Raw genomic sequence first — 144179 nt, forward strand, 5'->3', positions numbered from 1 at the left:
ATTTGCTGAGCTAAACATACTTGATTTCAGGCTTTAGGGTTTTTTAAAGTTGGTGTCATGTGGACTGTAAGAAGACTGTAAGATGCCTTTTCTGCATAGGAACAGCTGTGCAAATACTCATTAAATCAGAATTTGTTCATGTCCAAAACTGTGAACACCCAGGTTTTACAAATTTTCACGAATGACTAACACCTACTTAAAGTTTTACAGGACACAGTAGGAGTGGGATGTGCTGGTGTGTGCAGTCACACCCTGGGACTGTGTGTGTGTGTGTTGGTCTGTAAATGTAGCAGCTCAAAGCTGCAACTCTACCTGTAGACACATGCCTCATATGCTGTCTCTAAACTTCATCCCAACTCTTCACTGGCTCTCAGGAATGCATTGGGTAAATCATGTGTCCGTGTGTGTTTGTGTGTATGTTTGTGTGAGACTGAATGTGTATGTGCATGTCTCAGCTATAACCTTGTACACAGGTGGGACAGTTCAAAAGGAGACCAGTGCTCCTTGCATATCTCAGGAATGAGAAAATGTTTACATTGTCACACAGTGGAATGCTGTTTACAGTGTAACACACACACACACGCGCACAAACACACACCTCCATTCACAGAGTGAATTCCGAGCCTGCTTCTTGTCTCATCTAATTTCTCATGTAGAGTCTTATGTTGACACACTCCTCATTTATCACAGATTAGACTGAAGTGGGGTGTTTGGGTGGAGGGAATGTTCCATTTGAGGAGTGTTTTCTTTGACACACAGCTTTTATAACATTTACACACACTCACCCAGAGGATGTGGATAGGTTTCAAACTTGACAGATGTCCTTTAAATGGCTGTGCACTGTGCAGACTTTATGATGTACTCCACAAAAAGTGACTGAAGGTCATTCAAAGATGTCTGAACATCTGGTCACTTTCCATACAGTAAGGGACAGCTGACCTGCTCCACCTTGTGTTTTCAGCAGATCCCTGTTCTCCTTTGCAAACAGGACATGTGTGAAGACCTCCCCATCTGTGCACCCTCACCCAGAACACCCCCACCTCTTTGTCTATTGTTCTATGGAGCTGCCAGTCTGCAGACAACAAGGATAATTTCATTCCATCTTTCATTACACGGTCAGCTATTCACCTATTGGCACTTACAGAAATCTGGATCATCCCACACAACTAGAGGTGTGAATCTGTCCCTTTAAAATCATTCGATACATATCTAGATACATGGGCCACTATTCAATAAAAATTTTCGCCACTAAATTTTTTTGACGCAGATGCAGAGTCCATCCATCCACTCATTATCTGTAACTGCTTATGCTGTGTAGGGTCGCGGGATGGGGAGCAGCAAGTAGTCTAACGTACATGTCTTTGTACTGTGGGAAGAAGAAGAAGTACTGCATCCTCTTCTCTCACACCAACTAACTTCATGTCCTCCCTCACAACATCCATAAATCTCCTCTTTGGTCTTCATCTAGACCTCCTGCCTGGCAGCTCCAACCTCAGCATCCTTCTACCGATATATTCACAGTTTCTACTCTGAACATGTCCAAACCACCTCAATCTGGCCTCTCTGACTTTATGTGGGAGGAAGCCGGGGTACCTGGAAGAAACCCACACAAGCATGGGGAGAACATGCAAACTCCACACAGCAAGGCCTCTTCTGATTATATTCAGAGTACAGATAAATATGACTTTGGTAATACAATTGAAAAGAAACATTATTTAAACAAATAACCCAGAGTTAAGAAAACACCATGGCTTCAGACATATAATTAGTATCACATATAATTAGTTTCACTTTCCAGAAGACGGGACTCTTTTCATCATCCCAAAGTAGGAGACATGAACATCGACCTGGACAAACCTCAAGCTGCTGACATCCTTGCACTGCTAAACACATTTCACCGGAGACTTCCCCAACCCACAGAGCTGCCAACCGCCTAGACTTTATTTTCACCCTCTCTCTGGATTTTTCGGATCACTTTTTCAGCCCACTGTTCATCTCCCTAAACCTTCCAATACTTCCATCCCCACTTGTTACTTTCCGCTGTAACCTTTCTATCCAGGTTTCTATCCAGAGCAGTGTTCCCTAGTCTCTGCAACCAAAGAAGACCTCATAGAGTAAACACAATATAGTTATGTAGCTCTGAAGGTAATCATGTACCTGCTTCTAATTCTCATGAGGAAAGTTAGGACTCACAGACAAAGGTGTTGTAGTTGTTCCTGACACCCACAGCAGCTGAACACCAAAAGGGAGATAGATGCTTTGTATATTGTAGCCTCTGTGGCTCGGTCTTGAAACACAGTAGCCTTGACAGGAAATTATTTTACATCAATGACGAAGTGACTGGACAATTAAGAACTGGCAATCAGATTGACCTGTTGGACCTCATGTTTAGAGACCTTCACGTCCCTCCAGGGCTCAAATATTACCAGCCCTCAGTGAACTGGACACAACATATCATTGGTGTCGCCACTTCAAAGAGATGGTTAGTATGTGTGTGTGTGTGTGTGTGTGTTGACTCTCAGGGGAACATATGGCAGCAAACACAAAGCTCTAACCCAACTCTTATCAATGCTGATACTGTTCTCACTCCTCCTCTCAAAGGTGAACAGCAGGACACTCGAGCGTGCACGAATAAGCACACAAACACACACACACAGAAGCAGACCCCCCCAACCCCTCCCTCCATTTCTTTACAGCCCCTTTTTCTTCTTGCTTCCAGTCCTTTCATTTTCAGATCAGGTCCTTTCACCCAGATCCGACAGCAGCTGGAGGACTTGCTCTCAGAGGGAGGCAGAGATGACAGCAGGACAGTTCTGAGCTGCACATTAACCACTAACCACCAACAAACACACACATATAAAAAGGAAGTGCAGATAAAGTCAGCATTTATTACGTAACCAAAACAGCTATTACAGTATTATGTATTTGCAAGCCTCTGCTCCTTTTAGACTATCTTTATAGGGAAATTTACATTTCCAACAAATACCAGAAAGGGAGGGTTTAATTTATTCCAAATTATCTTTATGGAAATTCATAATATGCACAACACAGTTTTTGTGTTTTGCTGCCACTGGAAATGGATGTGTGGCTGTGGGTTGAAGCACCTCTCTGACAACTAACAATTACCTGTAATAACAGCACCACAGGGCATTCGTCTACTATACTTGCTTCCTATTTTCATTGATGTTGGGGTTTGTGCTGTGTCAAGTTGGGCTCTATAGATAAATGTGACAGCAATTTAATAATGTTTAATTACTGACATTTCTTTTTACAGATCAAATGAATTAAGAACATAATAAGCAGAAAAATCCTTAATGAAAATAATCACAAATATAATAACATAATAATAATAATAATAACAACAGGATAAGAACTTTTACTTTTTGCACAAACTCTATTTCTACAAAAGTAGGAATGTTGAGTAAAAAAAACAAAAAGAAAGAATGTAACAATTTGTTAATCATTTGAAACCTATTTTTGATTATATTTAGTACAAAGACAACATATTAAATATTATTGAAACTTGCTCCTTTTGAATTTGATGGGAGCAACATTCAGGACGCTGACTACAAAAGGCTGAAAATGTGTTGTTAAGCTACAAAAACACTACTACTGAATAGCCACGATCTTCAGGTGCTCAGGCAACACTGCGTTAGAAACAAAAATGTCTGCATGGCTTTTGAAAACCATTGTCAGTGAACACAGTTTGTCGCTGCATCGTATGTTCAAACTTTGCAATACAAAGAAACAACCATATATAAAAAAGAACCTGAACTCATTTGAAATGGACGGAGAGGAAGTAGAAAATTGTCCTGTATTTGTGACATGTCGAAATTTGAAATTATTTTTGGACAAATTTCAAAAGCCAGCAGCTGTGATCACTGCACAAAGCATAAATCATTTCCTTGTCTATAAAGGTTCTATTAATGCTAAATGAAATATTTTGAAATACAATGTCCCAACTTTACTGGAAAGGGTTGGGTACTACAGGTACATTTTCCTGATTGTTATTTTTTATTTAAATGTGATTTGAAACTTAGCGCATTTGCTTCTTAAAGAGCATTTTTAAAATAGCTCACCCCCCTAATAAAGACTGCAAGTCACCTACATCGCAATTCAATCTATTAGGGAATAAAACTATAGATAAAAGCGTTTGCAAAGCTGTATACGGTTTAAAATTGCCATTCTTTGCTGCATGATTAACTCAAATTGAGGTTTTTAAAGTTGTTCATGTTTAGAAGTGTATTGACCCAATAAATACATAAAAACATATGGGTGTGGTATAACTATACCTTGACCTTGACTCTCTGACAGTATCACAGCTCCTCTGCAACCAAACGTTCCAGAGGACCTCAGCTGATTACAGCCATTAAGCTCTGCCTGCCTCCACATGTCTTAAAAACATGCGCCATGGCGTTAAATGCTGTTTTACATCTTCAGAACCATTGCCATGTCTCAGAGAAGAGAGAGAACACATTTGTTTGTCTTAGGGAAGTACACCATTTATAGCCTTAACCGGCACAGACTGACACAGTTCCCTGGCACACCTTTCCAAAGGTAAAAGCCCCAGATGAGTCACCATGAGCGCGGCAGTTCAACCATACTAATATTGCACCAGGAAACCAAAACAAAGACTAAACAATATCTGAGGTTTCCCACTGTGAGCACTTGTTATGTAGTTCAGATGAATCATCTATTGGCCAGTACATTGGTGAGCGCTAATCAAAGATAAAAAAAGTATAGACTTTCGCTTTGGACAATCTTATCTTGAGTGTTGGTGATTCATTTTTAACTCCTTTGAATGTTTGTTTGCTTGGAAAAAAAGTTCAGTGTCGCCACAGCGGATCATTGTCCACATGTTGATTTGGCACAGTTTTTACGCCGGATGCCCTTCCTGATGCACTCCTCAATATCTACCGGGCTTGGACCAGCACTGCACAGCTGGGGAGGGGAATGGGCTGTTAGGGGTTCATTTTCTTGCCCAGGGACACTTCGACATATAGCCGGGAATTGAACCACTCACCCTGTGGTCCGTGGACGACCGCCTTTACCAACTGAGCTACAGCCGCCCCCCTAATTTAATTTTGATGGCCCTTAATGCAGCATAATGTGCATACTTCTTCTTGCTCGGCTGTGCTCATCTGCTACGCTCACTCTGCTCTGCACAGCCTATCAGCTATTAGTCATGGTCAAATTACAATAAATTTAAAAGCTGCAAAAATATACTGGTCATGCACAAATTGTCGAAACATTTTGAGAAAGGCTCAAAAACCTTTAAAAGCAAATACACTGACTGGCCACTTGGTTAGGTGGCTAGTGAGTGTAGTGTTTATTATTATACAGAATCGTTATGACTATTTTGAGATAAAATAGTACATACAGAAGTTCCATATTTGGCATTTCTTACCCTGAACAAATACATTTGAGCGTGTGCTCCTGTCTACCCTGAGCAGTGGAATACAAATCATGTGTGGTGTGGTATAATCCTGCCTAGGTGAGTGTAATTAAGTTGCTAACATTGTTTAGACTGTCAGGTGTGTGACAAGTGGGGAGGTGAGGGTGGGTAGATTACTTCTGCAAGGTGTGTCTCAGTTTCCTGGAGACAAATTCAAATTTGAAGTTAACTTGGTGTTAGTTAGAAATATGGGTCAATACCCTGTATAAGGTATAACTTCCTTTTTTTTGTTGTTGGTGCCACCATTTGTGAGTCATGTCCACTGAAGATTGATTCTAATAAAGGTCCAAAGTGAAATCAACCATGACTCACTTTGGATTGTTGAGGTTTAGTTTTCTCCAAGAATGACAGGTTGACTAAGTCCTTGCAGATGATCTCATTTTCTTTAAAAACTTGTATGAACAAAATATTTGGGGGATGTAACCAAGCGATGACTCAATGGTTTTACCTCTGATCATTTATCAAACAAAAGAAAATGTTCACTGCTCCCTTTGCAAGAACACTGTGAAATATGGACAGAGATCTGATCCACTGTTGTAATGGAGATCAAACGACTACAATGGAAAAATGTCTCCTCACTTTATCGCCTGCTTTACTGTAAACGTGAAAAGCACCTTCCTACATGAACACACAGACACACACATGCGGTCAGTGTGCACACAAAAGGGTGGAGTCGGTGCAATGGGATTTTTTTTCCAACCCGAGGGGATCAGTTCTTGACTTGAAAGAACCCAAGGTGAGCTTTCTCGGGAGTTACGCATGATCAAACCACACCGGGAAAACGTTTCAGGGTTATGATCATATCGGATGCTACACCCAGTAACCTGATTTTTTTTTTGTTTTGATTTGATTGATTTACTTTATGTGCAGCATGGAGCGCAGCATGGAGCGCACCGCATTGGCCCCGCCGCGCATCCAGCCCTCACCGCGAGCGGCGCGTAAATGTGAGTGGCTCCGGAGCACGCTAGCCCATCACCACTGCCCCGATCCCGGTGTGGAGAACGAAATAGTCGTCCTGGCTACTGGAATAGATCAGTATCTGCAGGAGGTCTTCCACCACCTGGCATTCCCCAACCGGGACGATACGGTGTCGGCTGAGGATTTCACCGCTCTGTGTGCAGTGCTGGGACTCACCGGAGCGGAAAAGAGGACCATTCAAAAAACGGAAAGTCCTGGAGATACAGGGAAAGGTGAAGACGACGAAGAGTTTAGGGACGTGTGTTCTGGGTTGCCCCGCCAGTTGTCCTTCAAAGACTTTCACTCGCGGCTTTGTGGGTATTTCCGTGTCCGCAGTGCGCGTAAAGGCACCGGTGAGTTTACCTGGCGACTGCCCGTTTCCGAAGACACAGAGCTGCTGGAGAGACAGATCCGGCTTCGGTGGCCAAGACTCAGGCGGAGAAAGTGTGTCAGTTTTGATCTGACGAGGGACCAGGGTGGACCACTTAACAGATCTATTAAAGGTCGAACCACAGGAGACAGTGGGACAGGTACTGCACCAGTCTGATATGTTATCTGTGGTAACCTTTGCAGAGATGTTATTTAATCACGTTATTTCAGTATTATTCCAAATCCCTATGACGTGATTATTCAACAATGGCTGTAAGTATGAAACACACAAAGCTTGATGCTTAAAGGGCAACTTGCTCTCTTCGCTATATAAAAATATTTATCTAATACTAGCTGAAAAACTCCTCCAGATGACATCACACAGAGAAGTTCTTCACCATTAGCAGTTAGGATTATGTCAACTGGAGGAGCTCTGGAAAAGCTGGTTGACCATGTTTACATGATCTGAACTGAAGGCTGCTCAAAGTGATGTCATCGGGAGGCATTTCTTAGCTAGAAGTAGAGATATATTTTAATGGAGGGAAGTCAGAGGGAAGTTTAATGGTGTTCATATATATGTATAGAACCAAAAGTACCAATTCAAAATCAGTGACGACATCCTTTAATTTACTCACAATTTACATTCAGAGAAGTGATTATTGATTTAAGTCGAAAGAGGCTCCTAAGAAGAAATTCATTGAACTTTTTTTTACTTTTTTACTTGTGACATTCCCCACTTTACTTTTTAGTAAGGATTTATTCACCTGCCCTCAACAGTGGAAGCTCTGTCATTTGGTCACACACTGTCCCCATTTCCAGAGATGTAGGGACAACTGTGTGAAATGCTTTTAAAAAAAGAAATTGTGAAGGTCATGAGACAACGTATCAAATGTTGAAACTAAAACAAAATCGAATTTGATGCCAGCAAGGCTTTTTTAAAAAGTTGGGACAGGTGCATCTTTAACATGTATCACCTCTACTTTTAACAACACGCTGTGCGTATTTCATATCTGTAGTGCTTTAATACTGAAACAAATCATTACTCATATCCTGTAGGAGTTGTGCTGCTCAGCAGTTCAGTGCCTCCTTTGCCCTGTTTTCACCTCACAGGGTTTTAAATGTTGTCAAGGGCATTGATTTAACAGAGACATGCTGTTGTAATATCTGAGTGTGGTTTCTATAGTGTTGCTGAAATAATCAAAATCTTCCCTGAAAAACAGATGTGTTGCTCCAAAACCTGTTTATGTTCATGTTATTCCGTGTTAATGGCGTCTTCACAGACGTGACGTGCTGTGTGCACTCATGCACCCCAAAGGATCACAGACGACGACTTTTGAACTGTGCATCGATAACAAGTCAGAAGATCCCTGTCTTCATTTGTGTGCATGACACAGCTTTCATGATTTCCAAAAAGAGTTTCATATTTTGACAAACTGTGCTAATGACAGTGGCTTTTAAACGTGTACATGCAGTAGGTACTGTTTTTTAATGCAGTGCTGCCTGAAGGCCTAAAGAAAACCATTCTATATTTTGAACCTTACAATTCTTTCTTTAGTCGCACTTCCAAATGTCGAGACTTGTTGCTTGCGTCAAATTCACAGACGGAAAATATTTTTCAAACGATTCTCATTTTTAGGATTTGGCATGTTGCCTTTGTTCTATTTCCAAATAAAATGTAAATTTGAAATCATTGCATTTATTGCAATCTAAGCCAACCAAATACACCATTACTAGTAAAATTGTTGCATTTCAAAACGCACGTATAGTAATGTTTGTATTTTCTTAAAAAGAAAAAAAATAAAACAACTAACTTTAGTGGAAGTTGAGATGATTGATCACAAATACTAAAATCGTAAACATTCTGTACAAAAAGGTATGAGAGGTTCTCTGGCAAGTGTTTTAAAGACCCATCAACAAAAAGCAGAGAAAATGTGTTTGCAGCCATTTGGTTTCACTTTCTCTTCAAGCTTAATAGTTCTATCCTGACTTCTCTTCGTTGTCTTTAGATGAGGTATTGGCTCTGAGGGAGCTGGTGGAGGACCTCCGCTCAGCACTGCAGGGGAGCGATGCTCGCTGTCTGGCCCTGGAGGTGGCGCTCAGACGGGAGAGGACCCTCGCCATCCCTTCTCCCTCCAGCTGTGCTTCCACTATTTCAACTCCTTCTAAAACATCTATCATTATCAGAGAGGGAAAACTGGTACCAACACACACGATTAAAGGACAGTCCAGTAGTGCTGGAGGAAACAGGGCGAGGAGGATGCTGAAGAGACAGGACATAAGGGACCCGCTTCTGAGGGAGTTGAAGCTTATTCGCTCCTCTCGTGATGGGCAGCTGGAGGAGGCGATTAGATACAGTCATTGTCTAGAGGAGGAACTGCAGTGGGCATACCAGGAGGTGTGCAAGTTGCAGGGGGTGGAAGCCGCACTGAGGAAGGATAACATTCAGATCAGGTTGGAATCAGTATTTGTCTCTGCTAGTTTTGTTCATTGTTGGATAATTTTTTTTTTTAATGGAAGATTAGTCAATATTAGAGGAATAGTTTGGTTATATTAGATAATCTCCATCAGGAGGCGGGCGGAGGAGGCCAGAGAGGCTCTGAGCTTGGGTCTGCAGAGAGTACGGCTGATCCAGGAAGAGGCTGAGTCTATACCTCAGCTCCAGTCGAAGATCGCGCAGCTGGAGACTGAACTACAGCGATACAGGTACAAACACGCTGTGTGGTCTGGAGCGAGTGACTGAATTCAGTCCAGGGGTGTGTTCGGGCATCCGTTTACACGTCCTTTGCCTTTGTGCTCAACTGATTTGAAATTCAATTTACTACACGGAAAGTTACGGTCTGACTCTGAGTAAGAGCACTGGCTCAAATTAGTTGAATTTCAATCATCACTGGGTTTTCATCAGTGTCCAGATTGCAGATTAATTTCCATTCACACTTTTTTCGAACCTGCTCTGGCTGTCAAAGAAATATTCATCATAGTAAATCAAAACTATCAAAGCCGCACTTACAAATATGTTTTTGTAAGTTTTTTTTGTAAGTATATGTTTTTGCCCGACAAATGTGAAGCATTCCACCGATCAGTTTTTGCAGATATTCAGTTGTGATTTCCTCTCCAGCCTTGTACAACACTTCCCCGAAATCATGCTGTGCTGGTTGGGGACTGTTCCTGAACTCCTTAGTCCGGCTTCTCCCACACTGGCTGGATATGGTTCCCATTTGGTAATTGAGTTGCCCAAGCCATCACAGAGAGTATTCAAGCTGCTAATTTCTTCTCAAGATAATTCGTACATCGTCGTTTTGCAAAATGAAGTTATCCCCAATCAGTTGTTGCCCAGAGGGAATGGCAAGCCTCTTCAATATGGAGCGGTATCCATGGTGATACAGGATACCTTGCTGACATGTCTTTCAGCCAAGTCACAAAGCCGGGATAAACTTATCATAGTGACGGTAAATGCTATGTAGCCTGATCTAAGCACTACTCATTCACTGTGGCCTCCTATGTGGCTGACTGTACTGTTTTCATTAGGATCAGGATTCCTACACTTTAGTTATGTTCTCTACTTTTACAACATTCAGATCCTGCTGCACCTGCATCTCTGAGTCAGACTATCAACAAATGTACCCAATCGGAGGAGAAGATATTTGTAGCAAGGCAGGTGAGTTACTGGAAAATCGATTTTGCCTTGAAAACAGCTGGTTTGTCAGCGATGACTTTTACACCTTTGCGTTGGATGAATATCGTTTTGTGCAAGTCACTAAGTTGTTGTTGAGCAGTAAAATAATTGTTTCTACTCTTTGTAGATGCAGAGTGTCTGCAGAGAGCAGTGGAGGGAAGAGCTGCCTCTGATGAAGAAGAGGAAGACAGGGGGGCGAGAGATGAAGGGCAGTGCTGTCTGTTAGAGGTGAAGAAGCACATCAGCCAACTGCACAGCTGTGGCCAGGGGTCAGTTATCGTCTACCACACACACACACACACACACACCTGTACCCTTTACACTCTGTGCTCTCTTTGCTGAGCGTTGAGTGGGCGGCACAAGCGTAAGACTACAAAATAACTTTGAAAAGAAAATAAAGTTCATCTTGGGGAAACTATTTTAAAAGCCAAGTATGTCCTCAGCTGTCTCACTCACATAGTCATTGATCTTAGAGTCTGCTCAGCCAAATGTGGAAATTTACATAAGCACATAGAATGTCTCCCCCCCAGGTTTAGGCTAGTCAAACATAGCTGCAAATGAATTAGCATCTAACACTTAATGTGACCTAATTCCTTCCCTAGCACCCGACATTATCTTACTAAATTCGAATAAAAATGACTAAATTCCTAGATTTCTAACCTTAACCTTAAATCTAATTTATCACAATCATGAAACAGTCTTTTAAAGTGATGACACCCAGCCACATACAGGTACCCACAACTCTCTCTCTCTCTGTCTTCTACCAGATGTCAGAACCATGAGATTCTTCATCATCTCTCGGAGAATATTCTGAATGATGAAAACCTCAGCAGCACCTCTAAGGACAGCAGAGGATGCTGCAGCTGGAGGAGCCCAGTCCAAAAGCAGCCAGAGGGAAGCAGAGGCTGTGAAAAAGAAAAGGTGGGCGCTTGTGGAACGAGGACGTGGAACAAACACTCTGTTAAACACTACTGAACATGATGTTGTTACAAGTCTAATCGAGTTTTGTTCCAGATGTTCATTGCTAATACGATTCCTGCAGAAATCGTAAATGTCCAAGCCTCGTTTTCTTTGATTCGTGTACAGATTCCAGGAGAAAATCATATCAAAAACCTGATTTCTGAGCATTAACTAATAAAAACTTAACAAAAAAAGCAAATACTGGAAGCTACATACCAGTGAAACGAAACTTTTTCAGAGAAATATATTTATTATCAATTTACATTTGTCCTATAAACAGAACGAACTATTAAATAAATAAATATTTCGGTTACTATAGTAACTTCTATAGTGAAAAAAAAGTATATTCAAGTATACTATTAGTATAACTAAAATAGTTTTCTATACTTTCATTTTACTTACTTATGCTTGGTCTACAACTACATATATACACGGCAATTATACAGTATATAAAGTAATTAAACCTGTCACATAAAAGTAGTCAAAGAGTAGGAAAAGTGTGTTTCCTCATAATTGTAGTTGATTTAAAATAAAAGACATAAAATGGAAACACTTAAATCACATACTGTATGAATAACCCTAAAACTGGACATTAGTGAGTAAACATACTTAGTTACTTTCATCACTGTTGGTGGGACAAAGTCTGTCTGATATTTAAATGTGACAGCTTGATGTATGATAGTTGAAAAAATTTGAATTTACTTGGTTTGGAAGTAATTGATCTAATGGTTTTTTTCATTGCTCCTGCTGTCTGCCAGCTGCCTGAGGAAGAGGAGGAGAAGAGAAGAAGGCTAGAAGAGGAAGACAAGACACATATATCATTGCTGGAAGTGAAGCTTGCAGATGCACTTACACTGCTGCTGCAGCTGCGCAACAAGGTAGACACCCACACACTCACACACACACACACACACACACACACACACACACACACACACACACACACACACACACACACACACAGCCACCCACACACACACACACCCACACACACACAGCCATCATCTCAGTCATACACATGAACTTCACTGCCATCTAGTGTTTAAACTTTTTCAGAGAAATATATTTATTATCAATTTACATTTGTCCTATAAACAGAACGAACTATTAAATAAATAAATACTGTCAGACTGTCAGTCTGTTTTCGGTGGCTTGTTCAGGTCACACTAATAACACTAATCAGCCACAACATTAATACTAGCGTGTGGTTTTAGAGTAGAATATATTTATTACAAATTTACAAATTACATTACCAATTGTATTATTTCTGACTGTATCTGTGTCTTTGCCCTTTTCACTAGAATGTGTCCCGCAGGGCTCTAGGAAAGATTGTCATGGACACTCTGGATGTGTGCAGTAGAAGTGAAGGTGCTTCATCTGTTCTGCATCTTCCAAATTTTGCATACATTTATCTTTTAGCACTAATTAATTCTCTCTCTTTCCATTTCCCAACCCAGGTCCGTCTCAGGTCCTGCAGGTAACTGACGCCCTCAGGTTGTCGTCCAGTGATCTCCTTGGAAACAGCGAGGAGGATGGAGTAGGAGAGAGCAGAGAGAAACCCCTGGCTCCTTCTTCCGGATGCCAAACCAGCAGTGTCAACCCTCTGCTCATCTCCTGTTAGAGAATACAGTGATGCTAAAATGTTAACTTTCCCTTAGTTTTATTTGGCTTTTTTTTTAATTGCACCAATAATAAGTTGTGCATCATTGACATTGCATCAAAGTATTTAAAGATTCATTTTATTTCTTTTAAAATTGCTATATTTTGCATTGTATCTATTTAAATGTAATAATTAAATATTTATATACCAACCGCCTGTTGTAAGAGTTGATATCTACATAGATATTCAACAAGATAAAAAATAATTGCTCACCATCACTGAGGTCAAAGTTATATTATTTTGTCTGATAAAACTAAACATTATCTCATATTTGCAGGTCCACATACTGTATTGCACCGTGGATAATCCATAGCGATAATCCACTGCACTGCAGATTAACCATAACCATATGAAAAGGGGTAAATTGTTTAAAACACACAGAGCTGAATGTTTTAAATACAACCTCAATATTTATTTCTTGTTACTTTTTATATAACATTCAATTTTTTTAGAATGGGAGAAGAACCAACAAGGTTTCCAATCTGCTGGCTTAATAAAACAAATTCTTATAAATTAAAGTTCATACAATATAGGACAAAGAAATGTCAATAGTTCTTTTTATTTAGAAGTCAAAATGATGGCGATAATATAATAATAAATTAGGTTTTGTTTGTGTGCATTATTATAATTCTTGATTTCTAAAGTGCATTTTGCTGATTATACTTGGACTTAAGTCACATTTTCAATGCCTGACTCTATTTTGTAATTCAATCCAGTAACTGCACTATCATTACATTTACTTGCAGATGCGAAAACTTCCTCCACGTCAGCTCACACGTTTTATCTGCAGCTTTACACAAACCCAAACTTTATCACATAACCATATGTGATAAAGCTGGGAGTCGTAAGTGGGCATGAGTCACAGTGTTAATGTCCTTAAAACGTGGCAAGTGGACTATTAGTCATGTTATTGATAAGGTCATGTGAATACTTTTGATAAGATTACCACACTCGCAGGATGTGCCAAAATGCAAGAACAAAAAAGAGATCAGATGCTGGGAAAATATGAAAACACAGGGCAAATACGTGACAAACCAAAAGTCAATCTCCTTAACAATAATTACATATCTGCATTTCTTCATTGGTTTCTTTTTCATGGAATGTGTGGAAAACACAAACACATAATCCATCTATTCAATATCTGCTTATTCTGGTCAGGGTTGCAGGGGGCTGTAGCCTATTCCAGCCATCATTGGGCACGAAAACAGGTACATCCTGGACATGTCTTCAGCCTATCTGAGGTCCAACACAGAGAGACATGCACAGACAGACAACCATTTTAGGGTCACCTATTAACCTAACATGCCTGTCTTTAGAGGAAACCCACACAAGCACAGGGAGAACATGCAAAGGCCACGACCGGACTGGGTGTTGAACCGGGGACCTCCTAGCTGTGAGGTGGCAGCACTAACCACTCCACCACCATGTACAACAGAAACATTGCACAAATGTTGGGAGATAGTGTCATAACGTACAGTAGCATTTCTAACACTTAAATATACACATCTGCAGTATAATTTAAATGACAATGTTATTGTCCTACAGGTTTATGATTGTTTTTGCCTGTTTTTGTGGGAGAGTTTTCTTCAATCCCAATGCAAACAGAGTCAAGAAGAATGTTGGACTCCAAATTAAAGTCAACACGTGCACTTTTACTAGTGTTTTTTTTAGTGTTACGTTTATGTACCTTTACCACCTCTGCACACAGTGTATCACAGTTTGCTGCGTATGGGACTTTGTACTCCATGATATTATCAAGACCACCAGTGCTAAAGTTGTGGCTGATTGGTGTATACACCAGTATCTTATGGTCTGCACTTTTCTACCTATTGGTACTCAAAGCACTTTACACTGCGTCTCATATACTGTACCTCTGTTGGCCTTTTATGGGGGGAAAAAAAAAAGTAGAGCCATGATAACTGACACATTTGCAGTAATGCTGGTAGAAACATACAGACAGAAGAATGGTATGAAATAATATAGTCCTTTATTTCCAGCAATTTACAAAGTCCTGCAGAGAGAAAAGCCTTCCTCCAGCCTCACAGAGGGAGGGCCTTTACAAGAAGAACACACAGAGAACGTACCTCAGACCTCAGCCTCATTAAGACTGTACATGTTTCGACATCAGCACAGGTTGACGGTAGAGTCTAATTCAAAGGCTCAATCTTTTGGCAGCCTGAGAGGCAGCGTGGTTCCCTGTGAGTTCGGGGGCTCAAGGGTTTGAAGCACTGAGGCTAATAAGGCAGTGGGCGGGTTGAGAATCTTAAAGGCTGGGCATGTCATACACAGGGTAGAAGCATCTGGAATCATTTTTGTTTTTGTCAGGTTTTCGGTTGCGTTTGTGGATTTTACTGGTGCTTAACTTGAATACAGAACTTTCAGATTTCCTGGAAATACAAACTGATGAGGTTTGGATGGAAGAAGACTTCGTGAGTCCCCCTTTTTGCAGATTCATTGACGCAACCCCCCCCCCCCCCCCTCCCTCCACTGCTGCATTGTTAGAGTCATTATTACATTACACAACATAATCAAATAACTGTAAAATATTTTATTAATCAAAGATAATTATAGAGACACTATTCTGGGGCAAACTTAGCTCCTGATTGGTTACGCAGAGTCGAGCTTGGCTCTGATAGGTTAAGGCCATTTCATGACTAATAAGTATGTTTTCCCTGTGTGAGGCAGGGTGTGTGTCACAAATGTGTGAGTCGTGTGAAGACTGGTATTAAGTATGATGCTGTTGGAGCAAGCACCAAAAAGCTCTAACGGCCTTTTGGGGGAAAAAAAAAAAAACACATAAGAGAAAAATTACAACATGGAGCCAAAATTAAATGTCAAAATAAACAACCTTATATATAGAATAAATATAGTATGTACAATTTGCTTTGTGTGCTTCTAAAAATAAATAGACAAAGCATTACTTGCCCCCTCTGTAGAAGTATTCACAACTTTCCATTGACATAGAGGCAGAACTCTGGCACCTGGTCAGTAAGAGAGTGGAGTATGAACACAGAGAGAGAGACAGATCACATAGGAGGATGCAACTTTTACAACACGTAAAACGCTGTAGAAAGCAGATAAAATAACAGTCCCTCAGGGTGAACACGTGTGGGGTTGAATTCAGAGGACACAGAGAGACACAGACACGTTGTACAGTACAGAGAACCCCTGCAGTGCCCTCTGGTGGTCTATTTTGTAGATTACAGTTCTTTGTGCATTCGACCAGCGTCTTAAGAAGTCGCTTCAGCATCTTTAGACGTGGTTTTAAGGATGAAATTCATGACACAAAACAACAATCATGAAGAGTTGAAATGATTAGACAAAGGAATAGAATATTAAGTTAGACCAAAACAAACAAACAAAAAAAAAAAACAACAAAAGGTAAAATAAAGACATTGTGCACATTCACGCTTTGTGCCCTGCACATGCAAACTGATGGCCCCTTGGAAACAACTGGACAAAGCCAGATAAATCAAGCATCACATGCACGTTTCTGAAGACACTTGGTACAGTCTGTCAAGATGGCTCACAGCCTCCTGTTTCATGCTCCCATGCTCATCAATATGATATTTCATGCACATTCAGCTCGTACAAATATTACTCAAATTATCAAAATTTTTCATTAATTAATTCTTAAATAATATAATATAATCAATTTACTGTTTTAAGGGGGATGCACCAATATTATTGCATAATATCATTTGTATTTATTTAGTATAATTAAAAAAAAATACAAAATAACATTTGTACGAGCTGATTGGGCATTATTATTATTATTATTATTATTATTATTATTATTATGTGAAGACTGGGGCTGAGTTTGCTTTCCCTTTGAAATGTGTATTAAATATTATGTTAATGACAAAAATCTTTGTTTTTACTTTTTGTTATTTTAAATTAAGAGGATGCAAACCAGCTGCTATTTTGCTCTGTCATGATAGTTTTGTCCCAGTAAGAAACATCAGGTCATATGGCAAAACTCAAGCTAGACATACCCACCCCCACCGCTTCCTAACTGGCCATATTTTCCTTCTCTGTCCTCTCTTGTCCCTCAACATTCAGCCTTCTTAAGATTATTTTGCTTTCAGTTAGGTTCTTTAGAGTGGAACTTCATGGAAAAATAATAAAAAAATAAAAATGTATTCTCACTTTATTCCTGCAAGCAAATTGCCTGATGCGATCTATGTTAACGAAGTGTCAACCAGTACCAATGCATAAATACTCCACTTCATGTTTATGAGATTAAGAATCTCAGTAACTACGGAGCTCAAACACTGTATCCATAAAAATCGTCATCAATCTGTCGACTTTGTCTCGCTTCTTATTGTGCCAGGTGAACCTGGGAGAGCACATGCTGGCTAAGGCACACACTTAACACACCTCCACACTCTGTACCCATGTGTGAACACAATACTACCATTAAGTTTACTAAGCTCTGCAGGTCTGTTCCAGTGCATTGCAGCATGCTGAGCTTCTTGTCACTTACAGTAAGCCTGGCTTGGCCACCACCACCACAATGACGACAACAACAACCAGCCTGCTCCAGTCGAGAGGTGGCTGATTGTTTCCGACAGGGGGACTATTCTCACCTGGAACAACCCACAGCAAAATAAGACCTTTCTGACCTCTTGCCATCCACAAAGAAAAAACCCACAGTGAGTTGCAACAAACAGTGAGGTGCGTGTTTCCTTTCTAACTACCATTTTCAACATACTATTTTCCATTGTTTCGCTGTGTTTCCTCACTTTTTAACAACGAATTCGGACTCTGTGACAAATGTCTGTTTTTAGGACTCAGATTGGCCAGCAGTGTACCCTCTGTGAACTCCAGAGGAGGTTTGAGGCATAAAAGACAGACTACTGTGTGAATCAACACACAATCCCTATTAAAGGTGCAGTTCAGGATTTTTGAAGCATGTCTTAAGAGATGGTTGTAGTCATGCATCTGACTGAAACTTTCGGTCACGAAATGTCTTCCTGCTTTCAACAGTGTCTGTGATTGTTTCCACCCAGAACACAAGGACATTAGCAGTAACTTGTGGGTCAGGCTGCACAGTCCTCATAACGTGGAATAAATCCGTTTCACCAAAGACTCATATCATACTTCAGTGGTTACATTGGCTACTTGGAATCTGCATCTTTCAAAGTTAAAGGGTTTGTGACATAGATTTCCCTCTTTCGTTCTCCCTGACAGTCGCTTGTCTGTTATAGCGTAACAAAATTGAAGTACTTTGTTTTAGTGTTGTTCCCGTGATTCCTTCTTAAATTGTGACACAAATTATTGGAGAAAACTTGCTTTAAGTCTGTGTTTGAATTTGCTTCGGTGTTTCTTCATTTGTCTTCTTGGATTTGTTTCTGCCCACGTGGATCATGTTTGTTTTCAATCTATGTTGTTCCGAGGAAATTAGACATGGGTAAGAGATCCTGAGAAATAATATTAAACAAAATTCAAAGTTTGCAGACTGTTACATGTAAACTCACTGGCCACTTTATTAGGAACACCTGTACACTCTAATACAATCTAATACAGCAGCTCTGCCACGAATTCTACTTTTACAATGTTATAATTTCTCACTTTTAAAGTTGAAACTGTCAGAAAGGTGATAATTCTACTCTCTGTTTATTATTGAGCTACGTCGTACTGGAGTGCATTATGGGAAGAGGTGGTTCTAATGTTTTGGCCACACTATTTAAAATGAATCATACTTTAGAACCAGCTCTTGTTTTAATGCCCTTCGTTTAGAATCGATGTAACCCAGCGTGACGGCGGACGTTTCATAAGAGTCTCAGTCTTGTTCTCTCTTTTGGACAGAACAATGGCTGTAAATAGCGGCCCTCATTTCTTACAGTGTGGTCACATTCTGGGTAGGAAACATTCAGGGACACTATGGAAAGCAGGAAAAGATTTAGCGATCGACAGAGATATAAATATTACTCAAGAGTCTATTAAGGACAGCTTAAAAATTTTGTGTTATTATTTCACTAAAACTAATCAGGTTATTTTCCACAGCTAACAGAATCAGAGGTAAATCCCTTCTTCTGGTGGCTGGTGTGAGCATTGAGTATTTGATCTTAAATCCAGAATTGAGAAAGAATAAGTGAAAGGACTTTAGCTTGTTAAATTTGTGGTCCAGTCCCCTGTAGTAAAACCCTACAAGCCAGTTTCCTACTGTCACACGGCCAACATTAAACAGAGAGAAAAAAATACCTACTGCTGCTAAATCAGAAGTGACATATTAGACTTTGTTCTGTACTGTCGTTTTAACACACAGTAGCACTTGGTGATTAAGCATCCTGGGCTTGTTTGGATACATTTTTTTTTTTTTTGCCGTTGTCTTAGTTTCAAGTGATAAAAGTTGAAACGGGAGGGCTAACATCCCCATTGAAAATAATGAGGACTGGCCCATAACATAGAACAGATGCATTATTTAACAACAATAAGAATCATTGTCAATAATAATAAAAGTAGTAGGACTCAGTTATAAAGTAAAAGAAAGAGTAGTGGAGTCTGTGGCGCTGGATCCATCAGGCGGAGCTTTGCTGCGAGGTTGAGGTGGAGACACGAGGGTTTTCATTGTTTCTAAGGTGTAACACAGATACTGTGTGGATTCTAGTCTGCTGCTGTCAGTGTCCTGACAACCCTGAAGCTGAAATGCTAATGAAGTGCACTATACCATCAAACAGAACCCTATCGGAAAATTAGCCCTTTTATTGCAGCTGCAGTCCGGTTTCAGCTAATGTTCAAGCATACACGTGGTGTTCGTCACTCTCCGCGTGTGCATCTCTACAGTATATGAAGTGATTTTTTTTTTTTCCTCAGTTGTTGAATGTGCGTGTGTTCAGTTGCCCACGTTAGTGTCTCTGTCCCCTATAAACCATCGCATGTGGAAGCAAAGGGCAAGGAAGCCGGTCCCGAGCAGGTCACCCAGAGCAGTCAGGTAGGGGATGGAGAAGTTGTCGGGATCCATTCCTCGGCCCCACATCCAGTGAACCATCCAGTCTGCCAAGTAGAGAAGGATCATCACCTGAACAAAGACAAAGCATAAACAAAGATTGAGGGAAGTTACGATGTTTGATTATTTGCATCTTTTGGAAATAAAGAACACAAAAAGGCTAAAACTAACATGTAATGTTGAGAACAGGGAGTTAACATAGCATGGTGGGAAAATCAGGTGGCATCTACTCATGAGTAGCTTATTCATTAATCCCCCCCCCCCCCCCCCCCACACACACACACACACACACACACACACACACACACACACCATCTCAGATGCTGACTTGTGAGCTATGCTCAATAGCATGGAGGACACAGCATTCATGATGTCCAAAGAATTTGTCATTTTGACTTGTCAGACCACAGGACAGTTTTCTACTTCACCTCAGTCTATTTTAAATGAGCTCAGGCTCAGAAAAGGCAGCAGTGCTTCTGGATCTTGTTTATATATGTTTTTTTTTTTTTGCATGCTAGAGTTTGAACTGAATCCAGAATCTTGTCTGTTTTTAAATGCAGTCGGAAGATGGGGTTAGGGGTTAGACCACGTCCCATACAGGCATTTCTCCAGACTCTCAATATGCTGAGAAGTAGATGATAAAATCCCCAATCATGATTAATACCCAATCATGGTTGTGACCTGTTGGCAGTTAATGTCATTATTTGTTCCATGTTCCATGGCTGATTGTGTTTTTTTCCCACTAAAAAAATGTTTCCAATCTTATGCTGCTGTCCTCACACCTTTTTTCAAATATGTTGCTGGCATCAAATTCATAACCATATTAAAAAATCACTTTGTAGTATTTACAATGAAACATAAGGTTCATGTGGTCGTTGGTCCTTTCCCCATTTCTCAAGATCCATCCCACATTCCATGTGTGCAGAGTTTTCTCACGTCTCACTACCGGGTCGACTCTGTGCTTCAGATCCAGACCACTGCATCTTCCCAGACAATGCCCCACCACTGTTTCTTAGCCACATGCCAAGTCAGTCATCATCACAGCAGCACAGGATCTATCTCTACCACCAAGACCACACCCCACTCTTCCCCACAACCACCTGCATCACCTCCAGACTCAGCACCGCCTAGCGAGTCGGAGGGCCCACTGCATCTCCATCCTGATTTCGCCAACTATTTTCTCTTTTAATTAAACTTCTAAAATACTCAAACCTGAAAACCTGAGTCTGGTGTGTTATTGGGTCCAACCTTAAAACCTAAATCTTACAAGGGTGTTTATGATCTGGATTCAATGTATGAAAATTATTTGTTAGTAAAAACTGTAATTATTGTATTACTAATGGTTAACGATACTGTATTTTCGGGTCATCTGTGTCCTAATGTTTCAGACATTAGTGTGGAGCATGAAAAGATTAATTAATCAACTATTTATAGGAATGTGCCATTTAAAGGTGAGTCTTAATGTACAAGGAATATAGAGTATGTGTGGATATAAGGAATATATAAGGAAGTTCACTCACAAAGAGTATTCACAAACTTTGGACTTTTACAAGCGAGGAGGATAACTGCACTAGAAAAATATGGACATATGTTCAAGAGAACATCAGATAAGGCGCTTATGAGCTGGCTTTGGAAAAATATATTATTACTATTTGGAAAAATATACTTGCAAGGTGCTGTATCACATATCACAAAAACTAGAGCTCAAACACAGTCAGTGGTGGATGAATATGAAGATTACTATGCAAAAAAAAAAGTACTTACAAAATAGTAGTTCCATCAATAATTTTGCATGTATTGTGCGTGAGTTGCACATGCTTATGCAAAGATTTGTTGTAAAACATAGTTATTAATCTCTAAATTTGCAAATATGTTCAGATCAGTCTGAGTACATTCACCTCTAATGCCTAATTTTTATTACAGTTCTTCATCATTATCCATCTATGGGTTTGGCAATGCACAGACACTCTGCACATCTAAGTTGATCTTCTAATTGAGTTTTCAATGAATGCTCCTCTGTATTAGAGCTAGTGAGTGAGCTAGCGTGGGAGAGGGGCTGTGTGTGTTTTTGTGTACCTGGAGTAGTGCAGCAGACAGGTAGAAGGTGATGAATATAGGTGTCAGAGTGGTGTGTCCACCCCTCAGGGAGTTGATGGTGTAGAGGAAGACGAGGTGACCCGGGGCGACCAGGAGGAAGAGCACGCGGGCTGAACGAGAATTCACAGCTGGAACGAGGAGTTAGAAGCAAAGATTGAACCAGCCAATTATTTTTTTTATAGAAAGTGTCAGTTGGGATATGGAAAAAAAAACTGTTTTAGGAGAAAAAAATAGTAGAAAAATAACGGAACATTCCACGGCCGCCTGCTGACTTACTGGAGCCGAAGAACGAGGTGCAGGGCGTGGGGCACTTCCTGGGGGCGGGGTTGGGATCCCCCATGGGCAGACCGTTCATGTGCAGATAGGTGGAGATTCGGCTGGCCTGCACTGCGACCAGGTTACCACCCACACCTGACACACACACACACACAAACGAGGTAAAGCCACAAGAGAATAACATGTTCAGCTTTGGTGTGATGACCCTAGGATGAAAACACGAGTTCCACTTGTGTTTGTTTCCCCATTTTTGGAACTTAATGTGGCAATACGGAGGCTTCTCACTTGTCACTTTTAAAAGATAATCTCTTCACTTCGCTCTGGCACCTGGTTGTGCACAAGTATTGAAACAGATGGATGTTGGGAAAAAATGGATGGATGAACCTTCATCCTTCCTTATTTGTTGTTTCACAAACCGGAACATTGGAAATTGTTATTCATGCCACTTGCTCGCCTTTGTGTATAACTTATTACCTGCCTCTGCGATCAGAAACTCACCAAAAAAAGATAAGTCACATCTAAATATGAAAGTGTCTTGTGAGTTTAAAGCTTCCTCACCATTGATGACCGGGGTGAACACAGCCATGCCAGCAAAGTTTGGGTTGGTGACAGTCTTGTCAAGGATCAGCCCACCAACACTAAAAGAACAGAAAAGTGTGACATGATGATTTTCACTGACATAGAAAACACTGACAGATCCATTACACACATCTGGCCGAACCTGACAAAGACATGTAAAGATAAAGATTCCTGCATTCTTTACCTGCTGATGGCCATGGCAATAATGACCGGCTCCCAGCCAGAGTAGAGGACTTCTCTGGTGGATGGGATCTTCCTGGCTATCAGCACCCACAGTGGGCACATGGCCACAAACACCGAACACACCAACGGGTTGGCATAGTCATTGAATTCTGTGTGGGAAGAAGAGTAAGTGGGTAACTTTTCCTTCTAGTCCTGTCTGGCTACATCATGCACACCATAAGTCAACTTTGAAGATTCAGTGTGGTGCGTTCCATTTTTGGAGCTGGGAATGATTATAGTAACACGTCCACATGTAGATGTTGGACGGTACTATGTGACTGTTTCAACGGAACACAAAAAATAAAAATTGTTTGTTATTACGACTTCCACACTGTTGGTGCACAGTGCAGCCATCTTGGATTTTAAGGTTGAAGTTGGTGAGATTTGTCTAGCGCTCAAACGATCCAACAGCCCAGTTGTGTCCTTGAAGCAGCCTCAAACTACTGCAGGTTGGCAGTTAGTTCTTTCTGTTTTCTTAACCCTGAATGTTTTTCCATTTTCAAACTTGTAGTCAACACCTGACATCCGCTCATGTGGCATCTGATTAGACTTTACAGTAGACAGGTCTCTTTACAGCCCGGAAACATTTATACAGTTTGGTCAAATAATGAAGCAGCAGTGCTTCCCGACATCTACAGTGTATCAGACTTTTTGGTGGATTTTCCCTTTAAATTTGAATGGGATTTTTTTTTCTAATCATTAAAATCTGCCAAGTAGAATTGACAGCAACAAAATAAAACCAATGTCCTACTTTTTCTTTACCTAAAAAGTACATTTGATGTAGTCACCTGACTATTTAATACATTATCAACACAACATTTAATTAAAACATTAAAGACACAAATGTGTCACATGCAATTAAAACCACACAGTAAAAACAATTCAAACTTGACTGTAATAATATAATACAAAGTGTTTTTGACTGACAGTATATATCTGTCCTAACCACTAGGAGGCTCTGTTACCACTACACTGACCTATAGGAAACCACAAGCCATCAGTTGCACAACACTGAAGGAAACAGACAACTCACACACTCAAGACCCAGACACCAGCTGTGTTTTTGTATGTTTGAGCCAAAATAACCCAAATAAGCTCAATATAGTATCTGACTGTGGCATTTAAAGTGACTGAGACTGTGTTTGAGCAAGTGTGTATGCGCGTCACTGTCTTAACAATGTGTTTCTGTGGTGTGGAACCGATGGAAATACGGACAGCTTGTGAAAGCCCGGAGGCCCGGTGGTGTACATTTTATCAGAGAGCTAAGCAATATAGCCAAACAGCTGCAGAGCTTCTCATCCTAAGCACAGCGAGGTTAGGTGGGGGGGTGGCTTTCATCAGTGTTTACCACGCGCAGCTAGACATGGAGTAACACACATTTCTACACATGTTGCTCCCTTTTATGATAACATCTTCAAAGGAAGTGGAGGCTTTTGAAGTTGCATCACAAATACAGCAACTGTGATGATATCTCTGAAATAACGGTTCAGTGGAAATCAGGACTAAGTCATTATAGGTTTGCTTGAGGATGTAACACATTTTTTCTTCCTGACAACATATAAGTTCACGACGCTGCATGAAGGCCACTATTTCTGCACAGATTCGTTTGAATGAATGGAATTGATGCTGTCACATATAAAACGAATGTCTGAAACTTGCGTGAACAGCACTGAATGAACACAGCCTGAGCCAATGTGTGCGTCAGTGTTACCTAGTTCCTTGTACAGGCCCGTGGAGATGCCTGCCAGCAGGGACAGGGTGATCAGGTCCCCCAGGCTAGCAGCAATAGGTGTGGCTACGTTGTCTGGATTGATGCCAACTTTTCTGGACGCCACAATCACGCCGATCATGATGATCCCTGTGGAATATTCAGGTCACAGGGGTCAGAGCACAAAGACATGTGAGGGCGCTCGCTGACACACACAAACACTACAAGTCATGTGACTTTATCGTGCGATGTTCTACAGCCCTGTATCATCCGGGTCTTACTGACAGGTCACTTCAAACTAAAGCGAGGAGCAAAACAAGCTACTAAAACTGTTGTCTTTGAGGGCGTAACCACAGTTAAGACTGGCTTGGTATTCATTTGTTTTCCACCAGGAAAGATGCAGCTGGCAAAAACAAAACCTTAAGGTTGGGTTAAAAACATCAAGTGAGATTTTTAATGAATAACAGATGTTATGTTCCCACGCATTTGAAAATTGTGGTATATTGTAAACATGTTTTCCATGGCTCTAACAATTTGAAGTAGGTGGCACTGGCTGACATCTGCGCTCTTAGCAGCCCATTACATCCTACAAAAACCCTAATTTACATCTGTACGCTTGACTTGTTGACGTTCGCACCCATGCTGAATAAAGTAAAACCCTCAGAACAGCGTGAGTATCAGCTCTGCCTGCGTTCTCCCAGTCACCATCGTGCATGTAGGCTACTGTACAATAACCACTGGACTTTCTGTTTGATAGCAGAGAGCAAAAAGAGGACAGAGGATCAGGGAGTTTAAGCTAAAAGTAGTCCTACAATAAATCCTCACTTCATGAAAGTGATACTATTCAGTTTCTTTATGATCATTTTGGAAGATTTTGCTTAACTAAATGTAATATATAAAAATATTTAATAATAATTATATAGATAACTGAAAGTCCTGTTAGTATAATGTAACACAGCTGAACAGCATCAAGCACTGCAGCCTCCAAAATCATCATACAGTTATATCAGTTTTAGCAAAAGCTGAATATTTTAATCTAACCCAAGCTATAAAATACAAATAAATTCTAACATGATTCTGAACTGATTTAGTATGTTCAACTCTAATAGCATGTTTAATAGTATCGAAAATAAAAATTACAGAAAAAAAAATCTTCATTTAAATTGAACACATTTATCTCTTATTTATTATTATCAAAATGTGTTTTATGTGAAACATAAAGAGAGATTTTTCTCTTTCATACATCACTGAAGCCTTGATTTTTACTTAAAGCTCTACAATTAAGCTCAAGTTTGTGAATTTAAGTTAAACATGTCGATAACTTCGGGAATGATGGTACACGCAGACTTATGTTCGCGTCCCGAGTAAATTGTTTGTTTTTCATCCAGTGCCATTATCAGATGGAAATCTTAACTATCACGTTTGGGTTTAAAGTAGAACGTGGCCGCAGAGGCAGACGGAGGCAGCGACAGTTATTTAAGTTTGCGCAGTTTATTTAAGAAAGACTTTGCAGTTGACACACAAACAGTCTCATGTTTATGCCTCTGAACTTGCTTTTAGTAAGAGGTCTCATATTTCACACCCGTCAACAGATAGAGTGAAGGGGAAAAGTACCACAGGAAAAGGGCAGAGCTCTTAAAAGCTGCTTGTGGAAACTTTAATGATCAGTTGGTAAAAAGTGTGAATACCCACTGAAAACATACATTTTAACATTATCACTAGGAGCATGTTAGTACGTTGATGTAATTACTGTTAAGTATGGTTATATAAAGTTATGGTTAATAAGACACATATCACACCTTCATGTCTCTAACTCTCTAATAATTCACTGTATACACTGTCAATATTTCTCACTTCCTGTATGGTGGCCATACCTAGCAGCAGAGAGGCGATGAAGGCAGTGGCCACACTGGAGGCACACAGCAGCACCGCGTGGCCCAGCCTGAAGTGTCCCTCAGGGATCCAGCCGAAGATCACGGCAGCAATGGAGGCCAGGAACCCCACCACTGTGGCCTGGACCTAAACACACACACACACACACCATGTACACCTGCATCTTTCTGATGGTGCAATCAAATCAGACAATTAAAAGAATCACCTGATGTTTTGTAAGTGTGCATGAAATTCAAAATGCACTTTCATCCACATTGTGTTTCACTTTGTCATCAGCGCTCACCAGCCACCGCACAGCATACAAGTGTTCTCCTTGTGTCCTCTAATGATCACTGTGTGTTTGCACTTGTGACTACACGCATGCAAACCGGATTACTCCCAGCTTACGTGATTGCTCTAATGCCATGTGAATGAGAAACTGGCTTCATCAGGTTAAAGAATTACAAGGAAACTGGGTTAATTTATTTTAAAGAAACTATTTCCTCATGTCAAACACTACGTTTTCCGTGCATGTGCGTGATAAATTATTACTAATTAATTAATGAGTAACTTTGAGGAAACAGATTTACAGCAATCTGACCTTTGAATTGAAACGTACGATTCTTTATCTGATTTCTTAACGTAACCTGATTTGTTAGGTACATGTGGTCAGAGATGCTCCGTCACACTGGAGCTCAAGTCCTCATCCTCCACCCAGTAAATGTGTTTCATTTACCTGGATGAGTGCCAAGTTGCCCATGATCATCTTCCACATGTCCTTGGCAGTGTCCATCTGACCAATATTGGCCTGAAAGAGACATAAGAACACATGAGGTGGACATACTGACACATATCATCTGTGTCTGTATGTGTGTACATGCTGTTGCCTCTTGGTCCCATCAGAACAATAAGATGTCAGTTCTCTAGACAAAGACAGTCTGATCTGAATCCCCCCATCCTGCGGCAGACTCCACTTATCTCATCTCTCTCTTTTACACACACACACACACACTGGTCTCAAGCGTCAAGTGGCTGTGGCTACAGTGGGCTACTGTGTGGCCAGAGCAATGATCCTAATGCTCATCCACTGTGAGAGGATTCAAACAGAGCATCTCCTTTTTCTCACTGTCCCCTAACATTTACATATGCACAGGGGATGGGAAACATCTGGACACACGAAGCCATGTACAAATCTGTGTGTGATAACATCCACTTCCTACTCAGATGTACATGTTAATACATATATTTGCCTTATTTGCAGTTGTAATCACTCGCTCGCGTTTCTCAGCTGAGAGAACATTACTGAGATGTGGGAATACAAGAACATAGCTACAGGGATCCCAGAGTCTAATGGGGGAAAGACTCAGGAGCAATCACATCATGATCCTACAGGCTGTAAACAAGCCAACAGCTTAGCCAGAATATCTGAAACAATTCATTTAAGGGGTAAAACTAAAGGAAGCCCAGCAAAACGTTAACAGGAAAATAACATTGTGTGAGTCAAAGTGGAAACAAAGTCACATTCAAAAAATCTGTGGTTGAACAACACATCAACTATGAGCTATGATAAAAGACACACCATTCAATCTGTAATAAACTTGAATAATAAGAACTTTATTATTAGTCTGACTAGCTACAGACAATGGCACCTCGACCAAATTCAAAAATAACTGGCTGAAATAAACCAAAAAAGTGTTTCTTATTTTTTTGCAGATTCAGACCGATTTTCTAAATAGAAAAAGTAAATGTTTACATCTCGCCAATTATTATACTATTTGGAATGAAAGCCTCTAGTTCTTCACTCCAGATATACACCTACACATTTTTAAAATCGGAATTAAATATATAGAGTTTTAAATTTTGACTAACAACTTTCAACTATGTGCTCTAGTCTGACAACTCTATTAAAAAAAGTCTAGACCTGCTCCTGGTGTTGAATAGCAAATTATTTTTATATAATAAAAATATGTTTGAATGAGTGTTAATAGTTTCTTCTGTAAATGTTTTTCCGTGGCTTTTCTTTCCCTCTCAGATTACTTGTAATCTAACACCATCTCCACTTGATACCAGTTTCTGGCAGCATGTCAAGGACACCCAACAAGTCTCATTGATGTAACGATCATGTGTGTAGAACTGTGCAGCACGTCATCGGCACCTGTGCCTGTCAGATAAACTGCACGGCGTTACAAGCACACAGCTTTAACACCATGTAAAATGTGCTGCTCGCCTATCAGTAAACGTTCAGTACATGTGTGCATAGATGGTTCCCGAACATTTATTCGGAGGACTGAAGGCATCATAGACTCAAACCAGGTGTTCAGAGACTTGCTGTTTTGTGATATGTTATGTTTTGATGCCAAGTCCTCAGTTGTGAGTGAGTGGGTGGTTGGATTAGTGGTGTTTAGATCACCGCAGAGATGAAGCACGGGGAATATTGTGAGTCATGGATGAGATAAGATGCATGAGAGGCTGAAATACCCTGAGATTCAAAGGCATCACAACATGTTTCAGCTAAATGATAATGCCTTTGATTTTAAACTGCTAAGTTATGGAGAAAATCTGTTTTTCACATGGTTGGAACCCAAACATATGTTAATAGAGTATATGGTGAAATGTTTATTACACATAAAGTGGACTGTTGTATTCCCTACAACATGGTCAGTACTCAGTATTTTTGCAGGTCTTAGCCAAATCCTAGTACTCCACTAAATATCCTTATTCAAATACGTACAGTGGAATCAATCGGACAAAGAAAAGAAATCAGCCAACCGGGTCATGTGAAATCACAAATTCTACAGCCAGCCAGTACTGAGGATTACTTTTTTTTTTTTTTTTCAGTAAAAGGCACATTAGGAAATTCTCCTAATGCTTTTAATCTTCTCATAATTAGAGGCGACATAGAAAGAACTGTGATCCCGCTGGGACCAGCCAGCAATGTCTCAGGACAAGCTCCAGACTCTGGCCTACTTTTTGATGATGGATATTAGAATTTTAACTGTGCTGAACTGAAAACTACGCACATTTTCTAAGGCTTTGGACCTAAGGACAACATTAAATAATATTTCTACATGTGAATTAATCTCAAACACATAAAGCTCCACTGATGTATATGTTGTAAGATGTCTATGTTACAATGATGTCTTTAAACATGTGTCAATGGTTTAAGCTGAACTATATGTGATTCAACACACGATGAAGCCACACAGCATCAACCACTTACAAATTATTGTTGAAGAATCAGTGAAACACTGAGGAACTTCCCAAACCCTATATTAATTAACCATCACAACTGCTTCCTGAATTATCATTGAAACATAAAATAAAGTCATATCAAATACTGGCAAAAAAACATTAACACAAGTTATTTCTCATGAAATTTTCTATTTGTAAAACAACCTGAAAGTAATATATACTTTTATTGTAAATATAGTTTACTGACAGACTATGGTATAGCATGGCTGAATCATATAATACAATAATATAAACTGAACATCATTTCCGAAGACGAACAGCACCTGAATGTAGACTGTGTGATCCCTTTTTTCCAAGACTTGTAAAAGGTCAGACTAATTCTAAACATCGTATTAGAATATTATTTATTTTAGTATAAATATGCTGAGGTCTTCATGCTGGGGAGGCGGGGTCACCACTAGCAGGTCAGTGAAAAGAATGTGAGGACGGGAATGGACCAGTGTGCTTAAAAGCGATAATGAGTAAATGTCTTACGTCTTTATAACAGGAGGAGAAGCTTTACTGCTTATTGACTCCTGTAACTGTACAAAGGACTGTGCCATGTTAGCTCAGTGATGGACAAGTGGCACATGTTGGATGAAGCTAGTGTTGAATTGACTAATATGAAAAGAATATGTTGGTGTTTCTCTCTAATTATCTAAAGATTGTTGAGGAAATTGTCACTTTAAACAATTACATTTACCCTTATTCAGCCCTTTTTGAAAATAGGTTTACAATTATTCAGCTGTTTGCAATTAACAAATCAAACAAGAGGGATTTACATAGCTCAGCACAGCTAATGTTACAGGTGGTACCTGTAAAGGAAACACAAATGGGACTTTTAATGACTGCTGGAGTGTCAGAATTATTTAAACCCTTCATGGCAAGCGTCTCTAGCTTTAGCTGTTCTATTCTTCTGCAAACATGATGCATAGCTTCTGGCAGCAATTTTAGTCCATTCCTCATGGGCAGTGGTCTGGAGTTAATTTATATTCGTAGGTTTGGGGCTGCAACTTCCTGCTTGAAATCGCATTAGAGCTGTTCTGCCAGGTTCCAGTCAGGTGACTGTGATGGCCAATCTCGAATCTTTTTCTGTAATTGAGCCTTGGTGGACTTGGAGCTATGCTTCAGATCATTGTTTTCTTGAAAGGTCTAATGATGCCCAAGCTTAGCTTCCTCACAGACACCATGGCATTTTCTCCTAGGATGTCCTGATATTTGACTGAATCCACTTTGCCTTCCACATGCTGCAGGTCTCTAGTTCCAGAGGATGCAAAGCAGCCTCAGAGCATCACTGAGCCACCACCACGCTTCAGTGTAGGCAGGGTCTTTTTTTTTCAGGGTGTGCTTCATTCTTCATCCTTCAGACACTCCACTGATCCATAGGACGGAAAAGTTCCAATTTTGTTGTATTGCTTTACAGACAGCATCCCAAAACTTCTGTGGGTGAGCATATTGGAGCAGACTTTCCCTGAGTTTTCAGGTCAGTAGTACACATCTTGAAATTCTGCCATTGAGACCTACAGTGTGTAGTATTTGCCTTACTGTGCCGAATGAAGCCTCCTCCACCTGCCTCCTCAGAACTCTGGTTGCAGCCCATGATAGCTTCCTTTTTTGCCACATCCAGATACTGGAGCCACTGTTACATTAATTTCAAACTTGCAATTTTATGTCTCTAAAAACATTAAGTGTCTTCACTGTCTTTTCATATTCTTTTCCTGGTTTGTGAAAGGCAATAACCTTTTTGGACAATTTTTCTGACATTTTCTAACGTGCTATCAAATGTGAAACTCAACAAAGCCCTAGTTCAGATATTAAATGTGTTCTACCTCAAGCACAACTGGTGCAACTAACGGAGGAGCCCTTGATTCGCCAATGTTTGCTGAGGGATTCTATTTTGTGTTGAACTTGGACGAAGCATTTGTTAGTTGTGAAGCATAAGTTGTGTTGAACTATTCAAATTGTTCTTGTTTGATTTCTTCATTGCAAACAGCTGAACGTTTGTAAATGTTTCCAGTACTGTGAATTTGCAGTGAGGATTAAAAGATTTGTACTGCAATTGTGAATAAATGTTATTACATTTTTGTTACAAGACAACAAGACTTTGCTCTTTAGGTTTGGCTAAACATACACAGGGATTATTTTAGTCCCTACATGAAGGAAATACATATTCTGTATACATATAAAAAATGTCAAGGATGTTTGTGTTTATATTTTACATTTTAGTTTAGAGTAAACATAGTGGGTGTGTGGTCAGGTTAATAGGCTGGACAGGGTCCGTGAATGTGTGAAAAACCCAATAAAAAACAAAACGACGACACGTAAGGATTTTCACAATCAGTTGAAATCTAGGTCACGTTAGGCAACATGACCGCTGACCCCACCACCAATCAGCTGTAACAATGACACAGATTAGGTATCTTTTGAAGCAGATACACTACAAAGACACAACTATAGATTTTATGATTTATTTTAGAAAGTATGGACCTACAGTCGCTACAACACTTCTTTAGACATTAATAGAATAAAATAAAAAATAAGACCTTAACAGGAGAAAGACAGTCACACAGACACACTGACACATACACACAAATATTTCTTACCGCTGTGGAAAGTCTGGAGGCCAGTGTCATCTCCAGGTTGCCTTTAAGCCCAAGCAGCGCTGGAACCAGGATGAACACCTCCGACACCTCCGTAAACACTGTCCAGTGCTGCAACAACAACCATGTAATATTAGAAACACAACATCCACGTTACAAACACACTATCATAGTTCAAGTGGACATGTGACATTCACATATACACAGTACACTGTAACACGCAAACTGCAAGTTGGATTTATTCTAAGGTGAGAAAAGAATGGGTCTAAACCTCTCTGACCTTGTTTTTAAATACTGATTGAGTTGAGTCAGTCTTGTCATATATCATATCAACACTGCCCTTAACGAGAACAAGGTCACGGGGACGTTATGCTGAAATGATTTATGGTTGTCCTCTTTTGGCTTCCAGTCCTCCCTGTCCCTTGTGGCGTCCTTTTTTCACCTATACCAATAAATCTTTATCTACTTCTGCACCCACACAGGGAGACCGTGTGACCTTATATCTCGCTGTAATCGCCATAGTATGTATATTGCAGCAGTTATGATAATCATACTTGTGTCAGTGCATATGGGATGAACAACTTGCTTTGATTGTTACAAAAACATTAAGTGGTAATAGCAACCACTATTCAATTGTCCACATCATTATCAACTGGACCCTCCTAGAAACCTGATATTGGCTAATATCAACTAAATTTTTCGTTGAAAGAGTGAATGGTACCATGACGACGGAGCCATGTTTGAAAAACAGTGAATACAGTGCAGCAGGACATATCCTGGCCTTACTGCTCAGGCTCTGAACCATTACCATGAAAAAGCTGAAATGAACTCGAGGACTTGAGACGAAACAAAGTCAACCAGGAGCTAGGCCAGCTAAATCTAAAGAGCAGCTTGGGCAGGTGGCGTGATGCTTATGAGAATCACAAATCATGTTCAGCACGCGCAAGAAAACATGTCTACTCAGCCAAGCATCCAGAGCCTAGCTGATGGCATTTAATGAAATTCAAGACCTGACCCTTGATAACCTCCTTCCTGGATGTTGGCCAGTCCCTGAGAAATGGGTTTTTGTGAGCCCCGGAGCTTGCTACTGTGATAAAGTGCCTCTTCTCTGTTGTGCCTTCATTAGCGTTTGTGCAGTGATAGCAGGTTTGTGCCCTAGTGTGGCCACAAACGAAGCTACTGCTGAGGCTGAGGCCATCAATCTATCTGCTGTAAAAGTGCTTATCTTTGGAGCCAGTCCCACAGGCCTCTAGCACTTACAGTCGAGCCTGCCCAGAGCTGAATCAATATTCACCAAGGCTAACCCAGAAAAGAAAGGGAGAAGGAAGGGAGTAAATAGACAAGGGGAGGAAAATAATAGGAGTAGCTGATGCTGAAGCTACAAGCAAACACTCATTGGCTGCATTCTCGCACCAGTTTGCATTCCTTATTCACTGCATGGCTTCCACTGTGTATCCAGATGTACAGGGAAGGTTGATAAGAGACTCGTCTACAGTTCAATGTGTGTTGTATCAGTAGGCGTGGCACTGAAACTCCACTGTAGGTTAAAGTCCTTCTGTCTACCCCCTTGCTGTCATCAGGCCAAGCACAGCTCCCTTCTAACTGCCAGCCCCTCAGCTTGGCTCGCTGCCTTGTGCCAACCGAGCAGCCTTGTGAGCACCTCTGTGAGCACTCCTCTTCTTTCACAGCCGCATGTTTTCGAGCTTTCTTTCTCTCTCTCCTTCTGTCTCACTCCCCCCATCTCCATCTTTTCCTCCCCTGTGGTGATATATGTTGTTGTCTCCATGGAACTCTGGCTCTGAGCCAAACAAGCCCTCCCTCCTCATGGCCACCTCCTCGGTTCTAGGAACTCTACTGCACAACCCTAGTACCTCTGTGTACAGACCTAAAGGAGTTCTGGTATGCAAGGCCCACAAGGGTCAAGTTGCCCGGTTGAGTAACACGGCCTCTCATTTTCTTTGTGATCACTGTACTTAAAGTACTGAGTGGGAAGCTGAACCTGATGGCATGTAATGTCAACACAATTCCAGCAATGTCACACAGACTACACCGGGTGGCATCTGACTCATGTGTCTCGTGCTACAGCATGGATGGTTTGCACACGAAGCTGGACTACCAGCCTCGTGTGCAAACACATGCCATGCAGAGTAAAATTAGTTGGAGTTGAATCCGAAAATGTACACAGGTGTTTCAACAGCATCTACTGGCCCTGGTGGCTCACAAATCCCACTCCACTAGGTGCCCCCCATCTCCCCCGAAGCAATCCCAGGGTGCGGGGTCCTGAGCCCAGATCAAATGGGAGGGTTGCAGCAGGAAGGGCACCCAGTGTAAAAACTCATGCCAAATCAACAGCTGTGTAACCCACGAAGAGACAAGCCAAAAGTTGAAGATCTTTGGTGTCGCAACAAGATCTAATGGACTTTAAATAGGTACTGCATTCACTAATTTTCGGTTGGGAGAGATCAAACGGAGTAAGACCACAAACACTGGAATTTCCCGGTGCAAATGCATTGCTGCAAGCAGCCCAGTGCACCGTGTATCCAGCTTGTGACCAAGCTTTATGATGGAGGGTTTCTGACCAACTAAGTAGCGTTCTAGGATAATGTCCGGTGTTCATAGCTGTGAGCTGCGCATGATTGTCACGATACAATAACTTCAGTACAGATGGGTGAAAAAAAAACAAAAAACCCCAAAGGCATTCATAGTACATTTCATTAGACATTAGATTCATCAATGCAGAACCCAGACTATTACTAAAGTATTTTATTTTGGCCTTTTTTGGGACTATGATTTTTTTATCGTTTGGTAGCATTAGTCAGACAGACTCTGGAAGACGCAGGAGCCATGTTTGCATACATTTAAGAGTGAGTTGCTTCAACTTCATCCAGCACAGCCGGGGATAGAAGCCAGCAGTTGGAAAGATGTCTGAGCCCACGCTCTGGTTTCACAGTGGCTGCTGTATGAAAACTAGGCAAGTGGATGTGGTTGGACCAAAATGGTGTCTGGTGGCCAGTGAGGGCTTGGCTAGTGTTAAACCTTTGTGTTGACTAAGATTTCCTGTTTACTGTTGCCTGTATTTTTAGACTGTGTTTTTGAGGCTGAGGCTGTGTCCCACTTTTTAGCTTTATTTTGGTATTTCAGTCTACGGAGACCACAGCAGGGGACAGACGGCTAGACTCTGAGGCAGACCTGCACACCCGGGATTATAACTGTATACTGTAGTAACCTTCTTTTGCATTCTTGGTTTGTAGTTTGGCGGAACTCTAGGTGACAGAAACCCACGCATTGTCTTTGACTCATTGCAAAATCACCCTTTTGTCCTTTGGCACTGACATGTCCACAAAAAACAAGCACTACATGACCATGTGTAATCTTACGTTTCTGGCCCTGGTGGTGAGAGACTGACAGTTTTAGGTCATTCTGCTGCCAAGTCACTGAGTAGAACTATGCAGACGTCTCTCTCATCTATACCAGCCTGGATCGACCATTCTGCGCCAATGTTTAGTGGGAATGAGGCCACGAGCTCTCAGTCTGTGTGTTGTAGATAATGAAACTGACCAATGTTAAACGAGGTTACAATTTTAGAAGAGGTCGTCCAAGCTGCAACTTCTAAGCCCAGGCCAGGAAGACACATTAAATAAAGCTTTTAGCATGTTACAGTTCTCAAGCTTACTTTTAGCAAAGGAGCTAATGCAGTCTGTCCAAACCAGAGAGGCAGAGACTGAGAGAGAGTTAGACAATTACCTTCTTGCAAGGACAGGGAGGGATTAGCTGAGTTAGCGTTTCACAGTGTCATGGAGGGGGAATTAGGCAGCGAGACAACCTGCTAGACGCTCAGCCAAACTCACTAGAACAGTTGATTCCCATCTCGCTGCAAGCGTTTCTTCACAGTTTGTCCTCAAGGCATAAGTATGGCTGACTAGTAGAGAGACATAGAGTCTGTACAATCTGTACATTCAGTGTCTCACCTCTAAAACAATGGTGCACTGAGTGTTTTGGAAATCGGAGTAACCAAAGCAGCATGGTGTCTAAGTCGAGGCAGCTTGAAAACTTTTTGACCTCAAACCTCTGCATTCCTGGTTTAGTGAGGACACCTAACCACACGGTAATGGAGGCTTTAAAACTGAGCAGGATTTTGTTTTCATGCTGTCTCCAGCTCAGCTGTAGCGTGCTGCCTTTTCAGGTGCTTAAATAACGTACAATTCTTGTGTAGTGTGCCCCCTTCCTCTGTGCTGTGCTGAGTCCCTGGGGTCCACCATGGTGGCATCAGTATGCGTGTACACAATGTGCCTGAACTGGTCTCCTGGCAGCCTGACTCCTAGAGCTTTATCTGCAGTGCAAGCTGACTTTAAAAGAATATATGACCTGCCAGCATTAGTATCCTGCACTTAGATATAATCGGATCAAGAGAGCAACTACTGTGAGTCAACAGGAATATAAAGGAGAATAAATTCTAAGAGTTTCTAAGAGTAAAATGTATTTCTTGGAAACGTATCCAGCAGCTGTTTGGCTACACTCTGCACAGCAACAAATAACTTCTATTTTACTTTCTAATATATCAAAGTATGTCGGATTTCCAATATATGGCTGTGAGATGAGTCACACAGAAGAACTGCAAAGTGCCGGGATGGAAGGCAGTGGAGAAGAATAAGGTTATGTATATACACCCCAGGGTGTGTGACAGCTCATCCATACACCCATCCCTGCAAGAAAGCCCTTAGATAAGCCACCAGCACAGTGACAGAGACATGCCAAGGACATTAGGGCTTGTTAAACCAGTTTATTCAAAAGCTACACAGCCTGGGTTGTTTTTCCAAGGTAACGGGGTTGTACAAAATGTGAGTGGAGTTAAAATTATTAGAAAAATGACTGAATGAGAACGTGTGTATTAGCCAACCAGGGTGTCCTCTATTTTTGCTCATCTTGTGTATCGTAAGGTTAGTTAGGTTAAGCAGCGTACTTATAAGGGTACTGATGATGTCATCAATGACGTCGTATAACTGCCTTTGAAGTTTACCTTTTCAGTTGGATTAATTAGGCCGCAGAAACAATGTGTTTAAAACGTTTGTCACAAGAGATGTGGATCAGCTCAGCTTTGGGAAAGAACAGACACAGCTATAGAAAATATAAGGTATAGCTATTGGGGCTACGAGATACAGCTATAAGAGGTGACCGAAATAACAAGGTCTACAAGGTCGAAGTGAAAGGTTCGCTGTGTAGCTGTGGGGGATCACCACTGTGCTGTAAACGTGTACTGTAAAATTACTCCGTTTTCGGTTAAGTTGAGAAACGTGGAGTTCAATAAATGTTCAGTTTTCGTTATACAACTATCTCTGGAGTGGAATATTATTGGACCACCAGATACGAGTGAAACTGATCTCCATATAATGATGCTTCCCTCTAGTAACGAATCGCAGGACCCAAAATATTTACACCATACTTTTAACAAACCCACGTGGAATCCAGCCTCTCACATTTTCTGTTCTTACAGAACCTAGTACGTTTCATAAATATACTTGTAATGTACAGCATAGAAAATGTTAGGATCACTCACCTGGACAATGTCTAGAACCATTCCAGCTGCCACTGTCCCGAACCCGGCCAGCAGGAAGGGTATCACTACCTGCAGGCCAATGGAGAAGGAAGTCTCCTTTAGGGGTGCTGGTGGTTCGGGGCTCCGATCAGTGCTGGTGTTGTCACTCTCATTGCTCTGGCTTGCGTTCTCTAGAAGAGCGTCCTCCTCCCGCTGACCTTTGGCATTCGGCCGGCAGTCCACTGTCACAACAATCTCCGACCTCTCCTCATCCTCCCCAGTCTCACTGGCTCTCTCTGTGAGAGACGTGACTTCTGTGAGCTCAAACTCACCCCCAGTCCCAGGGCTGACCTCCTCAGGTCCCTTGGTGAGGATCACCGGGTGGACGGAGCAATTGGAGTTGAGGAAGCCCGGGGTCAATGGGCCTCCCTCCTTCTTCGTCTCAATGGCCCCTGAGGACATCTCGATGTCGGGGAGTTTGTCTTGTTCTTTCGACCAAAGTACCATGCGGAAGCCTTTGGAGGACGGCTGGCCCAATGAGAAATGGTCAGAAAAGCTTGGCCTGACACTTTCTGAAAAAAATCAGAATAGGATTCTGGTCTGGTTTCAACCTGATCAGTCCAATTGATTTATCCCATTAAAAGGCCTTACAGGGAGTGATGGTCGCTATTAAAGACCGGGAGAAAACTGCTTCGTCGGAAAAAATCTGCAGCAAGGCACATGCAGCCTGTGTCTGCAGAGCCCGTGTTCCTGTCGGTGCTTTGGGAGCAGGATTAGTATGTTCTCCATTCACTGCAAGGTGCTCAAGGTAGGGCAGGAAAAAAAGAAGACATACTGGTTTAAAACAGAAGGCAAATCAATGATCTCAGGGACTAACCACAGAAATCCCCTCCAGTCACTTGTAACAGTCTTTCGGAGTTCAGTACAAGCTAAAAGTACTATTAAATAAGTCTGAAGTGGCCAGATTGCAGTACAAACTGGTTATGCTGTCAGTCCACTGATCATGTCAGACTGGTGAGTGCACTGGGCTGGAAATGTCTCACCTTACACCACGTGGCTGCTGGGAGGTTTTCAAGAGAGATATTTAAAGGTCTGCCATGTAAGGATTGAATTACCGGCTGCAGAAAAAAGTACCTCTCCAACCAGGGACACCTGGGAAAAAATACACATTCATTGATTATTTATTCTTAAATGAAACCATTTTCCCAAATACTAGTAGTTACCAGAGCAAGGCCCTTCACTGAAAGTATGACACAGCAAAATATAACCAGCTTAGCTGGTTATCTTTAACTTTACCCCTTATATCTTTCTGCACTTACCATATCATAAACTAGAGAAAGCCTTGTCCAAAACACAAATCCACTGTGAAAGCTTTGCCACTGAAAGGAATTTCCAGGTAAAGCTGAAAAAAGCTGAACTGTTTTTACTGAAATAGCTGAAATTACATGTTGTTTCCTTATATGCTGGTTAGGCAAACTTCAAAGCCAGTTAGCCTTAAAAACTCTAAAGGCAACAACTTCAAAGAGAATGATGTGATGTCATTGATGATGTCATACATTTTCAAAGTATAAAATCTTAAAATGTATAGAAGATATGAAACAGTTTGAACAGTGTTTCTAGCTGAAAGTATGCAGAAGTTGTCAGGCATCAAATATGTACTATATATACATATATAATAATACATGTTAGGATATCATTACTGTGAATCGAGCATTCACAGTAGATTATATATATATATATATATATTTTGTTTTTTTTGTTGTTTTTTTTTCTCAGAAAAAAACAATCCGAGATAATTTCAGGTGAGTGCAAAAACACTTCACTGACATGAATTTTGCTGGGGATAGAAGAGATACTGTGAGTTTTAACAATTTCATTCGGCAATACATTTTTCCCTTTGGTTAAAATTATTCTACCAATAACTGAGGTGCTGAGTACATCCGATTTTCACTGTACAGACATTTCCTGTCCGAACTTTCAATATAAACACTCACCCAATTATCATTTCCAGTCAGTTCCAGTATATCAGTCTTATCACTATCAAATTCAAAGTTACTGACATAAAAAGTTAATTTAGGAAAATACATCTATATTGTAGAACTGTGTTTTCAGTCCTTCAGTCCCCAAAACAATTAGACTTAATTTCCAACATCTCCTAAATCTAAAGGCCTCTAAAAAATCATCTTGGATCGTATTTTCACCAAAGAAAAATAAAGTTAGACCTTATCACGTAATTAGAATTAGAGAACCCATAAATATGAGAAAGTTTCCGAACCTGTGATTGAATAATCAGGATTTAAAGATGGTTTTAGTATCGCAGTAGTTAAGAGACAGGTTTCAATACTTTCAAACGTCTAACGTAAAACGGAAATGTCGAGAATTAATTCAGTGGACTTAACTTTCCAAAATGTCAACAAATAGGATAAAAAGCGATGTTCAGATTGTTGCTTATATGGCAGGAATTTGAAAACTGCACTTTAGAACTTGCCTGAGAAATCAGGAAGTTATATGTGTCCAATGGAACAAAGTAAATATGAACCGGCATTTTTAATGTTGCTAAATGTAAACATACAGACTTACGAGGCCAAGTTGAAATCCACAGTGCAACTTTCTGTATCTGTGGAAAAACTATACTTCCCGTTTGTCTGCTCACAGATAAACACTTTTAACATTTAATGTTTAATAAATAAAAGATGTGAAGAAAAGTTGTCATCATAATTTAAAATAACCTCGTTTAATTCTTAATTCCCAGTTTTATTGAGGTGATTTAAAAACTTACTTAATGCGATCCTAAATATTAACTTGCGTGTTTCATTTTCGACATAGTGTTTTAGAAAATGTCATATTAAACTTTACAAGACTTCGCTCGTGTGACCAACCTCTACAGGAAACAGGAAGTGTCGTGTTGCCATGGATACGGCAAATTGATCCTCTCTACAGCATAAAGCGAGGCTCAGTTTACATAATATTTGTTGATATTTCGGGAAGTTAATTCCACCGAATTATCTATTTACAGTTGTGTTTTACTGTATAGCTTTGGAAGAATTGCAGACTGTAACTGAACTACTGTGATACTGAAAACACCAAAAAACCTGATTATTTTAAAGCAGGTTCTGAAACGTTCTCTAACTTATGGGATCGCTAATTCATAATTAGCAGATCCGGATCTCGATATTACGAGAAACACATCTCGTAAATACAAGATCCGTTTCTCGTAAATACGAGATAAGGTCTCTGTGTTTTTTTGTTTTTTGTTTTTTTTTTCTTTGGTGAATGCAATGCGCCGCCGTCAAAACAGATGCAATATCACATGTGAGCGCACTTTGGCCAAGGTTTCCTAGTATCTCTTGAACCCGACAACACAACGGACACCGAGCATATGAAGCAATTTGTGGCTTCCAAAAGCCATGTACTCGGAAGACCAATCGACTTGCTTCCCGTCTGTTTTTCGCCCGCTTTACTCATTTTCCTGCGCCTGCATGTTGCGACATCCGCACACAGACTCTGGCTTCCCCACGCTGAAACAATCCTCTGTTTAGTAGTCAGGACCAACACCACCCGAACCCAACATGGCAAAGGCGTAAATTAGTGCTCCCCTGGTCAGGGCTGAATAGACGAGCCCTCCTATTCTATTCTGCTGCTCATTTAAACGGGGCGAGAGGCTTTCTGTTCCAACACCGGACTGGAGCCCATGTCACTGCCACGATCACCGCAAGTATTAAACTCCTGAGAACGGCCGCACCATGGCTGTCCGTTATGAGTCCTCTTAGGGGGGAAAGATGCGGCTTTTCCTGTGGCATTCACGAAGTGACACGTTCCATCAGATGTTAATATAAAGTGACTCTCCCCAGCCTGGCGCTTATCTTCTTACTCTCTATGAAATGACATTAGAAATGTCCAACAGGTTGCAAAGAAAAAGACAGCTCCTCAGTGGTAGTTACCTTTCAGTGTCCAGCGAGACGAGGAGGACAAACCGATCAGTGAGGGCAGAAGACTCCGTGTGGCTAGTTGTATAAATATATCCTCAACCTCTTGGTAACGCGCTCAAGCTGAGGCGTGGACGCCGGTGCGCACGCCTTATGTGCGGTACCGGCTCTGGACAGCTGCGTTTTAATGGTTAATGGGGGTTAATGGTTAAACTCTCCCTCCCGCGCGCTTAAACGCTGTATCCCAGTATCTGCCGAGTCCCGTCGCATTTCATCCGTCCGGTGGATCCCGCTGCCGGCTGTTGGATGCGCATCTATAATACCCCCGTCCGGTGCAGGGGGCCAGGAAGCCACAAGGCGGGCCCTCCTTCCACACTCTGAGCTGACGATGCAGCCCCTCATCACCCCCCCCACCGCTCCCTTTGCTGTCCTCCATTACCACCACCAACCTCCCACCCCTCCTCTCTATTGCGCACCAGCACATCAACTCCCTCCCTCCACCACAATGAGTGTGGAAATTTGTCCCGGTGCGGTGCCAGTCTCCTCCACAAGCCTACTAATTTACTACCAGGGGGTCGAGATCGAAGTTTAATGTAACAATAGGCCCAGATTTCTGAATGAGCTTACACACAGGCACGTTCAGCTCTATGTCAGCAGAGTGGGTTTTGGAGAACAAGCGGAGGTTTTATAATAATATCAAAGTGACCTGTAACTCAACTAAAGTAAGAAACAGGAGTCCTAACGTTTAATTTAAAATGACATGATATTCATATAGAATAGTATTCATAACAATGAATTTAATTTAAATGAATAAATAAGTCTTTTAGGGACCCATATTGAATGGCTATTCAAGATGGTTGAATTGGACACTAAAGTAGGCCTGGAGTTTGACCCAGGGTGCAGCTCACTGCAATCAGCACAATGACAATGAACACAACTTAATCTTATAATCACATAATTATGATTAAACAGTATTGTACAAGCCAGAAGGTTTTTTAATCTTTACACTTTCTCATCTATTATGGTATTAAATGGGTTTCTACAGCCACCTGTGGAGTTCCCCAAGGCTCAATCCTAGGGCGACTTTTATTTAAAAGTGATACAGTTTAGTTAAACCCAAACATGCTAAACCATTAATTATACTGATGTAGACAACACTCACAAATTAACCCGGCTCTATCACCGGGCAGCAGTCGGAAAGATCATTGCTGCAGGTGCGCTGAGCAAATGATTGACTGAGTGTTTCCGAACATCCCCCAGTTACAGACAAAACTGAAATGATTATCTTGGGTGCAAAGAGCAAATGGTGAAAACTAATTCTTCCAAACATTCACATTTTCTACCTTAGCTTAACATCTTGATCTATCTTGTCATTCACGTACTGTAATGCACTGTGGGATACCGAAGTTCGGTTTTATCTAAGAGAAACAGAAAGTATGTTTTGTGTTATCCGACAGATAAATTGCACACTGCCTCAGCGTCTTCGTGTGTTTCCTAGCAGTGCAGTGGACCTACAGTAGTAATGTTCCCAGAGGACCTGCAGTTTTGTTGTGCTGTTTGCCTGTTGCTATACAGCTCAGTCTCTCAGCTCAGCATCAGCAGCTCCAGCATTGCCCAGAGAGCATAGAGTGCACTCCATACCCCCCCACCCACCCCCACCCCCATGCAGGCAGTGCCAGTTTGCACACAGCATAAACAAGCAGCAATGATGGGGGAATGACTCAGTCACACCGTGATGCACTGCAGTCTGCGGGTAGATATGTTCGGTACTTTTAACCCAGGACTGTGCAGGAAATAAGTATATGTTATTTATGCCAGTCAATATTTTGTTAAACCAAGGGATTTGTTGAATTTTTTATTATTTGAGTTCTTGATTGTTTCAGTTCAGTAGTTCTGAAATAGAGATGCGTTCGAAGTTGCAACTGTCAGCTCCTATGTTAAAGGGCTGGACTAAATATTATATATAAATATTGCATTAACCTTAAAAGAACTAAAACAATTTTCTATAAAAAAGTCCCAAAAGTAAGTGGACAAATACCTGCTCAGCTGCTCCATGGTCAGGTGTGCATTCGATTTGCTCTTGGAATCTGTCAGCTCTGTTAACGCCATATTGATAATGTCCAAATCTTACCTTCGGGTGAAATTCTGAAGGCATTGTTGGTGATATTTTGGTCTTAGTCAAGTTAAGGGGTCTGTTTACCTGATAATAAAAGACATAAATTATTGGTTGAAGCTATTTAGTGTATATGATCTGATGGTTTTTAGGTTTTATCTCTACACTACTCATAGTTCTCATTGCAACAATAACATCCAACAACAGTATTTGTACTATAAGATTACCGATGATGAAACGTCAAGAAAGCTGGAAATGAGGTCAGGAATTAATGAGTAACAGAAATCCCATACCAAGGAGAAAACATGAGTGTAAAGATATATGGTTTTGTTGCTCATTATTTTGTCATTTACACTTGATTCAATCCAGGTAAACAAACTGGATGGTCACCTGCAACCCCACTGTGCATTAACATGTGCCCTGCTGCCTTCAGACGAGGAAACGTTTCATACAGTGTAAAGCAGCTGTGGACGAAAAAAAGCATGTCAGTTAATTATATTAAGTATAAATCAACGGGGACACTGTGCTCTGAGTTCTCCGTGCAATAACACCAAGAACGGGCATTGCACTCCTTTATATCATCGAAATTTCAATTGCAGGAAATGTTTAAAACACTGGTTGTAAAAGGACATATTGTTTGACTGATTTTGACATAGCAGAGTAATTGTGAAACCAGGCGTGCAATAATCCCCAGTCAGAAGGGAGAGTACACAAGAAAAAGTCCCCCTTTACCCAACAGTAAAATGTTTTATGTCGAAGTCCTGCAACTGTGTGTTGGTGCATTTTGGCCCAATCTGAGAGCTGCTTAAAGCTTTAAAAAAGTAAGCCCAATTTAACAATTAAGCACATACAAAACTAGGTGAAGCTGAGGGGTTATCAATTTATTTGAAGAGGAAATTAGCGTCAGGTGACCATCAGTTGTGAGTATTTGAGGCCCTGCCTTTTATAAAGAACAGAAAGGTCTTGGTGATCAAAGTCTAATCTTTGGAAGGTCAGTCTTAGTGTGTGTCATGGCGTGAACTAGGCAATAAGACCTGAGGTTAACATCAACATCAACTTCTATTAAAAACCAAACTATACAATAAGCCTGGAATAGACAGTGCAGTCCAGAGTTAGTCTGAATGCCAACAAACGCTGATATAAAGGAATCTGAATTTTGTTTAAATTGGAGTTGAGCTGACTGGACCTCCGTCCGGGCGCAATGTGGATCAGCTCTGTCTCCTTCAGCATAACAGTGTTTAACTGTCACATATTTGTCTTGAACTCTGCAACTTGACACCATCTCAGTCCCTGACCAAACAAAAGTAGAACATGGCTGGTTTTGTTTGACTTTATGAAATATTTGTAGCCCCCGCACTGCAAAACATTTATTACATCAGTGTCTCAGACTTGATTCAGGAATGGGTATCCCAGTCTAATTAAGAATGTATTTTAACGCACAGATGGGAATATCAATAAAAAGCATCAAAAACAACCTCACCCATTTGCTACACCCAGCTGTACTAGCTGATAACAATATAATGTGGCGTGTACTCACACCACATACACCAGTGGCACCTGAGGGGCAGGGGCAAGAAAAATCTTTACCATGTGGCTTCTCTTTCACACACACTTACAAAGCAATGACAGCAGCTGTCAAACTGGGTGCATGGCAGCTTGAGGTCATACACGTGTAACCAGGAGAATATTGATAAATGGTCGGATGAGAGAGTTGCCAGGAGGAAGCTGCTACTCTCCTGAAAGAACATAGCAGCCCATATACAGTTTGCTTAAAGTCATGTGAATAATGTTGTTTGGACAGATAAGACCAAAGGGAACTTTTGGGTTTGAAAGTTAAGTCTTATGCTTGGTGACAAGCAAACACTGCATTTCAACAGAAGAACCTTATCCCATCTCTGAAATGTGGTTGTAGGAGCAATCATGATTCTGACCTGCTTCACTGCCTCTGGACCAGGATGGATTGCCTTCATTGATGGAACGATAATTTCTTATTGGATAAGCAAATTCTACAGGAAAATGTGAAGGTATCGATCCATGAACTGAAGCTTAACAGAAAGTGATTGATGCAGCAAGACATTGACCCTAAACACAAGAGCTAATGCCGAATGAATGTAATGTTCTGAAATACCTGAGCTCAATCCTAAGAAAACTGAAAGGACCTGAAGCGGAACCTTTTCAGTAAAGAGATGTGGCCTAAAATCTGCTCAACCCAATGTACAGTACAGGGAGGAAGTTTTTCCACTTTATCCCTGTACTGCAGTCACACCAGTTACTGAAGGTCGACTTTTCCCCTCACAGATATTTAGGACTGGATAACTTACCACAATAAATGATTCTAAAAATGTATTATTATGTCTCATAAGATATTTATTTAATTGTTTTCCCTTTATCGCAGTTTTAGAATTGGATGAAAATTATCAATCATGTTTTTATGCCAAAAGAGAGAACATTTAAAAAGGTTTGCAAACTTTGGCTCATAATGTACAATGTAACTTAAAGATGCAGTGTGCAAAGTGTTTTGTGATTAAAAAAAAAGGGCAGAGGAAGCTTCCAGTGACACAAACTCACTGAACAGCATTGATGCAGAGATATTCAGAGATCACACTGTAATATTCTTTTTTACTGTAATTTGAAAACTACAACTACATGTACCTGAAGGGCTGTGCAGAGCGTGGAACATGACGAATGGTGACTGTATCAGAGCAGGGAAGGGAAGCTGGGCAGAGCGGAAAGGTCTGGTTCTGCGTCTCAATGTAGCACAAGCTTACAGTTGCAGTAAACATTGTTTAAACCCCTGTGCAAATTAAGGGCTTCATTGGTTTTACCAGATGTGATTCAGATTGAACATATCAAATACCCGAAGCAGGAGTTTGTTGACTACACGTCAGCAATATGGCTAAGTCAAAAGAATTCACAGGGTCAGAAAGGTCACAGGTCTCAATTGAAAATGAGACTCAATGTGTCTCAATGAGGGGAACCTGTATAAATAAAGAATAATAAAAATGAATAAAAAAAGACTGAAGAACCTGAATGTTTTTTGAGACACCACTGGAGGCCTAGTTCACAAGTTCAACGTAACGGGAACAGCGGCCACACCACCTGGAAGTGTCAGAAAAAAGAAGCTATCAGGGGATTTCCAAGGAGACAGGAAGAGAAAAACCTTGAGGGACTGCAAAAAGACCTGCAGCAAGACTTGAGGCTTCAGGTTGCACAGTAAGGCGAAAAGTGGATTCCAGTATGCTACACAAAAGCTTTAGAATTCTGTTCTATGAAGTAATAAAAGAAAATTGGAACAGTTTGGGCCCACGGATAAGCTGGAGGAACCACATGTAACATTAGCTGTGATAAACTATATAAGTCCGTCTGGTTTGATTTGTTCATTGCATTGAGAAATTTCCCTAATACACCTAATTTGCAATGGGCACTGAATATGTTTGACTTGGGATGAATCTGTGACAGGAAGCCCTGGGATGAGGAGGTGCATGACTCCACAAAATACACTTAATACCTAACATTATGTAGAAAGGACCATTTGAATGAAAAATAATGGAAAAGCATCGTCTCTATTCCCCATAATGCATCAAATATGTAACACAAGGTACTTGCTTTGCCACAGAACACATAAGGTACCGAATGGTGATTTGTCTGAGCACGTAAAACGTCTTATTTTGTTCATATTTCACAAACCCCAGTCAACACTGTTCATTTAATCTGTTTAATTAAAGAGCTTACAATATGACGGCTCATGGCATTTCAGACTCCCGATGCTGACTCATGCATACTCCAGTGTACAGAGTTCCTTGTGTACATACTGTATGTGTTTCTAGATGCTGCACTGGCTCGGTGCTCCACAGTGAGTCTGGCCCTGTAGCAATACAGCAGTGGAGAATGGGCGGAGGATTCATTGCTAGATTCAGCACACTTGATACACTCTTAGTCTTTGTAATAGATGAGATCTAAGTTGTTGATGACCTTTGTATTCCAGTTTACATGACTAAAAATCAGATGTATCAATGACGTTTGTCTTATTTTGATGTCTATGGTGTAGTCTGTACTTTAATGCATCTCTTTATCAGTCTACACAAAAGCATGGCTGTCCACTAGTTTATGATTACCTTAAAAACTTTATATTATTTATAATAAATATATGATTTATTTTGTTAAATATAGTATCACTGACAAAGCAGCATTACTGCTGTTCTTCCACAGCTCAGTGTCCTCAGATTTGATGGTGGAAGACCAAGAAGAATACTACATTAAAGATAATATCTACTAAGGTATTAAAAAAAATCGGTTTAATAAAAAAAAGAATGATTCCCTGTTCGGTCTATTTTTTGTTTCTCGTAGCACATTGTGGGTGTGTGTGTGCATAGAGCTCTGCCTCCACACCATGTATCTTACCCAGTTTCATGAAGCCTGTGTAACATCATTTTTTTATGCACCACCCTGAACAACACTTTTAGTCATGTTAGCTTGACTAGCTACCACCAAACTAACTAAAAAACCAAAAAAAAAAAAACAAGAGCTACTTTGGAAATCACCAGTGTACGGTGACAGACAATAGTATAAAACACAGACTTGGCCAAGATATAAAATATTAATGTTTAATGTGTCATAAAAGAGGGCTACCACAGTCCCACAAGGTGCCGTTGACGTTGGCGTTGGTCGATAAAATGGCAGATGAGGTGGAAGGTGGGCGGAGTTTTCCAGAGCACTTTTCAGAGTGAATATCTTACACTTGAAGTGTTCATCTGCTTTGACACTGCACATTTTACACTGGTGAATCCAACTCTAGATATTCTCACCAACACAGAGGCTGATCTTACTCTTCCTGATGTTGGAATGACTCTGGAACAGTCAATCGACCTTGTCACTAGATATTTTCCGCTGGCGAATTTACTGTGTACGCTGGCTGGATTTTGGCTTTAGAGTGGGGCATAGCACTGACTGCCATTGAAGAGTGTTGATGTGTAGGGTGACATGTAGACATATATAGTATGGGGTCCTTCTGCGGGTTGATTTTTCAACCCACTTTTCTAAAACCAGGAAGTGAGGTGAGAATGGAAGACAAAACAGTGCCGGGCCCCTGCAATGCTTCGGCAGAGCGGCTGTCCCTGGCAACGCTGAGGCGGTCTGTGCCAGTTTTGGGCCACTTCTATCCTGGGGCTTCTTTGAGCCTAGAAGAATGTCAGGGGGGAGATTTGGAAACGTTCCCTCAACTCAGGATGAATGGCTGTCCACCGAACACACTCCTCCTCTCTCTATCCCGTCGCCTCCAACCTTCCTCCTCTACACACAGAGGAGCAGCAGAAAAATGCGACAGGCCTGAGTTCAAGTGCTCAGTTCTCCTCATTCTCCTGCGAGTCGTTCAATCCCCTGGTGAGAGTTCTGTCTCTAATGATCCAGATAAATTAGCTTTAAAGACATTTTGACTATGATTCCAGTTGATTACTGAGATCTGAAGAAAAATGTAATCATTAGAAAGATTTAGTACATAGAAATCTGAAATCTGAAATGCCAGGTACTGGACTGCATGTGTACAGAGGTGAGCTATTGTTTCATCTAGCTAGCAATGAACATACACTCTGAGTATGTGGTGGAAGTGTGTCTGTGTTTGTGTTCAGCTCAGTCACTCACTGAACCCACCAGTAGCTCCTGTTCTGTTACTTCCCTCCATTGTCTCGTATTGTCTCTTATGATGCAAACTTTTGAGCCCATTGCTTAATGTTTTCAACTTGCTCAGACCAGGGGGCACCTGCAGAAAACTCTGGAGTGGGTGGCAGGTGAATTTCACGGGGGGCACACGGTGAATACTAAATTAGATATCAAAAGATAAGACTTAATCTTAATAGTCACAAGTGTAAATATGTGATTATCGTGATTAAAAAATAACAACGTTGAGATAAAATTTGGAGCAAAACAGTTTACGAAATGAAAAGTCCCATTTTGAACTGCCACCACGAACATCACCAACTTCAAAGCTGCTACCCACTACCACCCCCAGATCCTCGCCCTTATGTCAGAGTTCCAGAGGATCCCGACTGGAACAGAGAGCAATAATAAATATCAGAGGGTCATACTGATCACTGTCACACACTTGTCTCTTTTTTTTTCTTCATTTGTTTTTCTTCATTAATTTTTTATTATTTAATACCTACATTATAGTGCCAAATTGTAGACTAACCTGGACTAACAAAGACTTTAAAGTGCTTGAACAACTTTTTCCCCCATAATGTTGGACGTGTTTAAAACAGCAAAGAGGTGAACCTCTGTGGTGAATCTTATGATTTGAATTTGGGAACATTAATGCACAGTAATTGGCCTGTACTGTCAGTGGGGGCGGCAGTGGCGTACTTGGTAGAGTGGCAGCCCACTGAGCTTAGGGTCGGAGGTTCGTGCCCCGCAGTTCCAAGCTGTGTCCAAATTGTTTCGAAGAAATGAATGTAAGCAACAAAGAGGAAAAGACATACTATGCCTATAGATGTAGCTTAGAAGTTTCGATGTTCAGCTTTCACACTTGTCTAAATTAACAAAATAAAGCAAAAGCAAGAATCAAGTTGTTCATAAAGCAGAAGCACAGTTGGAAGAATTGGTGAATTGCCTCATGCTACTTTTTTGTGCGTGTGTTTGCTTGTCCTTTCGGCTTATCCAGGAAACTCAGGGTCACCACAGCAGATCATTAGTCCGCATGTTGATTTGGCACAGTTTTTACACCAGATGTCCTTCCTGGCACAACCCCACCCAGTGCTGGGGATGGGGATGGGTTGTTAGGAGTCCAGTGTCATGCCCAGGGACACCTCAACATGTGGTTAGGAAGAGTGGGGCGCAAACCTCCGACCCTGTGGTTGTTGGGCAGCCACTTTACCCACTGAGCCACTGCCACCCTGCCTCTTACTACTAACGAACGTAAAACGAGCACTGAATCTTTATGATCTTATTAATTATACAAATGCAAAGCACACTCACTAAAATAAGCGGATATCCAAGCACGGTTGGCTCCTGGTTAGTCTGTTTGAAAACCAGTATTTTTGATCTCTGCTACATCTTCCTTCCTGAAATGTACATACAGTATATAAAATTTAAGCTACCAGCTAAATTTAAAGACCCAAATTCGTGTTTCTTAACAGAAATGTTAAACCAGAGACCGGACCCTCCAGGAATCTCCAGGAATAGTGCAATCGCAAAAAATTCATTTAACCAATCCCCTGTGAATTCTGCACAACCTTGCAATTTAAAACAGAAATTTTAAAACATCACAACACGCATCACATCAATTTAAGGCCACAAACAAATCATAAAAACGTCTGCAAAATCCTGGAGGGACTGAGAGACTTAGAATTGCAATGCTAGACAACCAAAAAGTGATGTAATATGGTTGTATTAGAAACATTGATTGACTTGAGTCGACTACCCCTATTTGGGGTAGTGAGACAAAAAAATCCCTGTGTGGCCCCAAAATAATTTTCACAGGACACATCCAACTATTAACAAGGTTTCATGCTGTGAATTTTATTTCTGGTACAGTTTCAAATCACTAAAATGTTGTCTGAGACTAAACCAGTGAGCAATTTTGGCCCAAGCCAAGAAGTACAAGTACAGAGTGAGGATAAAGTATGAGACAGTAGTAATGGGGGACATTAACCCAAACGGTTGTGGTGAAGAAGGAGCCCACAGTTTACCAGTCAGTCTAGATTCTAACCTTATCTATGGTCTTAAGTTTTGGGTAGTGACCAAAAAAGCGTGTTCAGCTGTCACGTTTTTTTTTTACAAAATAGAGTCTGGAAATATGAATGGAGCACAGAGTGGAGCTGATGCTCTTTCAGCTCCTAAGTAGCAAGTTAAATTGGTTTGGGCATCTTGTGACTTGGCATTGGAGTTTTCCGGTTCATGTTCGACTGAGAAGGTGTTTTAGGGCCAATTGAAAACAGGGTGGAGAGCTTCCATATATCATCGGGCTGGGAGAGGGAAGTCAGGACTACAGTGTGTCAGCTGCAAGTGAGACCCAACTCCGGATAAGTACAGAAGGAATGGATGGAAGAACACTTATGACTTCCCGGTTCCTGCATTACAAATCTTTTAATATTATTATAATATTCCCTCATATTCCTAATTTGAGGGTCTGTCACCCAGCAGGATTTTCAGCTGCATTGTTCAGACTGTTTGAAGAAACATCACATAAAGAAGTAAGAACAGCTCACTCCTTATCATTTTTTAATAATACGTTCGTTCTTAATCCGTTGAATGAGGGAAAACATACAGCGTCTTCAAAACCACACGACCAAGAGCCCACATGGTCGTCATCCGGCAAACATACCCACAGATAAGCTTGTTAGGAGTAATGCTAGAGTGGCTACCCCCATGACCCTCACCCTGCAGGTAGCAGGGGTCCAACTAGTCTTCCCACAGTTTACAGACATCCAAGTTCAACTTTGCCCTACTACCCTTACTGTACTGTACAGCTTTGGTGCACACCATTTACTGTTTTTGTAGAGCCATTAATTGGTATTTGATGCACTGATGCTGCCTCGTTCTGAGGTCTTTACAAAAATAAAAGGATCCAGTTTATTATAAATTGAATTGTATTGGAAGATGTGTGTCAAAGGATGGAAGAACTGATTAAAGAGTTACTTTTTTAGACAGAAGCTCTACACAAAACACTGAAATCTAAGGTGTGACAAGCCGCAAATTAATTGTCTTTTCCTTATATCCGTGCGTGTGCACGCACGTGTGTGTTTATATGGGTGGGTGAAGAGTAACCACCTGCAGGCAGCACATGGTTCACCCATTAAACAAAACAGACATGCCCATCACATCATGGTGAGCTGAAGACAAAAATAGTTTGAGATCAGAGAGCAGTGTGGAGCACACCATGCTTTTCTTAAAGGGCCATACCAGTGTTTTTGCAAGTTTTGTGTCTTGGCCCACTCACTGCTTATCTTGTGAATGTTGTTTGCAATACTGATCTTTTGGGATAAAAATGCTTCATTTTTATGGAGGAATCACTTGTTCATTTGTTGGTGAGGCAGGACGACGTTTTTAGTAGTTTTAGTAAGTTAATCCATCAGAATAAACATTATGTCTCCTTTTATTTGGGCTGGCATTTTGAAAGACAACCCAACTAAAAACAGCCTTTGCAAAATGAGTGGTGGCAATGTAAACATGCCAGAAAAATGATAATGATTCTTCAGTAAGTGGAGGCAGATTTAACGGTTAGCTGCTGCTGGGCTCGGTGTGTGCTTCCAAATCACTATACTTACTATTCTTATGGTGCTCGTCTTCAGTCTGACTTCTCTGTTTTCTCTTGGACCCCAACCCAAATTTTGGCCTTAAATGTCTTCTTAAGTATTTTCATTGTATGCAATAATAAACAAGATAATTTAATTCGTACTTAAAAACACTTCACTTTAATTCTATAAAGACTGGATATTATTTTAGTTAGTATGTTCCATAACAACACAGTTTAAGCATTAAGTAAACACCAGCTCATATAAATGACAAATTTAACAAAACAAACAGCTTTTACATATGAAATCGTAAATTTCACATTCAGACAAAATCCAAAGTCTTAAAAAACGCAAATGCTGCTTCCCAGCTTCTGGACATCAGTGAAAACATATAGATCCACTTAATGAGGACAGAATTAAAGGTGCTTTTGGTTTTGCTTTTCTTTGACTCTCTGTGTTGGACATGAGATAGACTGAAGACCGGTCCAGGGTGGACCAACATCATAAAGGTGAATATTTGCCTCACTAAACCTTAATATGCGAAAGGATGTGAAAGCCATGGGTTAAATATAAACCTTACAGATTCTTCTTGTTTCCATAACTTAACCCACTTCCTTTCGTTGTTGGAAGGTTTCTACATTTGTCTACAGATCGGAAACAAAATCCTGTTAATATGAAACTTCATTAAGACAAAATATGGTTACATCACTCATGACCTATATTTCAAAGGAATACTTGGTTTCACACAATTACTGTTTGAATACCTTTTCCTTAATTTTATTATAAGAATATTTAAATTATAAATTTTTAGACTAATTCTCACCAAAAGTTTGAACAAAGCTAAGTAACGTTTTTTATTAAGGTATTTTGAGGAAGGATGATCTAATCTACTTGTTTTTATCTTTAGTACTGTAGTGCTGTTTTGTGACTTTTCTATTTTGAGGACAAAATCCATTCTGCTTTTTGATGTCTGTGTTTGACAATGTTCCAGAAACTGAGTTTATCACATGCCTGACAGGTGTTGCTGTATGACGTATGTATATGATGATCCCACATCATCCTAAAGGAGGATGTGATATTACACTGGGGAAAGCTGAGGTGTCCAGATATTCTGCATTATAAACTTTTAGTGTTTAGTTTGTTTTCAGGTTACACCGTTTAAGAAGTACAAGTTTCCAATGAACTCAATCCGCCTCCCAGGCTGACACCTGTTAGCCTGCGGGATTTCAGCACTGGTTTTTAATAGTCACTCATATATATGTGTGTGTGTGTGTGTGTGTGCATATATAAATATATATATATATATATATATATATATATATATATATATATATATATATATATACATACACACATATATACACACACACATATGTATATACTTCTTATATATATATATATATATATACTTCATCCTGTTTTTTCTTTCTAACTAGATTAAATCTGGTTCATTTGCCTTTGTGCGTGATGTTTACAGTATTTACAGTATGAAGAAACACCAATGTAGCATCTGCTGCATCTTGCAGGGGAATTGTGTTGAGAGACAATACACAAAGTGTAGATCACTCAATCACAAATAATTCCAATAACAATCTTTCTTTGTCAGAAAGCGGCTTTGTGCAAGGTGATCGGAGCTGGTCCCAATTGTCACTGGGCAAAAGGACTGTGGAAGGTAACTAGATTAACCAGAATAAACCCGCAAAAGCATGGGAGAACATGTTAACTCCAGACAGGAAGGCCACAGCCAGCATGTGGATTTGAACCAGAGACCACATTGACACATTAAAATAACTAATTATGTATCCTTAGATAACAGAATGCATACTTACTTTGGGATAGCGAACAATTTCCATGCAATTTTAACAGATAAAATATTGCTTATCATGATGTCTCTGTACACTCAGCATAAGAATGTGTCATTTTTTTTTAAACACTTTTATGTACATCACCATATGAAATGACAACATACCTACTTTCTTGGTGAAGCCTTGGCCGAGTTAAAACGATTGTATGGGTTCCTGTGTGTAACCACTGCCATCTAGTGGAGAAAAACAACACACACAAATCCCGGCTCACATTTATTCCACTCAATATGACTACTCATATTATCCTTTCAATATTACATGACATGTATCGAGTGTAAGACAGAATCATGGTTGCTCATGTTGTAGGGTAAAATCAATTAAAAAGTTGAATTTGTCATATATTGAGAATATTACACATTGTACTTATCTAAGCCAAAGAGACAAGAGCTTGCCTATAATGACAGCCAACACTAAAAGTTCGTAGAATAAGTCTAATTGACATCAAAACATCACAACCTGAGTGTAACAATGTTAAGTGATTACAACACATGCTGCACAAATGAAACACTGAAAAGGAAAAAAATTGTATTGCTGCAGGAATAAAACAACAGTCAAACAAGAGAAATAGGCTCAATTAGTAGGCCTACAACAGCAGTCGGCTAACCACATTAACATCCTATGTAGGCATGGTGTTAAAGTAGATGCATGATCATAATCACAAATGTGCACTGTTACAGCACAGAAGAGTGATAATACAGCATCCTCAGTGTAATTACAACAATACATTACACTAGAAATTATTGATGGCAAAATCAACTCCCACCCAGTGTTAATTACTTTAGTGCAAAATCTGTTACAGTACAGTTCACTTGCAAATATTCTCCATGTATAATTACTTTTTTGCTAGATTATATTAAATTACATACAAATATTGCAGTTATGTAATTAAACTAAATTAAAATCTTAGCTGGTAATGACCCTGTCTAAAAATGCTCAGTGGTTAACAAGCTGCACACAGTAAATAAAAACACCAGCAATAAAACAGACGACATAAAATGCATATTTAGCGTAAGTCCTCTTTATATTTTATGTCTCCATTTCTAGACATAAAAGCTACAAAATGTTCTCTTCTCAAGTATGCACTACAACGTACAATCCAGAAGTGTTAAAGTATCAAGAACTCAGTATAAAGAAAGAGCCAGCTCCTCCATTGTCAGGTTTGTGCATGCATGAAGATCTTAATGTCAGTAATGCCCAGCAGGGGGCAGTGTTAACTGTTACATTAACATGAAAGAGCCAAGAGATTTCCATGCAGGCTCCACCGCTTTCAGTTCTTTGAATTCTTCCAAGATATTGCAAAAGTCTGATTTAGGATTTTTGTACAAAGAAGAGGAAGTAGAATCTCTACAGATACTCTTCTTCCTTCACATAGAGGATCTCAACAGCTGAGCTGGGAACCTGAGAGAAAGTGAAAATACGAATGATTAGTTGCCAACGTCAGGAAATATTCTCATACTGGCAGGAGATAACCACAAACAATCCCTTTCAGTACTTCAGTAAAGAAACTGCTTAATCATGGAATCAACTGTAGTCATTTCAATAAAAGCCATAGGAAAAGACTGACTGCCGCATCCTGGTTTAGTGAATTTTTAATACAGACCATTATATGTCATATCAAAGACCTGCTTTAAACTTGCACCAAAACTCATTCCACACAGTGGCTGAAACAATGCTGCAACAACTTTTTGTATTAGGCACATGATACGCACTGACCCAGAAGGCATTTTTCCATAGACAACTGATGGAAAAAGAAATTCTTCCGAGCATAACAAACCCAACCCCTCTCTTTTTCATCTGCTTGTAAAATCACAGCCAATGTAGTATTTTATGTGTACAGGGAGCCAACTGGAAGAAGATCCCAGTGCACATGCTTTTTGGGCCCCATAAGTTTCTCACTATGACAAATGGGATCCTGAATAATACCAGTAATTATAGTGTTTGCTGCAAAGAAGTCATAATTCGTTAAAGGCAGATATCTGTATTTGTATCCTTTATCTTGTACTGATCGATGCTGAATTAACTGAGAGAAAATGTGATTAAAGTACTGCAGGGCTGCCAGAGCAAAATAAGTCAAATGTTACTACACTACACCCCAAAGATAGTGTTACTATGAGTATTCCAAGGCCATATCTGCTATACTACAGACCACTAAACATCTCTAAACATTTGTACCCACATTTATTTAAAAATCTGCATAATCTGCCGGGTAAATGGGCACTTGCTGTCGCTCTGATACAGGATGAGAGGCTGTTTCAAATGTATTACACAGAGTAATAAGGGTCTGTGTAGATACATGAGAATCCTGGAAAGAGGAGAGATTATGGAAAGTCCTGCCAGCTCGTCCGGGAACTTTTTCTGAATGATGGCCGATTTGTCTTTTGCTTTTTTTACTTGAATGGAAAAGCAACATGCAAAACACCTCATTCTAATCAAAAGCAATTAAAAACGTTGCCCTATAATGTCTTTAGCTGTTCAGCACCTCCTCCACCTTTGCATGTTAATTGTTGCACTCACCAAACCTTGATTCCGAGTTCTGTACTACACACTACTACTAAGTGTTTTCTGAAGTTTTAAAGTATCATTCAGTCCTAATCTGCAGATAAATTCATGACTCCAAGTGCCAGAAACATCTGTACAGCATATTTGCAGTTTAATGGTAACTGAGCTGACTCCTGATGAGTTTTTAACTATGTCTGTAGTTAAAGTTTTCTGTGTTTGCATTTCTAAATTGCTGCTGCGCGGGTTGAACTTTGTGGGTCTGGTTTCAGGTATTTTGGGTCAATGACACAGTCAGTCTACGTTCTGATGTTGGGAAGCCTTGTTGTACATACCAGTTGGTTTCTGTACATCACATCACAGAGCTCTCTCTATATCAGCCAGTATTTGTGAAAAACGACACTGATCAAATAAAATGTCCTTAATGGATTAAGGGAGTCAACTGGTTGAAACTGTGACTGTGACTGATTTGGAGCATGGAGAGCTGATGTATAATCTCGGACTTTAAAAGAAAAGATCCTCCTTCCCTTTTGAAAGTGAATCAAAGTTAACTGTGTATTTGATTCATTACTGTGTTGCAAATATGTGTAAAATCCTCACATTTGAATAATGAATCCTGCAGTGAATGATCCGGGTTAATTATGAGCAGAACTAATTGTGGCGATGGGTGTAGATTAAAGCCGTAAGGTAAATTCAGTTGAATCTGGTGTTAAATGACAATGATAACAGAAGCCACGTTTGGCTTTAATGCGTAGTAGAAGAGAAATTTGATCTGAGTTATTGCTGATGATGTTTTAATACAGTTGTCGGATATACAACAATAGGAAAACACAACTCTCTAGGTGTGATCCTGATGGACAGACATCCAATGAGTAGGCATACAGCTTTTGTCAATAGCGTCCCTGTTCACTAACCCTTCACTTCAGAATTTCACTCCATATTAAACGACACTCAGCAGATGGGGATTACACTCTGCACTAAGGGGGGGGTCTAAAAATAAACACGTAAACTTTTTAATGGAAGCTACTGTCACGGATACTAAAATATGAAATGCTCTTCAGTTACACTTAATTCTGTTCACTTGAACTTAAGCACTCTTTGTAATGTCTGCAGTTAAACTGCGGCCCTGTCTACCTGGTTGACTCCTCCCACCACCAGGAGGCGGTCTCTGATGACAATGGAGGAAGTGGAGCATCGGGGGAAGGTCATGGGAGCCAGCCTCTCCCACTTTTTCTTCTGAGGATGAAAGGCCTCCACAGTGTCCAGCGCTGCGGGCTCATGACCTGGAGAGCACAGCAGGACACACACACACACACATAAATGTAAATAGAGAGAAATATCTGAGAGAATAATGGAGCAAGACAATATCTTCTGCTTTAATCCAGCTAAATTTACAGTGTAGTTGATAAAGGCTAAATCTGCTATATTAATGTTTGAATAATGGGACGACCATAAACTGGGAGCCAGTGATTTGAGTCCTGGTCCTCCTGGCTAGATGCCTAAGTGTCCCTTGGCATGACCCCAAACTTGTCCGTAGTTTCTGCTACTTTCTTGTAATTCGTTTTGGATAAAAGTGCAAACTAAATCACTAGTCGTAAATCAAATCGAATCAAAGTGTTTATTGTCATTGGAACGCTGAGGAAAGCATGTTTCCCTGTACTATCAATTGTTGCTGTCCACAGTGAATGTCAAATACAAGCAGTTAACTTGTATTTGACTATTGTATTGTATTATAAACTATAAACTACATAATAAATAGTAGTAATAGCAATAGAAATATGAACTATTTAACTGAAGATAGATACATTTCGAGGCCTAATAAAACAGTACCATAAAATATCTAAAGCGTTTTTTTTACAACTGAGTATAACTTAGTATTTTGAAAGACTTAAAATAAAAGTGCACAATGTTAGAAGTGTGAGTGCTGAAAAACGTGGGCTTCAGTAGACGCTGAGACGGATCCACAGAGGAGCTGAAGTGCAGCTCATGGAGTCAGTCTGCTAAGATGGGAGAGAGGAGGTGTGGCAGTAATGGCAGCGCTCACATCATCTGGTTAAATGGCATTTACTTGCACCTTGCCATCGTTATGTATGTGGTGTGTGGGCTCTGCATAGATGGCTGTGGTGCACCCGGGGGAGCAGGGAGCGAAGTCCAATCAAGTGTATTGACTTATATCTATGCTGCACTGGCAGCCATCAAACAAATCACTAATTTGTCTCTAAACGTCTCTGTAATTTGCCAAATACCTCAGTGGTGGTGAAACAGCATAAGCATTAATATTAGTAAATACGGCAACCAAGACAGTTAATAAAAATGGTGAAATGATAGATGATAGCCATTTATTAATGCTCTCCAGGCAGTTTTAAAGGGTAAATACTGTGCCAATCAGCTCAACACCATAAGACCACAATGTTAATATGCCATATGTCCAGCCTCCTCTAGCCTGGAGGTGGATTCTGACTTTATGAAGAATATGAAGTTACATCACACTGTGTTAACTGCTGGGGGTCACAAGCACTATCTTGTGAAACTATTTATGGTCTCTTCACCTGTGCCTGCCACGGTGGTTAGAAATAGGTTACTGCATATCTTTAATTTGGCTAAATTCATTCAAATGTGAGAAATATTTTATTTTAATAACCAACAATGGTATTTGGGAAAATTAATAATGATACACATGGACATGATAGTTTGAGTACAATCATAGCATAGCATCAAAGCATCACTGACCCACCGTGGTGACACTTTTCAAAATCACCAAAGAAAATCAAACTCCAGGTAATAGAAGTTGTACACTATGGGGACAGAGGATGTTATGTTATTTAACATAATGTTGTGTATATTATTTTACATAAATTAATGATAGTATGATAGTGCTCACGCACATCCCTGTCTTGAATATCAAGTAAAAAACAACTAGACTGTGCACCTCAAACACACCATATAAACACTTTTAAGTGTGTTTTTTTCTATCAAGATGTTTCCACATGAATCATGCCACAGGGATTTCACATAAACATGTTTGTGCGGCAGAAATTTCAGTTTACCATTTGTCTCTCTTACCAAGCCCTCCTGCTACCACCATCCGGCCACGCAGGAAAGCAGCAGCAAAGTCAGCTCTCTTGGTTTTCATCGCCACTGTCTCCTCTGACTTCAGCCAGATACCTACAGAAGAAGAAAAGACAGCTGGAGTGAGCAAATGTGTGTGTGCGCCTGTGAGCAAGCTTATTAAAGGCTCTGAATCCAAAACTCAATCCCAAGTCATATTTTATACCCCTTCCCCTTCATTGTTCAGTGCTCCCTGGTTTTCAAGCTTCCCCCCTCAAATCGGAGTCATAAGAGGTGGTGGTTGAAATATGTCCCTATGAAATGCGACAACCGTTCAAGACTACTACACGTCATCAGAGCCGAATAAGCACCGTCATTCACTGCAGACATCTTCATAAAACCATACACTGACTGTATCAGCACAGAGACACCTTAGTATCACTGTTCACATCTACACATGTTAATTAGATGTACTAACGAGTTCTCCTACCCTGAGAGAATTGATGCAATACCTAAATCATTAAATACAATACAATTAGTTCTGTTTTTGTTTAGCAAATTTCCATAACACATAAAACAACATGAAACTAACGTAAGCCTGTGGTTAATACAATTTTACTGGTCGTGGTGGGGGTGGGGAGGGGATTGGGCCAAAGTGGCACTGTGGTCTGACCTTCAGCTGCAAGGTTGCTGCTGAGTGGGTTTTCACAGTGTGATCTGCACGAGCAGGTTATCCACAATACAGCTGCAGCAAGGACAAAAACTACACACACACACACACACACACACACACACTTACATCTGACAAGGACACACAAAGGTTAGATCAGAAACAGAAACAGGGAATGGGAAGGTTAAAGTTAGACTCTAAAAAGAACTAGGAACATGAAGTGGTGATGCTGTTGTCGGCCTTTTGGCCCACTGTTTTCAGAGTGAAGTTCAATTAAATTAAATTAAATCGAAGAAGAGCAGATGACAGGATCACTTCAAATGGATCTAGTCATGGGACTGCTTCCTGTTTAGCAATGAAAAAGTAAATTGTTGGTCCAAGGAAGCTATCCTGACCTTTGCTACAGTAGCAAGCTACAATTCCTCAGAAAACACTAGTAATATTCACAATGTGTAATTCATTCTTGTGTGATTGCATGAAGTTTATTTTCTTGTTAACTTATCTTCCTGAAGTTAATATATTTTTATGGGTCTAAATATGTTGTGATGTATGATTTGTACTATGAAAAGGCAGTTGTGCGTTTTAACAGGAAGGTTATTTTACAAACAAAACTGCAGATGTTGATTAATTTACACTTTTGTTCTGAAAATAACCTGGGAAGGAAAAATTAAGCTGCTAATCAGAGCAGAATATTCTGAGGCTGCTGGTAGCTTGTGGAGCATGTATGTCGAGAGATACTGGGTACATCCCAAGTCTCCCACGTGTTGTCCTTGCGTCTTAGTCCCTTCCCACGAAAGATGCATGAAAGAGACACAAGGAGAGAGGAACCCAGGAAATGTGTTGTCAGACATAACGCATCCTTTTTTCTGCAGCAACATCTGTTTTTGACAATCAGCTGTCAGCTGTACTTTAGGGTTACTGCGCTGTCTCAGTTTTTATTTGCTCATGTACACACTGTGTTTCACACACTCACGTGTGTAAAATAAAAGTGTACATTGTGCATTTGTATTGTGCTCAGATCAGCTGCACCATCCAATCAACAACAGGTTTCCAATAAAGGTGTGTGTTTGTCCATGGGGGGGCAACCAAGGATTGAGAAACGATCTTATAAGAGACATGAGAAGTACACACTGTAAAAGCTTTGTGTCACTAATTGTTTCTGAGTCTGGCACCTTGCATTAAACTGGTGACAGTCCTAGAAAAAGCGTCATTTACTGGGAGTCCACATGAAAATGGAGACATGATTGGCCTGGTCTCCTGAACCCACACTGACGCTGGACTCTATTTTAAGGTTGCTGTTGTAAAGTATAGCTGTTTGGCTGTCGGTAGCTCCTGAGGAGCTGATTTGTGTTTACCGGGTTGAGCGGCTGGAAGAAATTTACCAAACAAAAGTGCAGGCTCAGCCGGATCAAATCAGCCTTGTTTGCATTTACTGATTCATTGATTTTATTGACTCACCACCATCTGTTGTGAGCAAGGGAGAATCGGCCTATAGTGAAATGACACAGTTCACTGTGCTGTTTGGGGGTCAGCATGGGCACCAAGCACTCGGAGTGAGAAAGTTTAATTTTTCTATTGCTGACCCCTGTCCACCACAACATTACAACCACCAAAAGGCTGATTTGTTTCTTGCTTTGTTCATCATTGTGAATAGTGTTACTGTGTGATTTATTTATGGTAGGAGCTTGATGCTGGGCTTCAGCTACCACTGCCTGAAGCAGAGTATTTTAAAATTCTGCATCGCTTTTTATTGGAGCCTTTGCCATGAGATCGAGCACGCGAGGATCAATTTATTTATTTCCTGACCGTAGAAAAACATTATAGGGGGATTTGTTTTGTAGGTGGTGGTTGTAGTTATGTATCTGCATTTTAACAAATTCATTTCACTTTGTAATGAGTATAGATGCTCCTTCTTGTCTATGTCTATGAGGTTAGTCTTTGTCTTCTGCCATCAAGTGGGTGGTTATAAATTCCCACTAGACTCAGTGAAGCTTTTGCAGAAAGTGTTTAAAGTCATGTTCAAATGACTTGAGCAACATTTAATTTGTCATTTAAGTTAGTATCTTTTCCTCTGGCTAAAACTTACTACTTTCTGAATCTTTCAACCAACTTTTCATCCATATTATCAGTGAATTTCATTTGTCAAGCAAGTGCTACATCACAATAAACTGTTCCTCCAACTTGACGTCCTGGATCATATTTCAAGGGGTTAGTGTTGTCCACAAAACGCTGGTACTGTCAAAATGGAAGCCCCACTACTGGAAACTGTATCAACTAATGAAATAGCTACTGGCAGCTTTGATCCTAAAATATATGGCAACAGAAAAAATGTGTCAAGCTACAGGTGTGGAAGACATGACAATATTAATTTATTTCCCTAATCATTTGACACTTACGATTGACAACAAACACTGTTTTCTACAAACCTCATGTGGTCCTTCACACTCAAAGTACGATGATAATATTTCTCTTTCTCAGACAGATTTTGAAGAAATGTTCTTTTTCTGTTAGGTTTTGTTGTCTTGATTATCTGAAAGAAGCCCAGACTGGGGAGAATCGTGACAGAGGAAGAAAGATAACTTCATTAGGAAGGAAAAAGAACCAGAAAGAAGAATAGAGATAGAACACGCAGAGCTATCTATCTCTGTTATACTCCCTTTTATTATTTCTTACACTTGTTTTTCTATTTTCTTCCTATGCTCCTTCTCCCTTATTGTCTTCTTATTCCCTTTGCATTCTCTTGCTCACTTTCTCATTTACCCTCAGCCCTTTTCTTAAACACCAGGCACAGACAGCAAGGTCAAGAGAAACAAATAGAGGGAGGGAGAATCAAACAAAGATAAGTAGCCAGATGGTGAGCCTTCCTGCATGTTGGAGCAGTGTGTGATGAAGGGCTGTGTTTTCCTTTCCAGTCTGCTTAAGCTGCACTGAAGGAGCACACAGTAGAGATCACAGCTGGCTGTCCACTCTGTTCTCCTCAGAGGAAAATCCTCTTTGTGTATCTGTTTATTTTTGAAATCATTTTAAGGTTTAGAAAATTCCAGCAGTTACTCTGTGGTCAAGAACAAGGCTGCCACTAACTGCAACTAACTGAAACCACCGAGTAATGAAAGCATAAAATCATGTTCAGATTCTTTTTCATCTCCGTTACAGATTTTAATAGAGATTTTAGATGGTTTTGGAAGTTTTTGTTCTACTACTTAGAAAAAGTTTGGGTTCTTTGGTTAATAACACCAATCAGGCGTAAGATTCTGACCAACGGTGCAATTTAATGCGATACAATACAGTGGCTCTGCTGTGAATTCTCCTTCACAGCAAAGTAATAATTTCTCAGTTTTTAGGTTGAAACAACGAGGTTGTTTTGGTTCTAAAATTATGTATTATGCATTAGTTAAAACATTTTCAAATGATATGCAGCCCTAGTCTCCATTTACTGTTTCACTTGATTCTTCTATTTAACTTCTTACATTTACTTTTCTACATCATAATGAATTGGGGGGGGGGGTGCTATCTGTAAACTTACAGTAGTATCCAGTTTTTCTTAATACATCTAAGAGAACATCAAACATAATGAAATTTTGTGGACAGGAGAGGTTGCAGACAAAAGATCATCTCACCTGCACGTGCTGTGATCAACATTACTGGGTCATATTGTATGAAGCTCTATACAAATCATACACACGATTAATAATTTGGGATATTTTGTTTCATTTTCATAATTTACAATCATTTCCAAAAAGCGTTATGATCAAGTTGTTCTCGCATGTGGTATTAATAAGCAAACTAGATTTGTTAGTTGACCCAGTTTAGTGGGGTCACCTTTAATTCAGCTCTACAAGATCTAGAGACAGATTGCTTTACTATCCATCAGTAGCAATATCTCCACACACACACACACACACACACACACACACACACACACACACACACACGTGCATGCAATCTGCTGTCACACTGTGATATTTGATTAGAATGGTTTGGAACAATTTGTTGTAAATTAATAATGATAACTGCATAAAGTGACTGAGGCAGAGCAGGGAGAGGGACAGCTTGGGGAGGCCAAATGGATTTGTTTTACATCTTATGCTAGTTCTAGCTTAAGCTGCATGTTGTTATCAAATTAATAGTAGTAGGTTTGATCTATTGCCATCAGCTACAAAGAAGTTCTGTTTGTATATCGATCTGGTTCAAGACCATGACTACTGACATTCCCTTTAGCCTAAGACAGTAAACATATTCAATCCCCATGCATCAGACATCATCATGTTACTCTGCCACTGTGAGCATTTCCATTCATCAACCCATTAAAAATAAATGACATTTTCTAAACTGCGCTTACAGTGTTACGGACTGGGTTTACTTGTTTAAATTACAGTTGTGTCAACACATAACGCTGCAGATTTATGGTTCAATCCTCTGAGATGAAGTTGCAGCTGTAGGCCTGATTCCTATTTGCTTTGGAAGGATTACAAGGGTCTTCATACCAAGATTCTCTTTGTAGGATGCAGGGAAAACACACCAGCATGTATTATTCTCCTCTGGAGGGAGATGGCAGAGAAGAATAAAGAAATGAAGAGAGAGAACAGCCAGCGAGAGAGAGAGAGAACAGACAGGGAGACGGAGTGACAACAGAATGAAGTAGAAGCGACCCTCTGAAGACGGGGCTTTGTAGTCTGTGTGGTGGTAATTTCGTCCACAGGTCTTTGTAATTGTCCCTCATGATTAAAACTACAAAAACATGGTGATTGGTTTTCGGTCTTTGATGGATTCTCTCTGTCACGGATAAATGTCAGACAGTGTAATACTTTTGACAGAATCTCACAACTACAGCTGTATGTAGTAGCTGTTGTAGTATTTTTAATAATTAGATATTGGCTCACAGCCATGGCCATAACAAGACCTTTATTCCTATTTTTTTGTCTTTTGGGCAGTTTTTACTCACATTAGACATAAATCAGATCTACAACATGGGAATATATTTGTTACTAGTTGCCCTCATGGGGGCCGCATCATTTGTGCTTATTGTTAGTGTTGCCTGTGCTCTACTTGCTTGGGCATGAGAGACTGATCAAAGAGTTTCTTTGTGAGATGCAGAAGCAGCAGCACAATTCATTAACTCTGGGGAAAGCAACAGAATTATAAATTGCATTAGAAGTGCAAGCTCGCACAAATTACAAAAAACATATGTCCATTTTTAAACAAAACAGGTCTGTGCAGTAAAAAGCCACTGTGTCTTAACAGCATCCAAGAAACCGTGAAGATGAGGCAAATTAGTCTGACAACATATCAAATAACAAATGTGCTACAATATTGTACAATTTAAATCAGATTCTGCTAATTCACAAACCAACACAAGCATGTCTCAGGTGGCTCGGATGTTGTCCCAGCATGCAATGGAACAATGGAATCACTTTATCTCTGCTTTCATCATTGTATCTGCGATGCTGCACTGTTTCAACTTTTGTCCATATTTCCACAAGTCAATATGAGTGAATACAATTACATTCCAAGTAATCGTGTTTGCACCGTTACTGGGAATCGCAATCTTGACCGTGGGAATACAAAAAATAAAAAATAAAAATTAAGGATTGTACCAATGAATCTCATTGAGGCATTTGGGTTGTTGTTTGAAACTTGTTATGATTTACATAATGAATGGATGCAAATGAGAAATGTAGAGGTGCATTAGTGGTTCAATCCCTCTCACTTGGCCAGTATGTTGACGTGTCCTTGGGCAAGACATTGAACCCCAAGTTGCTCCTGGTGGGTAAAGCCAGCACCTTGCATGACAGCAATGTGCATTTATTGTTAAGTATCAAGTTCCTACCAAGAACATTGAATGCATATTATGAATTTTATTTTATTTTTTAGGAAACCAAACCTATGCACTTTTTTTGGAAAATAAATTAGGTTTTGTTTGTCTACTCATTTGTTCTGAAGATTGTAATCTCCATCTATAACGCAGTCGTGCTCTCCCTCACTTCACCAAAGCTTTTTTATTATCTTTAGATCCCTTAGTAAGTCAGACTATATATTTCCTTGTTTTTAGTGTCAATAAAAAATTGTTTTATTAGTCACATATTCTAGTCACCTTGAGTCTCATCCTCATCTTTAATCCTAATAGTTTGTCCTTATATAACTGCAGACAGATTAGCCTTCTGCTAAAAAGTGAGTAACTGCTGTGAAAAATAGATTTTTTTAGAAGTGCTTAAAGCCAAGACGTGCTGTGGACCCACCAATACTGAAACCTGTGGCCCAACGTTACACAAAATGGAAGTTACGCTGCATACGACTGTATGAGCCAACCAAGAGTTTCCTCAGTTTTGGTTTTATGTAGTATGTATTGTGCATTGTGTTATGTTTCTGCGTACTGATGATGTCATTAGTCACATCATATAGCTTTGATAGTTTACCTTTTAAGTTTGTTGTGCAGTTGTCAAGGGAACAATGCAACGCAAAGGGTTTGTGCAAGACTGGCATCAGCTCAGCTACTGAAGGGTGCAGACGTGACACAGTAGCTGGAGCAGAGGAACTGACTACAAGGTGGTGTGGACTGCCGCAACAAGGTAGAAGAAAAAGGTTCAGTGTGTAGCTGTGGAGACACACGGTTTCTTAACGAGTTCTGGGAGTTCAGTAAGTTCAGCCATACTTTAAAAAACGTGTTTGATGAAGCTGTTTGCGAACGTGCTAGTGATATTACTGTACTTCAACTTGTGTGTACAATTGATCGGTCATTGGCTAAGTTGAGAAGCAAATACAATAAATGTTCGTCATACAATGTTGAGCAAAGTTTTTGCTGGAGCATCAGATTTGTCAGTTTCGAGTAAGATCGCCTCTACATTAGTACGAAACCATCTCTGCACGGGCTAAACAATACTCAGCGAATGATGGAAGGAGAAGTTGATCCAGCTGTTGATCCAGACAGCGTGGAGAAATGAAAGGTGAGGCCAAGTCTCAAGGCCACGGAGAATGCTTTACAAAATCTGACAGAGAAAAGGAAGGCCAAGCAGGACCAGCTGGCGAAACTAAAGACCAAGATGCACTATTTCGTGGAAGAGAACTGTTGCAATGTGGTGGAAACCAAGCTGTTGCCAGAGTTCTACAATGTGCTCGAGGAGTTTTGTGGCATAAATACCTCACTCAAAGAAGTGAACCAGGAGCTTAAGCTCGAAGGGGGAAATGAATACCGGCCAGAGAGAGTGGTTTGAGCCGAAAACTTGGCGACGAGATTGCACGTGGGTTAACAGAGGCACGTCAATGTCTTGAGGAAGCACGTAAGGCAAATGAAAGTGTTGAAGAAAAGTGTGTCTGTGGCATCATCAAGGAGATCTAGGAAGTCCAGAACAGGTTCTGTAGTATCTTCAGCTTCAAAGGCATGCCTCGAGGTCAAACTAGAAAGAGCTAATCTATTAACAAAGGCAGAAGTGTTAGGGCAAAGGCACATTCTAGAGCATCGAAAAGCTAAGTTTAAGGCAGAAGGGGAGCAGCAAAAAGCTAATCTTAGGGCAGGAGAAACTAAGCTTAAGGCAGAAGAAACTAAGCTTAAGGCAGAAGAGGCTAAGCTTAAGGTGGAAAGAAAGCGGCAAGAAGCGAGGACCAGAGCAGAGAAAGAAGAAGTGGAAATGAACGCTGCTCTTGCAGCTGCTAACGCACAAAGCCAGATCTTGAAGAAACATGCGGGCCTTGTTGCATCATGTGGTCCGAATGTCAGCAATGGCAACTTCAATCTTAGTCAGGCACAGAGGATGTATGCTGGGGATGAAGTACCTGTTGCCGTTAATGCGGCTGTACAGTTTGAAGAAGCAAGAGATGAAACTGTGAGGGGCTGTTTTGGTGCTAAGTACAGTGGGAATGTAAGGTGGGATGTTCTCCGCTGTGATTTCCAAGCAAGGGTTGTTAACCAGCTTCCAGTTTCAAAGGGACAACATATGTTGTTTAGCGAGGCTCAGTGTCAAAACGACTTTACCAAAATTCCGGATAAACACCACAGGTTTTATGCTCAACCTCCTCAAAGGATTCTCACTTTTAGTGGAGCCCATTTAGACTATGGTCTCTTCATCAAAGCATTTGAGCACGTGGTGGAGAATAGAGTGGGGGATGACAATGATCGACTCTCTGTTGGAGCGGAGCACAATTGGAAAACCCAGGGAGATGGTTCGAACCTGCTTTCATATGGAACCAAGCCAAGGATATCAAAAGCATATTGGCAATGAATATAAGATATCAGTAGCCTGCCATCGTCCGGAAGGAAAAGGGAGCTGTTAAGAAATATTGTCCAAGGTATTCAGGTTCAAAGAATGATGCCGGACTACAAAACAAGACAGAAGAACCTAACTGTGGATGAGCTCCGGGAAGCAGAGGTTGAAATAATTCTTCACTGCAAGCGCAAGAGCTTTGAGCTCTGCTAGAAAAGGAACCAGTGAAACGGAGCAGCCATATACATAGACTTAATCCAATGATTCAGGAAGGCATTCTTTACGTAGGTGGACAGCTAAGCCGAGCTGCCATGCCTGAGGAATCCAAGCACCCTGCTATTCTGGCTAAAGATCATCGAGGTCTAGCCAGGCGTATCAAGACGAGGACCAATGAGTTCTATAGACCCATTACCAAGGTCTGTTTTCTCCAGGAATCAGGTTGATCTCCTAAGGTGTGTTAAGTGCTGGTGACCTGGTGAGAATAGTCATGGTGTGTGGGTTATTGTATGATTTGTTTTGTGTTTGTGCAAAGTGAATGTCAAATACTATTATGTGTTAGCATCAAGCTAAAAAACTAAAATAGTAAATTGTCAAGTTTTTGGCAACGTTTTTTGAGTTATGTCAGTTGTGTTCTACTTGTATATTTGCTTAGATATGCTGTTAACCTGAAGGTATTGATTTGTATGTCCCTTTCTGTCTCGGTTTTACAGTACTTTTATCGGGAGGCATTAAATAAACAGCCTAAACTGAAACCCTTGTCTCTATCTACAAAACTAAACGATATTTAGGGAGGGCAGAATAGTCAAAAGACATTCATCTCATCACACTCTGAAAGAGAAAAGCTAGACTGATCTGCCTGCACATCGAGCATCAGAGAGGGCTCAACAACCACAGCAACTCCTGCAGTTGAAACATTTGAAGACACTCTGGAGACTATATGGAGATATTCTGGCTCCATTCATTCCAGTCAGCTTACTTTATCATCAACTGCTGCTCCCAGATTACGAGCAAAGGCTGTGGCTGCAAGAGTACAACTCTCCTTTGCGCAAAAGGAAGCCAATATTTTTAAACTACAAGGTGAACAGTTTATAAAGACACTAAAATGGATTCTGACCTGCAGGTCCTAAAATCACAAAAACCAGCTGCTACAGCATTAGCTGAGGCTTATACATGGGAATCGTCCATGTGAGAAGGCAGAGACCCATAACAACCCCAGCTGGGCACCAGGATATTACCTAGCAGCTCAGCTCAGGAAACATGAACAGAAATATGTGGAACAGCATGTGTAGTTAGTTGTTGATGTGGAGTCACTGCACGCAAACCTTCCACAAGTCCACATCTGTAGCCAGGGATAACAATATATCTAATGGTAAAAGAGATGGTTAGTTCTGGTTTGTTAAAATTTGATGACCGATCAGAAAATTACTGTGCTTGGAAAACATCTTTCAGAAGTGCTGTCCAAGGTCTGAGTATGTCAGCTCAAGAGCAGCTGGATCTGCTTTCCAAGTGGCTTGGACCACAGTAAGCTGTGCAAGCCAAGAGGATCAGAGCAGCCTACATCCACAATCCAAGTGCAGCTCTTCAAATGGTGTGCCCGAGACCAAGACTGAGGGCTTCCCCAAAATTTTAATCAGGGATAATCAGCGCTTGAGTGAGCTTGGTGAACTTCCGTTGGATTCCAAGCAGCAAAACTGAATGACCGTCTCCCAGGTCTTTCTAATCTTGAAACAGCAGGTGAGTTTAATCCTATTTTAACATCTGTTTCAGATGCTGTTCTTCCATTAATCATATGGCTAAAGACTGTCATAACATAATCAGGTGCAGTGAGTGTGGCAGTGAATACCATCCCACAGTGCTACACCCAAAACCCTTTCACTTTCATATTGCAAAGCAGAAAGTTCCACTGCCACTGCAGATCATGGCGGTGGAAGAAACAAGAGTCAAGTGCCTCAAGAGATATATCAAAGTGTTTATCATGCAAAACTTCTATTTGGATTCTGGGCTTACATCCTTCTCCAGTGAAGAAGAAGCCATCAATGTCCTGTATCCCAAGACATGCTAGCTGAATCTAATATTACCATTTCCAGCTGCAGTCCTCAAAGAAACCAACTGCTTTTCTGGTCCCTCCTTTCTGTCACGACGTCAGCAACAACATACCACTGATGTTGATCACTTTGACTTAGTTGATCCTGACACAGATCAAGAGATTCGACCAGAGGTGGCAACATAGATTTGAAGGATTCTGCACCCGGAAGTCAGTCACTTGAGCAGTGGCAAGGTTAATCGAGGCAGTGAGAAGAACCACCAAAGCACCCAGCAATAATAACAGTAGGGATGCAATCGCTCAAGCAACAATAACCATCATTAAAGCTGAACAACAAGATGACTTCATGAAATCATTGCACTATCTCTCTAGGTTGTTATGACCAGAGTCATTACTTGTGTTATTAAAAAACAGTACATAAGGCCAGACAGTAGTCAGAAAATTATACCTAAAATAAACTATAGTATGTGCATAGCTGGATGCCACTAGAGAAAAACAAATACATACATACATGCACACATATATACATATATACATATATTATGATTTAGGTTAACTGATACCTTAAACAAGCTTCTCTCTATACTTGTTGCAGCTTGCCAACAATGCTGAAACATCACCTAACAGGCGTGTGTCTTAATTCTGGCGATATGGAATGAAACAGTAATAGGATATCACAGCGTGACAGCGAATTGCATGACCGTGGGGGGGTGTGTGTGTGTGTGTGTGTGTGTGTGTGTGTGTGTGTGTGTGTGTGTGTGTGTGTGTGTGTGTGTGTGTGTGTGTGTGTGTGTGTGTGTGTGTGTGGAGAGATATTGCTACCAATGGATAATAAAGCAATCTGTTTCTAGATCTTGTAATTTAAAGCGTTCCTCATCCCTCCCTCCACATCTCATCTCCACCAAAATTAGATTGCAAACCGGGGTATGACTGCCTTTTGCCTGCGTGTGTGTGTGTGTGTGCTCGTGCATGTGGATATGCATTAGTATATGCTTGTGTTTGTGTGTGTTGGAAAGCGTTTTCTTTCCCTATCCCCCTCATGCACAAGACAAACTTTCCTACCATTATAACACATTAACATTATCACTCTGTGTTCTGCTTTATTTGGCTTTGATTCGACGGAGCCTGATGTGATCTAGCTGTCTAAAATGACTTATCTATTTTCCTCTCCCACTTCTCCTTCCGGTCCCTCCTCAATTTGTTCACTTGTTACTCTAGGGTGTCTTTGCAGGATACGGGGATAAGTCATCTCACTGTGTTGTGGGACAAAGTGTGCACAGAATTAGGAGGAAGGACACTGTTTGAATAGAAAACGCTTTGTTTTCATGGTGACCTTAATGTTAACGGTTTCTTTATATGATTGTATATGATGATACAATATTTTCCATCACCAACCCAAATATATATGTCTGTGGGAAGCTTAATGGACTGGTCTGTAATTTATTTAGTTTAAAACTACAACATGCAAGTTAGTGCTAGCTTAAGACCTAATATCTGTTCAATCGGCTTCATCCAACCCTCCTTTTCCCTGCTGTACTACACTCTTCTACCATCTGCTGTTTCCTGCTTTTAACATCTCTTTAGTTATTGCTTATTGCAGGCAGGTGTGGTTTGCTCAAATTTCACAGCAACTGTGAATGTTACAACTTTAGTCATCAAGTTAAAATGCTAACATGCTGAAAACTTGCTAGTCAACCTGGAATTGGTAAATTTCTCTAATTGGTTAAAAGGGCCAATGTCTCTGCAGTGGTGCCAGCTGTTTTTTGAGTGTTCACAGGAGGCATCAACAGCACCTCTCCACAATAAGTGTTGGAACACATTTCTAGAAATAATAAAATAATAAAAATAATAGTAGTAATAAAAAAATAAATAAACATGTAAAGAGAGACATACTGTAGATTGAAGCATAACAACTGGAGGCAAAGAAATAAAAAAAAAATCTTTCAAAAATAAAAAATTCCAATACTTTTTAAGGCCTTTTTTAAGCAAAAATCCAAACTCAGTCAAAAAATGTATTACACGCAAAAAAAGATTATAAAACAAGATTATAAATATCTTTCTATTTTAAAATACTTGCAGCTGTGGCTAGAGAACAAACGGCATTGCGTAAATGGCTGTTTTTACTTGTATTTGCAGGGGAGAATAAATTATTTTTCTGTGATCTAACGGATTGTAAAGTATACAATACAGTCTATCCTGCCTGTTAACTCTAACTGTACCAGTATAATATTATTACTATTATATAATATTTATGACTTTGTAAGTAGTGTTATGCTTGTTCAGTTTAAAAAATGTTCATTGTCAAAGATTAAGTTAAGTCAGTCTTTATCCCCACTTAAAATGTTTCGTCTGTCTTTCACATGGTGCCTGGTTGTGCTTGCTTTGTCTACGCTGGTGGTCCTGAAAAATCCAAAAAGATCTATGGGCATGCCGACAAGGCCTTCATCAACGGTATGTGAGTATTTGGACTGCACCTTGTTTTAGGAAAATAGGCCCCTACTTAACTTAATAATTGATGGTTGCAAAGTTGAGTGGATTATCCTGGTAACATGGTAAACAGAACCCTGATGTGTAACCACTCCATGTAATCTGTACAGTATGTGGCTTAGTGGGGACTAAAGTACTGGAAATGTGCATGTTTGTCCAGATATTTCTTGCCAAACAGCAACCAGGCACATTGACAGTGTAGAACTTAATGAAATCATCCAAAGCCATAAACTGTTTGAGCCAAACATATCTGGTAACAAGTGCTGTGTGCCACTGAAGAAACTGTTGTTTATCAAGAAATAGATGGAACATGTGGGCCCTCCTAAAATCACAGCTTACTTTTTACATTTCTGCATGTGAACGGGTTAAATAAAAAATATACATCGTGCAAATCAGAAATGTTAATTTACACGCTAAGTTTGCCAAACCTTGAAAATTTGTGCTCATTGCAACTCCTTACTAAAGCTACTCTCAGCATATAATATAGAGAAAATTCAAACTTAAAGCTACTATATGTTGTTTCTTTTAAAAAAGTTTCTTAATTCTGTGGTGGTGTCAACGCCTTCTGTGACCGGGACTCAAAACAGAACGAGCAGAAATGCAGAGATATTAGCTTTTTAAGGTTTCTGATTGAGGCTTTCCCATCTAACCATTTAGAGAATTAGTTATTATTGACAATTATTCCCACTAGTTTAATTTGTTTAAGAACATTCTCATTTATTGTAATTTCCCAACAACAACCTGCTGGTCAGAGCAGAGGAGGGAAGAGAGGGCAGAGTGGACAGATTTTGAGAATTGTGCTCGTACTAGCTTAAGTTCCATATTGTAGCTTTAAGGTGGTATTAAGCTCAGTAATTCCAAGTAAATCATTAAATACACAACACTGACTTATTTTAACATATTTGAGTATCTGTTTGTGTGTGTGTGTTTCTGTACCTTGGTTAGTATCAAAAATGTTGACGTTCTTGGTAAACTTGGAGCTCTGGTGTCCTCCTCCTTGCCGCAGCCCTCCTAGCAGACAAAGTCTCCCAGCTGTGTCCCATATCACACCTCCATATGAGCGTTTGCATGGCATTATCGGTAGCGTGGTCCAAGAGCGTGTCTCTGTGTCGTACACTTCAAAGGCCTTCACTGGTCGCTTACACTGTCGGCCACCTAAAAGAAATAATGTATGATCGTTTGCATGCTTATAGAGTGTGTGCTGCAACTGTAAGACACTATTACTGTTATTTATCACGCAAAATGAAACTAGTGTGTTAAGCAAACCTATACTGGTCTGTTTGTACCTGCCACGTATAGCTTGTTGGCCAGCAGGTGTATGTTGGCATCGTAGCGTGGGGTCGGCATTGGAGGAAGTAGCGCCCACACATCCTTTCGAAGGTCATACTGCTGCAGGATGGTACGAGGGAGTAAGTCAGCACCCATTCCCCCCACAGCCAGAGCCCGGCCATCTACGCGCACACACACAGAGTCTCCATGTAAGTATTTTAATGTATTCATTATATCCTGAATTAGTAAGTTTAATCTGAACAAAAGACTGTTTTTTCATCACTAACCTTCCAAAAAACATTATTAAATTAGTCAAGCCACAATAACTTCGCCCAACTATATTCAGCCTTTGAACGCCTAATCCCAGTTGATTCAAACACCTCATTGGCACTTTATTTTATCAAGTGCTAAAAGGCTGCCAGGCTGGAAAGTTGGATGAAAAGTTAGCTTGTGACGAGGCAAGAGACTGTGACAGACATGTGGAGGACAGGGAGTACGGCAGCAGAATAAAAATGCAAGAGTCCACGTCTGGCACTTTGGTATGACACCTCTAGAATAAGAATGGAAGTGGGTGAGAGTGCTAAAACACGAGAAAATGCAGTATTAATCATGAGACTGAAGAGAAAATGAGCTACAGGAAAAAAATCTGCATTTTTATTGTGTTTTTTACTTTATTCAGTCTTAATGTTTTTCTTCTATATACAGTCATTTACTTTCAACTCTAAACTTTATCTATCTATATTACATTCAATAAAAGGGGAAAAAGTTCCTAAATACTTTATATTAATTTTAGCGAAAAGAAACACCCATTATCTGAAGTTCATTATCTAATCTGGGAAATAATGATCCTGCAAATGACAGCATCATATAATCAATTTAATGACTATCCATCTAAAAATACCATATTTGTTTTAATTTGGCACTATATCGATCACTGTGTCAGACTATTTTTCTCTTTCTTAGCTGCCGAGGATGAGTTTGGGGAAAAAAACTATGCGCAAAGGGTCCAAGATCGAAGATTGGTCAGAGAGATGGAGAGAGTCCACGACGAAGCCAATAAGTCTGTGTGTATACAGCATCAATCTGTGTTCCAACAGGCAACGACAGATGCACCGCTGGACAGAACATCCTAGGCTGAAGGGATGCTTTTATGAAAAGACTGTTTTAGATAGACTATATTTATATAGACTGCTGGATGAATTCCCAAAATGTGAAAATAAATGTGTCAGAAGCCAAAAATTGCTCCTTTGAAACCAGACTGGAAAATCTGAAAGAAACTTACACTATGTGCACTACAGCATTCAAAGTGTTGGGTTTTAAGTTCACTGTGGACTCAAATTAATCTAATTGTAATTATATTTGGGTTCCTGGTTTTACAGCAAAACAAATGCCGTTATATCACAAACCCCAAGTAGATCATTTTATTTTGTACAAACTTAATTTCCAGAAAAGGTGAGACATTTTGCAAAATTGCATTTATAAATGAAAGATTGATTTTTGATTGGCAATGACGAGTCTTAGCACCGGGACTTTTGTACTACTGAGCCATGTTGTGTTACAAAGAAAAGTCTAGATGGAAGCATACGTTGCTCCAAAACCTGTTTATATCATTTAGCAATTATGCATTTGTGCAGAGTGAAGAACCTTGTCCCGTTTTTTTAATTTGAAACACTTCTGACCTGTTAACACTCCTTTTTTTTTGGCATTACATAACCGTGTCGCTTTGCCCCGTCCCATTTTGTGAAGACATATTGCTCGCATCAAACCAAAAAAATAAATAAATCAAAAAAACAGGTTTCAAATTACATTTCACACACTGTCATAACGTGTCTGGATGTTGGGTTTCAAAATGATATGTATTTTGTATTTGTTTACTTAAATTTGTTTATGTTTCATAAAACTGCGGTTCTTACAAAAGAGGGACAAAAACACAACCCAGATGGTGGTAAGATGTTTTTTAAGTTTAGAAACCACCTCCAGGATAACACAACATTTACTTGCACAGGGTAAGTAGTACTCCTGTTGGTGTAGGGCAACACAAATCTGACTGAATATGTATGTCACTGATTTGATACATAATTCTAACACACCTTTTAAAGACGATTACAGAAATGGTGTGCTTTTTATGCATACTATTGTTGTGCACTGTCCAAGAAGACTTAGGAATTGCATTTAGTATAAATGGAGATGAAACAAAATGTGGTACATCTTGGGAAATAATTATGTAGGTGCAAACGGGTGAGGTTGTGTTCTTTCTCATCCAAAAAAATACAAAAATGCAGAGCATCACACCCAGGCTCTTTGGAAATACTGTGCCTAGCACAGCTTTAGACAAAGCAAGTTAATATGTAGTACAGCTGTGGGCATTGATGGAACAAGTTGGTAAATCGAGGGCAGGGCTGTAAGTGGATGTTTATTTTTAGGGGCCCCAGTGTCTGTAATTTGGGGCACATTTATCCAACCTGAATACCGTATTAAATGTAGTAGTTGAATATGGCTTTTACCAAACCTCCAGGTGAACCATTTATGGTTACTGTTCAACTTATGAAAGTTCATAACATGAATGAATAGAATAGAAGACAAAAGTACTGAGTGGCAGCCTAACTGATACAACCTGAAGATTAGATAAATAGTCTCCATAGTAAAAATAAATATACTGTGTAAACCAGCAGAAGATTAAATCACATTTTAATTACATGCATGTAATGTTTTTGCAGAATACCACATTAACAACCTACTGAATTGGTCACACTTTATTTGAAGTACTTGCTTTAAAGAGGTTTCAGAGAGTAATGCTTCTTACCTCATAAACAATCTTTGGCTTGGTTTGGCTTTTATGAGATTAACAATACTTAGCAACAGATAATCTGACATGACGTTTTAACTAATGGCAGCAGTGACATTTAGTCCTGGACAAGGCGGAAGGGATGATACTGGGATGATTTTCCTAAGCTTCAAGTGTCAGAGCTTAAGAGACACTGGTGCACCCTAAAAAACTGTTGGATTTGCAGGTTGCAGCTCAAGTTCGTGAATGTTATTGAAAGTGAGTGTATACATCAGCTGAGTCATGACCAGAATGATCAGAAAGATGATAATAATTGCTTTTACATTAATCTGATTATTAACACTGGGTAAACAATGCCGCTGAAAATGTGTAAAAACGCCTACTTGGATAAAAAGTCGTGCAGTGTTGTATCGGCATGGTGTTTATTTGCTACCTCTTTCTGAATGTGAGATACATCTGTTTTGGTCCAACTGCAGAAAGATGAGGAATTAATGTTGTGTTTGGATTCACAGGGCACTTATTATAACTTTTTAAAGAAATTACGATATACAGTTATATACAGTATAATAAAGATGGTATTTAAATTGTGATTTATATAATTCCACAGCTCAAATGTAAGAAGTTTTGTCAGGGCCAGAGAAACTCACTCTATGTTACTATTCGATGACATATTTAGTTTCGATTTCTTTTACAGTGATGTGAGATTTATACACCCAGGCCTTCGTAAACCCTGCATTTTCAGTCTCAGTGCTGGCAGGTTGGTGTCCAACTCCAAATCACAATATCATGAAACTAGAAGTCTTTTGCCGTGGGGAGACAATGTTGAATCCTCAGGTTTAGTATCAACACTGTACCTTTCACAGTGATGGATACACCCATCAAAGCCTCCCGCAGAGAGCTTCTCTTCCTCCACCTCCCTTCCTCAGTGTTGTACATCTCCACCACTTTCAGGGGACTCTGGTCCTCTCCCACTCCTCCTACCACCAGGATCTGCTTTCCTAGCACTGCCACAGCTGCCCCAGCACGAGGCGTGGGCATCAGGGGCAAACTTACCCACCTGTCCCCCTGGAAACAGAGACAAGCAACTTAATTCAGGCAAAGCTTTTAGAAAAAAAATTCACAAAGAGAAATTATCTATCACGTCACTTGGTATAGAGGCCTGGAGAGAGGTTTTACTGAGACTTAACATTTAAGCCCCTTCTCATACAGTTCAGCTGCAGGTGCAGTACAGTCACTTAGCTTAGAGACTGTTTTAGTGTCAGGTTTTTGTATTTTTAATTGTCTTCCTAGTGCATTAAATGTGATTTATATTTAAATAACACATGACACATACACTTTTATACAGCAGAAATTGAAATTCAACTACAAATAAAACTGTGCTTTTGGTTTGCTAAGGCAATTATGAGGGTATTAAACCAGCTTTATTTTCACTTTCAGTATATTTTGTGCACAGGGCAAATGTAAGATTTTATGGGTACAGATACAGATGTGTTTTACTTCAGACTATTTTGTTGTGGCTTTTATCATTGTAAAAGTGTGTAAAAGATACAAAAATAAGCCACAAGGTAAAACATTAATTTGCAGTTTTATAGTCATGTTGTAGCAAAATACTGGTGCACTTGCATCACTTTTTCTACATCACAAGCACTTAGTCAGTTGTCAGTCTTGTACTGTCTTAAAATAAATAAAAAATGGAGGTTGCATGTACCTCAGGGGAGTAAAGCTCCAGACCAGGGCAAGGCCTCCCCGCAGCATCGCAGCCCCCCAGCATGTACATCTGCCCCCCCACCTCCGACAGACTGTGGTAGACACGGCCGCTGGGCAGTTTAGCCAGGCTCTGCCAATGAAACTCATTTGCTGAAGGCACAGCCATGGCCTCAGTACCCGAGGGAATATTCATCAGGAGACAAAGGGTTCAGGGAAAAAAAGAGGCCCACACTCCGTTTAGTTTAGGTGGTGAATTGATCAGGGAAAGTCAAAAGGATGGAGGTGTGGGAGAACAAGGAGATGGTGGAGTCAGGTCCTCAGGGTGAGGAGGAGGGTCCTTATTAGAACAGTGAATATGAGAAGACGTGGGAGAGACAGATCAGTTAAGGACCTAGCTGAACTCTCCACCCCCGGTGTTGGTCTGCTACCACATGCTGGGCCCTGGAAAACATACAGTATAGGGAGAAAATGAATTCAGCAGTGTGATATACAGCAGAAGCAATTCAAGGAGCCTTGTGTACATTTTCTGCTGAGTTAAGAGATAGTTTAAAAAATTACAGCAACTTTGCTAACATCTACAGTTGAGGCAAAAATGTGTCATTAGTCAGAAGAAAAATATCATCATCAGTAGCAATTACAGGCAGTACATTCACTCAAACACGTACAAGTACTGTATGTACTTCCATTTTGTGCGTATTTTAATTATATTGTAATTTTTAATACATATTCATCTGAGTGTAGTTGTGAAAATATACGTTGCATCACAATGTAACTGTAAAGTATTAAATTATTTCATCATCGATTGGCAACTATTTTGACCATCATCAACGAATAAATTTTTTAAGGCAACACTTATATATTATGTGATTCCAGTTACTCATATGTGAAGGTTTTCTCTTTATTTCATCTTCAGATCACAGTTAATTGAATATTGCTTTGGACCAAAAACGTCATTCATGGGCTCGTTACTGTCAAAAGCAAGTAGTTGCATTACTAGTTACTTTTCTGAGCGGTTAGTTGTGGGAAATATGGACAATCGACATTGGAAATATGCACCACTTCATTCGTCAAATAATAAGCAAAGAGTTTTGTTATTTCTCTGTTGTTGTAGCTGCTGTCTGTGCATAAACTCCAAATTTAGTTGTTTAGTCAAGGGCTAGTCGAGAGCTCATCTTTGTGGTGTATGTAAAGTTTTACACTGTTGTTTGCAGTGAAAAGTCTTATCACTACCTGCACTGAATTACATTTTACAATAATGTTCTTAACGCCTTTTATCCCGACAAAATCAAAGTAATATGAATATTTCCAGCTGTGGAATTTAGACACTTCCATCTTCTATGTTGCTTATGGTTCTGCTCATAGTGAAGTTTTCAAGCAGATTTCAAACCAATCATTTGAATGCTGACCCACCAAAGTAACATTCAACAAGTTGTTTCAGGGCATAATAGTAATTTACTGAAATATTATTTGTAATTTTTTACACTAATCATTACATTACAAGTATATAAATTATGCCACTAAGAAGTTAAAAGTTAGGAGGTCTCAATAGCCTGGTACAGCAACAACCTGCATGTCGATGCCATAGCTTTTAGTAACCCTGGAAACAACTGCCATGTCAAGTGCAGTGTTTCTAAAGGTGCATTAAAAAGTGACATGGTTGGGACGGGCACCATGCTATGGTGACTCATTAAGCTACTAAAGTTAAAACTTGCAGCTCATTTCTGTATTTGGTTGTCCTTCCTGTATCTGCAGCATAATTGCAGGAACAACTAAAATATTTACTATGTCAAGTCATAAATGATCATCATATGTCATAAGATATTAAAAAAACTGCTGAGACTTCTCAGACAACAATGCTCCCTTAAATAGTTTCTGTTTCTGTTTGCCCAGTGTCATATGTGGTGTTATTCAATCAAACTGGCAAATACACACAGCATGCAGCAACATGGAAGCCAACAACAAAAGTGTATTAACACGTGATTCCCGTGTATGATATGGCCAGCAGGGCTTTAAGGAGTCCTGCAGGGGCTTGTCCTCTTTGCCATCTGCCTCTCGTATCAGTGCACATCAGCAACCCTTTCTGGGTTCTTTATATACATCGAGCAACAACAACAAACAACAGTATCTTAAATAAAATGACTGAAATATTATCTATTAATCTTAGCAACTAATGTAAGTTACTAGTAAGTAGTAACTCCAACTCTAGAACGTGTATTTATGGAGCAGTGAGTATTTCGTTTATTAGTAACAAGCTTGGCTTTGACTGCTTTGCAAAGTCAACCATGCATCCAGCAAAAAGTACCAAGCAGATTATCTATATTTTAGTACAAAGTAGACAAGTTAAATATGCTTTTTAAAGAATACTGATTATAGTGATTATGGCAAAACATATACAGGAATTTATAAAAATAAGGATCAAAGACGTGGTAAAGGTGATGCAAATTTTAACCACTTTATGCACTGACAGATGATTAACCCATAAAGATACAATAGTATTTATTATTTCATAATATCTTTATAAAAAAGATAATATTCTTAAAACCCCCAGTACCCCCCCCCCCCCCCACCCCACCCCGCCCAAACACACATACACACACAAACATTAATATTGTAGCTGATTGGTCTAAGCTCTCTGTACAGATAATGTATCATCATAAGAGCACTTATTGTTGTTTCTAATGCTACTTTTACATTCATTAAACATTAAGATTTTGACAGAAGACAGGAGACTCTCCACAACCCCTCGAGATAATAATAGCATAGGCAGGAATACAGATGAGTGTAAACACACTTAAGTTGATTTGCAGAACAGATGCTACCATCTAGCTTAGCAAAATCCATATGGAGCTCAAATCCGAACAAATACCTATCTAATGTAAGTTAAATACCAGGAAGTAGTTTTTTTAGAGAAATGCACATTCTATCAAGTTAATTATTTAGAATATTGTTTTTTTTTATTTATTCACAAGGAAGAATCTTTTCCATCATCATCATTATCTTCATCATTATGGTCCAGTACAAATTTTCAATTAACCATTAAGTCTTTCAGCTTGTAGGTTTTTCTGACCGCAATTATACAAAAATACTAATGGCTTAGTGCATATAACATACAGGTACCAGGGCCAAACAGCCATGCTTTTTGTGACAGGCTTTTGTATATGCTCATCACTGACTGCAAGTCACAGATTACCCACCTTTCCCTGTACGACTACATCTCTTTGCTGTGTGTAACGGTGACTGTAAACATCCTCCTCCTCCATGCTTCCCTTAGATGTCTAGCAGCTGTACACTAGTGGAACTGAACTGCAGCAATGTCTCTCATGTTTGAGTTTCCTTCCTTGCCGATGAGATGTCAGGCACTGCTGTTGTTTTTTTCCTGTGTCATCCCTCAGGAGCTTTGTTTCCTGCATGTAATTCAATTCTCCTGCTTACATATGGTTTCCGGCGAGGAAGTGGGGGGGGGGGTCTACTCTCTCACTGATATGGGAGGAAGCATCCAGAATAACCCCACAATGCACCGCAAACCTAATTCTGAATACATCACCTAAATGTAGTTTGTATCACAACCTTTTTTGTCACACAGGGGAATAACACTAATCATTACTGCCAGTCAGGTGTTTGGAGGTCACTGTAAAATTGTGACTTCTGCTAATTTACCCAAGTGAGGTTGAACACAGTCTCTCAGCAGTTGGTCCTTTAAAGCTTCAAATCTTTTTTACATGTCCCCCAAATGGCTTCTAAACCTTCTCTCCCTGTCTCTGACTGTCTCCCTTTCACACCTTTGATCATCTCACAGATGAATAAAGGACAGAAGGGGAAAAATAAAAAGAAGACTGCCTTCAAAATAAAACCTGCCCCGTTTCAGCCCATGCGAGTTAGTTGCCATAGCAACAAATAGGGAGGTTTAGCTTTTTGTTTTTTTAATTTCTTTCACACATGAATGCTTATTGCTTGGTTTGCAGTTAATAATGGCTTATGAAAAAGGATGAAAAACAAATAAAAGCAGTTGCTCTCCTATAGGGTGACCCCGGCAGCTGAAAACTTGCTAACAAGACAGCGTAGTTCTCCTCTGAGCCCAGCTCACAGAGTACATTAACTGCAATCTGTAACCGATTTGGTTTGCCACATCGTTTTTTTTAATTAACTGCATGAACAGCTTGAGATCAACAGTAAGCCCACCAGCATCATCTGAAGTCATTTACGATCAGCAGGCCTCCAACTTGAAACTTTTAATTAGGTTGCATCGTTACTCTCCCTCTGTGCACAAACTGTCTCTAAATGTAAAGCCACAGAACAGTTCATTCATTAAATAATGTGAAACAAAGTGCATGCGAATTTCATATGTGCCATTGTCATTGATTAGCCTGTTAACAAGCTTCCATGCAACTCTGAATGACAGCACCATTTATGATAAACAGGTTGTAGTGGAGGAGGAACATCTGAACTCAGTCTGTTGCTTCTTCTGCTCATGGACCTAAGACACATGAATATGCAAATAGTGAGATTGCAAAAGCTAACCTGAAGCCAAGGCATAAATCCAGTCAGTAATAACATTTGATACAACAAATTGGAATATTTGAGATGACTAAACTATATCCAACTGCAACACCATGTGAGTTAATCCCTTGTTAATCAGGCCTGGAAGCATTACTCTTCCACTGGAAAGACTCACATTGGGGTATCAGATAGAATTAACTCTCACATTTCTAATCTCATATTATTCTTTTTTCAGCATGTTGTCTTCAGAAATATCACAAATAAAATTTTTCAAATACATATTCTTTAGTTATGTTCTAATTGAATTAGTTAAGTCAAAGAATAGGAGGATAAACCTGCACGTACGTGCTCTAAATTTTATTTCAAATGCTGCAAACTTGCACCTAATGCAGGGGATTTCAGCCAGTGTTTTGGCAATGGGAACTAATTCAAAATCCATTGGTGATATATATATAAGTGTTGATGGGTACAACTGAATATACACCTGTTCAACTGCTTGTTAAAACAATCACTTGCAGCAACTCAATGCATTTAGGCATGTAAAAAACAATCAAGACAATCTGTTAAAGTTCAATCAGATAATCAGAATGGGGAAGAAATGTGAGTAATTTAAGTGACTATGAATGTGGCATGGTTGTTGGTGGCAGACAGACTGGTCTGTGATTTACTGGGATTTCCACACAAAACCACATGAAGGGTTTGTAGAGACTGGTCTAAAAGAAGAGAAAATATCCAATGAGTGGCAGTACTCCCAGCGAAAAATGCTTTGTTGATGCCAAAAAGTCAAGAGATATCCAGACTGGTTCGAGCTGATAGAAAGGCAACAGCAACTCAAATAACCACTTGTTACAACCTAGGTATATGCAGAAGGGCATCCCTGAGCACACGACACATCAAAACCTTGATAGAAAGGGGCTGCAGCAGCACAAGATCACACTGGATGCCTCTCCTGCCAGATACGTACAGAAAACTGAGGGTAAAATTTTCAAAGGCTCACCAAAGTTACACAAGAAGACTGAAAAATGTTGCCTATTCTAATGAGTCTCAATTTCTGCTGCGTCACTAGGGTCACTGAGTTTGAACCGCGCACAGTGTTTCTGCACACCATCCATCGGGGCCTTCTCCCTAAATACACAACCCCTCTTCTCAGATTATTCTGTGTCAGGTGAAGCACTAATAAGGCAGGTGAACAAAGTGAGCAGAGCCAAAGGCAGCGCAGACTCAACGTGTCCTCCCGTCAAAATGTAACGCATGCTCATAATGCTAAGCTTACTACTGAAACAGACATCGAAAATGCATCAGATGGTGAAGCAACGAGTAAGAATAAAGCCATAGAATAAGTGAATGCCAAAATTGATGTTGAAGCTAATAGGATTACAGCTCACAGCTAATAGGGTCCAAGAACCATCTTAGCAGTGCATTCATACTAAACAAAGCAAGGCCAAGTCAACATCGAGGAAGAATAGCTGCCCAAGATGTATTAAAAGAGCCATTAGTTCTTGTAGTCATTGCTTCATATGTGGAGAGGCAGGTCATAGGGCAGTGGGATGTAGAGACTACAAGCACAGGGCTCCAGTCACTTATTTGTTGATGCACTTTCCCCAAGCAGCAGTGGACAGCCAAACGCCACGAAATCAGAGCCTCATTAAAAATAAACTGCCAATGTGAAGACTAGCTATGTGCCATCCTTGCTCACAAAACATGACACTGAAGCCTGAGAGTCTGCAGCTCAGGTAGTTGGGAGGAAATGTTGAATGCTAAATTCACAACTATGCAGCAGAACGTTTACTCGACACTGGCACACAAAGTTAGCCTCCTAGACTGCTAGAGGATAAAGACCTACTGCCCCCCGACCACAAGCTACGGCCACTAGCCGAACTCATAGGTAAAAAGGATTTTGGGAAGTATAAATTAGGATGTTGCCTGGGAAGCCGCCCTGACCATCTCACAGGGTGACCAGCTTGAACCAAGCAGCAGAGACATTTTGTTGCCTTTAGATCCTGCTGAAATGCAAAAAGCTCAAAGAGGGGATCCAGGGTTAGGCGAGATAATGAAAATGTAAAAGTCAAACAAAGCACTCACAGATGACTTGGAACATAGTGCAAGAAAATGAAGCATGAATGGGCTAAGCTATGCATTGAAGATGGGGTCCAATATGGTAAGACTGCAGAGAGACGGTAACTAGTCCTACCTTCCAGCTTGAAGTCACTGCAGCGTGATCTGTTTTTCATGTCAGAGCTCAGCAAGATCAGCTGTCAGACAGTCTTTTGAGTTACTGTGATCAATTTTGTTGCACTGTAGTCTGAATTTGTTCAAAAACATTTTAAAAATTTGACTTGTGTATATTTGCTGTGCTTAGAAACACCAGTGAGTTTATTTATTATTTACACGCACAGTGTAAATAGTGTTCAGTTTTATAGACTACAACTGATTTGAAGAAATGCAACATTAGCTCAAATAGATAAGACAAATGTTTGCAGCCCCTTTTCTCACTCATGTTATTTACAGCAGGAAATAACAGAACTTAAGGAGAAAAATCTTTCTTGTGTATGAATAAAGTTGTTCATGGCACTTTGTCACAGATACAGTTAACACAGATCCACTACTTTAACCGGATGATAGATCTGAAAACTTGTCTTCTTCTGTTTTATTACTCATTTATACAATATTTTGGTATAAAATTGAGCTGTTGCTTCACTGTGGTTTCAGATCCGTCTGTTCAGCAGCAGGGTCCAATAACCAACAGGTTTCCAATAAAGTTGGTCCAGCGAAAGACTACTGTGAAGGATGCTGAGAGGGCTTTAGGACTTTCTTCAACATGGAGGACTAGAACAGTTTCTGTAGTGACCGAGGATCAAGGAATTGTGTGTTTTAGATCAGTGCCGTAGACTGAGAAGTTGATTTCAATTTGGTCTGAGGGAGAAATAGATTTAGAAAAAAAGCATAAGAATGCTGAAATGTTGAAACGTGCTAAAACATGTTTTTTTTTTTGAGAGAATGACTGCGAGGGGATATGAGAGGACAGGAGACAGCAACGCCAATTAAAAGTAAACAAAATACGGGTACATTAAAGTAGAAGAAAAGATGAGAAGAAGCCCATGTAGGCAATGATGAAAGGAGGTAGTACAGCATGTCATAGAAATTCCTTTAGTGTGCTCACAAAATTGAAACGTGGAACCAAATGGAACCAAAACAAATGTATGCAATCTATCAATATTATGAACTATCCTTCGTAACTTAAAACAGACTTTGCCAAAATTTGCCAAAGTCAGGGTACCTTGGCGCATGCTGTTTTCATTTTGACCATACTATGTTAAATGCTTCTCTTGTGAATCCTCTAACATTCCCTCTAGACTTCTAGCTGTCCCATCACTCACAGGTGCCATAATACCTCTTTAATGTGGGCTACTTGTTGGAGCGGCAGTGTCTCGGTTGGTAGAGTGGCCGCCTCCGACCAAAGGGTCGGAGGTTCGCGCCCTGCTCTTCCTGACCACATGTCAAAGTGTCCCTGGGCAAGACACTGAACCCCAAATAGTGTCCAAATACTGTTGCACTTTTATTGGTAATAAGAGGAGGTCTGACTGCAACTGATGATTAACTAAAGAGTCAAAATTGAGGTACTCAATCTTTTGTTTCAGCTTCAAAATGCAGGGCTATCTGCAAGTGAAAATCCTGGAAATGAGCAGAGATCATAATGTATAGTATGGTGCTGAACACTAAAGTTTGAAATTAAGAATAAAAAGGAGCATTGTATTGCTTTGACCGCATTACAGCTTGAAAAATAGCCAAAATCTTTAACCTGCCGTACCTTTTAAATTCTTTCAAAACATCCTTCCTCTCCTTTAATCCTCCTTTCAAGTCTTTTTTTATAGTTTGAGCTGTGATTTGGGAAAAGGCATTAATAACGTCCTACACTGGTTGTTTTTAGTGCAGTACCCTATTTTTCATTATTTAGAGATCAGATAAAACGCCTAGTATGAGTCTACAACTGACTCTCCCTGTACTCTTTCTCTATCCCTCTGTGAGTGCAGGCAGTTCAGCAAAAGATCATTTATTGACTTGTATTTAATTAGTCTGCACTATTTAAATAGCGCATCTGTGCTGGAGTTTGTAGCTGACCTCAGTATACTGCTAAAGTTGCCAAAATCTGTTGGTTCTTGCATGCATCCGAGCAAATATGTGAGCTTATCTGGATGTAAAAGTGCTGAAGTCTATAAAAATGCCAAAAAAGGTTTCCGAGCTTTATTATCAGTTCTGTTTTGGCTCAAACAAGCGTTATCTGTTATGGTTCAGCACAGGCCAGCTGCTTCATGGCAAGAGCCTGCTATTGATACAGATCCATTTAACTTTAGGTGTGAGAAAACTGTTTGCAAAGTACCCATGCACAAGAAAGTGAAGATGCAGCAGTTCTCATTTATCACTATCAGGCATTCCAGTAAATAATCTGGGACATTTTCATTTGTTAGTTTGAGTGTATGTATGTTTTCTCTATTGCAACCAAGGTTCATTATGTTGAGATTAGTGAAATTTTAGGGCACAAAGTCAAAAATCATGAAAATTCTAGAGTATCTAGATGTTAGTGAGACTCATTTCATTAAAGAAAATATCTTTTTCACAGCAGTAAATGTGACTTTATTTTTCAAATTTATTTTTGTCTATAAGTCATTTTTGAGTATCATGATTAACTTGGTACATCTAATTCCAAAAACATTTCAAGATCTAACTCTTATTGTAAGATTCCTAGAAAGGCACCTGCCAAATAAGATAAATGTAATGTACTGTTAATGAAACTGAGCAACTGTACCAGTTATTAATGTACCTGTGCTTTTGCTGCTGTGAAAATGGACTGCACCATCCAGCATTCAGCTTGATGCAAACATACAACCCTGTCTCCTAAAAATTACATTTCTATACAACTACAAAACTACTGCAAAAGAAACTGGGTTTTTGTTCGGACCAAGCTACGTTCATCGACCTAACTCTGCCTGCCACTCAGGTTTTGTGAGTGAGCACTGCCTATTGACTCTCTGTTGCCAATCTAATGAGTGACTAAGGATTATGAGTACTGTTATCTGTCCATGAGGAATCAAGATTATCACAAGCCCTTGTAGCCACATGATTATAAGGAGAAGATTTACCACGTCATGTCTACACTTTAATCACACCATGTTCCCGTTTTTACCAAGCCATGTGATTAGAAGAGTATCCATCGTGTGTTTAAGTTACCTTTATCAAGTACCAAGGAGTCTCATGTATACCAATGTTAACAAAGTTTATGTCACGTAAGAGAATTATGGAATCCAGAGCTCTGAGACTTTTGCACTAGCCCAATGAGTCACTAAAAGGATTTTGGAGATTTTTGTTATTGCATCACTAAAGAGGAGTTTGGAGTTCTCTTCACTATCAGGGATTGGAGATGCACCACGTCTACGTTCCACGCACTCATTACCAGGCCTGTCTCTGTGTTTCAGATCCAGAACACTACATTTTCTCAAGTGGACACTCCCCCCACCATTGCCCTACCCTTTATTCCAAGTTACATCTAAAGATCTACCAACTCCACAGGACCATACTCCACTCTTCCTTCTCCTCTTACTAGTCATTGCCGTTACTCATCCGCATGTCCTTTCTCGTAGACTGGAGTTCAGCACCACCTAGCGAGTCGGAGGACTTACTCCATTTTCATCGTGCATATTATTTCATAACAAACTGTATTTAAACTGAGCGCCTTTATTGGGTCCAACTCTAAAACCAGTCTCACACACTCAAGGCACAGTAATCACAGAAATAGTCTGACCAACTCACTCCTCACTTATGTTTAAAATTTTCAATCAAGCCTGCTACATGGATAAATGAATAGCTGTAAATTAAAACTAATTATTTGCATCTGAGCAAACAAAATTAAATAATAGGCCATACTTAAAATATTGCTATTTATATTGTATCTACTGTCTACTGGCATAAATTGAGCACCAGAATGCTACCTAATGAAATTGATGACATGTCCCTGGAGCCCATGGTGCCCATTAATTAACACTTTTACAGCAAAACTGTTATTCAAATCAATCACTGATGCAGCCTGTGCAATATTGTTCATTGAATGAGTCCTTCTCTCTGCTCACAACCGTCATGTCCTTCTGTAAATGCTGACTCACATTTGTGTAAGGCCACAGAACACAATCAATAGACGTATTTCTCCAAATGACAAAAAGCAATCACTTCGCAGTTTGATGAATCCAACAGTGTTACGCATTCCATGTCAATCTACAACATTACCACCACAGCCATGCCTGATGGGTTCGAGTGTTATCACAGTGATTTAGTGCCAGGGTCTGTAGTACAAAAACATGGGTTTGTGTTTCACTAATTTTGGCATTGAACAGACAAAGAAACTCAAATTTCTTCGAAAGAAAATACTACCCACACAATACTACTGACAAGTGCAGTACAGAAGCAACATAGTAAAGAAAGTCAAGGAGACAAAGTAAAGGAGAAACTTTTTACAGGTTTTACAGAACAGCAGGACTTGTTTTTCTTGGTTTTACTTTAGGCCAACACATGACAGTGTACATGAAATTTGCAGTGCCTGTTAGCTGTTACATTTCAACAAACCCGGAACGCTTCTTCATCATATAAACATACAGTACATTCCAGAATGAACACAAGATGAGATGAAGCTCTGGGCTACCTCACTGTCCAGCTCTAACTGACAGAATTAGGTGAATGTGTACACTTAACACAGTGAGGCAGAAAGCTACAATCTGAAAGTCGGAGGACTAAAAGTAGCCACTCAACCAAGACTCACCTGTGAGCTGGCTGAATCAATAGGCCAGAGGAAGAGAGGTGTCCCCCAGTCTCCATGGAGCAAAACTGAGCCAATGACTGCTCTCTCTTGGAATCTTATCTCTACTGTGTTCACATAAACAGACTGTGTGCGATCTCTAATAAATCATCCTCAAAGACAAAGACAGTGCTTGGTGAAAGGTAATAATGCAGTATAATAACCCTGGGGCAGCAATATTACCTGCTGCTGTCACTAGAACTTCTTTTAGCTGTGCTGCTGGCCACATCCCTGTGCATGTTGTCATTTACATATTTTACACTAGATTGAAATGGCAAATTGCTCTAGCCCAGCTGTTCCTGTATCTGTATTGGTACTGATGAAGTGAATTAGCGGTGCTAAATCTGGCAGTGCAGGGTCCAGCTCCTATAATGAGAGAGCCGAGTCTAAATCAGTTGTGGCTGATTGTTGGCTGAGGTTGTTGAGCAGTTGGTGTTTCTCTTATCTGCCTTTAAAAGGCAAACAACCCTCTCTGCCCCCACCTCACCCCACTCAACAGCATGGCTGTCCTCATGCGTTTTTTGTGTCTTTGTGTGTCTCTGTGTTCAGATTCTGTTTGCAGTAATACTGTCACTGTTGCAACTCATTCTGTGAGAACCAATGCAGAACCAAAGAGAAAACCATTTTTAATCTCACGGTATTAAATAGAGTAAACATAATGATCATGCACAAAAAGCCAAAAATGTTATTGACGGAAAATACATCTAATCTGACAGTTTACTGTGACGAGTTTTAAAGTTGACATAAATCCATCCATTATCAGTAACCACATATCCTGTTTATGGTCACAGGAAGCGGCCTGAAGCCCATCCCTGATGTCATAGGGCGAGAGGCAGGGTACACTCTGGGCAGCTCTCCAGTCTATCTTAGTGCCAACACAGAGACACATACACTAAGACACAACCATTCACACTTATGGGCAATTGAGAGTCACCAATTAACCTAACATTCATATCTTTGGACTGTGGGAGGAAAGCAAAGTACCCAGAGGAAACCCACACTAGCAAACATACAGAAAGGCCATGGTCAGCTGGGGACAAACCCCCAAACCACTCCACCACATGACTATTCAAACTACTATTATGACCATAAAGAAATATGGTCATAAGGTGAAATACCATTTAAATAAAGTATTTTAATGTAAACATTTTAGTAATCTGGAGCAGTGTTTAAAAGTCTTTTCTGTACTATACCTTTTTCTTACTGTACATTAAACACAGTAAAAGCCATATGCCTTTGCCACACTAAATCTACTTTGCTTCTTTAAGTTTTGATCACATTCTGAGCTAAGGACAAGTGATCAGTCCAACCAATCAAGCCTACACAGAAGTGGCAGGGTGCATATGTCTTCAATTGGGTAAATGCTAAATGGTCTGCACTTATATAGCGCTTTTCTACATTTTGGCACTCAATCGCTTTAAACTTCTTTTTATACACCCATTTGCACTCACAATCACACACACTCTCACACATCAATGAGGGAGCTGCTATGCAGCTGGCCAACACTCACCGGGAGCAACTAAGTTGGGATTCAGGATATTGCTCAAGGACACTTCGACATGTGGCTGGAGGAGCCGAGATTAAACCAACAACTGCGAGATTAGTGGACACCCGCGCTACCTTCCTGCGCCACAGTCAGTTTTACGTACTGTGAAACTGTCTATACATTTGGATGAGATCAAATATGTTTCCTCACTGAGATTCTATGTGTTTCTGATATTTTTCCCCATTTATAAATTTGTCTTCCAACTATTTATAACAGAAGATATCCAAGGTAAAGGGATTGTTGTGCCATATATTTTTACTTACTGTTGCCATTTTAGAAATTAGCCAATGGATGTGTCTATATATGCTTACTTGAACAGGGGGGGATGGAATGCTGGCATAGACAAGTGCATCCATTTGAAAGCTGATGGGGACAGTAAAGTATCTTGTCGGTGAGGAAGACAGAGCGAAAATGATGATGTATCTCTAAATACAAAACATTCCAGTAAAAACCAGCAACAACAACCATTAATAAATCCAAGACCAAAGCCTTATTTAAGGTCAAAGGTCATCAAGCAGGTATTAGTAGTCATAAACAACATATCAGATGATGAAATAGCCATTTTACCATTTCATGGAAACCAATAGGTCATTTGCAATTTTTTGCAAATCATTGCATTCTGGTTTTATTTACATTCACACATCCTTCCAACTGTTTTTGAAATTGGTGTAATTCACCACAAAACCCAGCAGTTCCTGTTCAAATCATTGTGTTTACTTTTACACAATGACCTGTTTCAACAACTGCTTTTAGCTTGTCCCTTCAAGGGAACATGTTCTGCTGTCACGGTTGAGTAAATTAAGTGCAAGGAGCCAAGTAAGGAGACGGCAAGAGGAGGTACAAAGAAAAAGGGTATTTATTATAAAGATTTTGGAGGGAAGAACACAACTAAAAATCCCTCCACAAGGAGGGTAAAGAACTTACAGAACACAAAAAGTAACAATACGACATAAATTCAAAATGTAAACTTTAAATACCCAAATGGGGAGGACAACTTAGGCTGGGGACAAATATTAACACCCAGGTAAAAGGACAAATTAACAAGGACTAGTGAACAGAACTAAAGAGAAACTGACAGACTTTTATTATTATAAATAATAATCAAACTAAGGGTAGGGCAAAAGGGGAAATTACCAAGAATAATTAATACTGGGAGCAGGATATAAACAGACAGGCTAAGGATAAACTAAGGCAAAAAGGTAAGAAAAAGAAGTAACCAAACCACAGACCAAAACTCGAGAGAGTCCATAGGACGTGAGCCACAGCGTGCTGAATACAAAATACTGAGGATACCGAGTACAGAATACAGGGGGTACAGAATACAAAACAAACTGACGGAGACCAGCAGGGAGAGCTGGGTATAATAGAACAGGGGAACAGGTGAAACAAATCAGGATAAATGAGGAAGGTAAAGAAACCAAACAGATTAACAGGAAGTGGCACAGGGCAGGAAATAAAGCTGGGAAAAACGTGGACAACTAAAGACAGGAACAGGACTGTGACATGAGTTTTTAAGCCGGATGCCCTTCCTGCCACAACCTTCCCATTTTTATCCGGGCTCGGCACCAGCACCAAGGTTGCCCTTGATGGCTGGGCAGGGCCACACCTGGTGGGGTGGGATTCGAACCCGTGGCCTTCTGCATCCCAACCCAATGCTCTACCACTAAGCACAGGGCCCCCTTACACAAAGTTTATGACCTGTTTAACCTGTCTTTTGTAGTATGGAAAATATATAGGAGCAACACTTTCAAAAACAAATTATTAATAGAGTTTTTTTTCTTGGGAGGGTCTTGAGATGATCATACACTTAAGGTCAAACTTGAACCTCCTTTACATTGTTACTAGAGTATATAACATTGACGTGCCACACTCTTTACTTTTCAAAAAAAAAAAACAGATCTTAATGAGTTTTCATCAAAGGATTAGAAGCAGTTGAAAATGAAAATGATGACAGGACTGCATTTTGAATGTTGCTGTGCCAGGAGCCATGGAGGCAAGACTGAAACAGATACAGCAAACATTAGCAGAGCTGGAAAAATAAGGCTTGATGTATGCACAAACATAACGTGCCTAGAAGTAAAACATACCAGGTTACATAAGTACAATGTATTGTACTTTCACTACTGTACACCCCGACTCAAACACTTGTATATTATATATTAAGGGCATCGTGGGTCTGCTCCCTTTCACTGACTGCTGTGTAGGAGGCAAATTAAAGTGAGCTGATCCATTGTGGCAGCACTGTGAAGGCTTGAGTGGAGAAAAGAGCAGAAGAGGAAGAAGCATGAGGAAAGCCAGGAAAGATGGAGGAGAGGCAGAAAGAGGAGGGGGAGTAATGGTGAAGAGTAGAAGAAGTGGGCTGAGTTAATGGATGGAGGATATTACATGGAGGGGATAATGAGAGGGTGGGACAGCTTAATGAGGGGGGTGATAGAGACCGGGTAGCAAAACTAAAGACTTATATGGAGCAAAAGCTGTATTACAGAGGGGAGCTGGGGACATCATAATCCCTGTGGCCTTATAAGTAATTACTATGTGATAGAGCGGGAAAATGGTAAGACCTATCTACTGTCAGCAGAATTGGAATTAACTCCCTAATGGTTCCCTCAGTGCAGCGTGCTTTTATGTGTGTGTGTGTGTGTGTATGTATTCTATACTCCTACTCTTTTAAGATTTGACTGGTTGACTTTCAGAGTAAGCACATTTATGCATAGTGAGAGCATTCTTCTCTCTGGCTTCATGTGTATAATAGAGTTAGTTTAGGAGAGTGTGTTTATGGGTAAAAGAAGAATTCAAACTGTATTTCCCTTGTCTGTGTGTGGAATATAAGACAGCAGGAGCTCTGGACAATGTATTCTGGGCCTTTTTTTACACAGCAGGCAGGCGGCTTTCATCTACCTGTCCTACAGATACCCAGTAACCAGGCTGCTTAACTTCAGTCCATTATGGAAACATGAAGCATCCATACTGTCAAGCAACACGGAGATAAACACCAACATGATATGTCTTTGTAGATCACTTGCTCCAGTGTGTTTTGATAACACTCAAGCATATACATCTGTTTATCTGTTTTTAACTATACAAACGAAGTGGACTGACCTGAAGAAATTAAAGTCACTGCTTTGTTATTGCTAATGGCTGAGCAAGCCAGACAAAAGTCGTTTTCACCCAGTGATTTTTAGAAGAACACTTCTCCAGCACACAGTACAAACATGAACAAAAGTCCCGGAAAGATAAACAGCACTGTCCCCATATATATCTTATTTATCATATATATATATATATATATATATATATATATATATATATATATATATATATATATATATATATATATATATATATATATATCTTATTTTGTATGTCATATTGTATATCGTATTACAATGTATGTAAACTACAATAATACAGATCCATAAAATCGAACTTACAATAAAATACTCAAATGACATAGTTTAGACAGAGCTAAAGTACATTAATTAGAAACCATCTGTACCAAAATTACATTGTTTAATGAAATTTCCTCTTATGAAGCAGGTCTATCAGAACCATTTTGTCATTAGCTCTTTACCTGCCAAAGTAACTGCGGCTGATCTTTTTCTGATATTTTGTTGTAGTTAAAGCTTAGGAAACCTATCTTTGGCTGTTTATCCTCATTCACCTCATTGAGTAGTGTATAAAAACATGGATTATATCCACTGGGTGGCCGTGCTGTGAAGAAATATTATTTTCTGAAAGATGTTGAGAAAAATGGAAGTGACTCAGTGCTGTTCAGCTCCTCAGAAATGACATGAAATACATGAGGTTAAAAAAAGATCTTTTTCATACACCTTAACATGATTACCATCATATTTTAGTTTATGGGCATAAATCAGACAATAAAATACATATCTATGATTTGTCAGAAAACAGGGTCAACCCCTCAGTTGAGCTGCCACAGTTTGAACAGCCTGGCTCAAGGTTCATTTCTCATTTTGCACCTATTTTCTAACCATGCAAGTCATTCAATTTGTAAACTACACAGACCTAAATATATCCAAATGTTTGCGTACTTGTAAATACATTACACATGTGAATCCTGAGTCATGTGTGTAAATATCGAAGTGGCTTTTATACTTTTTGAGATAGAGCTGTCTGAAGCCACTCATGCACTTCTGGATTGCAGATTAGTGCCATTCATTTGATCGGTGAGCACTGTTGTTGAATAAATGATCATAGCTCAAAATACGTCATACACCTTCAATATTTATGTTGTGTATGTACATTTTGCAATACTCAATTTAACTCTCTCTCTCTCACACACACACACACACACACACACACACACACACACACAACTACTAGTAGTATGTATTCTAAGCTCTTTTTTATGAAAAAAATACAAATAACATCTTTGTTGCAAAAATGAATGAACTCCAATAAATGCCTAGGATAACCCTAACAGGACAAGTCACATAATGCCCATTTTAGCCTCAGCTCTGATTTGCATATCTGCTTTCTGATTGCGTAATGTGACAAATAAATCCTGAAATATTGCTAAAGAAAGAGGCAGCAACACAATTGCATTAATACATTGTTTTTCAAATGTATTTCTTAGTGTGGAAGTTAAGGGGTTGATTTGAAGGTAGTTGTATTCAGATGAACATTTAAATCCAAACTGACAAAAATGCTACATTTAACCAAGTTGTGAATTTCTGCTTTCCATTTGCCCCCAGACCGACACATCATTGCACTACTGATGCACACATGATTTTGTTGCAAGCCCACAAGCTGCTCATTGCCTGCGACTGTTTTTACATCTTTTTAAAAATAATTTTTAGTAGAAATATGATTCTTAATTTATGATTTTGTGAAGAAGTGCTGCTGATGTCTCCTGTGACACTTTGAGAGCGCTGGAAGCAATTTGTAGATATTAAGTCCTAAAAGTTTAAAGTGAGCTTCCCCCTTGTGACCAGTCAGTGAAGGTTAAACCCTGTGTCACATACAGATGCAAAAGGGGACTGTGTATGAACACTGGCAAGGAAAAGTTTTGTATTTCTATTATCTTTGGATTGATAAAATGGTTGAAAGTCATCCCATTGTATCAACAATTCATGTCAAGGGACTTTTCTGTCCACCTTTTCCCACACCAGCTCAATGGGGTTCAGATCTGGTGATTGAGTTGGCTAAGCCATTACTGAGAGTATTCCAGCAGCTACTTTCGTTTCCAGATAATTCTTACATAACCACAAAGAATGCTGCAAAATGAAGTTATACCCCAGCAGGGAATGTCATGGCTGTTAAGTATGAAGTGGTGACCATGCTGGTAGAGGATGCCTTGCACATGATACTATCGCCAAAGTATCCCCAGATCATCTGACATATATTTTTAGCTCAGATCCAAACACCTCACACGTTGACTCATCAGTCTACAAGACTTTGTTCCAGTCATCTAAAGTCACCTATCTAAAGAAACCTGTCTTCTTATTCGGCATTCTAAAAAAGTTTGTTTTTTTCTTGGCACCTCTGCCCATAAGGCCAAGCTGATGTGAAATGTCAAATGAAGAAATGCACTGCAAAAAGCCACAACACAACCAAATTAAAAAGGTGGTGCAAGGAGCCATAACACAAGAGACACAACAGCAACTAAAAATAAATTTACAAATCCAAATGTCCATCAGTCTTTAATGGCCCCTGGAGACATTGCGATGACATTTGTCTCAGACGATTCTGGGGGACACAAAAAAAAACGACAAACAAAAATGGGACACACTTGTTGCCTTAGTTTCTGATGCACAAGTGTGTCGGAGCTGACTCTCCCTCAGTGGGTTGGGAAATTGGATGGTAACAGCTAAGCTTTCTGATTTTATTTTTTTTCCACTATTTTGCAGATGACTAACCTAGAGTTAGTGTTTTGCTAATTATTATCGTGCTAACGTACTGAATTTGACAAAATGTAAATGCACATAGTTGATGGGAGTTGTTAGTTGTTCCTTACGTGCTCCTTATTATGCATTTCTTCATTTGGTTGCGTTGTGGTTTTGCAGTGTCTTTCTTAATTTCTCCACCCGTGTTGTTTTGTTTTTATTTGCTAGTGTATTGTATTTTTGCATGTGTTTCTCTATTTGCAGTGTTGTGAGTGTTACAAATATTTCATTGAATAAACCAACAAAAGATAATAGAAATACAAAAGTGTGTAGTTGTTTCCAAACTTTTTCTTGCGACCACAGGCTTTGACAGTGCATCAGTATTTGTCACCCTGGGTGAACTGATTTTGAGTCTTATGCTACTGCCAGACTGATTCGCAAACACTGCATATTGTACCTTTAAAATAAACATAATGCAAGTACTTAAGCTACAGTTAGTGTACAGGAAATGTATTAAATATATAGATTTTTACTAAGATGAAAAAAATCCAGCATTGTCAATCATACTGAGCAGTGCTATCAATTTTAAAGTCTTAAAATGTCAGTTGCCCTCTCAGAAAGAGATGACCCTTCATCCCAACAGAACTCACTGACAGATACAGAATCTGTTTTAAACTTCCTTTTATCCTTGTCAGGAAGAAGCTCCAGCCTCTGTCTCCCTTTTGAGCAGATGTTGCCATATATTTTACACAAATGTTGTACACCATGAATAGTAACTGACTGGAACAGTATTTATGGGTGTACAGTATGAAGAAGGAAGTAATCAATGCTTGCTGAAAGTAGAGATGAAGAGGTGAGTGGAGAGGAAAGCATGGAGAGAGGAGGTGAGGCTCTTGATTTAGAGGAAACTTATTGAAACTACTGCACCTTCAGGTTGAAGTTCCAGACAGGAAGTCCTTGGATGTCCTGGTTCAGTTACCTGTGAAGTCAAGAGGATAACAGTAAAACTGTAAACCAGAGAAAATGATCACTCACCCCTGAAGCTCTACAAAGCTTTTTTGCCTATTCTAGATATTTTGGGGGGGGTTTGTGACATGCACACTTATTGTACTATTGTGCTGACTATCAAAATCTGTAAAGTACAACTACTGTTGTTTACTTTTTCATTTTTCTTATTATTTATACAATTTCAGACATATCTCATTTAAAGTTGTCTAGTTTAAAGAAAGACACAGACTGGTTAATCTCGACAAAGATTTAAAACACTGCACACTCCCTGCACAGCACCGAACCAAGTCAACATCAATCTACCTAAGAATCACACTCCAAATAAAAGCAAATGTTAATTAACATAAATTAACATTGCTTGTCTGCTCAGTGTAATAAAAGTAGCCATATAATTGGTCTTTTTGTCCATCGTCTTGTTTTGGAGTTCAGTTGCCACGTAGTACCCAAAAACCAATTAATGCAACTTTAAAATATAAAACTGCACTAAGCTATTCAAATACAAATTAGCTAAATTAGCTAAAATGATCAATGCTCTACCCATTGAGCCACCAGTCCCCCTGTTGATCTTTAAGGATGGGAAGGAGGAGAAACTATTATATTGTTATGTAACTGTAAGTTGAGTTGAGGATGTCCAAGTGTGAAAGTAGAAAAGAGTGACAATGTCCCTCTGGGAGAAAGAAGGAGAAGGAAATGTCATTTTTCTCCCTGTACATCTGTGACGAGACTGAACCTAGACAGATTGAAGACAGACAAGCGTGGTGAATATTGAGTAAGTGACCTTTCAGCTAAGGCCTGGATGTTCTTTATATTCCCTGTCATCACTGTCATGAGGACTGTAACAATAGATCCATCGTCATCAATCATTATTCCACAGGCTGTGGAGGTTGAAAAGCTATTCATCTGTGACAAACGATGTAAACAATCTAGAAGTGTTTAAAAAAAGGACTTGCCGGTATATGAGGAGAACTTCACTTGAACCCGTGAAATATTTTATATATACACTCCAGGAATAATTCTTATCTGTATGAAGGGTATAAAGACTAGTTTTTGTAACTTAACTGCTGTTCTTAAATTGTTCCTTTACTTGGTATAGTGAGAGGTATTTCTAATATTTCTAATATTTGCATTTACAAAACCCCATTTGGAGAAAAGTTGGGATTTTGTGTTAAACTTAAATAAAAAGGAAATGCAATAATTTCCTAATATTTTAAAACTCATTTTTGTTATATAGTAGTAGTACAAAGACAATCTATCAAATATGAAAACAGTGAAATATAATTGTTTAAAAATGTGATGGCAACAACAAATTTCCAAAAAGTTGGGACAGGGTCACGTTTACCACTATGTTGCATCATCTCCTCTTTTTAACACTGTGGTTGGGAATTGAGGAGCACAATTGCTTTAATTTTGAAAGTGTTTAATTTTGTCTTGGGAACTCAGTTCTGCCCAGAACGGGAACTGACCTGAGTCTTATTTGTTAACTAAATGGCCTCGTTAACTTATCCGGACCAATAAGTTAATGAACCATTTACAGTTGGCCTATACATGGCAGCATTTTTTGCTCCAAAACATGCACATATCATTGTACCTTAATAGTCACTTCACAGATGTGTAAGTTACATATGCCGTGCACTAAGGCAGCCACACTCATCACAGATGCTGCCTTTTCAACTATGCACTGCACGCGGCATCCAGGATTTCCAGAAGGAATTTCAAATTCAGATCACAGGACAGTTTTCGACTTCACCTCAGCTTATTTCAAATAATTGTGCAGATAGTGATGTTTTAATATATGGTTGTTTGAGCAGAGTTTGAACAACTGCGTTCACTGACCGTGGTTTCCACAGGTTTTCCTGGGCCCATGTGGGGATTTGCACTACAGAATCACGCCCGTCGGCCTGAGAGCTTCAGAATTGTGACCATTCAGTACTAGTCTGTAAACATTTGCACTCATCCAGGTCATAGTTATCCCTGAAGTGCTGATCGGTGGCATAAGGACTTGTTGATAGTTTTGAAGAAGTTGCCCCGCTCCTTAGTCAGTTCTGGTTTCAGGCCATGACCTTATGAACCATCAGGGTCTTTGTAATGTGAGCTGAGGAACAGCTCATCCTTACATCCTTAGGATTCTGAGATGCTCCTTTTGTCTATCGTGACTCTGACCTCTGGCCGGTTAACCTCATATATACTATAGCTGTGAGAAGTTCGGGGGTTTGTTTTTTTTCATGTGTGTGTTTTTAACATTACACAACGTTGCCAGCATTTGTTGCCACGTCTCAACTCTTTTGAGACAGGTGGCATCAATGTCAAAATGAGCACGCATGCTTTTATTCAGTTACACCTTCAGCCGTTGTCTTTGATTAACAATAAAAAATAGATTTCTCTTTTTATTTTCGCTCTGGCGATGGGCTTTGTATGTCGAGAGGATTGGAAGAACCTAAACCCTATGATGGTGGATCTATTGTGGGGCTTTTGTTTTAGTCATAATGAACAATAAAGTAGCATTATTGCTATTGTTTTCCATGACTTTCACACGTGCATCTGAATGACCGTAGTTTATTGCTATTCAAAACAGGAAGGAGCATTTAGACACGTTGTTGATCATTATCACATTTGTAATGGAGGCTTTTGGCTTTTTAATTATCAGTGTTACACAGACAAATTACAGATTCAACATTCACACTGTAGCATCTGAACTGGCTGCTCGATAATTAACTCCTTTAAGCTAGCAACAAGGAATATGAACAAATATTCCTGTACTGTAAATATGAATATCAGCGTGTAGTAACGACAAAAATTAGCTGCAGCGCAGGTCGGTGTGTCAATTAGCCGAAGTTTAGTGTAGGACACGGTGGGAACTTTCTGGAGGTTTCCTGACCAGCGTGTAACGAGTAACGGATTACTGCTAGCGGAAGTACTAGCGTTAACGTTACTTTCCAACTGAGCTACAGTAGAAGTGTAAACTGCCTGTCATTTCAAAAAAACATTACATTTCCCTTTCTTGGCCCCTCTCGAGCTACTTACTTTGCCCTGTTTCCGTCTCCCCCTCTGTCGGTGTGCGCCGCCTCGCCTTCTCCCTTTTTCCCTTCTTTGCTGGAAGCGAGATGGAGCCGGGCGTTGAGTCGGATCCAGGCGGAGGAAGATGGGAGGCGAGACGCTAAAGAGGCTAAAAGGCTCCAGCCGCACCGGGAGCGGGAGGGGGCGCACAGCCGAGGAGCGGGCTGCAACACGACGGGGCTCTGCTTAGCGAGCCTGATATATCGCCATTATGTGGGTCAGAGATAAAGTATTCATCTTCGGCTTTCACCGCACAAGTTACACATTCCCTGCGATGGTACAATCCGGAGAGAGAGGCAGAGCCCCTGCGCTGCGATAACCTACATTTGGTGAAGGGCTTTCAAATGAAAACCAGGGACTGTTACACTGGTGTAAAATCGCAGTCATTACAATCCCCATATTTTAGAAATAAGCCTAAATCACCAGGCAGCAACAACATTACCACCATCTGCTGGCTTCGATGTCGTGGTGGACTCGGATCTGCAGATACACAGGCCCACACACAACGAGCCGCATAGACTGTGTGTTCTGACACCTGTTGAATGTGGCCTGCTTGCAGATTTTCCCATCATCATCATCATCATCATCACCCCCCCTGTCCACCACCATAGCCTGGTGATTATCTTCTTTGCTAGTTTTGCACCAAGTCTGCAAATTATTTCGCTTCCCCAGACAATTTTCACAGATCCACTAGTGTCAGATTAAGCAACAGTTGTTCTGAAAACATCAAGACTGTCTTCACAAAGTAAAAGGGTTGGGGACATTTGACTTTCAGGTGGACTTTATGGAAAAAGGGATATTATATCATGAAAGTAGAAGCACACAATGGTAATTTATTGAAACCGAAGCCAACAAACAGTGGCGATTATACCACAACCAGAAATGTTGTGCATGTTTTGCAATAAGTACTGAAACACTGAACAGCTGGATATGTGCATTCGAAAGTTCAAAGAAGGTCAAATTAAGTTCAGCTGCGAAGGTTATGTGCATTTTAGGTGCATTCTGAAATTTCACGTGAAAGTCAAATATCCCTAACTTTTTGCGAGTAGTGTATTTCTACACTGATAGTACAAGTCACATCATGCTGTCATTATCATCACTATTTTTAGCTTTACTCAACTTCTGGATTGTTTCCTGTTGTCAACCACACAAACAACTAAGTGTGTCCTGTTTGGTTATTTCTAATTATATAAAGATTCAAAAAACAAAAAACATATGTAACATAAAAAAATAAACATCTTTTACTCACCTTACTGTCTGATTCATACTCAGCCATGTGAGTAAATGAAACAGGCTCTGACAAACAAGGTGACAGCTGGCAGCCAGCATACTGTCATATTCTTTCAGTATATTTGTCATTTTTTATATACATACTGCCATAAAGTATATGACAGTGAGCGTCATCCCTCAGTACAAAGTTCTCTCAGCATCATGTGCAGAGTGAGCAGTGGGATTTCAAGGTGGATACCAACCCACAACAATATTTATTCTAGCCAGTCAGAATTACTTCATGGAGATGGCTGTATCACAATCTACATAAAATTCCAAAATTCAGTTTTAATGGTTGAGTTATATGGCAGAGCTTTAGAAAATATAGTGTTATCTTTTTTTGGATATTCAGCTTGTGTATGCAGTGTTCATTCTTTTGTCATACGTTAGCAAGTCAAAGGCATAACTTGAGATTTGGTGAAATAGAAAGAAATCCGGCATTTTCAGATTTCAGAATCTGTCAGTAAAGTTTATCCAGGGTTTGGAGACCATTATTTGATGCTTACATGCAGAAAACACAGGCTGCAGTGACATATTTACCGTAGACAAGTGTTTTGTGTAAGCTCTTTTGCTGCATTATTTTTAATGTTTCTCAGTGTATTAAGAAAATAAATCAGCGATATCAACAACTTTTCTAGTAGCTTCATTCACTTCTGGAGGCTTAGCATACTATATAAAACCAAATAGTGATAACAACCATCACTATAGCCTCTGACATTTCAGATTTGGTTAAACCTAAATTTCTTCAATAAAGATAATGAATGTTTATTCTTAAATATGTGGCAGTCTAAAGATGCTCTCACACAGTTTGTTCACCTTCAGACATGACGCGTTGTAAATAGCAGCCATTTTCCTCATCCATACACATCAGTCCAAGTCCAAAATCTACACTGTGTCAATTAGAAAATCAAGCCCCCCGTATTTTCGCTGCCTGGGTCTTTTTTTTTTTTTTTTGCCTACCCTATGGCTTCCCAATCCTCTGTCCCCTTGCTATTTTTTTAAAAGACAGAGGAACTGGCCCAGAAATCCAGCTCTGAAGATGGGTACCAACTTGCTGTCAGCACTGCTGTCTGCCCTCCAGGGACTTAGCCTGATTACAGCACCATCATTCTCTCCCTTTTATTTCTGGACACACACACAGAAACACATGCAGTTGCACCACTGCTCTCTCTCTCTTGATGCACATCTGTACTTTGCAGCTCATTGAATATGCCTTTTCAACTGCATTATTATTTTCGAAGAGCCTTGAGTTTGTGTGGTCTCCTGTCACTGTATTTTCAGGCTCTCTGAAGTCTGAGTCTGAGACAGAGATGACTGTGGAGATACTGCTGCCGATGACAGCTGGCCAGTCACATAATTGGCTTGTCATTCTCTATCACTGATGTTTCCATTGGAGCAGAAAACTGGTCTTGGGGAAAAAAATCCACTGCTACATCTATAATTCATCACAGACTCGAACTGTGTTCAGCCAGCAGTTTTTACTTGGCAGAACTTACAGCTTATAGTACAGGTGTGAGGTTGGCCAGGAACTGTTACTGCAGGCTTTGTTTCATATCAGGTCAACAGGAGCAGTAATTGGGCCAAGTGTAGTTGTTTTTTTTTTTTCCAGACTGTGGAAACTAGTGACTAAACCCTAATCCTAGGAAAAGCCAGAACAGGTGCTCTATTGATCAACGTACCTGTCAAATGATCCAAACTCAGGGAGCAAAATGATACATCTGTCCCTGATAGATGTCCAGGCCTCAGACTTTATCAAACTCTATACTGAGTCACACTCAGCTGCAGAAAAACTGTCTACACCGGTGTTTGCAGTTCCTGCTTCAGGTACTGAATCAAACCACTTCTGATTTTAGAGTGTGTTTGACTGAATGTGGTGGTGGTTGCTTGTATTAACTAAATAGTCCTTTATGAATAATACATTTGCATCAACTCGTGACTTTATTCTGTGCATTTGCAGGAGGCTAAATAAATCCTTGATGCAGTTGAAAGGTGCAAATACTTTTGAGATTGTCCACATTCACAGTTTATTTCTTCAACCTTTTGGGCTACAAGTGGTCTTTTTCAAGGCAGGTAACAAACTTATGTCAAACTGCCTCTTATGTTCTTGCATTTCACACCCAGGTCAACGCACATGAAAACCACTAATCACTACATTTTTAAATCATCGCAAACATGTTACAAGGATTGTAACAACCAAACATGTCATGAAAATCATCATATTAATCATCATACACATGGTTGATTAGAAACTATATACAAATATGAAATTGCAGATATCATAAAGACTTCTAAAGGTAAAAGTAAAAATGTAACTAACCCATGTACTTTTTCTTTCTGAGGGTTTGTTATGTTTTTCTGGAAATGCTTTCAATGTAAACATTTTAAAATCTTAAATCAATTTTACCAACCAATTTTAAAATTATGGAAGACCACAGCGATAAAAACTGGTTTTTAATACTTTAATCCTATAACTGCAAACACTGGAATATTTAGTCAAGAACCCTTTACCACACACTTTGCATTAACGCTGAATGATTTTATGAAACAGGAAACTTACATACACTTGTGTGATAAAATTTGACTCCGGAGCAAAACAAATATGGAGGCGCCTTGATGTTGTCAGCTAACATGTCAGCTGGTAGCAGCTGTGTGTTCAGGAAAAACACTGCGACTAAAGTCACAACTGGGAAAACAGAACCAGCTTGGTGTATATATGTCGCATCACAAGAAAGATTGAAATAAAGTTATATACAGCGGAATCTGCTGCTACAAGTAAACAACATCTGTTTGGTGATTGTTCCAACTCAGCTCGATCTCATTGGCTGTTCCTGCTTTCTGCACAATGTCCGTTGCTGCTTCCTTTCACACTGCAGGATTTGATATTTACAATTTAAGAACAGAGAGAATCTGAGCCTGTTTGGACCATCAAGCTCATGTCAGAGAGCCCCAACACTACGGGATCATTTGGGCCAATAAACAGTTGCAACCAGCCTCAAGTTTAGAATGCAGCCATAAGTTGTTGAAAGGAGCAAATCAGGTTCAATATTAGCCCAATGATCCTTTAGGACAGCGTTATGCAGCAAGTGAGCAATTTTTAATTAAGCAGGTAATTAGTGCTATTCTGCTCTCAAAGTTCATCCACAGTAGTTTGTGGGAGACCACAACAATCTGGGGGGGGGGGGGGGGGGGGGGGGGGGGGGGTGGAATGGTAAATCTTTATACAGTCAAACGTTAATATCCTATGTTTGAGAATGAATGGATGGATGTAAATTAATATTTTGGGACGTCCAATCCTGGGAAGATTGCCAACTGTCTTTTTCCCACTTTCCCACTGTAAAACGTTAAACTCCAAAAAGTCTGCTTTTACACAAACACATACACACACGCACACACTCACACACATAGAAAACAGAATTAAAACAAGCAGAACTAACTTTTGCACAGCTGTAGAGGAAGCATGGGTAACTTCATTTTGCTATTCTATTTGTCCTGCTTTTCTTCAGAACCTTTAATGCACAGACAGGACAATAGTATCAACTTTCTCATATATCTTTTATCTTTGTGTCATCAGTTTGGCAGAAGGCACTTTCATGTTTCAAAATGTCAGTGCTCCCATACACAAACCCAAAGCAATTAAGAAATGCTTTAAAAGAACATCCCTGGTCTCCATGTTGCTTGACACAATAATGCTCATGTGCCTGCACGGGAGCAAATGTCTGCAGACACATTCTAAATGTCTGGACATCCACCAGAAAAAGGTCATTACAGCTAATTAATACGTATGATTTTGTAAGGGCATGTTCAGCTATCACATGTTGCTGTTCACAGTGTAACTTGATGTATAACAGAGTGAAGGTATGACAGCACTGACAGAAAGAAAAAGTACTTTTCACTTAATTTAGCTACTGCAGCTCATGCAACTGTAAATAAGGACCGTGTTTTGCAGGCTTGCAGAATGTTAATATCAGGCTGTAAAAATCTGAAAGACATAACAGTCACATTTCATATTTCAGAAGGGACCACTCCTGAATCATAACGAGACAGGAGAGGGCGTTACTGCTGCTTTCTGCATTTTAAACACTCCCCTAATAATATGTTCTCTTCAGACGTGCATTATAGAAACCTACATTATATAGTCTATACCGTCTGTGTGGGCAAGACTAACACACTAATAAAAGTTCATCTTTATACTGAGCAGAGCAACCAGTGAAAGTAAAGATGCAGAGAGTTGAGGGACGCCATGTATGCACTGTAGACAATGCATATTCAGTAGAGTGAAGGGTACAAGGGAGAGAAGTCTTTCCCCATGCACAGAACAGAGCGAGCCCCAGGCAAATCTTCACTTCTGGGCCCGTCTTGCTAACTGACTCCCTTCATCCACTTTGATCACAGAGGCGAGCAGAGGAAATTCAGGAGAGCTCGACTTCAATCATCCAGCAGAGCTTTGTCTGTTAAGAGATTCAGTGTAGTGTAGCATCATGTGCTGGGAGACTTTTGTATGGTAATTTGTTATGGAGGTGGGGGGCATGAGAGGGTTGTTTTTCAAAGGAAACCTTTGAAGTTTGCCAGAAGTGTACATGGATGCACAGCAAGATTAGGAATATACAGGAGTAATTGTTCTGTCCCAGGCAGAGATGAAACAATGAATAAATTCCTCAATTATGACCTTCAAGTTTGAACGAAACAGCTTTGGTTTCAATCTGACTCGAGAAAGTAATTTGACAGTTAAGACTGTCTGCCTTTCCCCATGAGGGCTCACAGACGTGGCAGGCTGGGATCTGATGTCCTCCATTACACAGCAGCAGCCTGGAAATCCACACCCACCTTTTGATTTCATATACAGGGGTCTCAGCTTTTCGTACGGTTGTTCTTATGGCAACAACTGCATCCAACCAGCCCTCCTTCTTACTGCTCTCTGATCTGCTTATTAAATTGCAATAAAGGAAAATGCTATCAACTTGCAAACGAGGCAGAAATAATTGAAATTCTGCGGTTGGTAAAAGTTACTAAGTGGAGGTATTTTAACCAGTAATGACCCATTGTATTAGGATGTAACTACCAAGGTGAGGCTTATTTTTAGAATATCGTTTAAACAGAAACAATTCAAATTTGTCCATTTACGTCACTTTACCACTGGGCCAGTGACAGCTGTCATTCATTGGGTTGGCTATGCAGCTGAGTGCTCCCTGCAGAGAGAGACACATTCAACAGGACCTCAGCTACGCTAGAAGGGTAAGTTTAGAAAGGTTTAACTTTATGCAGATAAGCTCTGACGCAGTTAATCTTGGTGAGAGCCATTTATGATCCCCATCATTCCAAGAGAAACCATGGAAAAGAGTCAGTTTCCAGCCCAAGGTGAACATGGACAGATGAGAAAGTTTAGTATATAACCCTTTTTTTTTTTTGGTACTTTTTGTGCATGGATACTATATATATGCTTTTAATGCTGGTCTTCCACAAGCAGGGTCTGCTCAGTAACTCATTCATGAACATGGAGGAACTTTAACCCGAACAGATCAAAAGCTGACTGTTGTGATCCCAGGGTCCAAGTAATTTGCAACGTGTCTTCAACATGCTATGTAAGGAACTAAAAATCATGTCCTATAAATAATGTGCTGAGAACTACACATTTGCCAGAGCCCAGTTCCTGCCAACCACTTTACATGTGCACATGCACCATGAGGCGTTTTCTTGCCACACTAGTCTTTCCTTCAATCACTAGAAAAGGGGTTGCTCCCACTTCTTTGAATATTCAGACATAACAAATCACTGTTTGAACATCCCCTCTCAAATATGATGCTGTTACACTTAACTGGCCTCATATTTAAATTGGTTAGCGCTGGTGTTGACTACGATTCACCGAGAACAGTTTAAAATCAACTTTCCATTTTGCACATGAAATGTGAATATGCTCAAGCTCATCATATGCAGCAGCGGTCATGGCCACCTTGAAGTTACCAAGATGGTGCAGCACACTAATCTAATCAGACCTGAAGCATCTGTAAGTGCACTTCATACAGCTTGATGTACTGTTGGTCAGCATCTATTGTCTGTGTCATGACCCCTGTTTGCTGTATCCTGTTAAAAACTGTCTTTGTTTAGATGTATTATTTGGCTATACAGTCATTTAATGTGAACTGCATAACCACAATCGCTGCTACTTTAATAAAAATGCAGCCTGCAACTTATAGAGAAATGTCCCATTGCTACTGAATGTGATGCTATAAATTCATCAACGTACTTGGCCACTTCAAATATCTGATTTCAGGTCTCTTCTCTGATGAGATTAATCACAAGTAAAGAGCAGAAGTGAAAGTAAACAGGTCAGGCTGCAATCATCAAGAGCCTGGACTCAGCTTCTAAGTTTTTCCCACTGTTATTGTTAAAGGATAATTTAAGTGGTTTTCAAAATTAATCCTATTGTCCCCAGTCATCATACAGACACTACATCCAACACTGAATTTCCTCTCATCACGTTGGGTTAGTTGTCAGCCTGCAGCCTTAATTAGCATATTCATCTCTGCCAAATTTCTTTGTTGTTGTCCAAAAACTATTAAAAATCACATCAGCCAGACACACTGCTCCACTGGGTGACATGTTTCTTCATTCAAAAAAAAAAAAACACAAAAAACAACAAGATCCTTGTAAATGCTGTCCACACTGATTAGAGTCTCTCCACCCCTAAATGTTATGCATGTGAAGTTGACCGGCAGTGATATGAGGTAATGCTGAAATGGAGCGTGTAGGGCGTGACGGCCCTCTGGCCCGTCGAGCTGGAATGTGTTGTACTTGCAGGTAGCTGGAGGTGTAGCCAATTAAGGTGGTTTGAAAACACTGGGCCTGGAGTCCTGGTTCCTATATATCTGAAAAAAAAAAGTGCTTTATTGTAACTGTGGACAACTGCGAAAGGACATTATGTCACTTAATGTAATGTATATTACATAACCCTATGTGATGCTGCATTATGTGACACTAAGAAAGCAGTGATTTTTAAGCCACATCACTTTTACTATTTCCATGTTTGATGCCAAAGTGGCTATAGACACTTTCTGTCAAGTGGGCGTCCTTTGATAATGTCTGTGTTCTGTGACAGGGTAGGGACAAACAATTTATTTGGGTGTGTACGTTAGAGCAACAGGATACCAACCATGCACTTGCCACAGCCTCATGGAGAAATGATGATTACAAGTAAATCAATAAACCTTTAATAATTACGCTTTCCTATTGTAGTGCCACATAGCAGAAAGACACAAAACCCAATTCATATAACCTCCATTTACATTGAAAATGCAAAAATAAACATATGTTTTCTTTCCAGTGCTGCATCTTTCATTTTAAAAAGCGCTGGCGTGTACATCAGGAATGTTACCTTCTGCTGCACCGGTGGATGTTGGTGTAATCCTCAGGATGCTGAGCAGAACCCATCATGGGATTTCATGCCTCCCTCCCTCATTTCCTCACCTCCTTATTCCCTCATCCCCACACCTCCTCTCTTTTCATCACATCTCTCCTGACCTTCCTACCTGGAGTATACTTACCCCCTCCACCCCATTTTCCGCTGAAAGCCGTCGTGATGAGCCTCGGGCTTGTTGGGGACCAGGATAATCACTAAAACAAGTAAACAAGTGGAAAGGTGAGCAGAGTGCAGCGCAATCAATAACGCTACTGTGGTTGATTGGTGTGGAGGTAGTGGGTGCATCCACACACACGCGCACACACACACACACACATATGCACACAGGGTCATAAAGGTCAATCTGAAAAAGACAATGAGGAGGTGAGATCAATGTTAAATGGTTGTTGCATGACATTAACAAACAGGAATCTGTCAAAGTAGGTCTGCACTCCATCTGACCTCGATTCCTCAATTCCTCCACCAGTGCACATGCACGCACACACACACTGACACAGGACTGAATATGTTCACACATACTGTATATATGACATCATGTTCACACATACACACACTTGCACACCTACATACACACGGACACACACAGAAGGGGGGTTATTAGCAGTTTCTCTCCATTAGGGAGTACAGCTGCTGCTGTTGTCGTGCATTTCAGCTGCTTTACTTGATCAGTTAATGGCACTAATTTCCAGAAAGAGCCTCCACCTGGCTTCTATGCCACTCCATCAGCCTCTGATTAAAAACAGAGTGTTGATACGGGCACTCTGGTGATCTGCAGCACTTCAGTGTGGAAGGAGAGCTTTGAATATTTGAAGAAAGCATCTGTTGGTGATGGTTGAACAGCTCCTAAATGAGGAGAAAATTCGACCTGTCTCTGGAGTGTTTTCAAGAAGTTCAAGTTTTGAAAAAAAAAAATAAAGGAAGAGAAACACTTCATGCTGCGATGCGCCGTGGGAATGATGCCTCAGAGCGGCGGCGTCACCCTTTCTGAAGAAGTTTACGAGCCCGTACGCGATCAACAACGTTGCCTCTCGTACATCTTTCCTTCAGATCAGGCTGCTCTGGCTTTTCAAGGTCAACTCACAACAATTCAGAGCATCTTCATTACTTCTCTTGGCCCTCTGTCGTTCCCATAGCAACCCTGCAGAGCTGACAGATGAGAGGCGCGGGAGTCAGGCCTCCCACGTAGCTGGAAAAACACACACACACACAGACATCAAAACAAATGCACTTACACACACATTCATGCACGCATAATTATGTCTGGGAAAGCATATGCTACATTGTTTAAAATAAACAAGGCATCACAGGCAAGGTGCTGGAGTAAGATTGTCATACACAAATAGGGCATTATGGCAAAAGTGGAACACAAGGAGTCTCCTATGAAAACAGTGTACTCTCTCTCTCCGCTCCCCGACTCTCTCTTTTAGCTCTGTGTGTCTGTGTCTCTTTGTCGCTCTATCTTTGGGCAGGCTGTGTGCACCCCCATGCTTGTTATCAGAACAAACAGAGATGAGGGTGGAAGAATGGGGTACACATCGTATACCAGAGAGAAAAGGATGAAAGAGTGAAAAACAAGAGAAAATCAAACATCCGGCACCAGGAAAACACAAGGGATTTGTTTCTATCGGTGCACACCTAAATCCACAGAGAGCTTTACTGTTTTATTGCAGTAAAGGAGAGCTATACCACAATAAACAAGATTATCAGCAACAGAAAAAAGTGATTCCTGTCCATATCAGATGTACAGGTCCCAGGATGTTCTGCAAAGAAATGGGGAGGACTCTCCAAAGGAAGCAATAGGCTTGTAATGAATAAGGCATTGCATCAGAATTGGAAAGACAGTGAAATCTTCTTCCTGTCTGCTTGCTGAGAGGCGAGGGATGTATCATTACAAACTCTGTCTTTTTATGTCCTTGGAAGTGTGAATCCACAGTGTAACGAGTGGTGAAACATTCCAATAAATCTAACAGGCACAGCACTGAGGAAATCAGCACAGTATAATCCAACTATGCCCTCATGCTGAGGATTTACTGAGGATTTGGTGTTTTGGAAAAGCAAGCAGTTATAAATGTCTGCATTTTACATTCTCTAATGTTCTGTATTTTCATGTGTGTGACCGTAAAAAAACATTGAAAGGAGTGACTGGACACGATACAAAAGAGAACAATAAACGTGTTTGACGGAATTACTGTACAGTAGCGTACTGTCATACGTATCTTCACACTTTCCATTCCATTATTTAGCATCTGAAATCGTTTCCCACATCTCGGGATACTATAGTATATAGTATAGTAAATAGTAGACTCAGACCAATAAATACATCCGGCAGAAACACTGACTGATTTCAGCTTATTAGTTAGTTCACATGTCAGCTAATAAACTACAAGAAATGAAAAAAACAACATAAAATTGCCCCGCTGATGGAAATCTGGTAACATGTTCTGCCCATTTGGACGTTTCAAAAAGTGTGTATAGAAAATCCTCTATCAGCCAATGTCAGTTAGCATCACCTCTTGGTGCCTTTTCAGCCCATTCAGCCCATTCAGCCCATTCAGCCGTTGAATGTGTGGTGGACACCATCAGTCAGACAGAGCTCTCTGATTCAGCTTAGGCTGTGAGACACACCTGAAGACCAGCTTTGACATACAAAGACCACCACCAACTATCACATTCTTCTGGTCACTGACGGTGTGGAAGGGTCACACACGCTAAAAAGCAGGAATATCTGGAGGCGAAACCCAAAAGAACAGCAATTTTTGTTGGTTCTCGTGGCAACCGGTAATTCCCACTTCTTGTAAACGGTCATTTGCACTGAAAAGAAAAAAAAAGATCAAAATTAAGCAAATTCCAGGATGGAGACACAAGGATAACTGGATAAAGTCAAGAGGGTAAATGTGAAAGGCTCTTCCCAGTTTTCATCATCTTCTTCTCATCTGAACACTAACAAAAGAATACTTCCACAGCAACATGGTCATCTGGAATGATGACCAAGACTAATCGTTTTCCCCTTTTTGCCTGATGAATACAGACTATTTCCACCTTCTGGTGTGGAGAGTTATAAACTCTCAGGTGCAGATAACACAACAACCTTATTACAATGGTTTTATCTTGTTCAGCGTGTTAGTTTTAGATGAATACATTTTAACTTTTACTAATGATGGTGCTGGAGAAAACGTTGACGAATCAGTTCAACATAAATGTCCATCCAACATGTTGTGCTCACCTCTCATAGAGGGGGATTCAATCCAAACAAGACCACTTTAAGCCATTTCACTTCTTTTCTGCCTCGTGTAGGAAACACTCAGCCAGCATGGTAGATGCTTTATTTTAGGAGCTACATTCAAGGCAAAGAGTGAATAAAAATACCCCAACACCTTGTGCCAACACGTTGATGCTAAATTACTGTGCTGTGGGTCCATAACTCTAATCTTTTCTTTATTATCCTCTATGTGTCTCTCATTTACAAACCTCACATTGCAGTAGGGTGATTTACTAAAAGAGTCTTGCTGCTCTAATGGGCCTTTTATATGTTCCAGTAGCAATTTTGAAGTCATAAATACAACTTGAGGCAGATTCCTGCACATTTAAGATGAAAATATCTACAATTAATTCACCGTTGTATCACTAGCATTCGGTCTCTGTATATCAAAACAGTCCAAACAATGTAATTTTTACCAGACAAATCTTGAATTGAAATTTATTTTAAAAACCTTAATCCATTGTACTTTCTGTAAATGGGAAATGGGTAGTAAAAATTATGTGCTAAAAATATTATGCATAATAAATACAGTTGAATATGCTCCAAACAGCATATCTAAAGAGAGGCACAACAAAATTGAAACAGGTTAACTCTTTGCTAATCAGTTATATTTTGATTAAATCTCCCCCTTCAGACAACATTAGTTTTTGACCTTCAACTTTACGGATGAAAAAAGATTTGCAGCCAGACATTTTATCCACGGCTAGAAACTGGCCCCTGTGTGATGCAGTCACACATCGAGCTCTCTTATCTTCCGAGGGAAACACCCTCGCTCCTGATGTCTGGATATCTGCGTAACAACGCTGTCTGCCCCAAAAATCCCAAGTGGCTGACACAGCCTGTAGAGAACAGAGACACCACAGGCTGGAATCAGACTGCTGATAAGAGTCTAAGAGGCTCAGACTTCGAAAGCCATTCAGACAAACACAGCTGATCAGACGTTTGATGAGAAGCGGGTTGATTACAGTGAGACACAGGATATGTTTAGTTTGCGGGTGAATTCATCCAACCTGAGCCACAGATGATTTAAATCAGCCCATCTGCATCAGTGTCGAAGCGAGGCTCCTGTATCGGAGACAGCTGCAGTACGGCAAGCTGCCAGTGGGTGTCCCTGCTTCACCAGTAACGTCACCAGGATGTCTGTGGGCTCTGTAGATGACGTTTCCCCCACCCAGCTCCCACTATGCCTGAGGAACATCGGAATAAACTTGAAGTAAATGGTAAAAGCTCTGCACTCATGTAGCACTTTTCTACCTATTGGTACCCAACACACTTTACACCGCTTCTCATTCACCCATTCACACACTCACACTGATGGGGATCTGCTATGCACGTGGCCAACACTCACCAGGTTCAGTCTCATGCTCAAGGACATGTCAACATATGACCGGAGGAGCCAGGGATCAAACCCACAACCATGGGATTGGTGGACGACCGGTCCAAGTGAAGCCCAGCAGCTCTCCTTTTGATTTATTTTCCTATCCTCTGTATGTGTTTTTGCACATCTATCATCATGAGAGCCAAAATAGGAGAACAGGCTGTTGGGATCCACACTGACATGTATTGGTAGAACAGGACCTGACCCTACTTAAAGCTGTATGGTCAATATTAGATCATATTAGAATTTGTTTTTTGTTTTTTTTTTATCTCTGTGACAATGATCCCCCTTCTGCTTTATAACCAGTTTGGTTTTCTGCCTTTTCTTATCCGCACTAACCCCTCTGATTAACAGTATATGTAAAACATCCAGCAGGCAGTTGCCTGTTTAACCAAGCTCTGAAACAGGAGATATACCAAGTTAGTAACTAGCTTGTTACAGTGGCAGTGGTTGGAGACTAAACTCGAGTTAAATGGAGACTTAACATATACGATTTTTAGTCTTCAGATAGTGAAAACACAGTGTCAGTGCCAACATCGCTCTGTTTCCCCTGGATGTGTAACTTTAAAATTATTTGCCAATATATTATTCATTTTAAAAATATATTATTATGTTAATCTGTGTAAAGTTTTTTACACTGTCCCCAAGTGATAAAAACATCTGTCAATGCAGGTTTCGAGAAGCTACACACATAAGTTGGCAGAAACCTTTATTTGGAACCTTGTTTAGATGTGTAACGTCGGTAAAATGCACAAATGTTTATTCTGGCTACGCAGAGGATGCTTTTTTTTAATATGTTTTGATATAGTTTACACGTAAAATTGGCATCTATGACACATCTCCATGTTTACTGGGTATCCAGAACTCATTCGAGACCGGCAAACATGTCCGAAATCTGTTTAATCAGTTAGACCTTAATTGGATGTCATTGTTGGTGGAGACTCAAACTAAGCCTGTAGGATATAACTGGATGTCTAATACAGACTTACTATTTGGACATCTGGACCTCTTTTTTTATGTCTTAGGAAATAATTAGGGTATTCGGACATCTTGTCCAAACTAAGGAAGTTCAGTAGACACCAAAAAATACATTTCAAACAAGCATATTTCACACTCTTTTCAAAATCTAATGACCTCCAAAATATGTCTTAAACACATGTCCAGATGTTTTGCCCTTACTAGGTGTCTTTCAAATTCATTCTAAAGTCTAAAGACATCCTGGTATTGATGGGTCTTGTATGTCAACAGACTCCTCAAAACTACCAAATACCTATATTTAACGGGGACCTGGACATCACATGCGAGTCTCTCCAACCTTGGGTGTCTGCAGGGTAAAATCTCATTCTCAATAACCCGTCCAAGCCCCCTCTGATGCCAGTACCACCCACCACAACATCCCTCATAACATGGACTGTGCAATCCACACTATGATCCACACAACTGTCTCCACAACTGTAGCACAGTAATATTTAGTGAGTAAAATTCTTTACCTCCTTCTATACTTTTTTCAAAGTCCTGTGTACATTGTACATTTGTTGGATAAATTTTGATCCTGATGTGAAATCAGTCTATGGGAAAGCCCTCACTCCTAGTGATGAACCTACAAAGAATTATCAACTGGATCTGCAGCTCCCCCACAACTGCATGGGAATTTATAATGAGTTTTAGCTGAAAATTGACTTTTGGTCACAGAGGTAAACTGCAGCACAGTTTCCAGTGGTAAAGTCATATGCCCACGTTTGCCTGTGCTTATGAAGAAAAATAGTGTTTCCAGCATTGAAACTATTTTCCGCGACCAGTGTTTTTCTGGTGATGACAATCTCAAATAAAATCTGAAATGATCATCCTCTTGTTGAAATTGAGAGGCGGAGAAGAAGTGGCCAGGTCTTTTATTTTGTAAGCTCCATTCAAAGCAAAGAGTGAATAAAAATACTCCAAGCACATAGTGCCAACACCTTGAAGCTAAATGACTGCACTGTTGGTCCATAACTCCAATGTTTTTTTTTTATTATACTCTACATGTCTCATTTACAAACCTCAGATTGCTAAAGGGTGATTTACTGGAAGAGTCTTGCTGTTGTAATGTGCCCTTTGTATGTTCCAGCCTCCCAATTTGTAAGTCATTGCCAGATTCATGTATGTTTCACTCAAAAATATCTACAAGGGCCATTAAATTAACAGCTGCTTCTGGGCAAAGTGGAGAAACTAAATGGAAGACGCAGAGCCCATTGATAGTGCAAAAATATTTATAAGTGGCTGAAGATTTCTTTCTCAACCTCCTCTTTTTCAGGTGGTAGGTCTTCTATGTTGGTGATGCACTGATGGAGGTAAGTGTTTAAGGGACTTACATGTGTAAGTATGATGGCAAGTTGTTAAGATACTACTGTACCGTATGTTTCTTAAAACTTACACCTTGAAGTGTTGGTGTGGGACTTTTTAGGCTGGTCTTAAAAAAAAATATGGAGGTGCTTATAGAGCATGTGCACGATAATAGGTTTTGATGCTGTAGAACATTTTTATCCACAACCCGCTTACACTGTAACAAATGGAGGTTACCATGTTTCACCTAGTCCAGGCAAAATGCACTCCAATCTATGCTGACCAGTTTTCCCTTTTTGATGACTAGATTAGATTAAACTAGATTAGATTTCACTTATTAGATGTAAACACTTATTTACTATAAGTAGAAACACAGTGGTACTGACGACTCGATGTACCTCTGTTAGCTAAGGTTTTTTTAAAACAATATTGGATTGTACCATTTTCTTCTGAAGTGAAGCTTTTTATTGTTACAGGTCAGGGGCAGCAGTGGCTCAGTTGGTAGAATGGCCGCCTGCCAATCACAGGGTTGGAGGTTCAAGCCCACATGTTGAAGTGTCCCTGGGCAAGACACTGAACTCAAACTGCCCAGTGGGGAGGGCTGCATCAGGAAGGACATCTGGTGTAAAAAAAAAAAAAAAAGTGCCAAATCAACATGCGGACACATGATCCGCTGTGGTGACCCTGAACTTACGAGATAAACCTAAAGGACAAAAAATATATATTGTTGCTATTCCAAGCAAATCTTCTGCATCAATAGGTCGCTACTCTACCTGCCAGTAGGTGGTAATCAGGTGATATCATGTGCCAAGGTACAACCACAAGAAAACGACATATACAAAATGAGGCACAGAAATTGCAGCATTAGGATTGGGCCCAAAAATGATTTGGTTAGGGATAGTTAGAAGGATGCGGGTTGTCCTCAAATAAAGATACACTTATTTATTAATACTGATGTTCACTTTGAAACAGGAAACGAACTGTTGTCTCTAATGTCAGGGTCCCTCATCAACGCCGATGTCCTTTCTATGCAGACTTTGTCACTTACAAGTTATATCCCTGACTGTCACTTTATGTCATATCTATTACAGCCACTAGATGTTACCAAATTACCATACATATGCATTATAATAAAACGATAGGCCAACTGATGGGTTGGAGGTGCCCTACTGAGCCATAACTATGGGCATGACAACAAATGATTACTGTCCACTGAATAACACAATAACAGTCAAATCAGAAGGATTTTAGCTCCTACATCTCGAGCAAATAAGGTACATTTTGTATGTGTCCATCCATTTTTCCAGCAGTGTGTTAATATTAAGAGTGGGAGAAATAAACAGCTGGCGTTGCTAATTTTCCAAACCAGCTACGTCTAAAACAGTGGAACAAATGAAGAAAGGGAAGCAAAAATTGAAATGCGCTCATTGTAAATGTAAGAGTTTATCCTCGTACACCATGTGCATCCAAATGCCTGAAATGCCACATAAACTGCTACTGAAACCTGTATGTTTCCTCAGCGATGTGTGCTTCCTTATCCAAGTGTCAAATGTGTCAGTAATGTGTTTAATATGTTTCAAGTATTATGGGAAGATATAGTCTGTGGGTTGTTACTGCAGGTATAGCAGCACAAATGTGTGGAGACAATGTGTGACAGAAACACAAACAGGTCGACCCACAGAGAGATGGAGACTGACAGACACAGGGAATAGATTTCCCACTGCTCTTGTAACTCTCTTTCAACTCTGATGTTTGCTCTGTCGACGTGAGCGAGCTACTTTTTCTCTCTGTTTTCTGCCAAAATAGCTGCCGCTGATCGCTGCACTGTGTCTTCACTACCACCGAAACAGGGGGAGTGTCACTGTAATTGTAGCATGGAGACTACTACCTCTCTCTCTCTCTCTCTCTCTCTCCGTTTCCCTCTCTTTTCATATTTGAGTTTCGCAAAGACTAAGGGATGCTGAGGAGAGAATTTTCCTCCTCATTAAAAAACCCCGTAAGAACAGCCGAGTGTGGCAGGTGCACACAAAACACAGATATGGACTCACACACGCACAAGCGAATACACAAGCATAAACATGCTGCTACGCTCAAGGTTCAGTGAAGCTAACGCAACCTGACAGAGCAATCACAGCCACACACACACTTCTTTTTCTATCTCTCTCAATTTCATCTCCATCCCACCTTTTCCCCTCACGTTTTTTCAACCATTCTCAACTTTTTTTCTTAATCTGTTGCATACTTGTGTTTTTTGTTTTTTTTTCCCGCTACTGCTTCATGTGACCCAATTTCTCCACTTTTTGTCATCTGTTTTTGCCTAATTACTGATCTTGGCCTGTTTAATTTTTTCTTCTATTAGCAAACAAAAACACCTTTAAAGTTCAAAGTCTTATATTATAAATTGTGTTGTATATTGTATTCTCATCACACACATATTGATGCTTCCTGAGGCGTCACATTTTTGCCACTTTTTACATCCTTTGGTGTATCAGATTGATGCCACAGGTCCCCTTTGGCGTTACCACTGGACACTTCAGGAGGGCCACTATTTGATACCCTAGGAACAACAGCGTCCGGTATTGACGCTGCAGGTACACGGGAAGCATCGCCTTTTGGCGCTACGGGAAAAAAACCTGTATGAGGATTAGGGAAAATAACTTCAGGGTAAGTTACAAGATAAATGACATAAAAACCAAAATGTACTTCCTTACTATATTAACCATGTGCTGCATGTTGTGCAACGATCATCGATAAAGCACACAGCATCTCGCGTTAGAATCGAACCATGGTCTCTTATTCACTTTCCATTCTATGTCATTGCTTCAGTATTGAAGTGTCGTGTGTTCCACTGAAATACACCTCCAAGCATCAATCACTGACGCCAACGAGCACCTCAGGCATCAGCATCTAACGCAGAAGGGACAAAGTGTTTTGACGCCACAGGAATGAGAATGGTCTGTGGCACCATGGAGTATAAATGTTGTCATATATATTTTTTAGACAAATGAAATTGGGACGACCAGGGATGGAGGAGTTGAAAGAGTGACAACATTCCATTACAAAATTGTCAGGGTGTCCTTTTATATTCTCTGGCTTTCTAGCACATTTAGTTGGGATCCTGTGTCCATTAATTACTCTGTAGACATAGTGTATGTAGAGTGTTTGACTTTTACATAAGTACAAGTTGATAATACATAATTACATGTTAGATGCAGCTGAGAAACTGGGAAATCTGGGAAAAAGATTTAGTCTTATGAGTGAAATGGTTGTACAGTAGCACATTCTGGCATTTAATTCTGTCTGTGGACCTTTGTTGCACATCATAACCTCGCTCTCTTATACCCTTAAAAAATAATCTGTATGGAAAGAGTTCAGAGTTTCCGGCTACAAACTTAACACATTCCTTTTATCAGCACTCTGCTAACCAGGATTACGCCTCGCGTCAACAAGTCAAGTTGCAGCTTGCCTGCGTGTCTGTCTCATATTCTATAATTCCTCTATGAGTGAAAGTGGACGTGTGCCAGATGTAATGGAAGTCCTACCAGGTTCTCCTGAGATGTTGCATTGCTTTCAGTTCAAGACAAGTGAGAATGTCAGATAACATTAATACAGTGAAGTTTACTTTAGCCAACATCTAGAAGGTGGTTTATTGCTGACACCCTGCAATTTGCTTAATATTTTTGATAGTAACATGAAAAATTTCCAATTAAAATAAACATCAACATTACAACCAAAGCCAGAGAGAATTTAACACTCTAGCTTAGGAATATACTTCTGGGGGGCAGCATCTTTGTAACTTCCCGAAATGTTTAAAATTCTAAACTCACCCTTTTGACTAATTTCTTATCTGCTAGACCCAAATTGCTGAGCAAGGTTTTCAAATATATGTTAAAAAAGGTTCATTTATTTGTCACCCTCTTGTGCAGCTTGTACATATATATTAAGGAAAGTGTTTTTAAGGTTTAGGTCCCACCACAAACAGATTTAAAAAGCATTTCAAATTTAGCACGTTTATTACTACCAATAGCCTTTTTAATCTTTAATTTATTTTATAAACATGACCAACAAGGCAGCAAATTCAAAGCATCTACAGACTCCGGTCTCAGTTAGATTCCCAATTTCGGTTCAAGTAAAAAGTGAGTAGCTGCTACAAATAAGCAAAAAAAAACCCAACAAAAAAACCCAGATTTAGTTTTTTGGTGTATGCCTCAATCGTAGTAATTGTCAGGGGTTAAGAGGAATTTATTTTGTAGAGAAATGTTGCTGCAGAATGTCACTTAAAAACAGCAAAGATGGCACAAAAATGTCACTGAACTTTCCACCGGAGGCTTGACATCAGGAGCCGCTGCAAAACAATTGCAAAAAGCTTGTCCGCTGGCACAGGATGAAACTCATAAACTCTAAAACAACTCTCATAACCTCCCAGCTGCTGAACACCCTCTGGGGTTTTTTTTTTTTCTTTGCCCAGGGCCCAATAGAGTCTAGGATCGCCTCTGTTTTCCACTGACACAGCAGATTATTGTAAGTCAACAATGTTGTTTGCTAAAGTGCAGCACAGCACCCAGAAGACACAGGTATGATTGTCGAGAGCAGAGGTATCTCTGAAAAACAACTATTGACTGTTCTCCTCCAAGTCAGCACAGAGTCGTACCCCAGTGATTTAAGTTACTACAACTGTCTCATTGGCTGCCTTTGATGCTTTTCTTTTCCTTCCTCTCTGTCGGTCGTGCTGGGTGGGTGGAGGTGGAGAAGTAATGTGATGCAGAGAAGCGACTAGAGCGAGACAGAGCTCTGAGAGAAAACCCAGGGTTCACACCAGGGTGGCTTACACCACTTCTTTGCTCTCTGTTCACATACACATACAGTCCCATTAGCGTGGGAGCACCTGCACACACACACACACACACACACACATTTTGCATGCATATTCATTGGTATGTATGCACGTACAATATAAACACATGCTTACACACAAACACATGCACGTTCAGAGCAGCTTATGAGTTCTGCAACTCAATACCAGCAGCAGTATAGCCCATCTGTGAAAAGGTAAATTGAATTTTACAGGCACAAAGCCGACTCCCCTGCGGTTTTTAGGGGGGGAAAAAAGCCCCACTTTGTGAGTCTAAAGCTTTTCTAAAGCCTTCGTCTCTTCATCGCTTTTTTCCCCCCTATTCTTTTCTTCTCCTCGGTCTCTGTAGGGGAAATGAAGGTCTTAGAAATACTGATCGATATACTCATTAAAGAGTTGTGTCTTTGGGAGTCCTGCAGAGGGTCTGCACAAGGCTCCACAAAAAAGCAGAGAGACAAACTGGACTGCATAAAAAAAAAAAAAAAAGAAAATCCCACTATATCGCTCCAACCCAGTCCAAAACAGAACAGCACCACTTTTACAAAGAGCTAAGTGAGAGTAAAACCTCTCTTTTCTTCCACTCATTCCTTGTTTCCTAACTTATTTTCCTCCCCGTCTCTTACTTACTGCCTCTGTACCTACCCAGAGATGTAGTTAAAGCACTTTTATTCTGCTTGTGCAGAGGATTTTCCAATCTGTCCATGTCTATTATTAGAAGCTCCCATACATAGCCTGTGATTCTGTATTGAGTTAACACAAACAGCTATGCAGCTAGTCACTCTGCCCACACAATTATCCTCCCCACACATAAAGGTACTGAGAAAATGCAGCTTGATATATTAAAATCTAATTAACTACAGAACTACCGCCTCCACTGCTGTGCTGTGTGTGTGTGTGTGTGACTCTACTTGTATGTGTCAGGCAGGTGGGATAGACACTGACAGGTGGAATAAAATTGCCAGTGTGAGGTATCCATCTGTGCAGGATCCACCATATGCATTTCAAAAACTGCTAGGTTTTTATGCCAAATGATGGAGAGAGATTGACACTGTTCCATCTGCCAGTGCAGAGTCTATATTTGAGTTGTATGGACATAAACAATGGGGGGGAGATTATTACAATATTTCATGCATTTTGAATGGCTGTTGGCTGAAATGTCCCCTTGGGAAGAAGACTTAGTGAAAAGGTTGGTCATGTTTGAAGCACATGGTTGTACAAACGTGTCAAAAAAATGCAGGAGGCAACAGGCAGAGGGAACGCACAAGTCAGGCTGGTGCAGTGAAGTGAATTTATGTAGTGTGAAGGTGAGAAGCAAGGCATGCTGGGAACACGCAAACAGGCAGGCAGATGGGTGATTTCCAGGAAATGTGGACAGGGAGTCAGGTACGAGGATTCTGTGTTTTACACCTGCTTTAATCTGCACTGGGCAGAATGTAGCAGAGTGTAGCAGAGCACAGGCATTTGTGAATGCACCGAAGCGTGAGCGCTGGGACGGCACTACTGGCATTTATTTCTAGGTGTGTTTCTTCTTCAAGTGAAATTGACAACACTACATTTGACTGGTATGAACAGATGAACTACGGTGGTTTTGTTTTCATAAAGATAGAGATGGGTTCTGATAGCTAGTTTGAATATGTGGCGAGTACTGTTTTTGCATTTCTTCCTATATCTGGGCGGTGGGGTAGGGTGGGAGGGCTAAAGAAACACATCCAAGCCCAGCTACATTTTGCAAAGACCTAAATCTAGTTTGGCAAAAGCCTGTGTGTGAAAATGTGTTATAGTCTGAGGAGACCAAGATTTAGCTTTTTGGCCATAATTCCAATAATTCCATTAATCAGCTTCCACAGTGAAGCACGGTAGTGGCAGCATTGTGGTTTGGGGCTTTTTCTTCAGCTGGAACTGGGGCTTTAGTCGAGGTGAAGGGAATTAAGAACAATTCCAAACCTTTTGGCACAAAGCCTCCAGGACTCTGCTAAAGAGCTGAAGTTGAAGAGGAGACTCTTGACGCTCCAAAGCATAACTTAAAACTCAGCAAAAGAATGGCCTCACCAAACGATCATTACAATTTTGGAATCGCCCAGCCTAGGCCTGGACCTGAACCCGACTGAAAATCTGTGCAGTGATCTAAAAAGGGCTGTGCACAGGAGTGGCCCCCACAGTCTGACAGATTTGGAACACTTTTTACAAAGACGAGTGGGCAAAGATTCCCAAGGCACGATGTGCTACACTGATAAACTTCCACCTCAAAAGACTACTGTCATAAAGTCCAAATCTGCTTCAATAAAATATTTAAGGGTGTGAATAATTATTTCAAGTTTTATAGCTTTTTTCCCCCTAAAGGATTTTAGTTGGATTTTAATTGAATTGCAAAAATGATTATTTCCACATTAAAGGTGAAAAATATTCTGACGGGATTTTGTCTTTATATTTCAAAAGTTTATTTGAACAGGGCAGCGTCAACTTTTTAGATCCACTTTATCAACTGTTCATCATGTAAAAGTAAAAACTTTTGATTTTTTGATAAGATGAGAATGGCGAGGGTCTCGCCATGGCCTACCCCCTCTACCAGTGCAAGAGTTCACCTTCAGGTATCACACATACAAAACATCAGTAGTCTAATAAACTGATATTCTCAGAATTAAATGATGTTTTCCTGAGCAGCAAAGAAAAGAATGAACAAAAATCTCAATTTCTTCCAACTATCAGATGTTTTACTTCTCCGTAAACTACACAGAATTTTTTGATAAGGCAATCGAAAAGATTCCGATTGAATAAGAAGATTTGCAATTGGATTCAGATTGTTTAAAATGTATTAGATAAATATAATAATAATGTGTAATCCTTACATAGAGGAGAGCAACCACTGCCTGCTGACTACGTGAAAACTAAATTAAAACAAGCAGAAAAAGGGAGACAAACTGTGACCTCTTCGATTTTCGAAAGCAGCTAACCTCAGGTAGATTGACAAACACTTGAGCATGTGATGGGTGCAAAGAGAAGTTGCTTTGTGTAAACGCAAATGTCTATAGCAGCGCTGTGACGATGCCTCTTTCCAGTTAGTCATTGGGCAGACACTTTTATTTAAGGCCTTGAAGTACAGAACACAACTTGGCTTGCTCAAGGACACTTTGATTGGAGGAGCTTGGGACTGAACTTAACCCTGTGTTCTCTGGACCACCTGCTCTAAACGATGGACCACAGCCCCCCACAGTACAGCTCAAGAAGACACCAATAACAGAGTTTACTGTTTTCATCGAGAATATGAAGTTACACTACGTCAATCGTGGGGGATTCTCCCAAAAATTCAATACAGCGTGATGTCAACTTTACATTATCTACTGTGGCTCTGGAGTATATTGGGAAGTCTGGTGGCTAAATAGGAGATGACAGACGATGGAAAGAGAGAGCAGGTACTAAAGGATGGAGGTACTGTAAAGGACTGGGCAGGAATCAAGACGAATGAAAGAGAGGAGAGCAAAGGTTGGACTTGGGTCTAAGGAAGTCAGCTTAGTCAGCCTAAACATTAGAAACAAGGAGTTATAGTTTGACTGGTTCTGTTGTTTCAGACCTGTTCAGAAATGGAACCATTGTCAACTCTAGTTGTAGACATCTTGCTTCAAGCAAAAGACGTGTCGGATTGTCGAAACACCTTCTGCACACACCTTTCTCCTCATTTCATAGTTACAGCCACAAACACTTTACACAGGAACTGGTCAAGTTTTGTGGAGAAGCCTGCTGGATTTAAATGTTTCCCCTCACTGTGCAGTATTAAAGGCCAAACGGATTATGATTTGCCTGCTTTTCCCTGCCGTTTGGCAAAACGCACTTGTTTTATTGAAGTTTTATAGGAACAGGCAGCATTTAGAAATGCTGTTACAAGTGGCACTTGGCTGATGCTTGTAACACATAAGGCTGTGTGATGGCTGCAATATCTTTACATGTTTTACATTTGTCCCTACTATTTGACCTAATGATGCATTTCTGCAAATCAATTAGAATTAATTGATTGCAATTAATTGAATCCTTTGATTCTTAATTGGGGAATTTATAAACAGAATACCAATAAATGTACATGTAAATTATCCATTTATTGAACAAATGTGTTGTTAGGCATAACAAATAATAATAATTTCCACGCTGTGTTTTTGGATCAATACAGATTCCACTGCAACAAAGCTTATCCTCTCTATTCAGAAACAAACTGCAGATGACGGTTCCAAAAAAAAAGACGTCTCATGTCAAAACCAAAAAGGTCTTGATTTCTTTCATCATTTCCTTGAAGCCTTGTATGCATCTATAGTGGGAAGCACTAAGACACAAGTTGGAAATGGAAATGATAAAATGAAGGGATGTACCCATTGACTTAGAAATGTTCTTGTATTAAGCTCATTAAGCACCTTTACAAGCTTTTCACAGAGTTGCACAGGATGTTTTTAGTTTTATGCTCTTTGGCTTGATGTCTTTTGGCCAAGATACTGAGTCACCAGTAAAATTCAAGGTAAGTGTGTATTAATCCAGATCTTATTATGGAGAGGTGCTGTCAAAGCCTCTGACTTATTGAACAGCATTGGCAGTGCAGAGAAATTCCTCTCTGAAGAATAAGTGAGGCTCACCCTTCTGTCCAATCAGAGCATTGTAAGTATTTCTACTTGATTATTACGTTTTGCAGCATTATCTTTAATCAAATTTCATAACGACAAATACCTGAAGTGCTGTGTAGAGCCTCGTAAAAAGCAAAAGAGCACAGCAGAGGGCTAAGCGGAGCTGAGTGGGTTGATTTTCAGACTTATCCTAGCGCCAGTTTAAGTTGCATAAAGTATTACCGATGCCCTTGTTGACCAGCGAACATATTGCAAATAGAAATAAATGTAGTTTATTATAGGGTTCAGTAAACACTGGCTATTTTAGGCTTTATACAGCAGTAAAATCATTGAATGCATCACTCAAAAACTGACATGGAAAATGTCATGAAAATCAACATCTTCCTTGGAAACACAAAGCCTCGCTTGACTCTTGATTTTGTTCTCTGCTGCCTGTTCACATTTTTCCGACGATTGGTTTAATGTGTTTTCCTCTGCTCGTGATCTGCTCTGCTGTTGGTTTGTTTATGCACTCGCTTAGTTTGACGATTGTGCACCTGTTCTGAGACACTCTGCACGCGTTTGATTCCCTGTTTTCACTTCTTGACCCACTCTGTTTTGGTGCATGCACATTTTGCACTTCTTTCATCGGCTTTCCTCACTGTACATCCATGTTTAGCTTCCCTAGTCATTTACATCTCTCCTTAATTCTCCTGGTTTTTGTTGCATTAGCTTTCTCTTCTGTTCCCCAACTCATGTCCACCCCTTGTTAATGTCTAAACCTGATTATGATTAGGCCTTTTGGTTACGTAGTTATTCTTAGCTGCCATTTGATTTTCCCTTATTCTTGTTCTTGTTAAGTTGATCGGCTTTTGGTTATGTTATCCAATCAATTTTGTTTCTGTTCGTATTAGATTTGTCTCACTTGGGTCAAATCCTGTCAAAAACTGAGGTTCAACGTTTAACCCTAACCACAACAAAAAAGAGGGATTTTTTTGTAGCGAGCTTGCAGATGAGATACCACCCAACATATATAAAACTGGAACATATAATTTAGAAAGTAAAGTTACTGGAACTCAACATAAAAATGTTGCTTACCTAAGATAACAATTGCAAATCATTGCCTCCACCCTTGGGTGTAAATGTATGTGGTGTGTTTGCCCAGACTCGTGAGTGTTGATACATTAGGAAAGAGACTGGGAGGAAGGCTCCATTTATGCCTGAGGTTCCCATAGTTGGACTGGCCAACTTTGGTTGCCTGGGTTACTGTATCCCTTGCGGATGGTCAGCTCGCTGTTGCTATGCTAATGAGAGTGTATCAAAGCCACAAGCGGCAGCCTGTCAAGTGTGTGAGTGTGTGTGTGATTTTTATTTACAATCTTACACCACAGGGTCACAGAGAGGCCAGAGCTTTTAGCTTGAAATGTCACGCCAATTATGAATTTGTGAAATTAAGCAGGCGATATCAAGCTTAGCATTTTATTCATTAGGTCTGGAGCTGCTCCTAATGGGATTTCTATCTCTATCTTGACGCTGTGTCTCTTTCCCCACCTCTCCTCTCACCTCCCCTACTGAGTCTTGCTTTTACTTTCTGCTATTTCATTATTTACATCCCCTTCTCTCCCTCTTTCTGGCACAGTTTATCAGTTTAATCAGTCTGTGTGGGGGAAAGGAGGAGGAGGAGGAGGAGGAGGAGGAGGGGGGGGAGGACGTTCGAAAAAATGGGAGGTAGCGGTGGTGGGGTAGAGGTGGGGACACACGATCTGCAACATTCTCGCTGTAATGCATCTTTATTAGTCTCCCAACATCAGCCCGGGAGACGAGTCTCTGCTATCACTGTCAATTAGCAGGGGAGCCACTTTAGGAAACAGCTTGCTTCTTTATTAATATCTCCAAACAACCACCACACAGGAATCTGATGTACAGAAAGAGCCTTTCTCTTTATTAAAACACATTCAGAGCAGCAGCAAACTGTACAAGAGAATGACATCAGGCAGTGTAAGGTGCAGTTGCAGAGCTTTAAGTTTCATTTAGTGAGAGAATTAAAAAAAAAAAAAAGTTTGAGGGGTGGGTGATGAAGGAGGTTGGGTTGCTTTATTCAACACGGGGACAGATATTACATTATCATTTCATCATGGCTTTCTGGCAATATGGCTTTTTCAATCAGCAGATACAGACATTATTTATTCATAGAAGCATTTTTAAAAGGCACACAAGATACAGCATAGGCAATCTCCACAGAGTTGACACAATCAAATATACATGAATATAATATTAGTAGGAGATGGGGGTGGGGGGGGGTGCAGCCGGAGGATAAATTAAACTTTATTCATATGGAGAACAAGGAGAGGAAATGGAGGGGAAAGAAAGGAGTGGCGGACATTTGCTGCGCCTCATTTATTGCCTCCACTTGCTCCACGTTTATTTCTTCACTGAGATTTCGATTCGATTTGTCCGAAGCCACTTCTGCATGTGCATCAGTTTCTGTTAGCCTGAGTGAAGCTCTAGTGTTGGTGTTGATCCTGTGTGTGTGTGTGTGTGTGTGTGTGTGTGTGTGTGTGTGTGTGTGTGGTCTGCCAGTATATCCTTGCTTTAAGGCAAGTGTCTCTTTAATGAGGCTTTGCTGCAAAAGAAGCTCCCTAGGACTCCTGACGTGCTCTGCATTTCAAACTCACACTCTGCTGCACCACACAGTCCACTAGCACATCCTTTCCTCCATCGCGCACACACACAACATCTCACAGGTTTATGTGTGTGCGTGATTGGTGGGTTTCCTGAACAGAGTGAGAGCTTGTCAATGAGAGACAACCTTTCTAAAACAGTATATCTGTCTTTCTCGCTCTCTCTCTCCTCTTCCTCTCTGTCTCCCACTGTGATACTCTCTGACCTCATGTTTATGTATCTCACCATGTCGAGCTGTTTGTCAATGCCAAAGGTCCCACCTCCTTCTCCATTTCTCTTTCCCTCTCTTCCTCGCCTGTTTCCCACCACAAAGGGCCAGAGATATGAATAATATAAAAACTCAATAAAAAACGAGGAGATTGCATTACACAGACTCAAATGCCAAAGGAAGAGGCTGTTGAGTGTGTTGTTGCTGGGTGGCAGTGAGTGCGTAGGGCTAACAGGGGTGAAAGAATTTGCAAGCTGCCACAAACAACAAATACAAATCCTGTCAAACAAAGTTAAAGTCCTGGAGTGAAGCACCATTTGTAGCTGGAAATACACTGGAAATCGCAGAGTAGTTTGCAGTGTGCTTAGTGGCTTTGGCCATATGTCGGACCGAAGGCACTGGCTTTTTGTTGGCTTGGACAATATCAGGAGCTTAGTAAATATTATGAATAGGCTCAAGCGACACAAAGTGCATTTGCGGTTTGAGAAGAAAGGCTCAGTGCCAGAGAAAGCAAAGCCAGAGCTTCCGAAACAAAGGCCCAGCCAGCAAGGTGTCTCTTATTTGGAGCTATGATGAAATAACAGTATCCAGAATTGACTCCGGATGCGTTCTTAGCAAGTGCTTTGTGTGTCTGTGCGGGTTTATGTGATGCCACGCTTCATTGTTTTTCAAGGAGAATGAAGTGTTCAAGAGCAGATCAGCTCATTAGCAGCCCCGCTGAATTGCTTTTAATGAATGCTATCAGCGTCTAATGAAAAGTATTGTTCTCGAGCACAACTAAATCAAAAGGTGTTTAAAGTGTGTGCTTGCGGCACACAGACACACACTTCATCAATGAGCGCTTGGCGAAGAGGTCTCTGATGGCGACTCAACACCATGGTTACAGAGGCTAACACCCTCACGAGAAATCAAAGTCTCATTTAGACCACAGCCACTGCTCAATACCCGCTCCGGTATCGACCAGCTTCAGTGTGTGCGCGTGTGTGTGTGGATTTGAAAAAGGGTGTGAGAGGGAACAGAAGGTGGGGCACGATGAAGAGAAAAGACCGAAGGGGAAAGAGGGAGGAGAGAAATTGACCTGACACTCCCATTGATGCTTGTGATTTGGCAACAGATATGTGGAACACCTGACCTGTTTACAGCCCAAGGCCAATTAGAAAAGTTTTTCTCTGTTCACTTGAAAACACTATACACCCGTTTCTTTCAAAATCCCATAATGCAAAAATAGCATTACTCAGTGGTGTGGGTGAGCTCCGATGGCCCGAAGCAGTTGTAGAAGTTGTTAAGAGTTATGGATTTCGTTAAAGATGATGAGAAAAAGAGTAGCGTCCATCTCACTGTGGATCTCCTTTAACCTTCAGCCCACTAAAACTGAAGACCCCAGGAGGTTTTCAGCAGTCAAACTGTGCAGAAATTGGGTATTTTGTTGGCAGAGCTGCTGCTGACTCTGCTGCTGGGTTTAAAAAACAAAAATTCTCCTTTTCAATTATGACACTTTAAGCTAAACTGCTCCAAATACAAATTATGGCAGCGAAGCAGGTTACATTCCAATAATGTTCCTGGTGAGTATTTACAGAGACCCAAAAGATACTGAGTTGGTGAAATACACTATGCTTGTTTTTTGTCAGAGAAGTAAATCTAACAATTTTGCTAATTATTAGATTTGTTCTCAAGGGGTAATAAAAAAGTTTATTTTTTCTGCTTTTCTGCTGTGGTCATGCTTGCAGAACATCTTAAATAGACCTTGAGGGTTTAAAAAACACTCAACCACCAACCACTTAAAATTAAAAGTACCAGATATTGAAGTTTGTGTTAGCATGGTCAAGACTAAAAGAGCTGAGGTCATGAGTCCAAGTCCTCCGTCTCCTAAAACCAGTCAGAAGGAACATAAAAACGTCTGAGATTCGTATAGGTTTTGATGATTTAGAACTGTTTTCTCCCTGAAGGACAATCCAGAGATGCCAGGTTCTACAAAATACACCTTTTTCTTAATTAACTGGCTGGACAGAAGTGAGTACATTTATTTCGCCTATACAATAGCCAGTAATGTAAAATGTCACCTTCCCTCAGGTTCCTTCAACCCGAAAATAGTGTCCTTTTTGTCCCTAATGACTGGAGCCCACAGAACTAGGACTTAATTATGAGTTAACACATGGCCAGTGGATTTTTCTTCCCATCAAACAGATGCTGAATTGTTTTTTTCTTGTATTTTCTATGTGTTTTTTACCTTTGTGAGAAGCACATTTGATAAAGGTGTGACTGACATCTTTTTATGTTGTTAGTTTTTTTTTTGTTGTTTGTTTTAATTGTGGCACTGCAATGTTTGCTAGCAGCTATTTTCTTCTCTACAACTAAAGAGAGTAAACAGAGCAAGAACTTTATCCCCGGGAGGATGGTTGTAACTCTTCATCACCTACGCATTATCCAGACGAAGAGCAGGACATTACCTGTCTGCACCTTAACAGATTTTTTTACGGCAATGTCTCAAACTTTAATCAGCTATGTCTTGGTGCCATTTGGGGTTGTCAACATGTCAAATTTCCAAGTGCAGTTTTAACAGCAATTTCTAAATAAATTTTAACCAACCTAATTTCATCACTCTACAGGCATCAACCTCCACTCTCGATGTTTTCAGAATTGCTTTTCCATCACAAATGGAGCATTTGGGGTTGGCAGGAGAACATGAACAGGGACAGGATTGGTTGGGGGTTTGGGGCGGTGAAGGCTGGTAATGAACATGGCGCAGACCTGAGGTTGGCACAGCGGGCCGCAATCTAATCAGCCCTCCACCTTATTTTCATCTAGACGTGGGGGAGAATTAGGTATTTACTGGTGGCAGTTTTATCTTCCAATCACATGGCTTAGGTCTGCACCATGGACACCTTGTTAGGCGCCTAGATGTGTCCAATCAGTCAGTGTAGGTGGGTTGTCAGCGTGAGTTCATGCATGTGTGTGATTAAATGTGTATGGGTGCTTTTAGCCGGTTAGCACTCTCCAATCAGCGCCGCTTGTGTGTCTGCGAGTGGCTCGTATCGACGTCTAATGTCTGTAGACTGGCACAAATTGGCAATCAGATGAGGTTGGCATGGATGAGGGCCGCTCCTCACGGGGATCCTGACTCCAATTGCCCCCTACTCTCCTCTCCCATCCTCTCATCCTTCTCTTCCTCTCTCGTGGAAGCAGTTGTAACTTGACCCTGACAGGTGCTCCTGACAAAAGCCATTACAATCTCAATTACGCTTTACTACATCTCTCTGCTCGTCCTCCACTCGTTTTTATCTCCTCTCTCAGCATCCATTTTCCCCATTCTATTCCCTGATCCCTTCGGGACCGATGGGAGCTCAAAGCGGTTTGCGTTAGTGCTCCTGACTCTATCTCCAGTCAATCAGTACTCTGCATCTCAGTCCACCTAATTAGCCTTGGTGGGAGCCATCGGTTTCGTCTTCATTAGTAAACCGAACAGATGTGGGTGAGATGCAACAGAGAGACAACAGGCTGAAGCCCAAGAGGAGATGCTGAGGTTTTCTGTGCGGGAATGTTCCTCTCCCTGAAGCAAGGCACTCTGTTGTGGATCTAACTACTTGTATAGTTCTATAGGTGCTTTCAGAGGAGAAGCTTTTACACTGATTCAGATTTAACTTTGGCTACCAAGGTAAGTGGTAGTGGCAAGGAGAGACTGAGCAGCTGCTGCTCGGGTACATGCATTTGCAGCTGAGCCATGTGTTGATGATAATTGGCATTTTGCCTTATTTGATTAAATTAAAGATATATAGACAGGACACACGGGGTCAAAGGCGAGGTTCACCGTGCAGGTTTGAGGACTGTGGATATAATAGTGAATAAAATGCTTCTTTACTACTAGGCCACCAACATGTCTTTGGCCAAACTGTTTTAGATTAGAGTTGGTAAAGAGGCACCTCGTACTTCAAATTTTGATTGTCAAGTGTGTCTTGAGCCAATAGATTATTGTTTATAATTAAAAAATAAACTCAACATCTCTTTGTTGTTGAAGATGACCCAGTTAAGGGTATCTGGAATCTGAGTAAGGGCAACTGGAGTTTCTTTTTAGTTGCTGTGACTCCGCACTTGTGACAAAATGCTGAATGTGCCAGAGTTTGGGAGGACTTGGAAATGTGTCTGCAATTTGTGATTGATCTTTGTGCTTTTGGGAAAAAGTCCTCTAATTTCTGGACAGGTCTAGCGTAGCTGGTGGCAGTGAGCGGTGGGGTTACCCATAGCAGCTGCACACTCAAACTTTAAGCAGTATCACTGGGAGGAAAACAAAGTGGTGGCAGTTTATGTCTGAAAGCGGATTCTTCAGCATGAGGTTTAACACCTTTGTAGCACTTGACTGGTCAGGTTCTTTTAGGGTTAGGAGTTTCAGGCGTTAGGAGGTCTGCAGGAATAGTTAGAGCTGTTGGGATGAAGTCTCATTCTTCTTGCTAAGTAAAAAGATTGTTGTCATCTTCTACATCCATCCTAAACATATTAACATATCATCTTAATTTAAGTATAAGTCTACACTGTTACATTCATCGTCAGGCGTTTTTTCCCTTCTGGGATCATGGGATAAATGTATGTTTGCAATCGTTGGCATATATTCATATTATCTAACCGAGCGATGGTTCCGTCCCTTTCTCTCACGTTTTACATTCACTACTCTCTCTTCTTCTGCCCTGCTACTTGTCCTTTGTCTTTCCAGCGATTTACCATCTTCTCTCACGTCTTCATCCCCTTCTGGCGGCACCCTTGTTCCCATCACCCTCCCCTGCCCGTGTCCTGTGTGTGTGTGTGTGTGTGTGTGTGAGACTGGGGGTGGGGGTGAGTGGGCAGGTTGACGAGGTGTTGAAGGAGACGAGCGAGAGGTTCAGGACAGAGCGAGTGATGAATCTCCCTCGCCGCCTGTAACATTCTCTGCTTCGCTGACTGTTCCCTCGTTTCTGACCCAAATCTAATGCGACAGGACTCGTTTTTTACTGTCCCCACCCACCCACACACACACACAACACCCACCGACCAACACAGAAACACACACCTCCTCCCACCTCTCCTCCCCGTTATCACGAGAGTCGTGCACCACCCCTCTATTTTTAGCTGTTTGTCCTTGAGTTACAATCCCTGAAAATTGCCATGATCCATAAAGGACTGGATTGTGGTGCTTGGGGGGAAAACACATACCCCTCCTAACACCATTTCCCTCCAGCCCACTCCACCAACCTTACCGCCTCCAAGTGTGTGTGTGTGTGAGAGAGAGAGCAACAAATCGTTATCAGTTTCAATTCTTTGACCATTACTGAAGCGAATATTCCTCTCATTAAAGAGGTGAAATGGAGGGAGTGTTAAACGAGTGTAATGCCAACAGATCAGACTGTTCTTTTCTCTGCCCCCACACTACACACACACACACACACACACACTCATCCCCAGCTCAGAAAGTTATCCGCTGTAGCCAATTAGCATGACTGCTCTGTCTTGCATTAGCCCCCCTCTTCCGTATCCAACTCTTGCTCTCATTACCGTCTTCTTCTTCTCTCTTCCTCCCCTATCTTCCTCCTTCCTCTTCTCTCATTCTCTCCCTTTCTCATTAGGGCTGCGTCGTAACACAGTGAATCATAATAGGTGCTCTACACTGTGAAATGGCTTTAGCTTTGTCTCATTTCGCCGCTTGTAGCAGGAGAATGAGTAAACAGACAATCTATTCCACACAGGCACAGACACACATCAACAGACGCAATCAGGGGCGTCCATTAATCTGTCGTAAAGCAGCTTTTTGCCCGCCTGAAGAAATCCCTGATATTCTGTGAGAGGAAAAGACAGTGGGGGCTAATCTATGGGAGCTGCCATGCAAGGCCATGTACTGTTCCCTGATAAAACAACCAATGAACCTGTAGAGGAAGAGAGGTTTGGGAGAGATGCGGAGTGATGGAGAGAAAGTAAGAGATAGTAGAAGAAAAAAACCAAAAGGAGGGCAATTAGGGGACAGAGGATGGATGGGCAAAGGTGTGTGTGTGTGTGTGTGTGTGTGTTTTGGGGGGGGGTTGAGCACCTCCGGGGGTAGAGACGGCAGCACCAAGGCGTTTTCTAAAACCAGAATGTAAATATGTGTGAGGGGATTATCACAGAGTGCCAGGCAGCGCTTTTGGGGCTTTGTTTCCGTGACACCATGACGTTGGCTTTGTTTCCCTGACAGCAGACTTGTGTGTGTGTGTGTGTGTTATTGTCTGTGTTTGTGTGTGACATCCAGGCATCTGTTTCCTGCTGGAAAAGGTTAATTACATCTCCACTGCCTGACTGGACGTGCCATGCATAATCACACACATTAATGAGACCTGTGTGTGTGTGTGTGTGTGTGTTTCAAAGTGCATTCTGAAAAGGCAGTTGTGTAGCAGCTGAATAGATACCTTAACCACTTGTTTCAGATTTGAAAATCTATTGTTGCAGCCAAGGAGAAACACAAGCACACAGGAGTCATCCACTCAAACAGGTGACAGCTGGAAACGTACCGCAGTGGCATTTACGGACAGACACTCGCTCCCACCAAGGGGACATTAATTGATGGGTCTGCATTGGTGTGTGTGTATTCGTTTGTAATTACTTGTCTGCCTTTTAATGAGACAGAGATGCAACAGCATCCGAGGAGGGCCGTCTCGCAAACCCTGTTGCTCATTCTGACCCTTGACTCCGATCTTCACACTCCAGCTAAGCTGCTGATTGGACAGCTGCTTGGCTTTAGATCGGGCCCAGCTCAGCGTAAAAAAGCGAGATGGGTTCCAACCCTCCGTGGGTTACTTTTGGAAATTACTGTACACTTTCTCACTTGGCTGAAGTTTTCACTAAGTTGATCTGACACAAGCAGGTAGGTGAGGAGGTGCAGAGCTCCACTGAGCTCTCACTTCCAAGTCAGCCTCCGTAGAGGAACTGCGATTAAAGAGACGAAGGGGCACCGCTGAGAGGTGTGACATAAAGAAATAATGGATTTCTAGAGCCCGTCGCCTCTTCACACCTTATACAGTAAACCAGCTATGGCCAGAAACGAACAGATAAACATTTTTTGGAACCACATCAGCAGAAGCAAAATTCTAAGTCAGCTGCCAAGGGAACATTAGAGTATTGCAGAAATGGGTAATGGGGATTAGCTTACAGGCTTTTGTGTCGGATTCATCTTGTGGAATACGGCTCAAAGCAGCTTTGTTGTTTGGGACTTTAAAAAGTAGAAAAGCAGTAGAACCTGAAGTCCAATGGATACTTTTGTATACAAATACACAGTAACGTATTATAGGATTTCAACAACTGAATAAAAAAAAACTGATTGGATCTCATTAACTCTAAATTCTGGATAAAAAGCCTGTGTATGCTGAACCATTCCCAATACAGGGAGCCCAAAAATATCATCAGACAGTCTGTACTGAGCAGTCAGACAGCAACGCGGGCTGTACATTCCCGTACAATAAAGGATAGATTCCCGGTGAAGGTGAGCAGAGTACAGCCGACAGCACTACTGTCACACTTCTGTCTCCTGATCCCTCCCTTGTTCTACCTCCTCACCCTCCTCCTCCTCCTCCTCCTCCTCCACTTGCTCCTTTTTCTTTTTCTTCCGTCTGCGGCAGAAGCCGTTCAGACCACAGAAGCAGGCACAGGTGAAGGGCATGGCCTATCTAATGTGCAGCATCCACGTAAACCTGCAGAGAGACAGACAGAGGGGGAGGAGACAAAGAGGGGAAATGTTAAAATAATTCTCTTTCATCTGGCAATCTTCCAACATATCACTGCTCGTGAGGAGATTTGTGCCAAGATGTCTTTTGAACAGAGATGGATATGTGGAATCAAAGGGGGATTCGTTCTTTTATGCATATTGTGGCACTGTGAATGTTTTTGACTAGAACTTTTAACTTAACTTATTTTAACTGAACCAGACAATTATTGTAGGCAAAAGTATAAGCACTTTGCCATAACTATAGAAAATTCGAAAAATAAAATGTATTTTTATTATTGACAGTAAACTTGATCTTTAACTTTGTATAACTGTATTTTTTAGACCTCTGACTACAGGGAGGTGTGAGAGAGAGTCTGTGACCACTAGTGTACAAAAACAACAATTCATTGTTTTTTTGAACAGGCAAACAGATGAACTAATTTAAGATCCACAAAAGGTAACATCTGCCATCAATGCAATGTCAACCGAAAGACTTGAAGGTTCCACTGATCTTTAGGTTAACATAATGACATTATTAAATAGAAGCTGTTTAGGCCATGTGATCTGATGCTTTTTCTGTTTTGTTTCTACTCTACTCGTCATATCATTGCAGTAAGATCCTACAACAGTGTTTGTACTATGAGGCATTTCAAGAATAAAACACAGATCACTGATGCAATGTCAAGAAAGCTACTGTAAAAATAAGCAAAGAAAAATTGAGCCAAAGAAATTCCCTAATTGGGAGAAGACACGGGTATAAAGGTATGTGGTTTTAGTTGGTGCATTATTTCTTCATTTGCACCTGATTTAATCGAGGTAAACAGAGGGGACGGTCACATGTAAGCCCACTGTGCATTAACATGTGCTCTGCTGCCACAGTGTAAAGCAGCTATGGATAGAACATCATGTAACCTTTGGAGCATTGGTCGTACTGTATAGGAGACAAGAGAGAGGCTATTCGTTTGTGCTTCAGCTGTATGTGCTCCCATGCAGTGAATGCAGATTTTAGCAGGCTGGTGAAACAAACTGTGAGACACGCTGGTTTGCAAGAAAAAGTCCCAGTATGGTACTTTTTGGTACCGTGCGAGCACTTTGCTATATTTGCAGTTCTAAAGATTATTTTCTCAGCTGTAACTTTCCATTTTCATGTTTTTCTTAAGCCACTTCTTCGTTTTACGTACTTATTCGTATCCATGAGCCTCAATGGTGCAATTGAGAACTTATCCCAGTATCATGTTACCATACAGTATAATTCACATTTAACTCCACCATTCTGTGAAGGAAGGTGCTATTTAGTAGCAAGACAGACAGCAGGGATGGTGAAAAAGCAACGTGATTAAGTATTTTATTTGCCCACAAGCAAACATGAAAAGCTTATATGTGGCCATAATCTTTCCCCAATATTACCCACAGTAATAACTGTCACAATTATTGAAGGACATAGACAATGGGCAGAATATTATCTTCACATTAAAAATACTCCTTTTATATCAACGACGTGCCTACAGCTAGGAAACTGGTGTTAAGCAGAAAATATGTGGTCAACAGTCGTCAATATCATGCTTAAGGCAACGTGTGTTTTTGCAGTGCTCTCAGCAAGAAACTCAACGCAAAGAAAGTTACTGAAGTTTAGTCAATAGGTCAGTCCTCACACACATACGCTGCGGTAAAGATTGGCGTGGAGGTCTATTGAGCGCCGTCACTCAGCAAGAAGAAATATTCCTTTACCATTAAGCCTCTTCTCACCTTTTCCTTCACATCTCTAATGGTGCTTCAGTTATTCTCCCTCTCCCACCGTCTCTACACACACACACACACACACACACACACCCAGAGAGCCAGAAGTAGTCTTAAGGCTCACTAAACTCCCAGCGTTAACATTTTTCGCTAGCGTGCTGCCAGCCAATCACGAACGAGCGCTGAGATTAGGAGACATGAGGTAAAACTGAGAGCTTCATTAAATACCAACTTGAGTCAGCAGCACCAGGAGGCCTGGCTGGGGAGTGTGCACTGTGATTGTGTGTGTGCGCGCGTGTGTGTGTAGTGCAAGTGGGAGAGAGTAGGTGACAAAAAAACACAGGCGCAGACCAAACATAAAATGTCTGCATTCATGAGCGTATATGTGTGCGTGTGTGTGTTTGTGTGTGTACTTCAACCTGTCTCATATGGGGGCAATTAGCTGAGCTAGAATATGAGCTGCCTGCAAGCGGAGGCAAAAATGCCTCCAGCCATGCAGTGTATGGTGCAAGTGTGTGTGTGTGTGTGTATATAAATGCTATTAAACCTCCATGGGCTCCTAGTTTATCCTTCCTCTGTCTTTCCATATATCCTTATAATCCTTGTCTGCAGATCTCCCACTCTGTACCCAATGGCTTTAGACCCTATGTGACATGCCAGACAAAATCACATAGGAATAGAAAGCCATAAAACACAGCAGCGAGCCGTTCAAGCTGGTAGCAGGAGTAAACTTTTCTCTCCACTCTATGTTCTGTGTGTGTGTGTGTCCGCGAGTGTGTGCAGCCCTCTCACTTCATGCCTTTAACACCCTCAGCTTGTCTGACAGCTTACAAGGCCCTGCAGAGGATTTACAACAGTGCTGAGACACCTCTCTCCACTGTGTATCCTTCTTGTCTCCCATGTATCCCCCAATCTCTTTCTTCCTGTCCTTTCCATCTCTTCGCTTCTCCCTCTTCTCCTCCTTCTTGTTCCCCACCCGCCCCACCCTTGCTGGCTCTCCAATCCCCAGCCACGCTGCCAGCCATTGGAGTCAGTGTCTTGTTTTGTGGTGTGTAATTACTAGGAGTTCGTTCACAGGCGAGTGCAGAGATGAGACAGATGAAAACACAGCCTGCAGACCATCTGAATTATTAACTGGCTGAAAATGGATGAGTCAACGTTAACAGAGTGAGGGAGGCAAAGCAGCCCACGTGCATCCACAAATACACACATAAATGAACAGCCATAGGCGCGAGTACAGTGTGGCACCAAGCATGAACCAACCATGGTATGATCCAAAATCTAAAAGTTTTGCTTATAAATTATTCATTTCTAGGCGGTGACATGCCCATGTATCGCTACCACGAGCTGTGTGGCTCATTCTGCCCTAACAAGCTCAAACTCCTGTTAGTTATGCATTATAATGGGCTTTAGTAGAGGTTCTGATAGATGATGGATTTTTAGGCTGATCTTAATATTTAAGAGATTTCATTAATCCAAAAACAATCTATACCTGTCTACATAAATACAGCACGCTGTACCATCGGTAAAAAAAAAAAAAACAATAGTGCCACTGGCCAAAATTTTAAACACATAACAGAAAGACACATTTTTGACGAACCCTTAATTTTGCTCTAAGTACCAATATGCAGTAAGTACTAAGTGGAAATATTCACTTGGGGAATAAAAATGTCTAAATTATAGTTGCTTAGAATGATTAGTTTCAAATTTTGCTTTTGTTAGTTTTCCACCTTGCAAACAAAAAAGAAAAAAAGAAAAATCTTTACGGGACTTGATTTTGGTCCAGTTCTAAACAGCAGCACATTTTCTTTAGAAAGTGTGAAGCTGTGTTGTTTTCTCAAGATGTTTTTTTCAAAGAGCTTCCAGCAACTGCCTCACTTTTACTTGGTTTATTTCCCAGATTAAAAACTATGCAAAACCATGAGCAAAAGCCAACTGTGTAGTTGTTGTATGTTGCAGAGCAATTTTTCACCACTTCCACAATTGTCATTGGCACAAAACTTTTTACGGCTTTTACTTTCCTGTTCCCACTTTCCTGTTCCCACTTTCCTGTTCCCACCCCAGATGCATTTAACCAAATAAGTGTGCGCGATCATTCTTGCGTGACTTCCACTGACGCATTTTTGGCTCACTTGGGATTTTCTTTGTGAAATGGAACCAAACCAAGTTGATTTGGATGAAATCAAACCAACGGTAGTTTTAAAAAACACTAATATGACATTTTTTGCCTTTCAAGATGGTCTGCTTGTCAGATTTGGGGACCACAGAGCCACTTGCCATCTTTTATGACTTGCATCAGATACTTTGCTGATTGGAGAAGAGTTGCACCCACTCACACACAATTCAGTGAGGGTGCTTTAGTAGAACCCCAACACACATGCACAAATCTGAACGTCTCCCCTGCATGTGTTCAACCAAGAGCAAACTTTGCATTCTGAAAGGGAATCCCTTCTATTTTGAGAGACTGCTCTAGCAACAAGCATGGGAATATGAAAGTCAGGGAGCTGGAAAGACATGCTGAGATAAGAATAAATGAGATAAAGGAGCAGAGCTGGAATAAAGCAGGAGGGGGCACTCAGAGAGACTTTGAAGCAGGTGGGATTAATGTCAAAGTCATCCATCCTTGTTTTAATCCATCTTTTTCAGCCTCATCCCTGCAAAGTCCCCGTTCGACTTCCGTGTATGTGCTTGTATGTGTGCCTGTGTTTTTTGTCCCTGTACGTGTGTGTAAGCTGATTTGTGTCTTATCAAGATCCTCTGTGGAAACAGACAACGCGGTTCGTTATCTTCGAGTGTGGACGACGAGATAAGAAAATCTGTGTTTGCAAAGTGTGTGAGCATGCAGATGTGTGTGTGTGTGTGTGTGACTGCATATTAAAACTTGCAAATGTGTGTGTGTAGAGCAATAGATAAGCCGAGTGTTGTGCCTTTGAATGACAGAATCCTAAGGCTGATCCCAATAGTCAACAACCTAGAGAAGTTCCACAGAAAGCTTATTAGACCTTTATCCATTATTTATACTGTGCCTGCCTTCGGACACAAAACACACAATGCAATGTATGAGTGGGATTTTTGCTCTCATGGAATGTAACTAGCCACTGAGAAAACCTCCCGTCCAGCACATTTCCCATCAAGCAGGCAAGAGCACACTCTAACTGGTGTATTAAATTGAGGTTCTCGCTCTGCTGTGCGCCTTCAATATTGTGAATCCCAAAGCACTTGCTTTCATGTACGGCCTTTTTTTTTTTTTTTTTTTTAGGTCATTAAATGCAAACGGGTACACTTCAGAGGCACATTACAGCTCCCAGAATTCACAGATTACTTTTTAAAAGCAGAAAAACGCTCATAAAAATCAAACCGGCAAATGAAATGCCCGCAGATTGTCGTCGTACTCACATCGTCGTATCAGCAGCAAACCTGCAATTTTCCATGTTCGCTTCACTCCGTTGTGTGGCCGCCTTTCATTTATTGGCTCGAACACATAGATCACATCCTGCCCCTTTTTTGTCTCTTTAAGGTTCTTTTTTTGCTTTAAACCCTCGTTCCACCCTTTCTTTGCCACCACATTGACATTGTGTGTGTCCTGGAATTCCTCCACTCTTTTCTGATTCCTGATCCTGCTGTATTCTTGTCCACCGGTCATTTAACTTCTCCTCCCTCCTCTCTCTTTCTTCTGTCCTTCCCGTTGTCCCTCTTCGTCTACACAAAATGCCCTCTGTCCAGCTTCCAGGTAGAAACTTCCACCACCCCACCAACACCCCCCCCAACAGCGAAGATAACATAGAGAGCAAAAAAAAAAAAAAGCTGGGAAACTGTTTCTGTTGTTGGAACACAAAGACACCAAGTGGAGGAGGGGATGAAGAGGGAGGCAAAGATGGATATATGTATAGAAAGATTTAGAGGGAAGAAAGGAGCAAAGCGGAGAAAACTGATAAGCTGGTAAAGAAGGCAAAGCAGGAACACTGGAGATTGAATGACATCCCGTCAGGCTCAGGTATGGTGTGTGTGAGTTCAGGTATACTA

At 40.5% G+C, this 144179-nt stretch overlaps 3 protein-coding genes across 9 annotated transcripts; 1 reads left to right on the forward strand and 2 right to left on the reverse strand.

The window, feature by feature from the left end:
* Nucleotides 1-5798: 5798 nt before the first annotated feature.
* Nucleotides 5799-13243, forward strand: si:ch211-112f3.4 (EF-hand and coiled-coil domain-containing protein 1). Of its 2 annotated transcripts, XM_067506036.1 has the most exons (10): nt 5799-6191; nt 6326-6942; nt 8788-9232; nt 9350-9484; nt 10357-10436; nt 10582-10723; nt 11222-11375; nt 12173-12292; nt 12716-12782; nt 12872-13243. In XM_067506036.1, the coding sequence occupies exons 2-10, from the start codon at nt 6327-6329 to the stop codon at nt 13033-13035; spliced, it is 1923 nt and encodes a 640-aa protein (XP_067362137.1). In that variant the 5' UTR covers nt 5799-6191; nt 6326; the 3' UTR covers nt 13036-13243. The 2 variants fall into 2 exon arrangements, with proteins under 2 accessions (XP_067362137.1, XP_067362136.1); XM_067506035.1 differs by having other exon boundaries at nt 5800-6942; nt 12872-13242.
* Nucleotides 13244-15044: 1801 nt separating this feature from the next.
* On the reverse strand, nt 15045-42478 carry slc41a1 (solute carrier family 41 member 1). 4 transcript variants are annotated; one of them, XM_067504642.1, is made up of 12 exons: nt 42086-42478; nt 39188-39296; nt 38166-38716; nt 32615-32722; nt 27517-27588; nt 26783-26927; nt 24912-25058; nt 23163-23310; nt 22958-23037; nt 22400-22534; nt 22103-22251; nt 15045-20098 (listed from the first exon to the last, which is right to left on the reverse strand). In XM_067504642.1, exons 3-12 carry the CDS (start codon nt 38649-38651, stop codon nt 19913-19915), a joined length of 1656 nt encoding a protein of 551 aa, XP_067360743.1. In that variant the 5' UTR covers nt 38652-38716; nt 39188-39296; nt 42086-42478; the 3' UTR covers nt 15045-19912. The 4 variants fall into 4 exon arrangements, with proteins under 4 accessions (XP_067360743.1, XP_067360741.1, XP_067360740.1 ...); XM_067504640.1 differs by having other exon boundaries at nt 38166-38936; XM_067504639.1 differs by having other exon boundaries at nt 38796-39296.
* Nucleotides 42479-55478: 13000 nt separating this feature from the next.
* klhdc8a (kelch domain containing 8A) lies at nt 55479-104152 on the reverse strand. Of its 3 annotated transcripts, XM_067505571.1 has the most exons (9): nt 102733-104145; nt 99631-99682; nt 79975-80414; nt 79121-79331; nt 75499-75663; nt 75149-75367; nt 60832-60933; nt 58903-59051; nt 55479-56670 (listed from the first exon to the last, which is right to left on the reverse strand). In XM_067505571.1, exons 3-9 carry the CDS (start codon nt 80164-80166, stop codon nt 56617-56619), a joined length of 1092 nt encoding a protein of 363 aa, XP_067361672.1. In that variant the 5' UTR covers nt 80167-80414; nt 99631-99682; nt 102733-104145; the 3' UTR covers nt 55479-56616. The 3 variants fall into 3 exon arrangements, with proteins under 3 accessions (XP_067361672.1, XP_067361673.1, XP_067361674.1); XM_067505572.1 differs by lacking the exons at nt 99631-99682; nt 102733-104145 and adding an exon at nt 83168-84603; XM_067505573.1 differs by lacking the exon at nt 55479-56670 and having other exon boundaries at nt 58922-59051; nt 60816-60933; nt 102733-104152.
* Nucleotides 104153-144179: the final 40027 nt, after the last annotated feature.

This window comes from Channa argus, chromosome 5 (genome assembly GCF_033026475.1).
Source record: "Channa argus isolate prfri chromosome 5, Channa argus male v1.0, whole genome shotgun sequence".
NCBI lineage: Eukaryota > Metazoa > Chordata > Actinopteri > Anabantiformes > Channidae > Channa > Channa argus.

Bases quoted from the DNA above. Each gene is read 5' to 3' on its own strand.
- si:ch211-112f3.4 (XM_067506035.1), top strand. From the start codon at position 6,318: ATGTGCAGCATGGAGCGCAGCATGGAGCGCACCGCATTGGCCCCGCCG. The intron at 9,233-9,349 runs GTTGGAATCAGT...AATCTCCATCAG, and splicing joins AAGGATAACATTCAGATCAG to GAGGCGGGCGGAGGAGGCCA. The intron at 12,293-12,715 runs GTAGACACCCAC...CCTTTTCACTAG, and splicing joins TGCTGCAGCTGCGCAACAAG to AATGTGTCCCGCAGGGCTCT.
- klhdc8a (XM_067505571.1), bottom strand. From the start codon at position 80,166: ATGAATATTCCCTCGGGTACTGAGGCCATGGCTGTGCCTTCAGCAAAT. The intron at 75,368-75,498 runs GTACAAACAGAC...TATTTCTTTTAG, and splicing joins CAACAAGCTATACGTGGCAG to GTGGCCGACAGTGTAAGCGA. The intron at 59,052-60,831 runs GTAAGAGAGACA...TGTGCTCTCCAG, and splicing joins GGTGGTAGCAGGAGGGCTTG to GTCATGAGCCCGCAGCGCTG.
- slc41a1 (XM_067504641.1), bottom strand. From the start codon at position 38,651: ATGGTACTTTGGTCGAAAGAACAAGACAAACTCCCCGACATCGAGATG. The intron at 32,723-38,165 runs GTGAGTGATCCT...TTGTTGTTGCAG, and splicing joins TGGTTCTAGACATTGTCCAG to CACTGGACAGTGTTTACGGA. The intron at 25,059-26,782 runs GTATGGCCACCA...AATATTCCACAG, and splicing joins CATCGCCTCTCTGCTGCTAG to GGATCATCATGATCGGCGTG.